Source organism: Gymnoscopelus braueri (genome assembly GCF_963280865.1).
Source record: "Gymnoscopelus braueri genome assembly, chromosome: 6".
Taxonomy (NCBI): domain Eukaryota; kingdom Metazoa; phylum Chordata; class Actinopteri; order Myctophiformes; family Myctophidae; genus Gymnoscopelus; species Gymnoscopelus braueri.
Genome location: NC_137607.1, coordinates 34,419,501 through 34,545,877, shown reverse-complemented (window position 1 = coordinate 34,545,877; position 126,377 = coordinate 34,419,501). Strand labels below are relative to the sequence as shown.

At 41.9% G+C, this 126,377-nt stretch overlaps 3 protein-coding genes across 3 annotated transcripts in view; 2 read left to right on the top strand and 1 right to left on the bottom strand.

Annotated features, from left to right (window-relative positions):
- Window positions 1-5,198: 5,198 nt before the first annotated feature.
- On the top strand, window positions 5,199-81,335 carry oca2 (oculocutaneous albinism II; the record flags this gene model as incomplete). Its single annotated transcript, XM_080429740.1, has 23 exons — window positions 5,199-5,437; window positions 10,702-10,797; window positions 11,293-11,490; window positions 12,122-12,179; window positions 14,422-14,494; window positions 16,840-17,000; window positions 17,121-17,203; window positions 17,639-17,792; window positions 22,627-22,698; window positions 24,082-24,147; window positions 25,068-25,124; window positions 27,893-28,017; window positions 30,228-30,366; window positions 38,921-39,053; window positions 45,939-46,086; window positions 46,391-46,448; window positions 46,864-46,972; window positions 55,947-56,074; window positions 56,741-56,800; window positions 58,528-58,632; window positions 65,762-65,855; window positions 67,471-67,564; window positions 81,214-81,335. 23 exons carry the CDS (start codon window positions 5,199-5,201, stop codon window positions 81,299-81,301), a joined length of 2,538 nt encoding a protein of 845 aa, XP_080285866.1. The 3' UTR covers window positions 81,302-81,335.
- Window positions 41,120-41,925, top strand: LOC308087199 (all trans-polyprenyl-diphosphate synthase PDSS1-like; the record flags this gene model as incomplete). The annotated part of the gene is made up of 1 exon (XM_080430917.1): window positions 41,120-41,925. Exon 1 carries the CDS (start codon window positions 41,176-41,178, stop codon window positions 41,923-41,925), a length of 750 nt encoding a protein of 249 aa, XP_080287043.1. The 5' UTR covers window positions 41,120-41,175.
- Window positions 81,336-111,175: 29,840 nt separating the features above from the next.
- LOC308087417 (gamma-aminobutyric acid receptor subunit gamma-3-like) overlaps window positions 111,176-126,377 on the bottom strand; it is a gene marked incomplete at both ends in the record, with an annotated part of 163,634 nt that continues 148,432 nt past the window's right edge. Inside the window, 2 exons of the mRNA XM_080431235.1 lie at window positions 111,176-111,454; window positions 122,215-122,414. Of these exons, the coding sequence (XP_080287361.1) occupies window positions 111,176-111,454; window positions 122,215-122,414 (479 nt within the window). The remainder of the gene's footprint in view (window positions 111,455-122,214; window positions 122,415-126,377) is intronic.

Below are 126,377 nucleotides of genomic sequence, written 5' to 3'. Positions count from 1 at the left end.
GTGACAGAGAGGGAGAGGGGGAGGTAGGGAGAGACAGAGTGAGAGGGGGAGCTATGGAGGGAGAGAGCGTGGGAGAGTTATTGTCAGCCACGCAATAACGCGGCCAATACCGAAACCTGAACACACTGATCGATATGTAGTGTTTTCTGCTTGTAATACATAAACAATTTTTACTTCCCTCTCCCACATTGTCCTGCACACGCGGTTCTGATATCCTGCAACAGCAGTGTTTGACCTTTTCACCTCTCTCTATCTTCCTCTCTCAGGTGTGTGCTGTCCAGAGGCTATATGCAATTACAACTATCCAGAACAATGACAATAATTATTTTGGGATTGCCTGTGATTTTGAAAAGGCATTGGACTGGGGGCGGTTGTAATAGAGGATTCTGATTACAAAAAAGTTTAAATTATTTTTTACTTTGGATTGAAAATGTAGGTTGTGGGGGCACGGTGGCGCAGTCGGTAGCGCTGTCGCCTCACAGCTAGAAGGTCCTGGGTTCAATTCCCGCCGGGACGCTGTGGGCGCTGGGGGCGTGTTCTCTCCTCCGCGTCATCAGTGCCCATACCCTAGGTGGGGTTGGTGAAAGGGCCTTTCTGTGTGGAGTTTGCATGTTCTCCCCGTGTCTCCTAGGGTAGTTAATACCCTCACAAAAACATGCAGTAATCCTGGTCACTATACTGCCTCCCCCTGGTCAGCCAGGGCGCCTGATGGAGGGGAAAGGAACTGGTTGGAATAACGTGTTCCTTCCACGCGCTACATCTAACCAGGGAACCTCCCCCCTGTCGGGTGATAAGAAGCGGCCTGCTTGCTCCTCATGCATTGAAGGAGGCATGAGCTTCAGCTTGGGCTCTCCCTAGGCTGGCAGAGGGAGAGTAGCGCCCAGGATTACATAGGCAATTGGCACTGGGTGAAAAAATATGGGTTACAAAATCGTGGGATAAAAATTAAAATAGAGAAAATTTAGGTTGTAGTATCTTTACTTGCACACTGTGCTCGTAAATAATGTGTCTATTTTTAGTAGACATGGGCGTAGTAGTAGTTGTACTGTAGCGCCCTGATACAGTACGTACTGCATGTATTCGTAGTAGCAGCAACCCCAGTTATTAGGATAGACTGCCTGGAGGGACGATTTCTCTACGATCAGCTAATTTGTCGGCAAACCAATGGATCCCATAGCCTGGAGGGACGATTGCTCTGCAGTTGGCTAGGTTGTTGTCAGTCAGTCAGCAACACATGGGTACCCGAGGCTAGTCAGTCAGAGACTCGTGTTCATAGGGCATGCCCCGCTGTTCTGGTCCAGCCAAAAATACAAAGTTATCCTATGAGAAACTATGATGATAATATCGGTTTCTTTCCTTTATCTGGGTGGGGGATAGAAATCTAAAATGTTATGTTAAAGTGTTTAATCACTATGACCCTTTACGTGTAAGCGGGGGTTAATTGGTTTAAAATCTGTATTTTAGTCAGATTTAATTAAAAGCTAAGTAAAATCAGCCTGAAAATCCTAAAAGTCTTACTAATTTTGACCGAACAAAGGTTTTTCTCTTACTCAGTATTGGCAGTAGAGTACAGGGATGTCAGCCAAAGGTGGCTTATGGCGATTAGGAGCAGAAGTGGGAAGGTTGTATCAGGGGGAGTGGAATGGAAACCAAGCTCTAGTACAAGAGGGCTGGCACTCTGCCACTCCATTCTATTCCACACTCACTCTGCTCCCTGCATCCCTACAGAGACCAGGACTACCTCCTCAGTCTCTTGTCTTTGGAAACATGTCATCCCACTGACCTGGCTTACTTTCTGAGAAGCAGTGAAAGCCACTCTCCTGACTTCCACCGCCGTTATTGATACTGTTCAGTGATCACTGTGTTTTGACAGGATTGTCAGCCCAGAGCCTCTGTTGTGATTTTATTGTTGCATCTTCCTCATTGTCATCTTTTCCCCCTACAATCACCGTCGTCATCATCATCATCATCATCATCATCATCTTTACTATCATCCAAAACAACTGTTCTTTCATTTTCTAGGTAAGTTGTCTTTTCTTGTGATGCTCTCTCTCTCTATCTCTCTAAATGATATTCTTTTCAGTTAAGCATCACATTGGCAGTTTTATAGAAGTTAGTTTTCTAGAAAGATGCAGAGTAAATCGAAACAATAATATTAGTGTTGTCCCTGAATGTGTGTGGAGGGGATTTATACCATTGTGCTTTGTTTTAAGGAGATTGAGAATTACTGTACAGTATGCTAATACTCTACACAGTACTACTACAACTATGTGTAAAAATCCCTTTAAAAAAAAGAAACCTGTAGTTTAAGTGGCACACAGATTACATTTATTTTGGACTAGGTGCCAAAGTTTCAATCAAATATAACAGCGTGTCTGACTAGTGCTACATGTATAGAGATTTGTGAATCTATAGTTTTATTGATTTTTCTTTTCATCAGTGAAACATTGTGTGATTTAAGATTTTATGTCACAGCTATATGCCCAGAACAGATGAAAAAAATGAGGCATTCAGGTTTAATGTTTTTTGTCCAAATGGCCAATTTTATGTGTATTTAAATGCAGAGATGAAAGATTTGGGATTTGACCATCGGGTCCTCAGCACATAAGGATATTGGATTTTATTTTGTTCAGAGTTAAAAAACGGAGAGGGGGGAACCGACTCCCTCAATTAAGTAATCCCTTTAATCCTTTTCAAGTGCAGTCAGTGATCTCTGTGCATGATAAATCCTTCTCAGAAAAGGAACAATGTGGGAACTTAATCTCCATGCTGTAATAAGGAGCCGGCACGTTTTGCCTTTTTTCTTTTTTTTTAAATAATAATAATACACATATTATGTGTTGACATGTTGACCATCGGCTTGTTTGTCTTCTCCAAAACACACAACCGCAGGCCAGTTGCCTCCCATAAAGCAAATCATTATTTTCTCTGACGATGCTCATCGGTGGCATTCGACATGGATAATATGGGAGATATACAGTATGGCACAAAGACATATAAAGCAACCCCAGGCAGCTCTCACTGTGTGTGGTTTGAAACAAGGGACGTCTCTATCACAGGAATTCATTGCTCGTGTTGATACATTTTCCATTGAGAGAACCAAGAGTCATCACATGGTTGCTGGAGACACATATCATTGACATTTACAGTATATTATCCCAACAAAGACGGGTCTTATGAATGCAGTCCTACGTTAGAGTTCCTAGAAATTACAAAGCACCTTGCTGGAGGATGACTGTCATCCCAATGCTCTCTGATTAAGACAAGACTGTCAGTTATTTATGCCCTTTGACCTCATGTGAGCTTTCTGGCTCGACCTGGCTCGCGAGGACTTATACGGCAGAGGGAAGTTTTCACGTGTGGACGAGCCCCCTGGAGCACATGCAATGGGAACACTAATCTCACATACTGTAGCCTGCTGCAGTCAGTTCTATTAGGAAATAAGCCGTCATAGCACCACCACCACCGCAGAACTTTAGTGGCGACGGGCTGACGGCAGCTCACATGTTCTTCTGCATACCTACCTGGCCTCGTGCCGGCTCAGCTGATCACACGAGCACACTGAACTCCCAGCAAAAACCAAAGGGAATCGCATCCAATTCGAGGAACGTCTCATGGCGAGTGTGTCAGAGCAGCAGCAGACTAACAGTTTCGGATCATTAATTTGTGTTGCTTTTGGGTCACTGCTAGAGGCCGTGGGGGGTGGGGGTCGGATGCTGAGGGTTTTCTCCACACAGCAGAGCTCTCTGTTAGCTTTGGCCTCTGGCAAAGACCACAGACTTTACTGCAGGAAGGTGGTGACACACAGGCCCGTTTTGTCTCACAGACTCCCCACAGATATCAGGGTCAGAGAAGATGCAACCAATCATAGAGTCGATCTGTCAGTCGGATGGCTGAGACTGTTCATCACACCTGTGAAGGAAGACAGAGAATACTACACATAGAGCAGTGTTTTGAAGGTCTAGAGAAGATGACTAGTATATTTAGAGAAAAATTACAAATAAACCATCTTGCCAAATTATTGTTATTATTATTATTTTTTACCTTGTTTGAGGTTCGCTGAGGACAATGCTCTTTTTCAGATTCACATATTCACACCTGGGAGATTCCCAAAACCACAGTCTCATACAGTTGGCCAATGAGCATTCAGTTATACTAGGAAAAAAGCAGTCGTAGCACCACCACCACCACCACCGCAGAACTTTAGTAGAGACGGCAGCTCACATGTTCTTCTGCATACCTGGGCTGACCTCATGCGACGCTTTATGAACAGCTGACAACGTGCCGGCTCAGCTGATCACACGAGCACGCTGAACTCCCAGCATAAACAAAAGGGAATCATTTCCAATTCGAGGAACGGCTCATGGCTAGTGGTTCAGCTAGAGGGGGGTGGGGTCAGATGCTAAGGGTTTTCTCCACACGTCAGAGCTCTCTGTTAACTTTAGCCTCTGGCACCTGTAAAGTGTGAAGTAAGATGAAGAATATTACACAGAGAGGAAACTGTTCATGGAGCAGTGTTTTGAAGATCGTGAGAATTTGCCTGTGGTATATTTAGAGAAAAATTACAAATAATCCATCTGAGCAGCCCCACTGACGCAATGTGTGGTAAAAGTGCCTTGCTCAAGGGCACTTAGACTGTGGGTATAGAAGTTTTCCCAGGCAGATCTTATCATATTCATTTTTTAAGCTGCAACCTGAACTCAGGTCTCACGCAGTGCCCCGTGCAAGCACCAAAATATCTACTGTTGAGTTATAACGGAAAGCAGGCTCAACCATAGTAGTGGTCCCAACCCCAGGATCTAATGTCTCAATAGAAGAGCAGGGAGACCAAATACGATGGAGCTTGCAAAAAACACATTTCAAAACCCGCTGTTTTACATCTGTAAACCTGTGATGTGACAATAAAGATGATTCTTATTCTGACACAACAACTGCAGTTGTAGTTATATTGTATTAACATACTCTACCATACAGATTGGTCAAAATAATGTTTTACCTACAAGACACAATCACGCTCCTCTAACATTAAGGCAACCAAATTAGAAGCTACACGTAGCAACTGAGTTTTGAAATCACCTATTCAGGAGGCCTCAAGTGAAAATGCCACTCTGAATCCTATGCAGAGAAACTAAACCGCTTTGTTGTTTTTCACGTTGATCAGATCATCAGCTCCTCATACGCCTTCAGGCTGTCCAACCATGTATTTAGAGAACACCAGCAACCTGGATGAGATGTCCCAAGCATCTGCCCAGGGTCACCAGGGCAGAAACGGCCTGAGGTCGCCAGAGGCGGTGGCAGGGAACTTCGGGGAGTTTCACCTACTGCAGGGCCTCACAGAGAGACGGGAGGCCCAAAAGCTGCAACAGTCTGCGCTTCTGCCGTCCGGACAACGCGTCATTCACCCAGAGGGCTTTGTCCCTGTTCGACAGGAAGACGGGTATGCAACAATCCAATGCTTTTGAATTATGTCACATTCTGACTTTAAGCAACTTTAGTTTTTTGAGGATGAGATGGCTCGTCATTCGTCATTTATACTCAAATGCGACACTGTGTAATGGATGAAATGTTTTAGCTTGCAGAGTCACAGACATGACATTAGTCATTGATGTATGTTGTCCTGTGTGTGTGTGTGTGTGTGTGTGTGTGTGTGTGTGTGTGTGTGTGTGTGTGTGTGTGTGTGTGTGTGTGTGTGTGTGTGTGTGTGTGTGTGTGTGTGTGTGTGTGTGTGTGTGTGTGTGTGTCAGTCACAAGCGCACGCCCGCTTGTGATACACTTTGCTTTTGTCATCAATGTTGCTTTCACACTGCATCTTAAACCCTATATACTTTGTTGACTGGACGTCCCCCACGGCTCTTTCACCCAATGTATGCCTATTATTACATGCCCAGAATAGGGATGCTGGGGTTCATGTGGTTAATTGCTCAGATCTGGTATTCTTCTGTTTGCCAGTTTACGTGGCCCAGTGTGATGACTTGTACAAATGATCAGTAACTATAACAATATAAGTAGTTATATAGTAAAAGTTTATTCTTGCCTTTGTTGATAATTTAGTTTAACAGTGTAGAGAGACAGGAAACAGGAGAGAGAGAGTCAGGGTGTGACATGCAGCAAGGGTCCGCCGGCCTCGGGAATTGAATTTGGGACTTGTGTGTCAGGCATCAGAGCCTATGTGGTGCCCACCTTAACCACCCAGCTATCAGCACCACCTCACTTTTTAAGTTAATATCTCCCCGTCTCTCGTTGGTCATGTCCAGTAACGACACTGTCCAGATCTCCTGAGTAACGAGTACCCCCATCCGTGAAACTTCTCTCTAAAAGTTGTACAGCTCCATTTACCAACAGCGGCAAAACACACTCAACCGTATATTTGAGAGTTATGAGGTTGACAACATGGAGTGACAAATAAAATGGCATAGACTCTGACGTGGCGGTTCAAATTGAAGTCACGCCAAAAGTCAAACATGTTTCGAATATAGGACCACATGGAATTGGTCCAAATTTTTTTTGACGTTGATACTGTAGAAAAAATCTGAATCACACATGTGGGTCAATCGGATTTGGGCCACTTTGCAGTGTGAATGTAGCCTTTGTTTCTGTCACATCTGGGGTTGCAGCAGTCACCGTGACAAGGGTAGCAGCAGCGCGGAAACATTTGTAGACTTTAAAGTAAATCTCTTTATAGTTGTATAACAGCATCGAGAGGATTAATTCAGCAGATACCACTAGGGTAATCTAAATCTACCCCACACACTATCCATCTCTATGATGTAGTGAACTGAATCCAACCAGCCATGATAGAAAACAAGTTTAACCACTTAACCCCTCTGTACGTTTGAAAATTATACTTGGCCTGTTCCTTTTTCCCCTCTACACCAAATGTATTGGTTGCAATTGTGAACAATAGCCAAGTCAGATAATGTATCCATTGGCCAATCATACGGTTCACTGCAGCTCAACTGTCAGTGTGAGTGGTGGTCAGGAGATGTCTATGAACTCTGCGTTTAAAGGCTTGAAGACCATTGTCTGTGATGGAATCAACTACATGCTCTGGTAGGCTGTTCCACACCCAGACAGCAATGTGGAGAAAGCTTCTGTCCAATGTGCGTGTTTTGGAGCCTGGGAGGCTGAGAGCATGTTCTGGTGTGGCTGTGCATAGGCGGGTGGTTCGCCGTCTGACGTATGGTGGAGGGAGCATATTCTGGAGGTCCATGGGCAGTGGGGGGTGAGCACTTTGTACAGGACTGTAGCGGCAGCAACCTGTCTCCTGTGGCTGAGGCTAGGGATGGAGAATTTTATACTGGCAGTGTCCTGGTCAACTCCAATTATTTTGAGGGCCTTCCTCTGGATATTGTCAAGTAAACCAAGATGTATAGGTGGACTCATCCAGCTGAGCGAGGCGTACTCCATGACACTGCGGAGCTGTAGCTTGTGGACAGTTGCTCGGCTCTCTGAGGTGGGTTTACTGGCCACTCTCCTCAGTGCTGCCAGTTTCTGACCGGCCTGGATTGACATTTTGTTCAGGTGTTTCAACCAAGACGGCTTGTGGTCTATTGTGACACCCAGGATGTCAAGCTCATTTGTGGTAGTCAGCCAGTGCCCATCGAAGTGCAGGTGTAGCTGGGATGGAATCCTCTTCCTTCTCCATGAACTTGCACTTTGATGGTTCAAAGGTGGTCTTCCATCGGTCTCCCCAGATGGATATTTGTTGTATATCCCGGTTCAGGCTAGCCTCCACTATCTGCTGGAGATCTTATGCGTGCATAGAGGGTTGAGTCGTCTGCGTACATGTACAGTACGTTCTCACACACTTCAACCAGGTCATCGATGAAGATGGAGAATAGGAGGGGACAGAGCCTTGTGGTACTGAGGCATTGAAGGAACAGGGTTCTGAGGCCTGGCCTAACAGGACAACTCAGATGGATCTGTTCGATTAGGTAGCTTTAGAGCCATGGGAACAGCTTTCCAGACACTCCTCTCGAGTAGAGTTTAGCCATCAGACTGTGATGCCACACTTTATCGAATGCCCCCTGTATGTCCAGGGCTATGACACAGACTTCCTCGCCCAAGTCCAGGTAGTTGTTCCACCTCTGGCAAAGGATGTTCTTTGCTGAAAATAGCTGATCTACAAGATCACAACACGTCACATTGTGAGCTTAGATCAGCTATTTTCACAGAATGTTACCCCCAGAATAGAGATGCAAGTGGTTAAAGTCAAATAAAAAATATTTACAGTACTGTATGTACATACAGTACATACATCTATTTGTATTTTCCTGGATACTTGCAGTAATAGGCTACAAAATATTATAAAACTAAAGAAAAAACGTGGTCTGTTGAGGAAGTGTGCTTGCTGTGTTTAAGCCTTCATCACCAGTTTGACAGCCCAAGGGTTAAAGTCCTTGAAGATTACGAGATTAGTAGAGGGAGACTTTTAATTGGCAATCTCACAAGGATTTCCATCTAGCGTCGTTTTAGCTTGGTGGCGGCTCACTTCTCCATTACATAGCTCTCTTCACGTGACATAGCCTATTATTTACTGTGGACACAATAAGTAACGATAGGTGACTTGATGAAATAGCAAATGCAGCTGAGTGTTTTTGGTTTAATGTGTGTGGATGGGTTGGTGGAGGTAGGGTGTGTGGTGGTGGTGTTGGGGAGCGTGGGGGGTGGCATTATAAGTCTCAGCATAAGAGGAAAAACCGAGGAAAAACTATTTGACAGTGTAGACCATGTGTATTGTCCAAATCGAAAGCTATTGGTCCAGGTGGCTTAGACCTTATTTTGAAGCACATGGTGCAAGTCGTGGATGTTGGTGGGACAATGTCCCAACCTTGGTTTATTGATTGCGGGGTTCCTCAAGGGAGTGTACTTGGACCACACCGTTTCCTTTTATTTATTAACCACATGAACCCTAGCAGCATCACTATCCTTGGCATGTCATAATGTAGGCGAACATTCTGCAAAAATAGCAGATCTACAAGCTGATCTTGGAGAGCCGATCTTGTGGATCGGCTTGTAGGGATTAGGTGTAGAGGGAAATTTGGTGTAGAGTAGTAAAAGTGTGATGTTAAATATTTTTGGGCGGTGAAACCGCCCCTATAAGTGAGGTTTGGATATTTGTACAACAAATCCTGCGCTGTGATTGGCCAAAAATGTACCCCGCCTAACCCTGCACTGTGATTGGCCAATCACAGTCTATTCAGGACTGTGATTGGCCAGTGTCACATGACACATGTGCATAGCCCTACATAAGAAACCATAACTTTAAAAAAATCATACATTTGTTTTTTTTAAAGTTATGGTTTCTTCCATCATAAAGAGTGTTTCAATAAATGTATTTATTTTTTGTACATGATTGGTTGACTCCATTCAGTATTGTGATTAGCTAGCAAGACACCGCCCACTTCACACAGGGTGTGATTTTTTATATGCTGATGACTGTACAAGTCTGTGGAATATGTTCTGTTGTAAATGGTAAATGGTGCATTTATATAGCGCTTTTATCCAAAGCGCTTTACATAGATTGTGCATTACATTCACCCATTCACACACACATTCATACACCGATGGCGGAGGAAACCATGCAAGGCACCAACCTGCTTATCGGGAGCAATTAGGGGTTCAGCGTCTTGCTCAAGGACACTTTGACACTAAGTCTGGGGGAGCCCGGGATCGTACTGGGAACCCTGTGGTTCCCATCCGGTCACTCTACCCCTGAGCCACTGCCGTCCCATGTTGTCATCAAATATTAATAACATCAGCATTTTTGGCTGGATTCCAGCCAAATTCACACCACCAGTGCTAGTGATTCACTGGTACTAACCCTGGCACTGCTCCCATGAGTCGCCCCCGTCTCTACCCACAGAAGTCTTAATTGAGTGAGAGTTAACAGAAATGCTAATAAACAGCTTAGATTTTCCAAAAGTGTAGAATGTGCTTCCTCACTCCCTTATCATATGCACATGTGCAATTTGTGATCAATTAGAGGAGAAACTGTTTCTCCCACAGAGGCAAAATTCCTTATTTTATAGTAGGATATAGTATGAAAAATCAATCAATCAGCCACCTGTATACTCGAATAAGGCACTTTGCTAGCATTGCTGCCTTGGTACTTTGCACTAATTTGTGAAAACTCGTCTGTGAGTGCTCATAGATATACGTATTTACTGTATTTACAGTATATGCATACGGTTTTGTGTTTGTGAGGAAGAGTGACCAACTAAGAGTTACTTAGCGTGTGTGTGTGTGTGTGTGTGTGTGTGTGTGTGTGTGTGTGTGTGTGTGTGTGTGTGTGTGTGTGTGTGTGTGTGTGTGTGTGTGTGTGTGTGTGTGTGTGTGTGTGTGTGTGTGTGTGTGTGTGTGAGAGAGAGAGTGCGTTGAGCCTCAGCTGTGCTGTCCCTGATGGTGCAAGCCTGCAGGAGCCTTCCAGTACACTATGCTACAACAGGGGTGACAAGGGGCGCTTAAATGATCCCCTCGGGTGCCAAAGCACCAGCTGCTACCCCACCTCTCTGCCACTAGCGGGTTATAAGGCCTTTGACAAACTCCTCCACCTTTTGATTGACAGCTGTGTGAGCAGGCAGCTGAAAAGATTTTCATCTGGGGTCATGGTTTATAACCTCTCTGTATTCTTTCAGTTTTTAATAGCTTTGGTGGTGTCCACTTTCTCACTGGTTTCTGACTCATTGGATTGCTTTTCAGAAACAGCTTCAGCATGGTTAATATCCTCAGAAGGAAAAGTAACCAGGCCAACATCACAGAGAGGTCACCCCTGTTGAGAATCCCCCCAGATGACAGGTAGGTCAGGTATTGTGCTCGATTAATTGAATGCATATTTTTTTTTTCCAGAGTGACCGTATATGCAACCAAATTTAACTGAGGCCATCCATTATCCTGCAGTTGTATAATTACCTTTTTCCCCAGATGAAAGGGGATTTTTCCTCATCACGGTCACGTCGTTCGAAATGGCATTAGGGGGACATGATGAGATGGCTCGTCTCAGGACATCCGTATCATCATAGTCACACTTATTCAATTCTCAGTGTTGTAGAACCCCCGTAATTACATTCAGATTTCAAGGTGTTCATCTTTTTTGGGGGACAACTTATTTATGGACATAGCAGTATTACATAATTTAATATCGTACATCCACAGCTGGTGGCCTTTGAAGTGTGACAGTGTGGCCGTGTCTTGTTAACACAGATCATCATCATCGAGACACAAAATCGAATCACAGCAAGTGGAAACGATGGCGCTGCCCAATTTTCCGACAACATACATTTTGTTTTTCAGCGTAACCTACATGACCCTGCATGACCCGAACTTTGTGGAAGGGGATGAGCCCTGGGAGACTGGCTCCCTGGACATGGAGAAGAGGTATCGAATGGGGAGCGAGGTCAATGGCCTGTCACTGCACCGCTCTGGGTCCTCAGAGAAGAGTGACCCACTGGACACCCTCAGCTTGAACTTCAGACTCCACAGCAGCATCAGGTGACCGAAACATCACCATAACCAACTATGTACCACATAAACAGGCCTTAACCACTTAAATCACATATACAGTACTTCATTGACTGGGGTCCCCCAAAGGGCTATTCTTGGCATTCTATTTTTTGCCTCTACACCAAATCTCTTAGCCGTAGATCATCTATTTTCCACAAATGTTTGCTTATTTTCGCAGAATTATGACATGCCCAGTATAGGAATGCTACGTTTTTTGTGGTTACACTGCAAAAGCTGTCCGGCAGCAACCAGCTAACTCCAAAAAATTTCAGGAAATTACAAAAAATCCACAAAGAAAATGGAGTTTTTGTTCATCATTGATAAGAACAGCTAAATGGACCTCCAAGCTCACAATGAGGTTTAAGGTCAAAAGGGGGTGGAGCCTGGAGTCAGCTAAACCAGCTAACTCCATCCCCCTTTGATGAACCTAGCTGGTTTAGCAGAAAGTTTGAGGATCCAATCGAGTTTCTGCCGGACAGCAACAAAATGTAAAACTCAATTGTAAATGTAAACAAAATGTGAAACTAACAGTGCAAGATGTCTGAATTCTGCTTCCAATAACATTTCATTTTCTGATTTGCCAAATACTAAACTGCCCTTTTTTCCACTTTTCCCCCAGATGTTGTTTCAAATTCTCCAAAATTGCCTGTATCTTTTCCATCGTGGTTCTCTGCAGTGTAAGTGGATGAGTGTTCCATATTAGGTAGCATTATATTGTTACAAGTACCATGATTTACTGCAGTGCCATCCAGAGGTGGTGGAACCTTGTTAAGGTAATTAAGAAGGCAAGGACAGCGCTCCAATTTGACAATGTATTGCCACACATTGCTACAATAAATTCTGTCCTTGTCTCCTTATTTATTATTGACTACTTTAAGGATTCAGCACCCTTATGGAGTCAAGTTCTCAGTTCTCAGACTGATTTTAGTCATTTTCATAAGATTAAAGAGTATTAGAATTGGTTAGCCATAGAATACAGGTTCAGAAGCATCTTCCATAAAACCCTAATGGTCTTAGATATTTCATAAAAGCAAAGTTTAAAGCCTCAACCTGCAATTAGTTCAACTAGTTGGCTGTATGTAGAACAGCATACATCATAATTCTATACAATATACTGTGTGGTGCTAATTGTTTAGGAAACAATACTAGTGTGGATAACTCCTTTCACGCTGTTTCACAAATCACAGATTGGGACGGCCTAACAAACATTTTCAGACATGAGATTTGTATTTGCTTTAATCCCAGCAGTTTTTAGTTTGAATTATAAATTGAGTGAATTTTATTTCATTTTCTACCTTCTACATTAAGATAAACAATATGCTAAAGAAATCTAGGATTTGACTACCTTTTAATCAGACAATATCGTACACAAGTAAGACGCGCGAACGCGGGAAGCGAACGCAGCTGGAAAATAACAATAAGAAGAATAGAAAGGAATGAGCAATTGTAGAGAAGTGGGTGGTACAGTGAAATTAGTGAGAACAGGGCCGCCACAAGAAGGCTCCATACCGCTAGCCCCATTCAGCCACTACTCTGAGATCTGTCAGCAGCCAATGAGAGCATGAGTCACATGGGGGCGCGGCTGCACACAGGCAGTGCACACAATACTGCACACAGACAGACAGACAGACAGACACACAACCCGAGCACGGTTTCATAGTAAGCTCCACTTGCGCGGAGGCGCGCCTTTCTCCTTCCGCTGCGTTCGCAATAAAGAAGTCATCATATTTATTGGTACAGCTGAAAACTAGATTTAGTTTTGTTTCATTTATTTTACATTCACGGTAGTATAACTCCTTCTAGCGCCATCTGTGACCTTCCGATTCACAGTAGCTCCAATGACTGAGAGGCCAGGCAAAACTTCTTTCGACATCATATTGCAAATTTGAAGGTGTTGATATTCCTACGGATGTCTGTAGTAAAAGTGGGATGGTAACATGATATTCCACTGTGAAACAATTGTTTAACCACTTACAGTAAACCCAAGCTTTCCCCACAATAACAGAAAACTGAAAATACACTAGTGTAGAGCCCTGAGGGACTCCACTCAACCATATGGGGTTTAAATGGTTAAATCTGGGTTTTTTTGACAGCCTGTGCAGAATTTCACTCAGAAGCACACACTCCTAATTAGCAGCAGTGTCCAGGATGCAAGGAAAAGCACACTTCTGTGTTTTTTTCATGTGAAATTCTGTGCAGGCTGTCAAAAACCTGATCTAAACAGCTGTTGTTTCATAGCATAGCAGAATATAATTTGACTACTCTTAATTTTACAACAGACGAACATATACCTTCAAATTTGCCATACGACATTGGAAAATAGACCTCGTCAAAAAAAAAGTACAACTTTTCCCCAGTGCTGGATAGCAATGCTATAGTTCTGGGCTACAGCGAAAGGGTATAGGTCACAGATGGGGATAAACTCCTTCAAAATATATCATATCTATCTAGATTATGTCTCATTAGATTATGATCTCAACAAACTCTTATTTTAAGTCCTCGTTATTGACCACGATCACCCCCCCCCTCAAATTAGTCCTACCTTTAACTACTTACCCGTTCTTTCTTTCTTTCTTTCCCTTTTATTTCCAGAAATAAGATGGTAGATATACAGTAGCAGACACTACTTTGGACTATCTAGTACAAAGTAGTTTGTACAGGACAAACATGAGGCTATGGTTCTTGCTTAACAGAGCATCTCACTGGAGTGTAATCATGAACCTCAAGTCACACTTGGAAAAAGTAATTTAGAATTTGTGTGAAATTAATGAACAACAACCACCTATAATCCACAGTGGCTTTGTATCTGAGACTGCTGGGTAATTACAACTATCTTTTTCTGACTAAAGGTTGTTGGACATTTTGTTCACAACTTTTATGAGTTTTGTGTGGTCATTGAACATGTATTTATGGTTTCAGCTGTTCTTCAGTATGTATCCGGACCGAGACAATCCCTGGAGAATGCTGGCAGTTTCATCCACAGACAGCTTCTGTATCCTTGACCTTACCTATTGTAGAAAAACTGTAAAATGGCTGCTTGTGACATACATTAGACATGCATGCATCTCTTGTTCTAAATGAATAATCAGTTATAAACTAGTGTACTAGTGTATAATATAAACAGTGGTGGACAAACTACTCAGCACCTGTACTTGAGTCAAAGTATAGAGATACTCACTCGCTAATGTTCATTATAAGATGGCATAATTTACATCTGCTAACTGCGTCTCATTGTTTGGCTATGGACAGTTCAGAGATCTGCCTACCAATGACATTATCGATCTTTCTTGAAAGTTAGAATGCTTAAATGGTAGCCATTGTTCTTGCATTAATAAAGACAAGTTTGAAATCTTGTTTGAATTGACCAAACCTGCCTACCAATGATGCCACTGGTAGGCAGGTTTCTGAACTGTCCATAGCCCTCCTCTGAGATACAGACTGAGTAAACAGAAATGGTGCCATCTTATTATAATGAGCATTAGTCAGTGATCAATTATATGAAGATAGGTTGAAAATGAGTGAAGTGGTCCTTTAGTTCATAATGTATTTTTGTAAGTTTGGGTCCCAGGGGGGTCCTTTCCTAGAAATGTATCGGTAGTCAAAAGTACAATATTTGTCTTTGAAATGAAAGTGGAGTGAAAGTCATAAGCTTAAAAAAAAAAACAAAAAAAAAACTGTCAAGTAAGGTAAAATACAACATTTTTCAAAAATGTCTTTAGGAAGGTTTCAGGAATTGAAAGCCTACAGTTTCTATTGCCTTGAATTTCCCATCGATGATGTCACTGGTAGGCGCCGGGCGGGTTTCTGAACTGTCCACAGCCCTCCTCTGAAACACAGACAGGGTAGACAAAAACGGTACTGTATTATAATGTGCATTAGTGAGGACCAATTATATGAAGATAGGTTGAAAATGTGTGAAGTCGTCCTTTAAGTACAGTACTCAAGTAAATGTTCTTCGTTACTGTCCACCACAAGAAACATACCTAATCAGCTTGACACTGTCCCAATCGCAATCACATTTTCCATCATCACACATAAGGAGGTTTCTGGCAGAGCGAATGCTCACTAATTGAGGCTCAAGTGTCCTGGGGCGTTGGAAGCGCATATTTCAAAGAAAGTGGCAGGACAGAGTCGTCAGACACTTGTAATTCTGTGCTCCGGGACATTATATCTCACTAGATTCCCAGTACTTGATTAACGATCAAAACTATAAACCGTGTCATCCTTGAGGGCCGCTGTCACACTTAGAATCTCCCCAATTACCCCATTGTTATATCCTGTCATTGCCCCTGTGCGGAGGGATATGAGCTGTCCAGTCTGGGCACTCGCAGTGTTGTGTGTATGTTCGGACAGAGCTTCGATCTCCATTCTTTTTTTATCCCACGATTTTGTAACCCTTTTTCACCCGGTGCCAATTTGATCCTGGGCACTACACTCTCCCCAACAGCCTAGAGAGCCCAGGGCCGAGCTCATGCCTTCTTTAATGCATGAGAGCCAACTGACCTTCTTGTCACCTGACAGGGGGGAGTTTCCCCGGTAGGACGTAGCGCGCGGAAGGAACACGTTATTCCAACCAACTCCATCAGGTGCCCCGGCTGTCATGGGGGAGGCGGTATAGCGACCAGGATTACTACATGTTTTTGTGATTAACTACCCTAGGAGACACGGGGAGAACATGCAAATTCCACACAGAGTAGGCCCTTTCGCCAACGTATGGACACGCCCCCAGCGCCCACACCTGACACCCCTGGCGGGAATCGAGCCCAGGACCTTCTAGCTGTGAGGCGACAGTGCTACCGACTGCGCCATCGTGCCCTCGATCTCCATTCTACGCCCCTTTTAACACATCAAGTGCCAGAGGTTTTTTAAAACAGGGTACATCCAGTGCCACCGATCTTACCGTTTACGCTGAGCTGTTTAGAGCTGTAGACGCCTCGACGAGGACCTGGATGTAAACAAAGGGTGTCTGCGCGATGGTCGAGGGTCCCGACTAACGCCTGGAACAATTGTATTTCTAACGCAATCTGCCATTGCAGAGTGATCGCCCATCGAAAATGGCTCGTTTTCACCACAGTAAAAAGATATGGAGATAAGGACCTTTTTCTCAAGATCCTATCATTGGAGTGGACGGGAGGTACGTTTTTTGGACTAGATTCACATCCGTCCATTCCATTTTACAGGGTCCGCGGATCATTCCTAAGTTGCAATAGAGCGCCTGTGGAAGATCTACGGTTATGGCACTCGTGTTTGGCACTCAATGTAACAATGAGTTAAAAAGTGTTGCCTTCAATGTTATTCTGCCTTCATAGTGTTTCCTTGACAGTATGTGCACCGCAGCCATGAACCTGACCAATTTCCGCGACAATGCTCTGCTGAAGCTGCAGGTGGGAGGTGCGTTCACGGGAGGGAAAGTGGTTGACCTGACCAATCAGGAGTACATACTCATCCAGGTGGAGCAGACAGAGGAGGCGGGGCCACGGAGGAGGCGGCCTCAGCAGGTAACGCTTCTCCACGTGATACGATAATGACTGCTTACTAGAGTGCTGCTCATAATTGCTGCTTATGAAAAGGTAATGGCAAAGGTACTTGAGTGTTTCTAAATTGTAACTGGTGAACAGGTGATTCATAACTGGACCATACCTCTGCACGGTGAACGAAGTGACCAGATAGTGGTGACGAAAACATTCGAAATGCTAAGCAGGTACCCTGAAACACATTAAAGTCATTCTGTATAACTTTTTTCAAGTAAAAGCAAAGTCATTTTTGATATAATCTTTCACTGGTATATTTTTCACAACAATCGTTCCACAAACTTCTCTAAACAATCCTAATAAACTAAACAAAATCAACTAAACAATATATACAACAATATACTACTGCACATAGTTAGTGAGTATCTGCCCCTGACAGTCCCATCAAAATGATGCAGGCACCGGAAATGTACCAGAAATTTATATATTTAGTATTTTGTATTATAATTTATTTTTACCCAAACCATGCGCGTGCATCAAAAATAAAAATACAGAATTATGTATTGTACTATATATTCATATAGGCCTACTTTATATCATACAGTATGACAACTTCATTCAGGTCATATTCTCTGTGTGTTGTCCTTCCTATCCTTTCCAAACAGTGGGAACGTCATCATCTCGGTTCAGGCGTTCGTACAGGAAAATGCAGTGGTGCCTCTATCCATGACCCACCAGTCGTTCTACGTCAACGTGGAGACTCAGGTGGCCATCGCTGGAGTCATCCTGGCTGGCGTGTACATTCTCATCATCTTTGAGGTAAATGGCTCCGACTGGTGATTAAGTACACAGCATGTGCTCGTACATCTTTGCTCAAACCACACTCTGACACGTTAGATCATGATGAAGTTCACAGCCCAAATGGGGCCATTTTGAACTCTTAAGAGTGAAATATAGAAGATATATATAGAAGCTACTAACTCGACTTTTTAACCACTTGAACCCTAGCATCCCTTTTCTGGGCATTTCATAAAAGGGAATAGGAAACATTTGGCGGAAATAGGTGAACATTTTGCAAAATGTAGATCTTCTATTTTGTGCAGGAGATTTGTTGTAGAGGGAAATGGTTAATGGCCATGGTTAATGTACATAACTTTGTACAGCGCCTGTGTTATTTTGCACAGAAACATCTCTTGCTTGCAACCGAATATCGATATTCCCAGACTATTGCATACAGTATCAATATGGTTTTATCACAAGCAAGCTGCATCCGTATCCCTCAGGCCAGAATGCAGCTGCCATCTATTGTAGCGCATCTCAAATGAGCGTCAATTAGAAGGTCTAATCTCCCTGAGCCAGACGACTGTGCGAACCCGTTAAGCTGGGTTGGCAGGGACAAATACCATGACGGAACAATCAACAGCAGACCCAGAGAGATGACAGCAACGTCGGGCTTGGTGCAAACCGACAGGGCAGGCATCAGCTCGCTTGCTTCACTGCCAAGTGAACTGATATTCAGATCTTACTTGAAAGGACAGCTGACAGGGCAAGGCCCTTCCTGGTGACTCAGCAGTCTGTATGCTGTGCACAAACACACAACAACCTTCTGATTTTTAGGCTAGAATCAGAAACGAACCGGCACGAAAAGCCAAAATACACCCCGCCAAGAGAGGGTTTATGATTACATTATTTTAGCTTACGTTAACCGGGGTCCCTCATGGGTCTATACTCGGTCCCCGTCTTTTTTCTCTCTACACCAAATCTCTCTGCCAGAAATAGCCGATCTACAAGCACACAATGCGACACAGATCGATGTGTTGTGAGCTTGTAGATCTGTTAATGTCTCCAGATGTTCACCCCAGAATAGGGACGCTAGAGCTCATGTGTTTGATGACTTTCACACAAAAGGAACAGTATACATTTACACATGAATGACTATTATATCTATACCCCAAATTTCTGAAAAATACCCTAGATTTTAGATGTCCTCTACTGCCTCTCTCCGCTCTCTCTCCTCTGCACTGTCAAATAAAGCAGACATACATTTGAATTTCAAAAGAACTAAAAGAAACGGTGAGGTATCCTACTAGAAGAGCATATACCTGGCAACACAGACATACTGGAGCTGAAAGAAACTAATAAATGTCTGCTTGGGCTGCCCACAAATCTATCATGGTTTCTGTCCGACCTCTACTCGCCTGGACACTTTATTGCGATGCAGTTATACAATACCTATTGTGGATTATGACTATCGCAGGAAATGATATCTTTCCTTGTCTGTATTCTTCACAAGGCAAATAACAGGAGAGGGTGTCAGCTTTGTTCTGCTTCGTTCTGTATTGTCCATAATCTTGAGAGATGGAATCTGATTCAGGGTGCTTCAAGCTTAATTTATACTTAGTTTTTGCACGGGTGTCGCAGCGCAACGTGTTGTGAGCTTGTATATCTGCTATTTCTGGTGTGCAACTAAGAATAAATCTGGCTTCAGGAAATGGTGCATTTACTGTAGCACCATTTACCATTTAAAATGCTTTTATCCAAGGTGCTTTACAATGTACGTTAAACTCACCGATGGATAGAGGAAACCATGCAAGGCACCATACCTGCTCATCTGGAGCAGAAGGGCTTCAGTGTCTTGCTCAAGGACACTTTGACACTAACACAGGAGTGGCCAGGTTGTACTGGTAACCTTCCGATTCCCAAGCAGTCGCTCTACATCCTGAGCTACTGCCGCCCCTAAAGTCAGGTCTGTGAGTGGTCTTGACACGACCAAGTAGCCTATGTCGTTGAACAGTATAGCAAGATCCACATGTACACTAACAATTATTGTCATTAACTAACATGGGTATGACATACTAACAGGGTATAATTGCCCACAGCCGTAACCCATTAAGACCGGGAAAGCATCTGTCATTTTAGATTTTAACCATTAGTTAGACTTGTAGAGCTTGTAGATCTGCTCTTTTTGAAAAATCATGAACATGTGTGCAAATCTTTGAATATATATTTTTAAGCAAACATTTGTAACTCAAATCTTTGCTTCTGGGAGTCCCTGGAACTAAATATTTTGAGATGAGGGTCCCCGGCCAAATACATATAATTTTGGGGGTCCTTGACATGAAAGAGTTTGAGAACCACTGATATCATAGCAACATAAAACCGTTAGGATTTAAAAGACATTTGTAGAATCGGCCTCAGGTCTTAATGGGTTAAAAGACAGGTTTCGTTACTCTGACAATGCTTATAGCACAACAGATGTCATGTTTGGATGTAAATGAAACATAATTAGTCTGTCGCCCCTCCTCTGATTTCACCATTTCAGTGCACTAGGTGCACATTATAAATAAGGGTGCTTGTTTTGTTTGGCCCATAGTCTGATTGCCAGTTAAAAAAGCTTTGATTAATCTGTTTGATTTCTAACAGCTTTAATGGTTCTGTGCGGTCCAGGGATTAAACTTTCACTAACTTTCACCATGACACTCCCCTTAATACCCACAAGCTCACAACGCGTTGCGCCGTGTTGTGATCTAGTGGATCGGTTTAGGGCGTTAAACATAATTTATCAAAGGGTGGGAGTGAATGACTGTACAGTAGCACAGCCTGAAACCCGAAAGCTTAATAATGTATCTCACCTCGCTAAGGGGGGATTCTCTCTTGGCCAAGCTTTAGATGTTTGTTTTCCCACGTGTGAGACCTCGGTCCGAATCTCGTGTGTTACATGAGCACAATACTTCCACTAGCTCTTTTCTCTGACATACTTTATAAAAGTACTGGAGTTCTTTTCTTGTTGTTGCTATTCCTCGATTTTCCTTTCCTTGGCAAGGTACCAGTGGCTTTATTATATTGTCAGAAGATTATTAATTGCAGTAGGAAGGTAAAGGTCCAAATGCCCTTGGAGAAAAAAAAACAACAACCATCAGCCAAGCAAGAATTAAGGTCAAAGCAGTAATTATTCATAAAAGTTTAGAGGTACAGCGCCTGTAGTTGTGGAAGTCGCTTGACATTTATGTTGTTGGTGAGAGTCATACTGTTGATCTGGATCGCATTCACCAATATACACGAGGTGACCTACTTCCGTGACATTTACTTCAATTAAATAAAGATGTCCGGAGAGCGGTTGGGGCTTCCGCTGCATGGTTACATAGTCACGCTTTATCACAGGCCTCAATTTTTAATAATGGACGCATCAAACATGACTGTGGTGGGAAAAGTCCTGGCGGGTAAGAGCTACTCCAAAGAGCTTCTTGATTTGCAGTACATGCAACCATTTACTGTCTATCCAGGCCTTTGTCACAGAGGATATATCATTGATGTGCATGCAAGCTGCTATTGACAACGTGTGCTTTAATTATGCTTCATATTTTGGTAACAATTGATAACACATCACTTTGGCGTGATTCAACATTTCTTTGAATTCTATCTGTGGGCTGAGATTGCTTCTAGAACAGTGGTTCTCAAACTTTTGCATATGTATTTGGCTGGGGACCCATATCTGAAAGTATTTCCACATTTTTCAAGTAAAAGATATCCCCCTCCCCCCCCGAGCCCACTTTAAGAACCACTGCTCTTGAACAGGGTGTTTTCTCGACATACTGGACTGATGAACACTGTTCTGCAGTCTTTGCTTTGTCACAGGGATTATAAAACAATAGGCAAGTTAATCACATCTTCCCCTGGGATGGCATGAAGCCGACAACAAGTCTCACCTAATTAGGGCAGAGCAGGTTGCTGTCATTAGTTGACACTTCATCAGCCCTGATCAACCACATCTCTTCATGAAAAAGGGGAATATGGAAATGAGAAGAGGGAATCTTTGGCTTACACTCGGTGCAGGTTTCTATGACAAAGAACACTGAAGTCACCGTTGGTTTGTTATGCAAATGCGCACGTGTGTGTGTATGTTTGTGACAGAGAGAAATGGCAGAACTTATTTTCTGAAATGCAATTACATATAATCTTGTTTGTTTAAACCAACCACTTTCATCCCTATTCTGGGGGAATGTTAAGCAAAGATATGAGACACGCCAGGGCAGTCTATGTGAGACATGACTTTTGACAGGATCCAAGTGTCTCAATAGAAGAGCAGGGAGACCAAATACAACCACTCCAATTGTATAAGTTACGGTATATTGCTAAAGAATAGATTGTCAGGTTTTACTTAGCCTCGCTCCCATGCAGCCTTTAATCATCTGCGAAGAGAAAAGCCTGGTCACGACCTAAGCAGTGAGTCATATAGTCATATAGTCTATAGGGGTGGGGACTTCCGTCTGACGTATTTCCCCCGGAAACGACCAATCACAACACTCGTTTCATTCACGGAGAATGTAAACAGATTTGTAAAGCGTCAACGTCATTCCCTTGGGCGGTACTTCCGCCAAATTCTAGTACTTCCGTTTAGACACTCAACCGGCTAGGTCTTGCCCAGCGTGGGTTACACTTGTACAGTAAAATGAACACTGAGGATTTTACATTGTAGATTGGGGAGATAAAAATCGTATCAAGTGGGGGTCCGTGGCGTGATGCATATCAAACTGGGGTTCTTAAATAAACCATAAACGGGTTGAGAATCACTGGTGTATATATTATATTCAGTTAATTTGATCCTTTTCATTGTAACACAGACTCTTGTTTTGTCTATTGTTTTGTCTTTCAGATTGTCCACCGCACCCTGGCTGCCATGCTGGGCTCTTTGGCTGCGTTAGCTGCCCTGGCTATCATTGGTGATGTAAGACGACTCCTCCTCTGTTCCATTCTATGATTGTGTCTAGGGTTTGATTTGTAAAAAATAAATACAAATGTGAGATACTTTCTCTATAAAAACCAAAACAAAAAATCTGGCCAAAATAGGGTATTGTATATACAGTAAAAAAAAATCATTATTGTCTACGCCAGGCCGAAAGGCATGGCGAGAGTATGTTTTACCCCCTGTCCGTCCGTCCGTGTGTGTGTCCGTCCGTCCGTGTGTGTGTCCGTCCGTCCGTGTGTCCGTCTGTCTGCGAGCAGCTAATCTCCGGCACCGTTGGCCCGGTCGCTCCGAAACTGTGCACACACACTCCCTGGATGCCAATTCAGAACCTCACATGGGTCGATTTGTGCGAAACCCATTTACTCCTACAGATTTTATCCAAACGTCATGCAAATCGGTACATAGTATCTCTATAGTCATGTGATCAACACGGATTATCCAATTTTCCATATTCCATCCTCATTGGCTAAGGTTGGCTTCCAAGGTTTGCAGGATTGGTCCGTTTTCAACAAAATGCCTCAAATCATGAACGCAGCTTGCGCTTTCCGTGAAATTTCACACGCACATTCCCACTAGGCCAAGGAAGAAATGGCACCCATTCACATTGGCCTGTTATAGCGCTACCAGGAGGCCACAATAACGTACCTCACCTGGCGGAGACCTGTGCTCCGAGGAGCACTTTTTCTAGTTATTATTAAATTGTTAAATTGTGATATTATCAAACATAAATATCAAACATATCAGACAGTCTACATTTACCAAAAGAAAATGCATGTACTTCAGTGTGACCAGATGCAGTAGGGATAAAGAATGAATGATCAGAGGGGGATATCAAAAGCAGAAGCCTGAATTCCACCCATCCTCCCAAGCAAATCCAACCCTGTTTGTAACTTTCACCACACTCTGGCACAAAAAACAAACAAAGAACAATTGTTAATTCAGCATCATCCAGTCAGTTGTTCCAAGTGCCCTCTGAGGTACTGTATATGACCATGGTACAGTAGAAGCATATGGGCATTCAGAGGCCTATTGACAACAGGCTAAACTTTCTCAAGCATGAAATCTGGCACCCCTTGCGGCTGGGAATAAGTGCTTACCACACAACTGTTGGTAAATCCCACTAATACTTTGTGCTGTGACCCAGGGGGCATTGGAAAGCTATCCTTTTGAAATGGAGGATTGTGCGGGATTCCATTGACAAACAAAAGCTCTCATTCACAACGGTCACTCACAAATAAACACCAAAGGGGGAGGTCCCAATGAAGCATATAATAATGCTTAATGCTCAAATAAAGATAACAATTAAAGCGTGTCTTCCTATAGAGAGAAAAGCTTTGTCTAATCCATGTGTCTGCTATGTAGAGGCCCAGTCTGGTGACAGTGGTAGAGTGGATTGACTACGAGACCTTGGCCCTGCTGTTTGGCATGGTGAGTGAGAGACTACAATTAAACATGATGAAAAAGTGCACTTTAACATTGTCTAGTTTCTAAAAATCTCACATTTCACATCTCATATCCAAAGATCGTCCTCAGACTGATGGCGTTTTGCATTGTAATAAGGTCAAGGCTTTTTCCTTTTTCAAATGTTCTGTCTGGTTCATGTACTTCTTAACAACTGCCTCTGAATTGTTTCTATGGAGCGAAGCCCTTAGTGATCGACAGTAGATGTTTCCAAAGCCGGTCTCCATAGAAACACTGACGTCCAAGTCTGTGTCAAATTGAACACTGCGTCTGAAAAGTTCCATATTATGTGACCGGAACATTAAAACCATAGGGTGTCACATTTGTAACATGTGACAAAGCAATGTCCTCTCCCAGTACGTCCATGTGTGTCTCTTGTGTAGGGTTGCAACAATTGATTATATTCTATACTGGTTATCAAGTGCATTTAAAAAAAAAAACATTAGAAAAAATGTATTTATAATATAAATATTTTATATTATATATATATTATATATCAACAAATCAATCTTATTAATTTCTTATACAGTAATTAACTAAATCAATTAGTCTGATTAACCACTTAAGCCCTTTATACTTTGTCATACAACGGTTTTGGGACGTGTTGTGAGCTTGTAGATCGGCCAGTCAAACAGCATCACCTCATACATTTCCTAGTGTATGAGGGACTGCTGTAGCTGCATTTACATTTTTTTTGTAGTAGGAAAATAGATAGGAGGAAAGCCAGAAGATTCACAGTGTAGGAGAGCTCTGGTGGGATTCAGACCATGGCCACATTGGCCAGTTATGTGTGATTCCAGACTAGGCATAATAATATACTAAATACTAATATAATTGATAATCAGATTAATATATTATTAATGTGTGTGTACTTTTATTTCTTACAGATGATACTTGTGGCCATATTTTCCGACACAGGATTCTTTGACTATTGTGCTGTGAAGGTGAGTTGGCATTATAAAAAATTACAGCACTGAAATGACCAAGAAAATATAATCAATAATCAATGAAAACAAAGCCATATTTTGTACACCAAAAAACTGTCATTGCAATTGGTTGTACAGTTATTATGTATGTATGATATCAAGTGTCTGGAGGTATTGGAAACTGTTTTTACACATTTTTGAGTCTCGAAGTGAAACCATTAATGGTCACGCTTTGACTACCAGTGTTACAGTTTCAGCACAAACGTTTCTTCAGCATTATTACTGTATAATGTTGAACAAGACTTTGTGCTGAAACATGCACTTTCTTTTGTTGTTTTTTGCTTGCTACACATGCCAGTTCAACCACATGAACCCGGCTACTTAGTTGACCAAAGTCTCCCAAGGCTCTATACTAGGCACGTTCCTTTTTCCCTCTACACCTTAATGTATTTGCTGGAAATAGCTGATCAACATGCTCACAACGCATTGCAACGTGACGTGAGCTTGCACAACGTGAGCTTGTAGATCAGCTATTTTCGCTGAATGTGTTCACCAGAAGAGGTATGAATTAATTAATTAATTAATCCCTATTGTAAAATAACTTTTCTAGACTTTGCACCCGGTAAGAAATTACTAGAAGAAGTTTGAATAGTGCTCAAATCCTCTTAAGTTATTAGACAGTATTCTTGGCATCGTCTTTGAACTGTAAATTAACATTGATATTATTAAGCCAAGCTGGGCCACAATTTTGCAATGACAACTTAAGTGAAATAACACTATTTAATGACACTTCATTCTAATTTGGGGATTTATTTTAATCTTACAGTTTACCTCTGTGTCCCACTGCAGAAATATAATGGTAATGAGGACAGTGCTCATAATAACAGTGACATTCATATAATAGTTTTTAAATTATTATTAAAAAAAAACAATATTGTTTTTCATTTTTGTCTTTTACCTGTCTGTATAAAAACATGACAGATGTATTTGTTCAATGTCAATAAATAAATCTTTATAAAAACAAAATTAACCACTTAAAGGGATATTTCATTTTCAAAAAAACTTTGGGTCATTTTATCATCTACTCAGGCCTTTGTGAGCCCCCCAGACAGTTTTTAAGTTGCTTGATTCACTATTTAGATATTTGATATTCATTTTATCAGACACGCCCCCTTCCTATACAAACCCATAATAACTTCAAACTAAATTTTTAACGTGTTAGATTCATCAAAAACACCCGTCCTTGGTTCTGGTGACTCACCCTGCCCTCCTAAAACGCGAGGGGCCGTGTTTTTTCGATAACTTATTATTATTATTATTTATTTTTTCATTTTCCAAAAAAGGAACACGGCCCCCTCACGTATTAGGAGGGCAGGGTTAGTCACCAGAACCAAGGACGGGTGTTTTTGATGAATCTAACATGTTAAAAATGGAGTTTGAAGTTATAATGGGTTTGTATTGTAAGAACATTTGACACAAACAAACTCATGACTCAGATATAATCCTGTTGTCTTCAAGGAGGGCAAACATCCTTGTCCTTCAGGTACAGTAGCATTGAGACCCTAAGTAAACAGAGGGCTCGTGCAGCCTCATGAATTTTGAGTGGGTGCTGGACAAGGGCAATGCTTTACAAATTAAAATAAAAATTTCAGGCAAAGCTTCTCCAGACCTGACACATGGCTCCACTACACAAAAGAAGGGTGGTCACCCCCCCACACTGTGTGTGTGTGTGTGTGTGTGTGTGTGTGTGTGTGTGTGTGTGTGTGTGTGTGTGTGTGTGTGTGTGTGTGTGTGTGTGTGTGTGTGTGTGTGTGTGTGTGTGTGTGTGTGTGTGTGTGTGTGTGTGTGTGTGTGTGTGTGTGTGTGTGTGTGTGTGTGTGTGTGTGTGTGTGTGTGTGTGTGTGTGTGTCCTTTGAGTGGCTATTCTACCCGTGTCCTTGAAAACCTACTTAGGGCACTTTTAAATGGCCAATTCGGTGTGTTGAGTGATACTGTACCACTCAAAGTGCCACCACCCACTTTACTCATTGCTTTTAGCTTTTAGCTGAATGGAACCGAGCCTTCATTATATAGTATCATTGGTAACTCCTGTGAAGGAAGTAAGGAAGAGGCCCAATTTCTTTCCAATATGGCTGCTGTGCATAGAGTGGCTCACCTGCAAACCATGGTTATTTAATTCACATATTTTGGAAGGTGCGTTTACAGAACATTATACTTAACTGCAATGTTTCCCGCAAAGTTTTGATCACACCATTTATAGACTTAATATGACATTGGAATTTGAGAAATGCAGTAAATCAGTGCAGGAATGAGCTTTCTTTGTATCATTGATTGGGCCTTTAAAGTAGACATAACTCCATGTTGTCAGCCGAGTATCAATCCATGTATTCGCTGTCACATTGTCAGATACTGTACATGGAGTGATACTAGTCTAGTCTAGTGACAACAGTGACAACACAATATTTGTCTTTTTAGGCTTTAAGTTCCAGTAGCACGTCTAATTACAACTAGCAGTTTGAACTTATTCTCTTTCTAGTAAGTGATTGTTCATTCTCATTAGTCCAGGAACATTTATGTTCAGTGATAACTCAAAAAACTAATTTCTGGGTCCTTTGTTCTACACAAAACCCACTCAACGATGCTTGAATTTAGATGTCAGATGAATGATTGCGTGGACTCATGCTATGCCTGATGGTAGAATGCTACCACATGTGGATCAGAAATGAATTGAAATATCCACTTGTTAATTAAGTGGCTCATCATGGGGCATTCCCTCTCCCTTGCAGGCCTACCAGCTGTCCAGAGGAAGAGTTTGGCCCATGATAATGATCCTCTGCCTCATTGCTGCCATTCTCTCAGCTTTCCTGGACAATGTGACCACTATGATGCTCTTCACCCCTGTCACTATAAGGTACTGTACTGTGCTGTGAAATCGCTGTCGGGTAGAAACCTCAATATGTCCAAAACCGTTCCTTTTTTAAAATTATAATTTTTAAAGCATTTTAAAATAGTGAACATAGCCAATCTACAAGCTCACAACGTGTCGCGATCTGCTATTTCCACTGCTTGAAGTGACACTCTACTAGTATGATGAAGTGGGGCATTCATTTACAAAAAAACATAAAAAGTTGAATATGGAGATACAAGGTTTCCGCCCGACAGAAACAAACTCCTTATTGTGTGTGTGTGTGTGTGTGTTTGTGGGTGGGGGTGACTAGATCTTTCCAGAATTGTGGTGCATAAAAACAGAATGTCGGAGGTGAGGGAAGCTCACCTCCGATGATGCACTGGCCTGGAGGGACAGCGAGTGCATTTTCCGTCAACGGAAGCTGTCGCGAAGCTGCCAGTGGCGGAGCGGCGGGCTGCCGGCGGGGGGGTGGCGGGATGCCGGCGGCGGAGCGGCAGGTGCCGGGAGGCGGGGCGGCAGCGGCGGAGCGGCAGTTTCCGGCTACAGTCCGGCTACAGTCCTACTGATTCCACGCTGCTGCTCCACCGCCGGCTGCTGCCGCTCCTCCGCCGGCAGCCCGCCGCTCCGCCGCCGGCGTTCCAATGATGCACTGGCCTCCGATGATGCCCCGGCAGCTGCCGCTCCTCCGCCGATAGCTCGCCGCTCCGCCGCCGGCAGTCACTGCCGGCAGCTGCCGCTCCTCCACCGGCAGTTCCGCGGCAGCTTCCGCTGCCGGAAAATGCACTCGCTCCTTCTGCTAGCCTGTCCGTAAACCCAGAGCTGCGTCACCCTTTGAAACCCACTATAGGCTACATGTATATGGGGTAATCCCTCCCTTCCTTTGTCATTCTTTCTCCATTGCCATATACTGTAGCTCATGTGATGTGCTTAAAAGTCCGCTGTTCAGAGAGCTTCTGTATAGTCCCAACATTAGTTCCCAACTGAAATGAATGAGCTGATGATGAGTGGGCGTGAATAACTAAATGAAAGGAGATTGACAGGAAGGGACCAAGAAACACATGGGAGGAGTAGTAAAACGGTAAACACGTGCAACCACTTAACTCACACCTCCTGACACATGCACACAGACACACACACAAAGCACACACTCAGACGAAATCCTGACACCAACTTTTTTTAATTTCAAGGACTCCCATTAAGATTCTTTATCTCTGGGAACCCAATTTTAATGTTAGACTTGATTTAGAACCGATATGGTCTGTCACTCGGTCCAGAATTCCTTTACTGTTTGTGCTGTAGGTGTAGACTAACTCGGGATCAAAATAGACATTCTTGTATGTTCTCTAGTTGTATTTACTTTTAAATATGATAATGGTGAAGATTAATTATCAATCATTCATTTTGCGGGAGTTCTAGGGGGTCCCCATGCTAAATGATTGCATCTGGGGATCCCTACGCCTATGTGTTATCTATCGTGTTATTTTGAAGACTGCAACTGTGCTTTTAGTGTTTATGCTATTGCAAGCTTGTTTTACGCCCAACAGACAAGGCATTCAGTATTTTTTTTATAGATAAAAAAAAAAAGGTTTTAGTGTTATACTGTACCATTTTGTTTGTGGTTTTCTGATGACTGTAATCCTGTTAAATGCCATCAATAATCTCCCGCCATTCCCTGGAGCTTATTTTAGAACAGTCAAACCCACATTATGTTAATAATAGCGCTGCTACACAGATGCTGCAATTTACTGTATTGTACATAATAAAATCCTCAGTGTTAATAATATCCATTTATAACTCTGAGAGTGTGCAAACCCTTATGGGTTACATTTGGGTTAACTCTCAGAGTTAAATTAACACCATCGATTTCACTGTGTAGCATCTCATTCGGAAATTGCATGTCTACTTCCCATTTCTGTCTCTTTGTATTGTTAGTGTTTCCTGACCTCTGTTTTTTTAGTACATTGAACCATTCATTATTAGGTCTTCACAATGTCAATGCAAAAGTAGTGCCCCAAATTTGTCAGTGATTTACAGTGTGAATTGTCTGTTCACTAAATGGGCCAATAATGGTTATTTCAGTCAGACAACCTTTGGATTGAAATAAATACTGTACATTTATTGAGCATAAATATAATATTTATTGAGCACAAATATCTATAAGGATATTTTGGCATCAAGGCTCTGACTCCATCACTCTCTCCTTGTAATTGCAGATTATGTGAGGTGCTTAATCTAGACCCCAGACATGTCCTGATTGCCGAAGTCATCTTCACCAACATCGGCGGTGCTGCCACAGCTGTGGGAGATCCACCCAACGTCATCATAGTATCAAACCAGGCCCTGCGTAAGGAAGTAAGTACAATTAGAAACCGCATAACAGACTCTAACAGTTCTTTCCTCTGACACACTGAACCACTAGTAAAGTACTGGTAAAGACAGAATATCCAGGGTTTGATTTGTTAAAAAACAAAAACGAGGGGAGGTCATTTTCCACATAAGCTCACAACTCAACGCAATGTTGATAAATTTTTGCACCCAAAACACATATTCTTTCTTTTACTAAATTGCTAAATTGTGATATTATTGTGATATTATAATTAAAAGTAAATGATTGTGACAGTAACTAACTAGTAACTACAGTTTTCAAATAATTGTAGTGGACTGAAAAGTACAATATTTGCCTCTATATAGTGGAGTAGCGTACTGTAAATAGTAGTGTACTGTCAAGTGTTGGAAGTGCATTATCGTATTGGAGTATTGGAAACACTCAACTAAAGTTAAAAATACTTCAAACTTACAGTAACTACAGTACAAGTAAATGTACGTTAGTAAGTTACTTTTCACCACTGAAGAAATCCAATTGTCGGTCAGTCGCATTGTAATCAGTGATATATAATGACCCGGAGAGACTGGCCTCATCACATTATGCATTATTCTCATGATGAGAACAGAGTCCTCTAGATAGAATCATAAATCTCCTATCAACAAGGCACACTAGACATCCAGCTGCTTTTTTCTTTTTTTCTTTTTTGTCTTCCAACACATGGTAATGATTTTGGACTTGTTGTGAAGCGATTAATGATAATCAGAAAGCAATATGCAAGATGTGAAACGGTGACTTAGATGTCCTTGTCCAGCGCTATCATGAAGATAAATGGCCTAAATGATGACCCAAGATTATTACTATAGTGATTAGTACTGACATTGTGCTCTGGGGGCACGGGGGGATTCAAATGAGAGAAAAATGACCACGCAATATTAACGAAATGACCGTCACTGAATGGGGCTACTTGTTGCTGTTTTTTCTTATTAGCGGATAAGGTCCACACTCAAACTTGCAGGTAAAAGTCTGATTTATTAATGAGACATTTCATCCATTACGTCCTCCTCTGCCCAAAATAGGGACGGTAGGTTGAAAGTGATTATGTGTTAGTGTTTGGCAACTTGGGCGATTTATGCAATTTATGCACGCCACCCTTGTAGTATAATGCAGGGTCAAGTGGTGAATCAGACTAATCGATTATATTTGATATAAGAAGAAAACGACTGCTTCTCGATTATTCTATTAATCTACATGAGCAAGATTAAGCAAGTTATTGGTTCTAAATATCGGTTTCAGTATTATATTCGGCTAGTACCCATGCAGTATTGGTCATCAAGGCTACGTAGATGACACCACATGTCACCGCATTATTTGTATTGATTTTATGTTTGTTTTTTTGTCATCGACAATACAAATATGAAATGGAGGCATGGCATAGCTGATTTAGCAAACCCTTTCCCTGGATAGGGGACAGTGGCTGCCCTGTTTAAATGTCACTCTTGATTTGCTTAGTGTGACATGATTGTTTTGAAGTGACTCCCAATAGAAATACACAGTGTCTATATGTGTAGACACTTGCAAATATACTGTGCTGGAGCTGTCACACAAACCCTCTTGTTCTATGCTATAGCTAATGAACAGTGGTGGATCAAGTACTCAGATTTTTCTTACTTAAGTAAAAGTAGTAATATCACCACAATCTAGAAATACTGTTTAATTCACTCATTCACTGCCAAGGACGACTTATGACGAGACATCGTCATAACGCCCTCACTGCCAAGGACGACTTTTTTTTTCTTTTTAGTTTTTTCACAAAGGACCAGGAGATCCGAAGATTTACTGCTCCATTCACTTCCTGGTTAACTTATTACTTAAAAATCCTGTATCTCGGCTCCTGTGTTTTACTATGTATTTTTGGCGAGACATGCTATTTTCAACGGTGTATAAAGAGCGAACGGGAGGTCGCCATGACATTTTTTTTTGGCGGAAGCACAGTGGAACACTCCGTGATTAGCAACCATTGAGCATACTGGAGATAAATATTCTGTGACTACTTCAAAAGGTAAGAAAATCGAAAAATCGCTTGCAGTGGGCAAACGCAGCCAGAAATAAGTCTGGCAGTGAGAGAGTTAAAAGTAGCTCAACGTTTAAAGAAATGCTCGATCCTTTTCTAAAATATCAGATCTATAAGCATGTGACACGATGTGACGTTTTGCAAGCTTGTAGATCAGCTATTTTTGAATAGCCCAAGTATAAAATAGGGCGTACGTTTTTTAATTTATATTTTGTTATAATAGTCTAACTCGAAACGAAAATAGTAGCTAATGTGTCAAATAATTATAGTGGAGTAAAAAGTACCTAAAAATTGTACTTAGTAAATGTACTTTCCACCACTGCTCTATGATATAGCTATTGAAACTTTCACTCTAACATTAGTCTGACCTTACTGTAAATCCAGTGGCGCACCACTTTTAACTATCCTGTAGTCCTGTCATTTTCCAGCCAAATTTGAAGGAATGTGTCGTATTGTACTCTAATAAATTCTGTCAGAGTTTCCTGTAGCTGAAAGCATGTCCCCTTGTTTCCCGGCCAAACCTAAAGCCAGATTTATACTTATTACCACGCTGTCGCGAGCCTAATATAGCCGCAACGTGTTGTGAGCTTGTAGATCTTTTATTTTGCGGTGTGCGACACCGTCACACGACGGCACATAAATGAGGCATATGGTGGAATTCTACTGGCTATTTTAGTGACTGTGTTATGTGGGAGCGTCATGCATAATATGTACAGTATCCTTGGTGGCATGCATTATTACAGACATGCACAGCTCATGCAGATGAGCATTCGTATTCCCTGTTATGACACCATGTGATCTAGTGTAACATTTACAGTACACACACCAGCCCATATGAATCATGCAGTATGTGTTATGTTTACCTACTGCGGTGGAGTGTGTGTGTGTAGAGATACAATACTCTGTTTGCTGACGTCGTATGTGAATGTGTTATCTCTGTACGGCACAATCTCTCCGTGTGTTGACAAACACACACACACACACACACACACACACACACACACACACACACACACACACACACACACACACACACACACAGCGGTGTTCCGAGACAGATTCATATTTTCCCAGCACTGCCGTCATAAATCATAGGAATTCATATGGTCACAATGCTGGAAATGTGAGTGACCTGTGTGACCTTGGCATTTTTATCACGCAATAGAATTTTACAATTTAAACCATTAAAGGGATATTTCACTTTCAAAAAAACTTTTGGTCATTTTATTGTCTACTCAGGCTTTAGTGAGCCCCCCGGACAGTTTTTAAGTTGCTTGATTTATTTTTTCATTTATTTTATTTAATTTTTTTTATGTATTTAATTTTTTTCATTTTCCAAAAAAAATATTAAAAATAAATGAAAAAAGTAATCGAAAAAACACGGCCCCCTCATGTATTAGGAGGGCAGGGTGAGTCACCAGAACCAAGGACAGGTGTTTTTGATGAATCTAACGGGTTAAAAATGAAGTTTGAAGTTATAATGGGTTTGTATAGGAAGGGGGCGTGTCTGATAAAATAAATATCAAATATCTAAATAATGAATCAAGCAACTTAAAAACTGTCTGGGGGGCTCACAAAAGCCTGAGTAGAAGATAAAATGAGCAAAAGTTTTTTTGAAAGTGAAATATCCCTTTAACTGTAAAAAATAAAATAAAAGAATACCACCATGGCTTAAAAACACTTTCAAAAGTAGGGGTGAGGTTTGTGTAATAAAGATTTTTAAAGTTTCAGGGGTCCAGCTAAATTATTGATAGGGATTGGCAGGTATAGTAAGTTTCATTTGTACACACTCAGAGTTATGGGGGTCCATATAGAAAACTCCACTTTCAGTTTTTAAAGCCTTTATTCTTTTGGCTGTACCATATCTTGGCAAACCAAACCTGCAGCAACTACCTTCATCAGGGGATAGATCATTAACGTTTCATCATTAGTCATAGTACATTACCCTCTACATTGTATCTTATCTCATAGTCATGGCCATTGTAACTGATAGTCATGGCCATTGTAACTGATAATGTCCATCTTTTGGCTCATTTCATCAAGTGTGACGTCCATTGAGGATCATACCTTCACCATATTTCTTCTTCAGTACCTTCAAGCCTGATTTACACTTTGTCGTATGATGCTGCTGGTGCGTTCCAAAAATAGCAGATCTGCAAGCTCACAATGCCTCACAGAACTCGTAGATCAGCTATTTTCGGCATGCGACAGCTGCGCACGACGAACTATAAAAAATACCTTGTTACCATAGCAGTGAGAGTGGACCTGTTGCTCAGGGAAAAGAATTGCAACGATTGAACTCATGGAAGTCATGTGGTAACTCACTGTCGGTCCTGATGTAATGTCGAGGTAAACCATGCAATCCCAAGTGCACACAATGCCCTTTTCATATCAGTGTCCCAAACGCCCACACTAAAAGCGATTATCCGCACAGCATTATAGATGCTCCCATCCATGTACTGTACCTGATGAAGACGTTGTCGGTCGAAACGGATATAGAGTCCACAGTCCACACAGAAGGTCGGAGCAGCCAGAGTCAGCGGCTACATATGACAACGCTTCCTCTGACCCCTCTTCTTGAGTAACCTTCGCTCCATTTTAGAGATGCATGAATGGGACATACAAATGATCCCATTAACTATAACAATGACGCATCTCCAGGTGGTCTGAGGTGTGAATACCTGCCCTGCTTGGGGGAGAGTGGGTGAGAGCTGTCAATCTAACCGAAAATTTACGTCTGGGATGGTATCAAGGTGCCATATTTCGTTTTTATAAAAAACTAAACGAGATCACTGGGATTGAATATTTAGGAAAAGTCATGGAAGGGGGAACCTTCTGAGAGCTTCCTGAGCAAAGATAATTGACTTCAAAATCGTCCGGGTTGACCGCTCTGACGCGTTAAGGACGTGATCAACATCACCCGGCCTGGCCTTTCGACATTGCATGTGAGAGGCCCCATCCAGCCTGTTTCCGCTCAGTTTCCCAGACGACGGAGCAGCAGGGACGGCAGAGTGCCCTCACTCATGTCTGGCCTCTGATAAGGAACACGTGTGTGATTTTCGGTTGGTTGGTTGGTTTGTGTGTGAAATGTGTGTTTGTGTGTATGAGAGAGAAGTGGTGCCCCTCACCAGACTGCACTGCAGTGTCCTTGCGTTTGAATTGTTGCACAGTGGTGGACAAAATACTCATCCACAGTACTTGAGTCAAAGTATAGATACTCCTGGTCAAATATTACTCCACTACAAGTGAAATTTGCTCAGTCAAATTTGTACTTGAGTTAAAGTACTGGAGTACTTGCTTTTAAAGATACTTAAGTATTCAAAAGTCCATGCTTTTAGAAATGCATTCAAAAGTACACATTAGAAAGTAGATTTTCTTTTTAATATCAATGCATTGCTGTATTGAAATTTTGACATTCCAGAAATGTCCACACCAAAAAAGAAAATAGTGAAAATAGCAGATCTACAAGCTCACAATGCACCATTAGGATAGGATACTTTATTGACAATTTTAAAATCACAACATTGTCACCATTCAAAAACGCCAACGTGGATTAGACACAAAAAAGGTGACGCTTGTTTCCATTGTGGTCCACATGAGATACATAAAACAACATGCAACATACTGTACAAACAACCATAACACATCCAAGAAATGGAATCCTTAAATACAGTTTGGAATACATAAAGGACAAGAGGTACACTTAGAGTATTATCCAAAACAGAAGGGGGGCGGGCTATCCAGGGTAAGAATTTAACTATGACCAGTTAGTGTTAAAATGAAGCCATGACTTAAGATAATTTTTTGCCGAGACGCCTTGTGAGCTTGCAGATCTGCTATTTTCACTTTATTTGAAAAAGGGCTCAAGTGGTTAATTCATAATGTACTTTTTCCCCTTCCTAGAAATGTAGTAGAGTCAAAAGTACAACATTTGTCTTTGAAATGTGGTGGAGTGAAAGTCCAAGTATCCTATCTGAAGTGAAAGTTTAAATATCCAAAAATACAAATACTCAAGTAAAGTACAGATACTCAACAAATGTACTAAAGTACAGTACTCAAATAAATGTACTACTGTCCATCACTGTGTGTGTGTGAGTGAGAGAAGTGCAGGCCCTTGACAGAGTGCAGTGTCCTTGCGTTTGAATAGTTGAAAGAAATGCAGCATGGGAGCAGTAGGCTACAGGCTCTCCAACTCGTCAACCAAATTTCACTTCTACTGAATTGAGATGGATTCTACACCAGTGTGGTTCTTAAAGTGGGGTTCGGGGGGAACCCCTTCCTTGAGGGGTATCAGGGGATCCCCTCAAGGAGGGGAAGTTACTTAATATAGCATCAAAATCAGTTTTTAACTCAATTTTATACTTTAGGCAATTCTTGTCAAATCTTGAAATTATTTTTAAAAACTTTAACAACACAAATCTTCCTATGGGGAATCTTCCGGGGACCCCCAGGGGTCCTTGAGGGGGTTCCAGGAGGTCCCCAGCTAAATTTTTCATAGTTAAGAACCAAGTGGACCCTTGCAGGTCCGTAGCCTTATATATACCAAACGTGAATGATAGCAAACTAGCCAAGTGGCCTGAAAGAGGCACTTGACTACAGTATGAGCCATCGTGCAATGAGTCTGTGTGATATTGACCAGTGATTCTAAAGCTTTTTCATTTCAAGGACCCCCAGTTTAATAAGCATTAGGTCACAGACCCCCATTTCATATGATATTATAAATCTCTGGAAAATCTCTGCAAAATCCTCAGTGGTAGATGGTGCATTTATATACTGTAGCCCCTTTATCCAAAGCACTTCGCAATGTGCGACACACCGACGGCAGAGGAAACCATGCAAGACACCAACCTGCTCATCAGGATCTACAGTATTAGCGTAGGGTTACAATGTCCTGCTCAAGGACGTTTTGACTCTCACCCAGGGGGAGCCGGGGATAGATCTGGGAACCTTCCGTTTCCCAAGCGGTCCCTCTGCCTCCTGAGACACTGCCGCCACCGTTAACTGAGGATCTTAAGTTTAAATCTGAGAATGTACAAATGGAATCAAATGGACCATTATGGCTCCATTTGATTCCATTTGCACACTGTCCATTTGGTTATATTTGTACACTCCGGAAGCCCCTCAAGACCCCACGTTGAGACCCAGTGATATAGATGACGCCCAAGGCATTAGAGCTGTTATCTGAGATGACGGGGTATTATTATCGATGATGATTTTATCCTCCACTGTCCCTCGTTTCTCCCGGGCTTCTGTTTCAGCTAGAAATGATGTGTCCTGTAGAGGTCACTGTTATCAAGCATTATTACAGTACTACAGCATGTGCCTTAGCTCTCTCTCTCTCTCCATACAGTGCAATACACGGTCTGGATCATGAAGATGACACAAACTCAGCCGTTGTTTTCGTAATGTTCCATGTTTTTTGTTTTTTTCTCCATGTTTTACAAATTACACTTTGAGTGGGTGATAGGGCCGTGTAATGACGGTGTGACATTTAATGGATCTCAGATGACGGGTGGACAAAAGCAGCCATTTCTTTCCCATATGCAGACAGTGAAATCTGGCTCCTTGCCAAACTAGGAGCTAGGCTGGAACTGAATTACAATAAGGATGCAATTACCAGCACCCCACTGGCTCCATGATAGAATTCTTTGCTTTATTCCTGTCATTTCCCCCAGGCTACCGGTGCTTCTTTTTTATTTTTTTAACCACTTTCAAGACCACTTATTAGTGCCATGTTCAATCCACCACGGCTATTGTTATCCATTCTTCTATGACAGTAATTGTTTGAGGCCTATCGGAGGTTAAATTCCTGTTCTGATACTTTTATCTGAAGCTACAGCTCTAGTAGTCAATAAAGCCCAATGTATACTTTGTCATATGACGGTGTCCCTTGCCAAAAATAGCCGATCTACAAGCTCATAGTGAGTTTGTAGAGCTGCACATGTTTGGCATATACATGCTATTTTGGATTATGAATAAATTACACATCCCATAGCTGTTCATTTGCAGAGGAAGTAAATAATGAGGCTCTAAATTGAATACTTTCCACATGAACACATGGGTACATAGTAATACTATGTATTTACCTCACTTTTAGTGGGGCATTTGAGATGCAAAATTTCCCCCTGTACTGTACTTTGAATTGACTTCAAACCGTACTAGTGGAGTACTACTTTTTTGTTTTTGTTTTTTGCAAGCTGATTTTCACTCCATTACATTTGAAATAGAAATATTGTACTTTTGACCCCACTACATTTCTAGGAAGGGACTCATGGGACTGAAACTTTCAAAAATATATGAGGAATTAACCATTAACAACACGCCAACGCGTTGTGTGAGCTTGTTGATCTGCTGTTTGCACTATTTAAAACAATTCCTTAGAATAACTGAAAATGTACGTTAGTACAATGTATGTTAGTAATTTTTACTTTTGAATACTTGAGCATTTACTTGAGTATATACTTTGTCCACCACTGTTTATTGATGATGCATTTTTCTGTGTCTCTCAGGGAATCGACTTCGCTGGTTTCACCGGGTACATGTTCCTTGGAATGTCTCTTGTCCTCCTCACCTCTTTCCCTTTCCTACGGATGCTCTATTGGAACAAAAAGCTATACAACAAAGAGTCCATCGAGATTGTGGGTGAGTGACATTAACTGTAGTTGATAACTCAGAGATATCGATGATTAGAGGTGAACTTGATGAACATTTTGGCGTTACCAGAGCTGGACTGTGTTTAAATACTTAAGTCATGTGCTAGCCAAAGATATTTCAGGAGATCAAGAGGAAAGTGTAAAGCTGCAAAGAAAATGCAGTCATAAATCATCTTTGGAGCCACACTACAGTGGTACTGTCAAAGTATTTTTGGTCAGAAGTTTTGAATACACTAATGAATTCATCACATCTTTTGAACTATTTACCACTTTGCTTGCATCCTCAACCCCTTTTCTCCAACCTAATTTCTCCTGGCAAATGTGTGTACAGAATGTGAGGTCACGTCTGACGTGGGCAACCTGAGTACATTAACCCCCTCATAACATCTACGCGCATAGAAGCCACTGCTCACCGGCTTGGGGGCGGCAGTGACCTCAGAGTAACATAATTGACCTGGGTCCCCCAGGGGTCTATACTTTTATCCCTCTACTCCGAATCCCTTAGCGACGCATTGTGAGCTTGTAGATCAGCTATTTTTGCAGAATGTTCGCCTATTATGACATACTAGGGTCAAGTAATTAACTGAGCCCTCTAGCTTCATCACGTGGTGATGATGATGACGACAGTGCCCTCTGGTCGGTGAAACCCCCTCCATCTCAGGTAATTTCCACATTATTCCCATTATCCTTATCTGATGGCCATGTCATTCCTAGATATGATGTTGGTGCATTTGGGGGTGATAAGGAGGGTCATCTCTCATCGGTCACAATGTAATAGAGTATGTATCCTCCAGCATATTTCCGTCTCCATTAAGTAAGGTCTAAAGGTTATAACTGTATTCACAATTTACTTAATTAGAAAGATATATTATTATTATCCTACTATAAATGCAGTATCTCTGCGTACGTATCTGTCCGTCCATCCGTGGGTCCCTGCATATCTGGAGAACAGTCCGACTTCAAACTTGCACATCACAGAGGACCAAGTGTCCTCGGTTTCAAGTTTGTGAAGTCGGTCTTATCAGTAGTTGTCCAAAACATCTGAAAATCCCCAGTGCCCTGATGTCATAGACTGGGCTGGACTCCATATTTTGGCATGGCTGACAAAGAACTCCATATATAATGGGCATAAAAGGGACGCAGACAGATACAGAAATCTCCATATATGGGCATAAAAGAGACACAGGAAAACAGACAGATACAGAGATCTCTTTAAATGGGCATGAAACGGACACAGACAGATGGGCACACCCAATGGGATTTCTTTTGGATAGCTGAGTGAGTATGTGTGTCCATGTGTTGTCCACCACATGTCTCCGTCCGACAGACCAACTTCAAACTTGGTGTGTGTATCACAGAGGACCCGAGTGGGTGGTGTACCGAGTGGGAGGGAGTTCGGTCGGATTGAATGTTGAATTCCGGAGATATATTATACATCTATAAACCCCCATATCTCTTATGCCCATGTATAGAAATGTCTGTCTTGTCTGTCTGTGTCCCTTTTATACCCATATATGGTGATCCCTGATGTCATCATTATGACATCATAGTATTGACGTCATATACTAGCCTTGAAGTGCTATGGTAATGGATAATACTGTAGGTACTGGTGGAACATGGCGATTCCGTGGAGGCACTGTTGGAAATGGAGGACTACAGGTTGTTCTAGTTTATCTTCATTAGAACCAGTGTCCCCGATGAATGCTCAGGGCGGTGGTGCTTTCTCCTCCACTGCGACATCTTGGAGGGGACTAGGTTCTCTCTGTGGAACGTCACATCCTGTCTACACAAACTCAATGTTCAGATCATCTCTCACCAGGCACAAGGCACGGTTGCTGTACCCCACGCCCCAGTTTTTCTGCAACAATATACATAGTGATGCTAAGCTAAAAGATCCCTTCATAATAGCTCAAAAAGACCTAATACACCTGTATGAAGACATCAAAAAGGAATTATTTGTGTCCAGAGAAGAGCTGAGGTCTCTGTGTGACTACTACTTTGATGGGAAAGGCAAGGCTTTTCGACCCACGATAGTTGTCCTGATGGCCAGAGCCCTGAACATCCACAACAACAGAGATGGAGATCTGCTCCCAGGTCAGCGGTCAATAGCCATGATCTCTGAGATGATCCACACTGCCAGCCTTGTACATGACGATGTCATCGATGGCTCAGACAAACGGCGAGGAAAGAGCACCATCCATGAAGTGTGGGGCGAAAGAAAGGCTATCTTGGCTGGAGATTTCATCCTGGCTGCTGTCTCCATGGCTTTGGCTCGTATAGGAGACACCTCAGTGGTCTCCGTGCTTTCACAGGTCATTGAAGACCTGGTTCGAGGTGAATTCATGCAGCTGGGCTCAAAGGAGAATGAGAACGAGAGATTTAAGCACTACCTCGAGAAAACCTTCAAGAAGACAGCAAGTCTCATCGCAAACAGCTGTAAAGCAGTATCTATTCTGGTGAACTGTGACCCTGAAGTCCATGAAATAGCCTATCAATATGGGAGGAACGTTGGCATTGCGTTTCAGCTGGTTGATGATGTGCTGGACTTCACTTCGTGTGCCAATCAGCTGGGTAAGCCCTCAGCTGCCGACCTCAAGTTGGGCTTGGCCACCGGACCAGTCCTGTTTGCTTGTCAGCAGTTTCCTGAACTGCATGCGATGATCATGAGACGGTTCAGTTGTAAAGGAGATGTGGAACGAGCATGGCGGTGTGTTCTGCAGAGTGATGGCGTGGAGCAGACTACCTACCTAGCCCAGTGCTACTGCCAAGAGGCCATCAGGCAAATCAAACTGCTCAGGCCATCAGCAGAACGTGATGCCCTCATCGGACTCGCAGAGATGGTGCTCACACGCGACAAGTGAAAAGTTGTTGTTCTGGAAAACCTTTCTCCTTAGACTTATGTACATACATTCATACCTACATACAGTACATACATATATACTGTGCATACATACTGTGCATACAAACATACATACGTATGAGACTACTGTATGAGACCACTGAGGTGCGTCATAAATTAATGAGCCTACCTCTAATGAGTTTCCCAATGGGGTAGCACTAAACACTAAACAAACATCCTGTTAATAAGCATTAGTTGATAAGACACTTATTAGTCCTTATAATATACTTATTAACCTTAGTATTTATTAGTAAAGTTATATGTGTTAATAATAGCATTGTAAACACCTTTATTTTCATATAAGACCGTAGTAAGCATTAATTAATAGCTAATACGGAACTTATAAGTCCTCATAAGATGATTATTAACATTATTACAGTATATGTTCTTAAAGATATTTAAGTTTCAATATTAGCATTGTAAACATTGTTGTTGTTAGATTATTATGACATTTTTAAGAGCTTACAAGAAACGTATTAATAGTTTATAGACTGCTTAATAACATTAATAAAAGCCTTGAGTGTCTTAAAGTTAAAGCATTACAAACACATTTATTCAGTCTCACTAACGTAAACAGTTTATTATGCATATATTGGCGGTTAACTATGCACTTATTAACAGTTTAATTACGTTTTTTACATCTACCTGGGCTGAAATGGGAACAAAGCCTTACATCTTTTATAGGCTCTGTGCATAACTGTAGTCCCGGATCTCTGGAAGGTGGTATACTGTTTCCTGTTCTGGTTCATTTTCCCATATCTTCATTTGATTTGGCTGATTTCATTGGTTCATTTGATTGATTGCAGCTGAAGATATTTTATATATTTATCAGAAGTCGCGCTAGGATTTTAAACTGCCGGTCCCAACATCTGGCATGATTAAAGTTTCTCGGACATCTGATAAAAATATGTGTTTTTATGCATTAATGACGAGCAGGTGCGTAAATGCAGCCTAACACTTACAGCATTATATTTTGGATTGAACTATTTGAACATAACGAGCAATATACTTACTTACTTACTTATGCCTATCGCTCCTTTTCATGGAGCATAGGCCGTTGACTACAGTCCGCCAGAGTCCACTATCCTGGGCTTTCTTTTCCAGCTAGAACAAGTAATATACACATTTTATATTGCAGGGTCATCTTGCACAAATACATTAATTGCCTACATTACCATTTGCGCATTGAGCGCATTCAGCGTGTGTAATGGTTTCTTAATACTCCATTGCGTTTGAACGTTTTCCTTCAGAATAACAAACAATCAAAGGGTACTGCACAACAATGGGTACGTCAGATTTCATAACGTGGCTCAGCTGACCTGAGGCAATAAATTATAGGCTAATCACAGGTTATACTGTAATAGACAGGCAGTGGATGCCGTCCGTGCGTCTCGTTAGGACAGCTTTTTGGGAAAGTTGATTAAGCATTTGTGGGAATCTTGTAGTCTCCTCATAGTTATCCAGTTCAAGTGGTAACGTTTTAACATGTCCACTTTTATGATTTAACGTTGTGTTTCACCTCGATGCTAAAGTTGCAGTGTGGATAGCTGTTATAAAGACTCTTTAGGGATCCATGTTTGTTGTCTTCAAATGCGTGTGCATTGTTGTTAATTTGTGGTAGGACAACTTGCCAATTTTACTCACAAGTGCCCTCTCGTTTCAAAGTGTCTGTGACGTATTCTAACTAATGGTACAACTTGTTTTGACTGTTTGACAATACACAAGTTTATAACCAGACCGGCACGCCGATCTGGCTCGACTGCCGACAACTCATAACTCTATGCAACAACTTTGCAGCAACAACCACTCTTTTGTTCCGGTCTTACCTTCACAATAAAGTGTCTCGCATTTACCTCCCAATGCAGCGCATTTTACACAGGTTATTATTAACAGGAAATGGGTGTAACTTAACAGCGTGTGTTTGTGGGAGACAGAGAGAGAGGGATATTATAATCCGAACTGCTGTGTCAACTGGTCAGTATGTCCGGAGAGATTTATATTTTCCGGTCTTTGTCATAAATCATATGGAGTGTGTAACATCAATGTGTCGTCATGGCAGGAAGGCAGCAGAGGCTGGCTTTGGGGATGTGGAACGTCACTTCTCTGGGGGGAAGAGAAGCTTGTGCGGGAGTTGGAGCGCTACAGTTAGATCTGGTGATGCTTACCTCTATGAAGTCTTTAGAACTTTCACCTGTCAGCCCCTCCACCGGTTTTGTTCCCTCGCGAGTCTGGCGGCTCCCCTGCGGTCTCCGACAGCCCCAGCTCATCTCAGACAGACCCCTTAACAGCTGATACAATCAGCTGTTGGCCGTGACTAACTGGTAGTAAGAACAGAAATACAGCCTCAACAGTCTGGGCCAAGGCACACTTTTATTTACGATCAAACTTAAGAAGCAAACAACTCTGAACTGTGGAGTATGAGGACATGTCTGGCAGAGTCTCCCTTAAATAACCAGAATTAATATACCACAGCGTCCCATTTTTTTATGAAGCAGTTTTCAAATTCAGAGCAGGTGCGTGCCCCCTTCCCACCCCCCCCCCCCCGCCTCCTGTGGCGAGTGATGACCTTTTCCATACCTGCCATCTTCCACTGTCTGTGTCTGCAGTCCTAACACCACATACTTCCTGTTGAGTATTTGGGTTCATCATCTTTTCACTGGATTACGGTCCAGCGGTTTGTAGATCGGCTATTTTCACTATTTGTCGTACACCAAAGTATATTGTTCATTTGGTCAGACACGCCCCCTCCTACAGTATATAAGCCCATTCAACTTCAAACTCCATGTTAACCATGTTAGGCTCATGGAAAACACACGTTCCTGTTTGTTGTGACTGATATTGTCCTTCTAATACGTGAGGGGATTACTTTTTTCTACTTAAATAAAATTTAAAAATTAAAAAGTTCAGAGCCCCTTTGGCTTCCACTGGCAGTGTGCACAAGACATTTGGTCCAGCGGTTTGTGAGATTAGCTCCAGACACAGACAGACAGACGGACCCTTTTCTAGACAGCTCGCCTCTGAGGAGCCACGTCATAAAAACTTTAATCCTACTACTGTTCGGTGTAACTAAAGACAGTTTTTTTTGTTGGGTCATATTTGAGACCCCCAAGCCTGTAAGATAATAACAAGCTAATACAGCAGGAACATTTCTATGAAATCGACTACAATATCCCTGCAGGCACAATGTTGCCTCTCTCCGCCATGCTGAGAAGAGTGCCACCAATTGACACAGAGGAGACTCTGTCCCCAGCTGGTCACCAAACCCTCATTTAAGACAGGAGAGCTTTTGGGAGAAGCGGCGTCACAATGTGCCCTGGGCAGATTGAAGAAAGCCACCGCTGAGCTCCACACAGACTGTTCCAACACAGAGCCCACAGCTCCCCCGTAAATCCTACCCTGTGGAGCCCACCGCCTCTGCATGCCAGCCTCCTTTGCTTCCCCTACAGATGTGTGGAGGGGGGGGCGCTATGAAATCCCCCGCCACGATTGGTAATTGCATGGGTTCAGCAAACAGGGGCATCCGCTCCCCCTGTGCCAATTAGTTCCTGTTAAGGTCACCTAGCAACACCCCCACCTCCAGCGCATGACACCCACTGATACCCACACCGGGGTCTTGATTTTGGGAGCCGTATCTCCGCTGTTGCAGCACAGCTGGTCAATGCAAACCATCCTTGCATTAGTCCCTCCATGGGGGGGGGGGGGGGGCACACAGCGTATTGACCGGTACTATGCAACATATTTTCAGCTGGATGGATGGAGCCCTCAGCTCCCAGCTGTTTCCAGCAGACTCATCACGCTGCTGAGAAATAGAACAAAACAGGAAAACAAGCTGAGGGGATGTTGACAGAGATTTGTCACTTCGCCAGAGACATTCACCTGTCGTGACCTCAAACAGGTGACAGTCTCTCTCTCTGTGTGTGTGTGTGTGTGTGTGTGTGTCTGTGTGTCTGTGTGTGTGTGTGTCACTCCTGTCAGAACTCAAGCATGAGATCCTCGTCTGGAGGCAGACAGCCCAGCGCATTAACCCTGCCAGCCGTGAGGAAACAGCCGTCAAATGTCTCCTGATGCAAAAAGTATTCAACCTGGAGAATCTGCTCCGCAAAATGATGAGGACCTTTCAAAGGTAAAACGGAAAGCTGAAGGACTGATTTACGTTTCATTTTAGGACTTTTTTTTGTTGCTCACATTTGCCAGTTAGCAAGGGTGGCATACTGTCTGCCATACTGTGCAACATCAACATCGAAACAATAACAATAATAAAGCTAGGATAATAAGCCTGAAGAATATCTATAGCAGCAATAGCAACATCAACATAACATGTTCATCCAAACTGTTATTATACTAATACTATAACCAGTATTGATTCTGAAGGCTTGGGGAAAGTCCTCAAAAAACATTCCTTCAGCTCTTTTCACAATGTTTTACAGGGAAATTTCTCAAGAGGATAAGAATTGGGAGCAAAACATTCAAGAACTTCAAAAAAAGGTAGTGGCAATTATCTTTCATCCATCACTGTCTTACATATCTCCACTTCTGTGTGACTATGGTTTGCATTTATGTTAAGTAATGTGCCCCCCAGGGGGCACCAGGTAGGCAGAAAAAAAACGAAAGAAAATCATTCAAAGAAAACACATTCAACCTGCCGTCCCTATTTTGGGCATGTCAGTTTCGTAAAAATGTTTTTCAAATTGTTTCATAAATAGTGAAAATAGCAGACTGTGACGTTATTATTTTCTCTTTCTTTTTTTTAAGACATTTCGCAATGGGGGGCCGCAGCCAGAGCCTATGGTTATTTTGCGGTCCTTTGCATGGGAAACGTTTGGGAACAGCTGCAATACGGTCATTGTATTTTCTTCCCATTCAGAAAACTAAAACAAAAATATGTTTCTCTCGTCCACAGCACAGAATAACTGACACAATCCTCTTGGTCAAGTGTGTTTCCGTCTTGGCCGTTGTCATCTTCATGTTCTTCCTCAACTCCTTCCTTCCCAGCATCCACCTGGATCTTGGTAAGCAAGCGCATCCATATCTCATTAGAGGAGGGGGAAAACCTCCACAAATAAGAATCATTGCATTGTTTTCACAGGCCACGCTGAATAGTTATAGGTTCTGTGGTGTAATTATAAGGCATCATTTCCTCTTCCTTCCATTTGAAATTAGCTCTAATAATGGGCTGGACAGGCCAAACGCAACCAGCAAATTACATGGATGTTGTACTGTGCTCGCATCAAATCTATTTACAGTATGTGCTGTAATTACAAAACTGTACTGCTCCGCTATCAACTGGTAACCCCCCCCCCCCCCCCCCTGAAACAAGCACGCAGAAAAGGCTCAGTGAACAGGTGAATGTCGAGAGTGTTGTAGTACTGTCAGGAAGCTGATACTGTGGTTGGCAAAGAAAAAAATCACACCCAGTGTGAGTAAGCGGTGCCTACTCTGGTTGATGAGTGTGTGCTGTCATTCAGGCGGTACAAATCTATTTGATGTGTGGGCGCTGGCATTCAGACGGTACTACTCTATTTGATGTGTGGGTTCTGGTATTGAGGCGGTACTAAAAGAGTATTTGTACAATTTTTTATCAACTTTTAAGTATAATTACTCATTTTAACTATGTTTAAGTATTTTTGCTAATTTTAACAACCTTTAAGTATTTTTACTCATTTGAGTACTACTAAGTATTTTTACTCAATTTAAGTACTCTTAAGTATTGTTACTCAATGTATTTACTTTAAATTATTTTTAGTCACTTTATTTACTTTAAAGTATTTCTTACTAATTTTTACAACTTTTAAGTATTTTTACTCTTTTTCTCAACTTTTAAGTATTTTTACTATTTTTTTCAACTTTTAAGTATTTTTACTCATTTTGAGTACTTTTAAGTATTTTTACTCAAGGTATTTACTTTAAAGTATTTTTAGTCACTTTATTTACTTTAAAGTAGTGTTTACTAATTTTTACAACTTTTAAGTATTTTTACTCTTTTTATCAACTATCTAAGCTAATTTAAAATTTCTCTTTCCCTTAGCCCTGTCCCTAATTAAATAAAATTAGCCTAATGTATTTGATTAGTGTTGTTCACCTACCTGTTACCGGTGCTACTTGCAGTCCTACCTCCAGGTGACAACAACCCGGGACCACACTGCATCTGGATCCGTATTTTTGTACCATCACAGTCGGATCTGTGTGTCCCCACTACCGCTGAGAGGTGATCCGTCCATCGATCCACCGGACAATCCAACTCCTTCACTGCCGCTGAGAGGCATCCCCCAGACAGCCTTCCCGCTGTTCTCGGTGCAGTTAGCCTCTGTTGCTAGGACCGCTGCCTACTCAGTTTGCACTCTTCCAGGGTCAGCCGACGCAAGTTTGTTGTTCGCACAGAAAACTCCATTCCCTCTCTGTGGTCTAGCCACCATCCAGCTGTGACGTCACACAATCACAACAACAAACTACATGTACAAACTCGCCTGGACGGGCGGGGCGGTGGAATTGCTGTCATCCACCTTCTTAACATCAAAACAACCATAATTCCCATTCAGGCCCCCCATCATTCGAATCCCTTACCTTCAAACTGTCTGGCCCCAAACCCCTGGTCATCGCAGTCATTTATCGAGCCCCTCCTTTCTCTCCGACCTGTCAGGATTCCTCACACACCTCTGTGCCATATCCCCATCTGTTACTTACACTTCTTGTTGACTTCAACCTCCACGTTGACTCTTCTGTCTGCACAACTGCATCCGAATTCCTGGAAATCCTGACATTGTTCAACTTCACCCAACACATCAAATTCCCCACCCACGATAAAGGCCATACCCTAGACCTAATCTGCTCCACCGGCACCAATATCAGCCATATATCCACCACCAACCTCGCCACCATCTCTGATCATCTGGCCATCTCTTTCCATATTGACACTCCCACCCCCCATGAGAAGCTAAAACGCACCATAAACCTCTGCAACCTCAAGTTCATCAACCCTTCTTCTCTCTCCGCATCCCTCTCTGATGCCATCTCCGTCTCCTCTTTCACACAGACTGATTCTCCCACCAAACTGGTTAACATCTTCAGCACCTCACTCTCCTCTTGCCTGGACCAGCTCGCACCCGTCCAAACCCGATCTGTCACCTTTACACGGATGAACTTCGCCACCTCAAGTCCAAGATGGCTGCCAGCTGGAAAGGCTCGCCAGGAAGACCGGTCTCACCATTCAGACAACACATGCAGCTCTATAAAGGCACCATCAACTCCACCGGCACTTCCCACTTCTCTGGAATCACCACTCATCACAAAGACTCCCCCAATAACTACTGGCCCGTCTCAAACCTCCCATTTCTGTAAGAAATTCTGGAACGAATTGTCGCGACCCAAATCACTGAATACCTGGAAACAAATTACCTGTATGAACAATTTCAATCCGGATTCCGTACCAAACATTGCACACACACTGCCCTCATCAAAGTAACAAATGACCTCCTGCTATCCTCTGACACCGGCTCACTCAACATCCTCATCCTCCTTGACCTCAGTGCTGCTTTGACTGATACCATACACCATTCCATACTCATCTCATGCCTCAAAATCCACCCTTGGAATTACTGACACCGCCCTCTCCTGGTTCAAATCATACCTCACTGACAGACATCATTTCATCTCCATTAACTGCCAATCACTCACAACTCCTGTCACCCACAGCGTCCCCCAAGGCTCAGTACTTGGCCCTCTCCTCTTCACTCGGTCAGACACGGTCTCCGTTTTCACTGTTATGCGAATGATACACATCTCTACCTCCCGTCCACAACCATCACTGCCACCACCCACTCCACCCTCCTGGACCTCCTGGACGCCCTCAGGACAAATAAGCGAACCTGGGGTGACAGGTCCTTCTCGGTGGCCGCCCCCTCACTGTGGAACTCACTCCCAGCTCACATCAGAGCTGCTCTCACCCTCACCACGTTTAAAACCACACTCAAAACCCACCTTTTCAGACTCGCAATCCCTACAGTACATAAAATCCCAACCCCCCTTTGTTTACCTTTTATTTTATAGTTTTTTAAAAACCTTTTTTAACTAGTTCTTCCTAATAAAGTAGTTTTTATCTTGTTTCTGTAAAGGGACTTTGAGTACCTAGAAAAGCGCCATATAAATCGTATGTATTATTATTAATATCTATTCGAATGGGAGCTTTTGACTTTCAGATATCCTTTCAGAGAAAGCGAGAATGAACACATAATTTTTTTAACAACAGCACTTTCATTTGCAACTTGTGATGTGTGTGCCAGCTGGTGTTCGTAAACACGTCCTTGAGGGACGGAGAGCTTGACTGCCATTATATCTGTGTTGCTGGCCCGTTAAGGCTTGCACCGAAAACAGCTGATCTACAAGCCCACAACGCGTCGCAGTGTGACGTGTTGTAAGCTTGGAAATCTGTTGTGTGCGACACCGGTGCGCAACTAAGGATAAATCAGGCTTATTTATGGAGGAGTTTTGAATCTGGACATTTGGCCAGGGGTTGTGCGTGTGTGTGTGTGTGCGTGCGTGCGTGCGCGGACACCGGCTGACCTTAACAGCAACCCATTAAACCTTACAGTATCAAGCCTCAGATGAAGATGGCTGTCTTCGTACAAACAGGCCTCTCGTCTCTCGCCATCACAGACACGCTCAATTAATTACAAGCACCGCTCACCTATGCCTCGCTATGACATTTCCCTAAATGGAAATGACCCGCAGTGCCATGTGTTCACTCCCTGCAGCGGGTCCGTCCTAAACACGGCTCTCATTAATGCATGCGGGTCGCAGTCAGGCTGGGCCAGCGCATGTGTCGGATACAGACGGTGTTGCTCCAAACTAAGTAAGTAGTAAGCCTTGCCGCCCATAGGGCAGGAGCCTATCTCCTGTTTCTGTAGCGTGAGGCAGCTTGAAGTACAAGTACACCCCCTGGACGTGGTGCTAGTATGTCGCAGAGACTCACCCCCAATCCAACCCTTGATGCTGAGTGCCAAGCAGGGAGGCATTTGGTCCCATTTTTAGAGTCTTTGTACAACCCGACCAGGGATCGAACCCCGACCACCCAATCTCAGGGTGGACACTCTAACTGCAAGGCCACTGACACTGAGCTGGTTTGTTTCTCCAAACTGAGCATCATTCAAAAATCATTAAGGTGGCATGGCAACATTCACAATGACGCCTTTGTTGTTCAAGATCACAGGAATAATAAATAGATTGTGTGTTTCAGTGGATTTGATTAGTTTTGAATGTTGAGTTTAAGCCGAGGGTAGGGCAAGGGGATGATTGAAAGCCTGTTCAGATGTATCGCCAGCGTTGTCCCGACTTCCCTTTTGTTATCCGTTTGAGTGGGTCTTACTCCACAATCTTTATGCTTTCCAAAGCACCCCACATTTTATCTTTGGGCTTTGCCACGTGCTCTGATACTATTGCTCCACGCTTGAAGCACCTCACAAACACACAGACTGTAGATAAACAATCGAGATGGAGCTAGGGTTCACGGCATATTTCCTATCTAGCAACAGTGTTGTGCTGTCTGTGTATGATAAATGAGCTCAGACTCCCCTAGAAGCTCCTTTTTAATTGGAGAGATCTTTAGCTTTACTGTCTGCTGCCCGTTTAGCTCCATGTTTAGGGGCCTGCCTCCCCTGGGGATATACTGTATATCGAAGCAGTGAGGAAATCAAAAGTTTGCTCCTGTATTGTTTTTGTCACCTACATCTGAATGAATTATTGAAAATAATAAATATTGAACATACTTTAACTATTTAAGCCGATATATACAGTACTAACTTGTAGCTCACAACGACATGTTGTGACACATTGTGAGCTTGTAGATCTGCTATTCTCATTTATTTGTAATTTTTACAGTTTTCACCTACAATGACATGCACAAAATGGGGAACCCAGGTTGAAAGTGGTTAAGACTCCATTAATCTAACACTGTGGATTTAATGATCCGGGGTCAGGGTCGCGGCACCAACAAGGCGAGCCGAGCAGCTCATCCTGGGGGGATGCCAGGGCACTCACTGTGCCCTCGTATCCTGCCCAGCTGATTCAGCATTGGCCCAGCTGGTTCAAGTATTGAGTTGCTGACTCAACTGGGCTATGCAATGCTGGTGGCATGGCCTCCTGATGGCATGGCCTCCTCAGTTGGCCCCAGGTTCTGAGTCAAACATGCTGTATATAGCTTGGTGTATTAAGAAGAAAATACTGAGAGTGAGAGATGGGTGTCCAAGTGGTGAAGGGATAACGTTTCTGCGTTTTCTGACCACCACCCTAGAGACTGAGGTTCGAAGTCTGTAGGTGAGGCTGACTGTCGCTGCAGTAGTGACGCCTACAGGTTGGTCAGGGCCACGTTTCTTTTTACCTAGTAGTGACGCCTACAGGTTGGTCAGGGCCACTTTCTTTTTACCTAGATTTAGAGTAGACAATAATTTAAAAAATAAAATGTCCCCCTCCCAATTTAGTCTTTATGCCAAATACTTTAATTCCTCCCACATGCTCGCCACTGCTATTATACCCTACTGGCTCACCTGCTAGTGAGGAGCCCCCACCGGGAGGTTGTAGTGCCTCTGTACTACTCCTCCTGTACAACATTACAGGTGCCACCCCTGCCCGTAGGAGTAGGGGCAGTGACAAAGACCCCCTCCCCGGCCGGCTGCCCTCCCCCGAACACGCACCCACTCTACAAGTGGGTTGCACTGCGGTGGATTCGAACCCCTATACTCAGCTGTGATGGGCAGGTACTTTACCCCTGTACCACCCGAGTGCCTAAAAAAAAAAGAGTTCCTACACATGCATTATGCCCTCCTGTTGAAACTCCTCACCACGAAAGAGAGAACTTTCACTATGTCGTTTCAAATACCTCTGCACAGCAGAGCAGCAATTCAGCATTTCTAACCTTGAATTATTTGAAGTGTATTTTGAGCATGCTGTCTTCATTACCACACACAGCAGCCATCAGGCAAACAAATAAAGACGGCACAGTTGCTTGTGTACAATGAATATATTCAAAGGTGTAATAAGTCCAATGAAGAAATCATAAGCCTCAGTAATGGGTACAGTTCCTTAGAGAAAACTGAAGCAGTCCTTTAAAGAACTGTTTTTGTTTTTGTTTTTTGTCTGAATAAGAACTGGTATTTATTGTAATGGTGGTTATACCTTCATCAGACAGCATGAGGCTGAATTTATTTCTATAATAGACCACGTTTTACAGTTCAACCTTATGGACATGCTATTATTTAAGGTTCCAGCTGTAGTTCGTTAAACGTCAACGCAGCCCATATTTCTCAGTTTTATCTCAACACTTTCAACCTCATGGCTTGTTTCATGAGAGTTTGGATAGTTTTAACTGAAGATTAATACTTGAGAGTTAATCATTATATATTGAGTGTTAATTTAACTCAGAGCAGGGTTCGATTTGCAAAAGGATTTTCTTAACCACTTGAGCCCTGTATATACTTCTTTGTATAGCAAAAATAGAGTTGTGATATAATGTGGTGTTTTACAAAAAAAAGGGGAAAAAAGACAAATAATAATGAAAAGTTTTGACCAAAATATGCAAGGGTTAATATGATTAACATACATGTTTAATGAAGTTGTTAAATTGGGATATTATCAAACATTAAATATCAAATATATGAGACCCAAAAGGAAATTAAATTCAGTCTGACCAGAAGCAGGGTATATCCCAACCAGTGATAAAAGAGTGATGAGAGGGGGATATCAAAAGCCTCACCATCCCCCCCTTTGAGACCAATCACAGCCCCATTAACTTCACATTTAAGTCAAATATTTCAAAAAGTATAACACATATTTGAAAGATTGTTGTCGCTGATCGGTCCAGCGGTTTGCGAGATTGCAAGATAGCCAGTGACATTTGTATTTGTTATGATTATGAGCAAATTATTGCTAAGGTAAATGGAAGCATTTAGATAACACAAAGGACAGTCAGTCAGTGATGGTGTGAGTGGGAGCCCAAGAGCTAGAGATGTAGGTACTCAACTTGAGCAAAAGGCTTGGAAGCCATTGTACTGTATTTACGGTACACTTTTCCATATGATAGTGTTGTTGCTGTGAAAATAGCCGATCTACAAGCTCACAACGTGTCACATTGTGAGTTTGTAGATCTGCTATGTAATGTAATGTAATGTAATGACATGCCCCAATCAAATAGATACCAGGTTGAAATATGAGGTTTAGTTATCACAATTTATAACTTCAGTGTTATCCTGTAAAAGATTAGCAGCAGGAAACAGATGTGCAAAGAAGCAGCAGCAGCATCTGTGCTGTTCGCAACGCGTAGAAAAGGGTCACGGTGTCTTTTTACAGAATAATTGCAATGGAATGAAATTTAAGCGCAGGACAGATGGAACTCCTTTACAATGACTTAATGAACACATTTTGAAAATATTTTGAGCCTCCAAAGTATTAATATGGGCTACAAGTTGTTTGTGATAGTTATTTTGATTTTATTTCTATTACCACTTTTAACCTGGCGTTCCTATTTTAGGCATGTCATTATAGACAAAAAAATCACACCCAGTGTGAAGTGGGCGGTGTCTTGCTAGCTAATCACAATACTGAATGGAGTCAACAATGTGTGATTCACTAAAAAAAAAACATAAATGTGTTTTTTTTAAGTGCATAGTCCTATTTATAGGGCTATGCACATGTGTCATGTTTCCCTAGCCAATCACAGTCCTGAATAGACTGTGATTGGCCAATCACAGTGCAGGGTTAGGGGGGTACACTGGTGGCCAATCACAGCGCAGGATTTGGTGTGCAAATATCCAAACCTCACATATAGGGGCGGTTTCACCGCCCAAAAAAGAAAGAAAAAATTAAAACATCCGTCCTATATTAAAATTGGCTTAAAGGGATACTTCACTTTAGGGCCGGGCCCGCTTTTAAAAAAAAGATTAAAAATAAATGAAAAAAGTTATGGAAAATTCATGGCCCCCTCACGCATTAGAGTGTCCTACTAATGCGTGAGGGGGCCATGAATTTTCCATAACTTTTTTCATTTATTTTTAATATTTTTTTTAAATGTGGGCCCGGCCCGAAAGTGAAGTATCCCTTTAAGGGAGGACTGGCCAGCCGTCCTGGCGCAAACAAATCAGTCAACTCCATATTATGGGCCCAAAAGGGGGCATGCCCATATATGGGCATAAACTAATGACATCAGGAATCTCCATATATGGGCAGAAAAGGGACAAGGACCGACAGATACAGAGATCTCCATATATGGGCATATCTGATCGGCATGTTTGATCAGTGGTTTGATCTTGTAGATTGGCTATTTTAGCTATTAGTCGTTTATGACAAAGAATATAGGGCTTAAGTGGTTAAACCTGTGAATGATGGTACAGTGTGCTCTGTGCTTACTGGATAATGGCCCTGGCCAAAGGTCCCCTTTAAAGTCGAACAATGACATCACACCGTTCCATGCTTGACTTCACAAAACAGAACAAAGCAAATGCAGCATCAACAGTCTGCACAACCAGGACATACCTGATGAAGTGAAAGTGAAATTCACAAAGATCATAAAAGTTTGTAAATCTATGTAATGTAGTGAATATCTTAGTTACCCCAACATTGCTCTTTTGAAGCACTTTTGTACTGTATGTGAAGTATTTATAAGATCTTTCTTTACACTTGGCCTAAGGATACGTGAAGCACACTAGCAGCCAGTTTGTCAATGTTATGTTATCAAACTGCACATACAGTAGTAACCAACTATAGAAGATGGCTAATGATTGAAAACGAAGTCCATATTATAATTAGACTCTACGTCTTTCCTTTGCTGGTTGGTCGAACGGACGGTGAGTCTGTCTGTCCAACAGTTTCGAGTGCAAACCAAAAGCTGGTAACAGTTTGTCATGAATTATTTGTGGGTGATTGTTTCCTCTCAACCTGGTAAAGCTACAGTTGTTGTCTGGTTCTAGGACTACTCCTGTAATTGTCTTGTTCTGTCTTCAGGTTGGATCGCTATCCTGGGGGCTCTGTGGCTTCTGGTCCTGGCTGACATCCAGGACTTTGAGATCATTTTACACCGGGTGGAGTGGGCCACGTTACTGTTCTTCGCTGGCCTCTTCGTTTTGATGGAGGTACTTAACACACGCCTGGGGACCACCACTTATCCAGTTACCATGTGACATGGACTAAGTGGACACAGAGATCTTTTTCAAAGCATTTGCTGACTTGATGGAGCTCTTACTGTAGGAGCCAAAAAAAAAGCTGAACCTAAACTCACAAGTTCTGACCAGGGCTGCCTCTGGCAAGCACACTCCCTAGAGACAGAAGAACAACAGTAACTATGCTTACGTATTGACAGTATTAGTATAGTGCTATGAATTATAGTCAGCAAGCTTAGAATATGTGAATTAATTATTGTTTATCTCCTCACCCGTGAGCCTCAGAGTGAAAGGATAAAAGGAAAGAATAAGATGTCAGCAGAATAACTGCTTGGGTAGCTTTTTTTGTTTGCTCGTTTTTCCTTTTCAGACTCTTTGTTTTGTTTTGCGAGGCTTCCAGTCACACACAAACACAACCCTTAACCCTTGGAGGGACCTTTAGTGCTAGCCCAAGCTAAACTGTTTGCACCAATGCAGGAAATGGCTTATTGCCAGCGTTTCCCGGAAGGAACGCGTTTCTTTGTTCCCTAACTCAAACCTGCTTTAATCCTTATACTATATATAATCCATCTATAACGGTCTCTCTTGAAGAATATTTTTTTGCACAGTCAGTTGTACTCTCTCTTTGTTTTTTTACAGGCTTTAGCCCAACTGCAGCTTATTGACTACATCGGAGTCCAGACAGCGCTACTGATAAAGGTGAGTTCTCTGTTGTTTTGTTGTTTTTCTTCAATCATCAGTCTAAACAATCATCTCACAGATCCAACACAACTCACTTGCACACAGGTCTATTATTCTGTAAAGGCCTTCAATTATTTCAGTTTGATTTCTGCGAGGGGTTGATGGAGTGCCGGGCTCTGCCCACACTGAATGCATTGAGCCCATAAGCCTGATTTATACTTTGTAGCTTATCGGTGTCCCATGCCGAGAATAGCCGATCGACAAGCTCACAACGTGTGAGCTTGTCGACTATTCTCGGCACAGGACACCATTGCACGACAAACTATAAATCTGGGTTTTACACATCCCTGTGTGGCGTGGATCATGCAGGCATGGCGTCTCTTAGTGGCAAAATTGCCTGCGTGATAGGCACATCAACTCACATTTAGACTGTGGACCTTTTTACCTCAGATAATTCCACATGACAGGTGGCCCCGCCGCTCTGGTGTCCAACTTGCCCGCTGTCCTCCAAAATGTGAATAATAGCAGACAATGGACCGCATATAATAGATAAGGCCATTGCCTCCCTCCCCTGGAGAGTTTTAGAGGAAGAGAGAGAGAGGACGCCAGGACAGTGAGGGTGGATAGATTGGGGTTTATATCTACCTTTATCCTCGCCTGTGAGGTCATGGCTCTTTGAACCCGGGCAAGTGTGCTGAAGGAAAAGAATGTAAGACTCCAACAACTTGACACTATATGTGTGTGGCGTCATGGGAATTGCTTCTGTCTTGTGTTTTCCAGCAGAGCCAAGGGACAGGGCCGTACCACACATAAAACAAAGTAAACATTAATTTTGTTTAGGCCCCCCCCCCCCCCCCCCCACACACACACACACACACACACACAGAAAGGCCAATCAATTAAAATAGTAAACAGTACACACAACTTTTACAATAGTACTGTAGGTTTCGTTTCGTATATTTTTCTACATTTAATAAAGTAAGATGGATTATTTTGAATTGTGGGTGCAGTACAGGTGAGGTTAGTGCCTACTGTTACTGTCTTTCTACTTCCAGCTGTAGCCTAGCCAGGTGTTCACTGTACAGCTGCATGATGAAACAAAAGAAACCAAATTGAAGAGAAAATACTGTATGTAGAGAAAAAGGTATAAGCTACGAGCATATTGGTATATTAAACCACAACAGCACCGATACATTATCTTTCTGTGTAAATAAAATTAGCTGACTCAGTTGCTAACCCAGCCTGTATTTACTCATTATAGGTTTTTTTATTGTACTTTTATCGTACAGTTTATATGGTTGTATTGATGTTCTTTGTTCGGATCTGCTACATTAGTTTGTTTTAATATGTATATGTGTTTAAATAAATAATTGTATCCCCTAAGATATTTCTATTGGAGGCAAACTTTGCAGTCTGGAGCTTTGGCAGTGGTTTTGACCTGAAGAGAGGGCCCCATATACTGTAGACCTTTTGTTTAGGGCCCCCAAAAACCAAGGGCCGGCACTGCCAAGATATGATAGGCTACCACCATGGGCTGTTATATGTTTATACAGCGTCATTCTCTCAACCGCTGCTCTCCGACACAAGGTTCACAGCCGAAAACCATAAACTTAATTGGTCCGTTAGATTTGAAGCGGTGACCGGGCGAGTGGGCTAGAGCCTGTTCACATACTGTAGCCTGCTATCATGGTGTAGCGATGAAAGGTTCAGTGACACGTCACCCTTTTTTATCTGCCTTCTCTCAGGCGGTGCCCGAAGACCAGCGCCTGGCCGTAGCTATTATCCTGGTGATGTGGGTGTCTGCCCTGGCGTCTTCTCTCATTGATAACATCCCCTTCACTACAACCATGGTAAGAGGCAGACCACTGATGTAGAACACAAGCCTTTTATACTGGGTTGCGCATCGTGTCACACAACGCAAATAGCTGATCTACAAGCTCATAATGCATCGCATTGTGATCTTGTAGCTTGTTAAAAAACTTTGTTTTAACTTACAAGCTTTCTAAAGTTTTGTAGAAATTAGCTTTAACTCACTCACTCACTCACTCACTCACTCACTCACTCACTCACTCACTCACTCACTCACTCACTCACTCACTCACACTCTCTCTCTCTCTCTCTCTCTCTCTCTCTCTCTCTCTCTCTGTCTCTGTCTCTCTGTCTCTGTCTCTGTCTCTGTCTCTCTGTCTCTGTCTCTGTCTCTCTGTCTCTGTCTCTCTGTCTCTCTGTCTCTGTCTCTGTCTATGTCTCTCTCTCTCTCTCTCACTAGCTCACACACTCTCTCTCTCTCTCTTACTCTCTCTCTCTCTCTCTCCAGCCAACTTTTAACACTCTGGATCAACCTTATCCCTCCGCAAGAGTGAAAGTAGGGCAAGGCTCTGCCCAGCCAAAAACTGGATCATGTTCAGTAACCTGCACATGTTGTTACATGAATTACAGCCTTTAACAATAGCGTATCCATTATCCGCCTTTTAAAATCTGGAAATGAAATAAGGTGTTCCAGTTTGAGTTTTGCCTGCAAATCATTCTTTAATAGAACAATTTCTTTTCAAAATTAAGGAGATATTTTCTTCCCTCGAAGACATAGGCGGGACACCCTTTTCAAAGGAATCGTTAAACATATTCAGCAGAGGGTCAAATAATATATTCAGGAAACTCACTATTTAGCCCATCTGGCCCAGGTGCTTTCCCAGACTGTAGCCGCTTAATAGCCTCAAGCACCTCTTTCCTATATATAGGAGCATCCAGAGTAGATTTCTGATTATCTGACAAGCTGGGGAGATTAAGGGAGGAGAAAAAGATGTCCTTTTACTTTAGGGCATCATCATGTAACTTCCATTTATATATATTTTCACAGAACTTTTTAAATGTGTCATAAATTGTTGCAGTGTCACAATATTGCTACCAAGACTATCGTTACTATAGTTTGAGAGTCAGTATATCCCTGCTTCATCAACATGTTCGTATAGTTTTTGTTGGAAAATAAATCATACAATTCAAACTATGCCTTTTCCCCCAAAAAATAGAGGCATATATATTATATATTTATTGATAGTTTTCAGTCAAGATGGACAGGAAAGAGGGAGAGAGAGACGGGGAGAAACACGCAGCAAAGGTCGCCGGAAACGGGACTCAAAGCCGCGACGTGCCGTCAGGCTACATTGAGCCTAGGTGCCCGGACCGCTAGGTCAGCGATCCGGGCCAGGCTTATCTTCTTTTATTTGTGAGAAAACATAATTTCTCCTGGGATATCTATCACTCTTGATGTCCGATGGGAGTTGAGTTGTGCAGCTGGAAGGGGGTGGAGGTTCTAGGCAGAGGGGTTTGTTGTTTAGCACTACGTTTTCTATTGCAAAGTAGACCAAAAAGAACAATGGCTTATTTTGCACATTTTTAAATTGTGCCAACAATTTTAAGCACAACACTGGCTTGTTGTGCTGCAAATGAACACTGAATCCATTCCAAACCCCCGGGTCTGCAGTGCTAGTGATCAATTCTACAAGGATTATTACTGCTAGCCAAAGCGAGTAGGTTAAAGAAAAAAGCAACTTCTCCTAATGAAAAATGCTGTTCACAGAGTGGAGATACATGCATACAGGACAGACTGTATCCCAGCTGCAGCCAGAGATGCAGTGTACTGTAAATCTTTCATAGGTAGTATGAATGATGCATTCCAAATTGTTGGCACAGTTTAGAAATGCGCGAAATTACCCATTGTTCTTTTTGTTACATTGAGTCTTGAAAAAGCTTTGGTTGTTTCCCATAGCAGTGATTTATCTTTTGTAGAAGCTGATTTAATATCCTCTGTAAAATAAGTGAATAAATGAATTTGTGATCCATCAGAATGAAGATGTTAACCTTCCAGTGTCTGAGGTTATGTTGAATAAAGACTCTAGCAGGGTCAGACACAATTATACGCCCTATAGAAGTACATGTATAAGTGATTGATTATAGCAATATTGATGTCTTGATGGAAATATTGGAGTGTATAATATGGGAGCATCATTTGTGTCGATAACTCAAAATGTGTGTAACATCCAACAGATTTCACCAGACCACATTTGACCACATGGACCATAGCGTCCCTATTTTGGGGCAAACATTCAGCGATAATAGCAGATCTACATGCTCACAACATGTCGCAACACGTAAATAGATCTTCTATTTAAAGCAAGGGGCAAACCCCCTTCGCTGGAATTGAAGCTCACTTCCGGATTCTCGTTCAGCCTGCTGTTCCTATTAATGGCCCAGTAGATGGCGCTATTTCACCTTCTCTGGTCGCAATACATTATCTTGCCACTCAATCAGAGAGCACGTCCATTTTGGAACCCACATTTTTTTTTATCAACCCCACGGCCACAGGAGTGGGCCAATTCTCTCCCAGCTTGCTACAAAAATCGCTCATGCAAAAGCATATAATCTCATCTATTTTATTTTCCACCACATGTGTCTCCTTTTCTAATAATCATAAAGTGTTATATATTTCAGCTCGCAATTTACTTCCGGATGGTCCGTTTCAACAGCCAATCATCATCATCTGCGACAAAAAGTGAGCACCCTCTTTGATGCGAAAAAGCTGGCAACGCAGGCTACGCCAATCATGTGCGAGAGATCTACAAGCTATGGGCCAGACGTGCACCGTGTCTTAGCAACAACGAAAGCGCTAACTCTCATTGGTCGTGTCATGCTGAGGGCAGTTTCCAGACACCATGCAGCATCGAATACTCACTCCCACAGCCAGGGCCGGACTTACCGTTGGGCTAGGGTGGGCTGCAGCCCACGGGCCTCCAACTGGGGGGGCCTACGATTTTTGGGTAAAAAAAAAAAAATATGATCAAATTGTTTTTTTCTAACCCTAAAACCGAAATAAATAAACCAAAAACTGAAAAAATAACTAACCCAATCCGCCCAAAACCGCAAAAAAAATGTGCGCGCGTGCAAGACAAGCCCAAAAGAAGTGACTAGGCCATATGGGCACCTTAAACCTATATACTGTATACATCTACTTATATATATCTGCTATTCAAAAAAAATTGAGGAATAAAATGTGGAATATTTGATAGATTCTAACAACAACACAAATCTGGTACAGGGCTCACATTTTCAGATGGGGGTTAGGGACAAATACATATTCATTTGCAGGTCCATGACATGAAAATATTTGAGAACCACTAGTTTAAATAATAATTTTAACATTTCGAAGCAAGCCCAAATATGCAACTACACTTTAGAAACAAGCCCAAAAAAACACAACCCGCAGCTATCAATATTTACAAGAAACTTTACAGAAAAAGAAGCCCAAAGTCACTTATAATAAGCGGACATGGCAACACTGGTAAATTACCAGTGGTAATTAGCATCCGCATACTGCATTCTGTGTGGCATTCAGCAAAACTTTCCCCAAAGTGGGTCCTTCCTTACACAATATGCCACCGCTGACATATACAGTGTAACAAATTGAACCCAGTGCTCTGAACACTGAATATGTGCAGCATCGACAAAAAAAACAAAAAACAAACAAAGCTGCAGTCACAGAGAAGCTTTTAGCTGCTTTATTTTGTTAAAACCTTGCTATTGAATGCAGTCAAGTCTGTATAAGTTGCATAGACTGCTGTGTCATTACCTGGCAAAAAGGACTGCTGCAGTATTGCTGCTACACAGCAATACACAGTAAAGTCTGACCCGTACGGGTCCATTATTTATACACTTTCAGAGTTCCCTCTGGATAGTACTGTGTACAGGTAAAATGGTTTACTGTTCTCTAATTTGCTGAATGGACTTCTCCAACTCTAATTAACCACTAATGCCTGATTTATACTTCGGCATACAACGGAATGTATGGCAAAAATAGCCATTCTATAAGCTCACAACGCATTGTGTCTGAGTAAATATATTGACGATTTTTGAAAAGTTTCACTATACTGAAATGCCCAAAATATGGACACCAGGTGTACAAGGTGAACATGAAAAACTAATATTTGGTTTTTTTATATTGTTATATTATTATTTGTTCGGCCCGCTGTGCGGGCCTCACCTCTAGCGCACGTGCCCACGTAGCGCCCACTTGGCAGCGCATATCAGTGGCGTAGCGTCATGAGGGCCAGTGGGGCCATGGCTCGGTCAGTAAAGACCCTCTAGCGCGTTTGATATCTGGCATAGAGGGGCGGATTCAAAATCTCCAGAGAAAACATCCGTGGGCTCCCATTGGTTCACCGATCTGTGCGCCTGCCCCTCCTCCTCCCCCAATGTGCAGTATTGAGAGCCCTGGCGTCACAACATTTGGAGCGACGCCCACTGCACTCTGGTTGGTTGGGAATGAAAAGTTGACTCCCACTTCCTATGCCAGGAATGTCAACAGCCTGGTCCAGCCTCTTATTTTTGAGCAAAACGCGAAGGAAAATAAAAGCCTGGAGATTGAGGCTAGGGCCCACCTAGTGCCCAGGTAGAACCCACGTATAGCCCACACGGGCAAGCCCAAGTGGGACCCAAGTGGATCCCGCTGACATTGGCCACTGTAGGCCCTTATAGTTCAGCCCACCTTGAAACCATATGGGACCCATGTCAGCCCCACATAAATTGCCAAGTTACCTAGGGCCCAGGTAGAAGCCACTTAAAGCCTGCATGGGCAAACCCAGTTAGGACCCACCTCGGTCCCACATAAACTTGCCTAGTTGGGGCCCACCTAAGGCCCAGGTAGAACCTACTTATAGCCCACATGGGCATCCCTGTTAGGATCCAACTCGGCCCCACATAGAATTGTCTAGGTGGGGCCCACCTAAGGCCCAGGTAGAACGCACTTATATCCCACAAGGGCATCCCAGTTGGGACTCAAGTGGATCCCGCTGACATTGCCGACATGGGGCCCATATGGTTTAGCCCACCTTGAAACCATATGGGAACTACGTTGGCGTTCTGGCTGGAATGCAAACGCTGCGTCATACCTGTAGTGTGTAGTTTGATGTTGTGTGTGTGTGTGTAACAGACATACCTGCGGTGTGTAGATCGATGTCCATATGAAAGTCCAATGTCCAGCAGTGTCTTTTGTTTCTCCAACTTTGAGTTTCTAGTCTCTATCTCTCTCTGGAAGAGGTTGCACATGAACTCTGCAGCCGCACTGAGGCGCTCCAACACAAACACTCTGACATTAAGCTTTGCACAACAAACATCAGCACCACGCTGCTGTTTGTCCAAAACACACAATATCTCCTCTCCCACCGACGTCATGTGTTCATTTATCGACAGCTGTACAGACTCCATTTGCTACATGCTAACGGTAAAAGTGCGTTAACGTTAGCTCATGTTAAGCACCCCTGGGCACTAATCATTCAAATACAACGAACGCTATCACAGCAGTGGACATAAACATTCATTCCATTAGGCTGCAGTGACCTAAAAGTATTGACAATATGAATGACAGGGCGATTTATTAGAGAAATGACGGTGATTGTGCTGTCCAGCTCAGCACGCACAACTATGACGGAGCCCTAGTTGCTGCGTGTGACTGTGATGGCGGCAGCGACTAGCGAGCTGTGGGAGCGAGTATTCGATGCTGGCGTCTGGAAACTGCCCTCAGCATGACACGACCAATGAGCGTTAGCGCTTTCGTTGTTGCTAAGATACGGTGTATGGCCCATAGCACGTCTGGCCCATAGCTTGTAGATCTCTCGCACATGATTGGCGTAGCCTGCGTTGCCAGCTTGTTCGCGTCAAAGAGGGTGCTCACTTTTTGTCGCAGATGATGATGATTGGCTGTTGAAACGGACCATCCAGAAGTAAATTGCGAGCTGAAATATATAACACTTTATGATTATTAGAAAAGGAGACACATGTGAAGGTGGAAAATAAAATAGATGAGATTATATACTTTTGCATGAGCGATTTTTGTAGCAAGTTGGGAGAGAATTGGCCCACTCCAATTGGCCTTGGGGTTGATAAGAACATTTTGGGTGCCAAAAGGGACGTCCTCTCTGATTGAGTGGCAAAGATTATGCACAATAGCCTTCATTATCAAACCATTTTACATTTACTTTCCAGCATGGCCTTGGTGCATGACAGCAGAGGGCTGGGTGTATTGATTTGTACACAGACAGTGCACTGGTCAACAGCACTGAATTAATGTTCACACAGTCCTTAGGCACCGCCTTTTTACTTTAAAACCTATGAGAAGTGACCAAAAGGCGGTGTCAGTGCACTTTTCTTGGCCTGGTGGTGCGCTTTCAAAAGTTGACTATAGTTTAACTTTTTTGAGAAATGTGCATATGACACGGACCGTGTCACCAATCATGATAAATTGTCGGTCTCGAGAATGCTGGCTCAACCCTCCGCAACAGGTCATCAAATTGTCCCTTGCTTAGGCTGAAGTTAGCTTTCATCCTGACAGAACTGCTGGACAGGGTTGTGATATGCCCCGTACTGCTGCCGGCCATGGAGGCAGAAGAGGAGGAGAGCGGTGGTCACAGTTGGGTGTGTGGGTGCATGTCATGACATCCTCCACCCCCGACAGTGGTACAGGGCATATCACAACCTCGTCCAGGGGGTGGGGTGGGGGTGGGTGGGGGGAGATTTGTCGCATCTTACAATTTCAGCAGAAAAAGAGCTCTATAGGCTGTGCTTTTTTCTTCATAACAGGCGGGCAGTGTGAACATACCCTTATAACTCAAAAACACACACAGCCACATTTATCCTATTTTACGTCCATTTACAAAGGCCAGACACCAAGGGGCAGATAGCTCACATTACGCATTGTGATTCTGATCACTCCTTTATCCATATGGAAACTTCAATTACACTGGTCTAAATTATTTTAAAGAAAATAAATCTGACTCATCAATATTTTGTAATGATTCTTTAGCCTAAACAAGTGAGACCTTTGGTTTGGTAAGAAAAAAGAAGAAGAAAATTTAGACATTAATAAAACATAGCATTCTGTACATGCCTTTGAGTCTTATGATGTTTCTATATGTGTGTGTGTGCTCTCAGATTCCAGTTCTCATCAACCTGAGTCAGGATGCAGACGTGAACCTGCCAGTGAAACCCCTGATCTATGCATTGGCCATGGGAGCCTGTCTGGGAGGTGAGTGACAGTGTCTCATTTTATCCCCACATGTAAACCCTGATCTCCTTACACATAGTGCAGATGTATAGAGTATGTGTTTCATTTGGCTTTGGGCCAAACAATTAAATTGAATCATGTAGTATAGATACACCTTCCAGAGACTTATTTTTTTTAACCCATTCAATCCGGGAACTCATCTCTGTCATTTTAGATTTCTTTGGCTATTCAAAAATAGCAGATATACAAGCTCATAGCACGGCACCAAGTGCCGCACTACAAGCTTGTAGATCTACTATTTTTGAAAAATCTTGAAAATGTGTGCAAATCTTTGAATATATGTTTTTTAAAGCGAACATTTGTAAAATATTTTGTTCCAGGGAACCCCAGAAGCAATATTTTAGTTACAAATGTTCGCTTTAAAAATATATATATTCAAAGATTTGCGCGGCACTTGGTGCCACGCTATGAGCTTGTATATCTGCTGTTTTTGAATAGCCAAAGAAATCTAAAATGACAGAGATGCGTTCCCGAAATTGAATGGGTTAAAGATGTGGGTCTTTATAATACAGTATGACATGTGCCATGTCAACACCTACAGCTGTGTCTTTCCCACGGGGAGGGGGAGGGGAAGTTGCTTTGTGTTACAAGCAGCCCAAGCTTGGCACATTCAGTCTTCGCTGCTCACCTCGTGGCAGGCCTTCTCTGTGTGGGCGGGAAGGGACACAGAAAGAGAGTTGTCGTGGCATTTCAGTTTCATCAACTGCAGCTGTGACAGTCCCTTATTGATCAGCTGTATGATGCTGTCACTGCCCCGTCCGTGCGCTGACACCTTTTGAGATGTGAGCCGTATTAGACAGCTGTGACTGCAGGCTGAATATTGTTGCCGTGGGCCAGAAACCTCCTATCTCCATATTCAAACTTTCTGTGTTTTTTCGTATATCAACGACCTACTTGATCGTTCTACACAGTGTCACACAAAAGTATCAACTACTACTGCTTTTGCTACTTTTGTAACAGTTTTGGACAACATATGAGGTTTCCACCCGACAGAGACGATATGTTCTAAAACACACCTAAAATGTTACCTAAAACGATTAGACACGCCATAAGTTTCAAAAAATGAAAAGTAAAGTGATTTTTAAGATATTATTTCATGTGTAGTACACTGCGACCATCCACACAACTGGAATACGTACTGTACATGACTCACTGTAACAACGCAGTACAGAAAGGGAGTCATTCATAATGCTAATATCTGCACCATCAGGCGGATACATGCATTTGCAATTGTTGCTTGAATTTACTTATTGTATTTGCTACGGTTCTCTGCTCTTCATAACTTGGCAAAAGGAACTTGTAAACGTCTTTATAGAGAGCAGCAGTGCATAGAATAGTTTTCAAGTCATTTCTCTTTCTGTTCCTACCCTCCCTTGTCAAGTACTGTATAACAATGGATTGCAGCTTGTCTGTGGTAATAAACTGACCATATCTGGAGATGGCATCTATTAAATGAGACCCTTATTACCTTGTTGAATAGATGAAGAGTACTCGCATATTATTTTGAATACATTTTGGCACTGTCCAGTTACTTTTCAACTGACATTGTTTTAATGCTGTTTTCGCTTTCATTAAGGAAATGGAACACTGATTGGTGCGTCAGCCAATGTTGTATGTGCAGGGATTGCTGAACAACATGGTTACGGATTCTCATTTGTGGAGTTCTTCAGGTATGTCTACAAGAACACACAACTCAATACACATCACTACAAGTCCAGAGTAGGGCTGAACAGGGACAAAAGTTTGGTTCTGGCATGTAATGCCTTAACTGGCCCACTTCTGGTGTGGAAACAAAAGTGGCTCACCTAATGTTATTTTCATCTAATGTGCTCAGAACATTTCATTTCAGCATCATTTCATTTATTATCAGGATTAACAGACTCTCTAATGCATAATTGTGCACACAGCCTGCTTCACACAGCTGATATAGACCAAGGTTGTTGTCACAGCTTGTTAATCAAATCAAGTAGATACAAAGTAGATACAAAGTAGCCTAAACCCAAATCTAGTGACTTCAAACAGACTGCCCACAGAAATAGTACTGAAAAGGTCCAGTGAATGATCCCTCCCCAAATCCTCTTTAATTACTGTATATCTATGCATGTGCGTGCTCTCTCTGTCCTACACATGAACTTACACAGATAGGGTGGTTGCAGCGGTGTACACGCACGCACGCAGGCAGGCACGCACGCACGCACGGATAAAAAAAAGGACATCTATAGACAGCGTCGGAATTTGTATGCTCAAACGAACATGCTGTGTCGCACTTTCTTGCATGTGCTCAGTCTTTGAAGTTCACACTTAGAGCTTTCTGCACACCACTGCATACTGCCCACCTGTGGTATCACTACAGACAAGGCAACATCAGACGACTCACAGTGGCTTAATGACTGCATGAGGCTGCTGCTGAGAGCTCCAAGAAGCCGGTGCAAGCCATATGTTTGTTAGTGTCGGAGTGCTCTGCTGTGCTACAGTATGTAATCTTATGTATAGGTTTGTGTCGCTGTCATAACAAACCCTGTGTGCAGTTCTGTCAGGTTCTCCTCTAGACTGTGGAACCATTGGCGCATGTTAGAAACTGAACATTGTGGATTTCGATTTCATGGAATGGAATGCATTTCATCATGTCTGAGCCATTCAAAAACAGTACGTACTACAAAGCACTGAGGTCAGGTAGTCAGTTTTAGTATACTGAAACTGATACTGTATGATCTTATGCATTGAATGGAACGCATTTCATTTTCATGGCTGAATATCCAAACAAACATTACAAAGCACATACCGTAGTACCAGCGCTTATGCATATTTAAAGTGAGTGGGGGCAGTGAATTACTAGTTCAGTTTAGCATGCTGCCTACAGAAAATTAACTAGGTTATCAAGTGTATGGCCTGATTGATCATTGAGGAACTTTGTGAATGAGACCAACGCGAAGGCATGAAAGCCCTGGTCCTAAAAATGCTTGCATAAAACTGTGAACACACTAGGACAGGAATAAGCAGACACATTCGCCAGACTTATAAATCTGCATATTTGCCTAATTCTGGTTCTATACATCTCACTCATTGTGGAACTGGACACATTGTTAAGCTGTGTGTGAGTCGGCGTGACCATTATGCACGGCTGTGAATATTTATAGCTCCCAGTTCATCACATGCTGTGTGAATACTCGATTATGAAATCTCACTTTAATATTAATAATAATAGTTTGAATTTATATAGCGCCTTTCATGACAATATTCCTTTCAAAAACAATGAATAACCAACAAACAAACAACTAATTGCCATAAGCCTGAGAGAATAAGTGTCTTTTCAAGGCAGCCTTAAAAGAGTCCCTTTTTTGAGCATGGCAAATCTCCATTGGGAGAGAGTTCCATAGGGTGGGGGCTGCCACACTGAAGGCTCTGTCCCCCAAGGTTCACTTGCTTGCCTGAGAGGTACAGTGGAGCCAGGGCGTTTCGACAATTGTGGGTGAGAAGACCAACACCAAATCCCTTTAAAGCCGTTATATTTGGTCATTGTACCTGTCATATATATTGTAATTCTATGGGCAACATGCAGACTGCAAAGAGAGGCTGTCGCTGGGTTGGGATAATTGCATCTCCAACATGCTGCCTATTGAAAGGCATGAATGTTGTAGTATTCTGTGACAAGTTTGTTAAGCACCTCATTGAGACGCTGAATAGACTGGGGGGATAGCGACTTGAGTGGATAGCGACTTGAGTCGTGCATGCATTGCACAATGTGTTGCAATGGGTTGTTAACTACTGTGACGTCAGTTGTTTTCAAGTACCCACAACAAAGCAGTAGCGAGCGATGGCAGTGAGAGAGATCAGCTCAAGGGTGGCTGTCCTACAGACAGATACAGTATACATAATGGAATATTATTTATAAATTAAAATAAAACTTATTTTAGTACCCTCACCACTGTCAGGGTAGGTCACAGAATCTCAGATTTGTATTGAAGGGATAGCCCCTCGAGATGCAGCATATCATTTTTGAGGGGGTCCCATAAAACTCTGATGTATAAGCGGCTTTATGCTTACTCTAACCCATTAAGACCTGATTCAAAAACTGTTTTCTGAAAAACGTATGTTATATCAGTGCTGCTCAAACTTTTTCATGTCAAGGACCCCCGAAATGATATGTATTTTGCTGCGGACCCCATCTCAAAATATTTTGTTATCCATGGACCCCCAGAAGCAAAGATTTGAGTTAAAAATGTAAAAAAAGAATATATATATTATTAAAAAATGTGCACACATTTTCATGATAAAAAATATAGCAGATCTACAAGCTCATAGCGTGGCACAAAGTGACGCGCTATGAGCTTATAGATTTGCTATTTTTGTATTTCCGAAGTATAAAATAATCTCTGGCATCGTTGGCACTACGTTGAGGAACAAATGCCACCCTTTTAACATTTCCCTATTATAGCGCCACCAGGAGGACGATTTTTGCAACAATTTCCTTTTTTCTATTACTCCTACAAATGCAAATCGGTACACATTATCTCTATAGTCAAGTGATCAAGATGGATTCGTCTGATGTTTCATATTCCATCCTGATTGCCGAATTCCCAACATTGCTGGCCCACAATATCCTACCTGACCTGGCGGAGACCTAGTTCCATTCTGAGATGTACAGTAGGATGTCATTTTAGGTGCATTTAACTGAACACTTCCAGCTAGAGCAGCCATGCCAGTCTTTGACATAATCTTTGACGTCAGTCGTCTATGACATATCTATGATTTTATGACTACAAATTTGGGTAAGGTTTCAGCCCCAATCACAGCTCCTTTTGACATACATGAATATTTTTCCAAAAGTATAAAACTATGTGATAAAGTGGAGGTACTTCTGTGGCCTACTGGCATGTCTGCACAAGAAATTCGGTTAGATCAGCTCCGGGGGTCTGGACCGCTGGCGTAGCGGTCCAGGCACCTAGGCTACAATGTAGCCAGAGCGTTGCGGGTTCGAGTCCCGATCCCAGCGGCCTTTGCTGCGTGTCACCACCCATCTCTCTCTCTCCATTTCCTGTCAGCCTACTGTCCTAGCTATAATAAAGGCATAAAAAGGCCAACATATTAACTTTAAAAAAAAAAAGATAAGCTCCGGAAACACAGACAGGAACAGAGACACACGACTAGACTCCTGCAGAGCAATGCCAGTGGGACTATGATTATGCAATTTCTCTCTTTTGAGCAGTGTATATTGTGTGTGTAATCTGCATTTGCTAAATCTATGCAGGAGCTGAGGATATGAAGTGAGGGCTTTGTTTGTGTGTGTGTGTGTGTGGGGGGGGGGGGCAGGAGAGCCACCCATCAAGGAACCCTTAGCAGAAGCAGGTGTTTGCACAGTTATACCGTTTATCACCAGCCTCCACTCTTTTACCCTCTCCCACACTCCAAATTACTGGCAGTAGAGTCGCATAATCTGCTGCATTGCATAGGCCTACTGGCATCTTGCGGTTAGTGCAATGACGCAGGGTAATCCACTTTCAACCTGGCGTTCCTATTTTTGCCATTTTATCATAGTTAACAGTTTCAAAAAGTTCAAAACATTTAACACATTTTACAATTTTCTAAATGCTTAAAATAGCAGATCTACAAGCGTACAATGCATCGCGATGTGATACATTGTATTGTACATGTATGCTTGTAGATTTTCACAATTCGTCATACAACAAAGTTTTTTTGTAATGATTTTGTAGTTTGTTTTCCAGTTCAGGTTATTATGTGGGGACCCCCAGGGGGGGGTCTCACATGATTTTTGGGGGGTCCCCAGATGACAATGCAATGACTTTTTAAGGACTTTTAAGACCTTTTTAATCCCCCCCAAAAAAGAAAGAAAGAAATCTACAAGCTCATACAAGCTTGTAGATCTGCTATTTTCACAATACTGTATTTATCTGTGGAACTGAGTCAATCTAAATGTAATGCCTCAACTCCCACAATTCCAATGCTTGTCAGGGTGGGGGGTCCCCAGTTCAAATATGATTATTTTGGAGGGTCCCCAGTTCAAATATGATTATTTTGGAGGGTTCCCAGTTCAAATATGATTATTTTGGAGGGTCCCCAGTTCAAATATGATTATTTTGGGGGGTCGCGGCCTGAAAAGGTCGAGAACCACTAGTTTACATCATTATGTAGGCTGCTAAGGTCAGCCTGCCATGCTCCCAAACTGACATCAGCCTTGGGTTTCATCGCCCTTTTTAAGTGCTTATAACCACTCACAGTGGCTATCTCTGGTAGAGTCAGAGCAGTACAGAGAAACACGCTCGCTCTAATTTGCAACTCTGCGTCCAGGCAGCGGGGACAGACGGACTGCTGCCGTCGTATATCAGATGCTTTCACTTCAGGCCCTGATGAGCCCACAGGGACGCCGACAATGTCTTTTTTGGGCTTGATAGACCATCACACGGTGCAAATGAAAATGGCCTGAATAACTCAGCGGTGAGCTGCTGTAGCATCTGCACTGCGCTCCCCCCTTCACAGCCCCGGTGTCCTGCTGCTGTGCTTCTCCCAAAGCCATTGCCCCGGGAAGCATCTTCAAAGTACATCGCAGAAATGTAGGCTGTGTGCTCCTGTCCCTAAAGGACACGTGTGCCGATGCCAGCGGTCAGACTTTACCCGGCATGATTAATTGCCGCCACTTCGATCCGGTGCGCCCCTGCGTACCGTCGAAGGAGGAGGCGAGCGTCTCGCCCAACCTCTTGAGTTCGCCCGTGTTTTCTCTGTGATGACTGAGAGTTGTTTTCCTGTAGGTTTCCCTCTGCACCCTCACCCTCCCACCGACCACCCCCACCACTGTTATCCCTGCAGCTCCACAGGCGCGCCAGACCAATCGCTTCTGGCGGGTCACGCCATGGAGGTTGTCCGTCCTCCCGCCTCAGACCACTGGAGACAGCAGGCTTGAGGCACAGCAACGGCAACTGTAATAATTGCCTGGCCGTGAACGCCTCGCTGGACCATTTGTTTTTGCACAGATACAGAGATCATTGCCAGGCTGTAAATCCATTCAGTGGCAGATTTATTAATGGCTGAGGTGAGGAGTGCCTCAGAGTAAAGAGCTATAACAATATCTCAGCAAACGGGGTATCAGTGGTGGGTGGTACTCCGATTATTTCTTTTTTACTTAACTCTTTGACTGCCGTCGACGCGTTATCGAGTCAATTGCTAGTTTGTCCACTTGGCCGTCGACGCGTTAGACGCGCGTTTGTAATTGTTATTTTAGAGAAGATCACGGTCTAATCTTGAATCCGAAGCACAAACGGATACGGAAATACTGGATATAACGTCATTCCGTTCCTGTCGACTCCATGTTTGTAGTTTTTTTTCTTTCGCCTGTATCTCTGTTCTTTTTTTTTTTTTTTTTTTTCGCGGAGACGCGTGTTTCCAACGGCCTGTAGCGAAGGGGACACTAGCTCCGGGTGCAATGTTTTGCATCCGGAGCAATAGTCAGAGACTCCTGCTCCGGAAACACACAGTGAATCGATCGATAAATATGGATCTAAACTTTTATGACAACTTTAAAACTACCAAAAACACGAAAATCGTTTGGCACTGGGTGAGTACATTATGAAAATACTCTGGCAGTCAAAGAGTTAAAGGTCCAGTGCAATGGCATTTTTGCTAAATTTATTTTGAAGTGTCAGTCTGAAACAGCCTCGCAACCAATCAGAAGGTTCCATCCCTTCAGGCTATGGCACGGTAGAACACTCACGTGGTGCGCAGCATAGACATATAAAGGTTGCATATAAAGACGCCTCCTCCGACTCTGGGGCGTCTGTTTCGCGGCCGCCATATTAGAGGTGGCACGCGTCCTGACTACTGGCCAATCACAGCACGTCTTTTCCGAGACAGAATCTAGTGGGTCGCTCCAATGAACTGCAGCGGCCAATGAGGTATCTAGGTATCTATGGTGCGCAGTGTTATTGTTAGTAGCCTGCAGGAGCAGGCTGGCCAAGGGATAGTCACGGCCAATGTGCAGAATGTTTGATACCAAGTTGCTTATTTCTAACCTAAAATGTTTTCAGATACATATTTTAGCACTCTGATTAAGTTTACAATGAGTAATACACCGTCTGGACATCATCTTGAATTCAAAACCGAGTAGATCTGTAATTAAAATCAGCTGTGTTTGGAGGAACTTGCAGCTATGGGAATCACACAGCTGAACTAAATCAAGATTCATTTATATTCATGAAAGTGTATCTATGTCATCATGCAGTGAAAAAAATTGTTTTCTTTTGTTTTTTTTGGCATCTATTGTTGTATGATGATATGCTCTGAAATTGTGAAAAACTCTGAATTTTTTTATTTCACTATACCTTTAAGTAAACGTACTGTAGCAATACCACAATGTAGAAATACTCTAGTACAAGTAAAAGGCCTGTATTCAAAATTGTACTTTTAAGCATTAAGCACATACTTACTCAGATCTTTCAAAATGTGTCAAACCTTTTCGAAAATAGCCTATCTACAAGCTCACAACGCGTCAAGCTTGTAGATTTTTCGAATAGTCAAAGAATAAAATAGCTCTAAAAAGGGAATATCACTACTTTTCAACATTGAACTAAGTCATTAATATACCTTAGATCTGTTGTGTGGAAATAAGAAAAAGGTCCTCCCCTTCTGTGTTGCCTAGAACTGGAGAATTGATGGTTGGGGTCATGTGATCAGTAACATACGGAAGGTGTACTCTTTGGGTGGCTAGTTTCTCATTCACTAGAAAGGGGAATCTCACATCCAGCTGAAACAGTGTGACTTGTAGTAGTTTATAATGGTATATGGTTATATATCACGTTTCACAATACATTGTACTTGTAGATAATAGAAATAAATTGGCTGAAAATGCTCTAAGAAGTCTTAACTTTACTATATTCAAGTCGCACTGTTTCAGCTGGACGTGAATGAGGCAGCCATTCTTGTGAATGAGGCAGCCTAGAGGGCGGACCAAAGAGTACACCTTCCATAATGTCACTGATCACATGAACCCAACAATCAAATCTCCAGTTCTAGGCAACACAGAAGGGGGGGGGGAGACTTTTCTCTTATTTCCACACAACAACTCTAATATAAATGACATAGTTCAATGTTGAAAATGAGTGGTAGTCCTTAATGCAATATTTTGTATTAATAATCTAAATAGGCAAAGTAACTAGTAACTAAATCTGTCAAATACAGTAATTGTAGTGGAGTAAAAGTACATTTGACTCTGAGTTGTAGGGGAGTAGAAGTATGTAAAAATACTCAACTGAACTAAAAGTACCTCAAAATTGTACAGTACAGTCCTTCAATAAAATGTACTTAGTTACTGTACTTTCCACCACTGGAACGGGGCATCAGTAATGCGAAAGCAGCCTGTGCCTGGCAGGCACTGCATAGCTACAGGTTTCTGCGTATTTAAAGGGGAATGCGCAACTGGCTTCAGTGTCAAGTGTTATTGAGTCTCGCATTTAAATCTCCACCTGTAAAAGGCGATCGCCATCCCTTCGGGAAACTACAACTCAATAGTAAAACAACCCCAGGACATAAATTGTTGCATTATTAGCCGTTCTGTGGGCCGCTCCCCATAATAGCCCCCCACTAGTGGTAGGGCTGTGCTTGTGGACACTGGTCCACTGCACACAAAGCTGCAGGGGGGCTTTTGGCGTTTGGCAAGAAATCAAACACACACACTCACACACGCATTCTGAGACAAAAGGCCATGAAACCGCGGGAAAAATATTCCTTCACGGTTTTATGCATTTGGAGGTGGTCACAGTGATATTAACACTGAGTCATAACCGTTATTGAGTAACACAGGTCAAGGAGGGCTAGGTGATGCTCATTGGCAAACATACTGTAAGTCAAGCTGTTTTACCATTTAACCACTTAAACTGGGGTTCCCCAGGGGGTCTATCCGTGGCCTTTTGTCCCTCTACACCAAATCTCTTCACCAAAGATAGCCTATCACAATTTTCTTGTTTAATTCAATGTTAAAAGGCCTTGCCTTAGCATAAAACCCTCACAGTCAAACGGGTGTATGTCCCTTTTGGTTTTATCTGAAAAGACACTTTGAGATTACATCAGGCCATTTTTAAGGACCTTCCATCATCATGCATAATTAAAGCACTGTGTGAGATTGCACGGTGCAGTGGTTATTTTAGCCAAGGTGAAATTTGCTCCTCTCTCTCGTCTCTATTGTGAAAAGTTTTTCAGCTGCCCTCTCTGTCATTCCTGACTGTCCGTGATGGCAAAATGTGCATTGCTCAGCAGAATTGGACCTTTTACAGAGGTGACCTCGGCATGTCTGCTTTTAGTAACAATTTAGAGATTACTGGCTTCATCCATTCTCTAAGGACGTTCACTTCGGAGACCTATATTGTGGATCATTTCAAGGCTTTCATATTTCACACAATTTTAATACGACCATGACAGCGTACTGCAACATCATATTTAACCTGTAAACACTGATAGAGACATGGTATGGTATGGAAAGGTGCTGTTCAGCTACCCTGTCAGCACAATAGTACACATACACCACTAAACAGGTGTAATGGCCTTTTTTCACAGCAGCCAAAAATTTCATAAATAGTAGGGTAATGTTACATCCTGTACAGATGTCCGCAATCCTACTATAAATGTGCAAAATCTCTGTCCGTGTGTGTGTATGTAGTTCACATATCTCGAGAACCGTGGGACCGACCAACTTCAAACTCAGCGTGCGTATATCAGCGAGGACCCGAGGGCGTGATGCACCAAGTGGGAAGTTGGTTGGATCAGCGGATCTCCGCAAAAATATCGATAGAACCACAAATCCCCATATTTAGGGATTTTGACGAATTCATCTCTCATCCTTCCAAAACATCCTCATCTGTGTCAGAGAAGGACAAGGAGGGCTGTAAATTGACACTCAGGATTTCACAGTTTAGGAGCAGATGTAGGACATGGTAGATGGCCAAATGACAAACCATCTGGAGTTCTAGTCATCTGATGATAGATTATAATTACCATACTGATCTGACCATTTACATTTTACATAAAAAGATATATACTATCTGGCTGATAATTTCGTTTTATTCATAATAGTAATTTGTAGTTATACCATATGGCAAGGCAGGACAAGTGTATTCATATAGCACGAAAACAAAGTAATACATTGTGCTTTACACAAAACATTAAGCACGTTAACACAAAACTTTTGAACAAAATTAAAAGTCCTTATTGAAGTAAAAAGTGAAATTTTTGAAAAAATACATCACACAAAATATGAGACTAAACCTCAATAGGCAGCAGCAAACTGAAAAGTCTAAAGCTTTGAATTAAAAGAACTGTGAGTTCAGTTGTAGCAGACCTGCAGTTTTCTGGGAGTTTGTCCAGATATGTCGTACATAAGTGAAAGCTGCTCCATGTTTAGTTCGGACTCTGTTCAGAAAGCAGACCTGTCTGTCCCAGACCCCCCCCCTGTAAGGACACTATTACAGTAGTCGAGTCTACTTAAAGGAATACTTCACCCCCAAAAATTACTTATTTTCTATCAATTACTCACCCCATGAGCCTTGAATACCTTAACAAGAGCAATACTATATTTAAAACATTATATTTGAACCTGGATCAGCAGTAGACCTCTGTGATTACACCGTGAGAGTTGTTTTGACGTTTATATTATTCTTTTATATAGTTTTGCATTGGTCTCCTACCACCTCCTATACACGAATCCACAGACGCGCTGCCTGTAGGCAGCCATAGCTGTGCGGACACCGCAGTTATGGCTGCCTACAGGCAGCGTGTCTGTGGATTTGTCTATAAGCCTACTATATATTGGATCATTGGCTCAGGAATGCGACAATAACAAAAAAATCTCCATGAATGCAAGGCTTCATGGGGTGAGTAATTGAAAGAAAAAAGTCAGTATCATGTCAGTATCATGGTCAGTATCATGGTCAGCATCATGGTCAGCATTATGTCAGTATCATGCTCAGTATCATGGTCAGTATCATGTCAGTATCATGCTCAGTATCATGGTCAGCATTATGTCAGTATCATGGTCAGCATTATGTCAGTATCATGGTCGGTATCATGGTCAGCATTATGTCAGCATCATGTCAGCATCATGGTCAGCATTATGTCAGCATCATGGTCAGACTCAGTATCATGTCAGCATCATGTCAGTATCATGGTCAGCATTATGTCAGCATCATGGTCAGCATCATGTCAGTATCATGGTCAGTATCATGTCAGCATCATGTCAGTATCATGGTCAGTATCATGGTCAGCATTATGTCAGTATCATGTCGGTATCATGGTCAGCATCATGTCAGCATCATGTCGGTATCATGGTCAGCATTATGTCAGCATCATGTCAGCATCATGTCAGCATCATGGTCAGTATCATGTCAGTATCATGGTCAGCATCATGTCAGCATCATGGTCAGACTCAGTATCATGTCAGCATCATGTCAGTATCATGGTCAGCATTATGTCAGCATCATGGTCAGCATCATGTCAGTATCATGGTCAGTATCATGTCAGCATCATGTCAGTATCATGGTCAGTATCATGGTCAGCATTATGTCAGTATCATGTCGGTATCATGGTCAGCATCATGTCAGCATCATGTCGGTATCATGGTCAGCATTATGTCAGCATCATGTCAGCATCATGTCAGCATCATGGTCAGTATCATGTCAGCATCATGTCAGCATCATGTCAGTATCATGTCAACATCATGTCAGTGTCATGTCAGCATCATGTCAGCATCATGTCAGTATCATGGTCACGGGTCAGTATTATGTGAGCATCATGGTCAGTATCATGTCAACATCGTGTCAGCATCATGGTCAGTATGATGGTCAGTGTCATAATGCGGCTGTAGAAAGTCAAGTCTGAGTCCATGGCTACATTAAGATTTATGACTTGGGTTGGGGTTTTTAACATTGCCGATTGAAGCTGAGCGCTGACTTTTAATCATTCTTCCTTGGCCTCAAAAACAATTACAGTTTTGTCTTTGTTTAATTGAACAAAGAAATCTGGCACATCCACTCCAATCACCATCCAATATGCCTAAATTAAGATGAAAATGGAATCGGACAGTTTCAAATAGCAGGTCTCAAACTAACCCACCCTGAAATGTAATGTTTAGATTAGCAAACCACAGCTATGTTTGTACATTCTGGAGGAATTGTTGTCTTTCTCCCAGCACTATATTATTTGAAGGGAAACATTATAAGCCTTTTGTGACATGTCATTGTTTGGCCTGTCTCTCTTCATTCTTATGTTGTTCTTTGTTAATCCTCACATGTCACTGTTCTCCGCTGGTCTACTGACCTCATGCCAGAGGACTAAGTGTTTGTTTACACATCCCAGGGCTTGTTGCATGTAGACATTGATTCAGTCTCCTGTGAGGCTAGCTCGCCCCCACCCCCTACCCCAACACCTGTAGGGTGATAGCACGTTATATGAGACATTAAGTGGCACAGCTATAGGCTACTTTGTAATAATCAGCTAAATCAGTCAATATCCTAGAGTGGTCTTAAATTATTGCTACAACACTTGCCACTAAATTGCCACTAAATAATGGGCTATTCTAAAATGTGAAAAACCGAAAACTATGCAAAAAGAATAATCAAATTGAGTATGACAGGCAGCGATACCTCAAACTTCAAACCAGAGAGTGTACAAATGTAACCAAATGGACCCAATGGACCCGTAAGGGGTCCATTTGGTTACATTTGTCCATTATTTGAGTTACAAATTGACAAATTAACAATGAGGATTTGAATGTGCAATAGATAAAACAGTTGGAATTACTTGAATGTAATAACGAGCTCCATTCCACTCAACTTGTTTGTTATACAATGTCTGGTCGTGTACATTGGGAGTATCTTTGACATACGTACATCGTAGAGGTTTAAGAACTGCTGTGTCAGATATGTAATATTGCCTATTGCTTAGTGTCGCGAGGTGATAGAGAACATTAAGCGATAGAGATGTCAAGTCCATCAAATATTAGGTGTCGAGTGCAATCACAATCTGTGAAAAGCATTGTTCTCTGACGACGTAATAGCCAAGTCAAAGTGTGCAAAGAAGAGGAGCTAAACATCAGTTGTTTCAACAGCTGGCAGCACATGTTTTCTACCAGGGAAGGATCCAAAAATATCTTCCACTTCAGAGTGATGCAGAAAACCCAGGGTAGATACCACACTGATAGAACTGGGTGTGGGGTGGGTGAGGGTGGGCGGGTAGAGAAGGGATTACTAGACACAGCTGTAATTACTCTGGTGACGCTTCTACCGGAGGGATTGTGGCACAATCAAGCAGATAAAGGACTTCGCACATGTCACTCGTGGGGAGCGCCGGCTCACCAGGAAAGCTGCTTAAGCAACAGGAGTGGACAGGAAATATGGCATCTCTGTTTCCTGTTAATGCCATTTGAATAGCAGGGCTTACATAGACTCACAAGCCAGTGTCTAAATACTTGGCTCAAATGCTTTGCTCAACTAGAGACTGGTGACAATTTCGCAGCATTCGTTGCAAAAATTAGACTGTAAAATAAAATAAAACTGCATTGCAGAACCAATCCAAAGTCTTTAGGGCGGTCCCTCATATTGGGGCGGTGATATGATTGGTTCCCAAAGCAGTGGGCGTAGGTTTGTTAGCAGCCGTTTTCTTCACAACTGGATTTTGATGCCCCCAGACGTATCGGTAGGCAGATATCTCTGATCATCTGGAAATGCGTGAGACTAGGGCCTGATTTATACTCGGTTGCACGCTGGCATCACGCACCAATAATAGCAGATCTACAAGCTCACAATGTGTTGCAATGATGTGAGCTTGTAGATGGACAATTGTTTGTGCACGACACCCACACGCGAGTAAGTATAACTTAGGCTTTATAGATCACAGAAGTCTGACGTTATTTGCTCATCCTACCTGGGTAATTTTTTTTTCCCCCATTCTGAATTATCATAGACGTGTTTAATATCATATAAGAACTGTGTTCCAAATATAAACAAATGAGCCTGGCGGCTTGACTCATATAGATATGAAGCATCAACTGACGGCGAGAAAACATTACCGCTGCCGAATGAATAGAATTTTCGCCAGAAACAGAATGTATCAAGTATGAGTGATTGACTATCGTAAACGATACAGAGCCACCTCCCTTGACAATAGCGGTGGGACAGTTTGTTTATTTTTGGACCACAATTCTTATATGAGACGATTCTAAGATGACCCAATGTTATGCTGAGGACTTCCTCCACATTATGTCCGGAGACAAATCTAGGGTGACATTGTTTGCTTACGATTTTTTTTCTTTTCTTTTCTCTCACAGGCTGGGATTCCCCATGATGATAATGACGTGTACGATAGCCATGTGTTATCTGTTGGCCACCCACATCGGTCTGGGCTGGAACATGTGATCTACCACTGCTGTGCAGAGCCAAAGAGACTGTGTGCGTGTGTGTGTGTGTGTGTGTGTGAATGCATGAATGAACGAATGAATGCATTTTTTTTCCTGTGTCTTGTCCTTCAAGACCCTTCCCTTATGGGATTATAAGACACCAAAAACATTGTTATACAAAAATACGCGTGTGTGAGAGAGAGAGAGCGAGAGAGGGGGGGTATGTGTGTGAATTAACAAGATGTGCATATATTTGTGTGGGTGTGTGCATACTGTAGATGCATTTGTGCGAACTGGCATATGACAATTACTTTGACTGACCTGTAGCACTGGAGATGCAATCTGAAGTACAAAGCAATCAAAGTTCAGTCAAAGAAACTTTGTCAGACAGAAACTGACTGAAGCTACAGAAGTTCAGTGACCGTGGTTCAACCTCCAGAGGGACCAGAGTTGTGTTTGCCATTTGCAGCCTTTTTGAATGAGTCCCAGAGTTCTGGTCCCAGGTCAGCCCATTGACTTGTTTTACAAATACACTTTGCGCACAGCTTCCACCAATATATACAACCTATTTAGAAGAAACGTTACACCAAGGGAAGGAATTATCTTTACTGAAAGCATGGTGCTACTGCGTCTATGGGTCTAATTGGTATACATCGTTCCTGCTATCACCTATGAGGTCACATTCATTCCGTTGGAAATCCCCGTGGTCAGTTTACGAGCATTGTGTTCTAATTTGCTGAAGAAGCTACAGTTTTTCATTGATTCACTTTTGTAAAGTTTTAGATTGATGATCATTATTTTCTCCCCTCCAACTTTTCAACAGTGTTCCTGTTTATGCCTTGAAGGTACCACAATACGAAATGAAAGGGATTTTATTATGGTCAATGCCTAATTTATTTGTTTGCCACAGGCTCACTTATCAGTGTCATCTAATTTAATTACAATGACACACAGTAACAATCAAATGTTAAAAGAATCGACTACATTTAATAGGCGTGTAGGATGCTATTGACACAGTATATACGCTATTACATGTACTGTGTACTGTAATCTCACATTATAACTGATCAGTCCAAGTGATTTAATACAGGTAAATAAATGTAATATTTAAAAACATGTATGTATTTTAATCACATTAATGCCCTATGTGAAATGGCCAAAATGTCATATTGTCCAGTTTAAAGTATTGTGTTATACAGCCCTAAAAGGCAAACAAACATTTGTAATATTAAAAACATGGTTTAATCAACATGAGCAATAAAACATCATGAAGTTGTTTCATTTTAATTCCGAGTTTCTGTGCTTTTGAAATAGGAGTGGGTGGTGGTCCACTTTTTTCTCAATGTCCTAGTTTTGTTTTATGAGCAGAGAGCGAGAGGGGAGAGGGGGGAGTGAGAGCAGATAATTAGACAGTATAGAGGATTCCCAGGAGGACAGCGATAGTATAGTAGGATTTGATCTTGACTAACAGGGCTACATCACCATGCACCATCAACAGACACAGAATGCTTTATGATTAATAACTTAGACTCTACAGTATATAGATTTCACATGGGTACAATTGAACCACTTTAACCCTGGCGTTCTAATTTTAGGAATTTCACATATAGCAGAGAAGGGGAAATAATTGAAATGTTTTGTGGTTAAGTGGTTAACATGAAGTATTTAACACCTCAGGTGCTATGGTCACAGATGCAGTCTAAACCAGTGGTTCTCTAACGTTTTCAAGGCAAGGACCCCCAAGTTAATATGTATTTCATGGCATTTATTATGGTTTTACTATTTGAGAATAAAATGATAATGTATTTTGTATTAAAATACAAAAATACAAGATCTGTATGTATCTTGATACAAATTTCATCAAATACAAAAAAAGTATTTAAAATACTGCCCATCTCTGTCTACACCTATTAGCCAGGTGTAAGTAGCCTTATCAATCTTAGTCTACTCATTTACAGCAGAAATACAATTCAATGTATGGCATAATCCAGATATAATCACTGAATCATTACAAAATAATTACTTACTGATAAAGCCACAACAGAAGAAACTAGAAAAAGTGATCCTCGGAGCACAGGTCTCCGCCAGGTCAGGTAGGTTATTGTGGCCTCCTGGTGGCGCTATAATAGGCCAATGTGAAAAGGGTGCCATTTCTTCCTCTGCTGTGCACGGCAATCGGACACTACATTCATGATTTGAGGCATTTTGTTCTAAAAATTTGTTTTGCTAAATTTGACCTGCTGGTGGCGCTACAACAGGCCAATGTTAAAAGGGTGGCATTTGTTCCTCAACATAGTGTGAATGTGCGTGGAAAGTTTCACCGCAATCAGACGCTGCGTTCATGATTTGCGGCATTTTGTTCCAAACAAGGCACTACTGCAAACTTTAGATGTTAATCTTAGCCAATCAGGATGGAATATGAGAAATCAAACAGATACGTCTTGATCACATGACTATAGAGATCATGCGTACCGATTTGTGTGAAATTTGGATAAAATGGGAAGTAATATAAAAAAATGTGTTTTACATAAGTCGGCCTCTTGGTGGCGCTATAAAAGGCAGATGTAAAAAAATGCAGGGCAAAGGTTTTTCCTTGGCCTCTAGGGAGTGCACATACAATGTTTTGTACAGATCGGTGCAGTTACAAAAACACAAATCGGCCTGTTATAGCGCCACCATGAGGCTGATTTGAAAAATTTGAAGTGGCATTTCTTCCTCGTCATAGTGGGAATGTGCGTGCAGAATTTCCGGGAAATTGCATGCTGTGATCATGATTTGAGGCATTTTGTTCAAAACGGAGCACACAAACTTTGGAAGACATTTTTAGCCAATCAGGATGGAATATGAAAAAATCTAAAATACCTGTTTCGTTTAATGACTATAGAGATGCTGTGTACCGATTTGCGTGATGTTTGGACAAAATCTGTAAGAGTACTGTCAAAAGAATAGTTTTGGAAAAAGCGGCCTCCTGGTGGCGCTATAACAGGCCCATGTGAAAGATTTGGGGCAAAGGTTCTGAATTGGCATCCAGGGAGTGTGTGTGCACAGTTTCGCTGCGATCAAGTCAACGGTGTCGGAGATTAGCTGTTCACAGACGGACACACACACACACGGACACACACGGACGGACGGACGGACGGACAGGGTGCAAAACATACTCTCTCGCCATGCCTTTCGGCCTGGCGGAGACAACAAACAAACGATCTAAGGAGATTTCTGAGCCTGCATGTTCTCAATCCACCTAATTACTGTACATCCTGCTTGATGGAGTTAATATGTGACCACCACACAAAATAGAAGTCAAGATTCAAACCCCCAATCATCAGATTGTGAAGCATCTCCATTTCACTTGTGCCACATCATTGAGATGTTTTAGAGCATATTTGAGGTTGGAGAGGTGGCAGGTCAAAAGATGAAAATCTACAGCACAGAACTCTCTCCCTGACAGAATGACTGAATCTGTAAATCCATGATCAGGGTTCATCATGTCACCAGCAGGGGTGTAGTGCTACTTTTTTAAGTGGGGGGGGGGGGGCATCTATACAGCTTGTTTCCCTCTAAACCAAATCTCTTTGCCAAAAATAGCCAATCTAACTAACAGCGCATCACAGTACAACGCAAAGGTTCCTCCTTGGCCTACTGGGAGTATTCGTGCAAAGTTTAATGCCGATCGGTCCAGCGGTGCCGGTTAGTTGCTCACGCTCGCGCGCACACACACACAGAGGGACAGGAGCAAAACATTTAAGCTATAAAGACGACATTTGTCCGACATTAGCCTGCACTGGGGCCCACCCGCCAAAACTATGCTACACTACTCACTGCAGTTATAAGCGCACATGCTATTTTTTTTAGCACCACTAATATTATACAGTACCAACATACGTTTTTCAGAAAACTGTTAGGATTTAGAAGACATTTGTAGATGTGTCCCCGGATTTAATGGGTTAAACATCCTATCCTTAAACTATTCATTCCGTCATTACAGTTCAGATTGCATGCGTACAGTATACTCACTCAGAATCTTGTTGAACTGTCACACTCTCTTCTCCAGGCGTGTTAGTTCAGTTGACCAGCCACAGCCCACCTTATAGTTATTAATGGCAGCTGGTTATGGTACAAATACTGAGTGAAAACCCAGCTCCAAACACACAAACATGATCATACCCACACTGATATTAATCCTTGGCTCTTAATTTGGTGACAACATATATAAATAACATATTACAAACAGCACTTAAACATCATTGTTTTCGCCTGTTTCTCTCACTCTCAGACTGTAAACTTTTCCTCCTTTTTGATGTTTGATGCTCTCAAGGTTAAGAGTTCTTAATTACAAACTACATTTGAAATACTAGAAAAGTGTGCTCCTCAGAGCACAGGGGCCTGTTCCTCAAAAGGTGAATTAGAGCTAAAGCCTGGCTTTACCACCTATCCTGGCTTAATTTAGCCAGGATTAGAGCTGAGTCGGTTCCTCAAAAGGTGAATTATCTTGAAGATTAGTTTAGCCAGTTCACCCTGGCTAAGTTTAGCCTTATCCGATTCCTCAAAAGAGAATTGAAGCAAGCCTAGCTTAGTTACCATGGCAATTTAGCTGTGAAGTTAGCCTGGTCAGGAGCAGGCTAACAGCCAAGCTTTATTAATCCAGTGCCTTGTTCTTCAAGTTTTGTGAAATAGCTGTTAGTCCAATGACTCCAATCATAAACCAATGAGTTTTTCTACACTTATTCAATTCTTATGCGAAAATCAAAGATCTACAAGCCCGAAATGTTTTTGTCTTATGGCGGCCGGGGGTTCCCGGCCCCCCATGGACCCCCGCCCCCGTGGACCCCCGCCCCTGTGTACCCCCGGCCCCCTGTGTACCTCCGGCCCCGTGGACCCCCGGACCCCCATGGACCTCCGGACCCCCGTGGACCCCCGGACCCCCATGGACCCCCGGACCCCCATGGACCTCCGGACCCCCGTGGACCCCCGGACCCCCATGGACCTCCGGACCCCCGTGGACCCCCGCCCCCGTGGACCCCCGTATACCCCGGACCTCTGTTGGGGGTCAACGGGGTCCGGGAGTACACGGGGGCCGGGCCCCCCGTGTACTCCCGGACCCCCGTTGACCCCCGTGGACCGTGGACCCTCGGCCGCCAAAAGGCAAGCTTTTCCCTTGTAGATCTTCGATTTTAGAAATTTTAAATTAGAAAATTATTCTAAGTGTTTATAATTATAATTCCAACATTCACTTAAACTCCTTATGTTTAAACCTAACTGAATTATATATTTATGGATTTGTATATAAATTAATTGCATATTTTTGGACAACTTGTGCATTTATTTTGTCGGCAATACTTTGCCACGCTTTCTCCCTGGATCTATATTTATTGCGGCCGTGTTTCCTTTCTTGCTTATTATAAATTGTACTTCCTTGTAAGATTCCATGAGCTGCTGCAGTGCTGCTGTTCAGCCACAGAGAAGAACGCCGCTCTGGTTTTGGGCTCCATGATTGGTCAAGTTCAAGGATTCTGCTATCGACTTTCATGGTCTTTTATAGAAATAAGTGAAGCCTGGCTTCATTATCCTGGCTCGACACAGCCTGGCTTGACAAGGCCTAGCTCGACAAAGTCGCTCCTTTTCAGCCTGGCTTGGCGTTCCAGGAACCGAATAAACCAGGCTATACGGACCCGACTTTGTCAAGCCTGGATTTGACTTAAATCCAGGCTTATTTAATTCACCTTTCGAGGAACAGGCCCCTGGTCTCCGCCAGGCCGTGTTGCCTACCCAGGGCCTGCAAACTTTGAAAGGCAGCCAATTTGACCTTTACATCTTCATATGACCCCTGAGATGTGTACCAATTTGTGTGAGTTTTGGACAAAATCTGTAGCAGAAGTGGCAAAACGTGTGTAAAAAATTGCGGTAAATACATGGGTTCTATTTTTGCTGAATGTTCGCATATTCCTAGTATGGAATGTCCAGAATACAGTGGTGGAAAAAGTACTTCTTTTTTTTTTACTTAAGTAAAAGTATCATTACTGCAATGTAGAAATAGTCTGTTACAAGTAAAAGTCAGTGTTACAAGTAAAAGAATTATGCAGAATGTCCCATTTCACAAGGTATCATATGCATTAAAAACTTTTGAAAATAGCGGAGTTGTGAGCTTGTAGATAGAGAAGTTTAAATAGGGCTGAAGTGGTTAATGTATGTTTTGTAATAATAATGAATTCTACAAAGTAACTAAAGTTTTAAAATAATTGTAGTGGAGTAAAAGTACAATATTTGCCTCTGAGATGTAATGGAGTAGAAGTAAAAGTACTGTATAGAACATTGGAAATACTCAAAATTGTACAGTACTTCAGTGATTGTAATTAGTTACTTCCCACCACTGCCAGAATAGAGACGCTATAGGGTTCATGTGCTTAATGTTCTGAAGACAGTGGAGATTACTGTGGACTTACTAGGAGGATCCATTCTGCACCCCACTGAGCACCACCTGCCACCAGCCCACCTTCCACAGCCTCTTCTCATCTCCATGGTCAGAAAGCAAGTGGGCAAGATCATTACAGACGCTTCACACCCCCAACACATCTTGTGCTTGTAGATCTGGTATTTTCACTATTTGACATACGGGTTTAAAGTGGTTAAGCCCTATCTCCTCCGGAAAGCCCTACAGGGGCTTGAGTGCTATAAAACAACCACAGAGCAAGATATTTCCCACATTTAAAACACTTCCCTCATGCGGTTGCACTCATTAACAGATGAATTGCACACCTCTTCCAGACGGACATCAACTCTACTGCAACGCTACTGCAATCATCCAGCACCTACTGTATACTTAACCACGTTGCTTGTCTCTATTACTGTGTTCACCTTAGTGCAACATCCTGTAAATTCTGTGATAAATGGTGCAATAATCTGCTCTTATTAATATGTTTTATTGAGTAATTACTGTACTCGCTGTCAAGTGCTACATTGTTGTAGATTTCTTTATTCTTTGTTAACCACTTAAACCCTATGCAATTATTTCATTGACAGGAGTCCCTCAGAAGTCTATTCTAAGCCCCCCTCTAATGCTATTTTTTCCAAACTAGGGCCCGAACACTTACGTAGCACCGCTGATCCGACCAATTTGTCTGAGTTATAGTGTCGGGGGCTTTGTCAGAGACCCGTTGTACCTGTCTGTCTGTGTCTCTTTTGTGCCCATATATGACGACCTCTGTATCTGTCTCTCTATCTGTGTCCCTTTAATGCCCATATTTTTATATGGAGATCCTGTCATTAGTATATGCCCATACCCTGTATATTGGCATGCACATATATGGACTTATCGGTCGGATCGGCAGTTCTGGACATCCACATATCCAAACAACTTGCGTACCGGGTTTGTTTATGGTTATGTCCGAGTCAGAGTGACATGGCCGTGGTCCTTCCCTATATATGGGCGTAGGCCTATGGGTTTTAAGGTTATGTCTGAGTCAGAGTGACGTGGCCGTGGTCCTCCGGTCGTCCCTTAAGCCAATTTTAGGATGTTCTCCCCCAGAAAAGGAATGCTAGTAGGGTTCAAGTGGTAAATGTTTTTTTATTTTATTGTCTCCACCAGGCCGAAAGCATGGCCGAGACTATGTTTTGCACCCTGTCCGTCCATCCGTGTGTCCGTGTGTGTGTCCGTCTGTCTGTCTGTGAGCAGCTAATCTCCGGCACCGTTGGCCTGGTCGCTGCGAAACTGTGCACACACTCTCCCTGGATGCCAAAGTCGAACCTCTGCCCCGAATTTTTCAGATTGGCCTCTTATAGCACCACCAGGAGGCCGATTTTTGCTAAACCCATTGTTTTATATACTCCTACAGATTTTGTCCAAACATCACACAAATCGGTACACAGTATCAAAGTAGTCATGTGATCAATACGGATCTGTCCGATTTTCCATATTCCATCCTGATTGGCTAAGATTGGCTTGCAAAGTTTGCAGGATTGGTTTGTTTTGAACAAAATGCCTCAAATCATGAATGCAGCGTGCGATTTCCGTGAAATTGTACACACACATTCCCACTAGGCCGAGGAAGAAATGCCACCCTTTTCACATTGGCCTGTTATAGTGCCACGAGAAGGTCTAATTTAGCAAAACACATGCCTCAAATCATGAATGCAGTGTCCGATTGCTGTGAAACACCAGGAGGCCACAATAACCTACTTGACCTGGCGGAGACATATTGATTGTGTTTCTGTGTGAACAGCTATTTACAATGTCTGTCTGTCTGTCTGTCTGTCTGTCTGTCTGTCTGTCTGTCTATGGCATGCCATTGAATGTTGTATTACTTTCATGCAAAAGCTCTGATTGAGCAGTTTAATTCCTGTTAATGTCCTTTGTTCCTTTGAATATCTGCTGACATTTTGCACAAGCTAGAGCTAATCCCTTCACAATTCACCGTGCTTTTTTTTGCTCATACCTGAAAGAGCTAAGACTTAAACAAGCACTGCATACATATCCATCCCAGAAAAAGTAGAGTGAGATAAGTGATCACAAGTTGTGGTGTTCTAAGGCGGTGCTGAACATGATAACCAATACATCATTATTTACTGTAACAGATCATGCTTTCCCTCTGCCAACTGTAATTAGCGTTCTCCTAATGGTACATAGATGATGCTGTGTGTTCATCCAGAACGTCACACTGTCAGTTCCAAACTGAACCCATTGTATGCCATTAGATGCCTCATGATCAAAACACCTTCATGTGACCGTGGATATCATTATGCGCTACGGTCTTAGACATTTAGCGTTTCTTAATCTGTGGGCCGGGGACCACTGGTGGCCCGCGAGGGTATTAGAAGTGGGTCCCAAATAATTGCCAAATAGGACAAAAGGAGGGGACCAAGACTAGACCCCTGGAGGACCCTAGTCAACAAAGTATACAGGGTTTAAGTGGTTAAATGCAGGTATGTGACCCGTTGTGAGCTTGTAGATTGCTATAGCTATTTCCGCTATATTTGCGTGACACTGTCGTATACAATGAGTACTTAATCAGACTCATTGATTTAGTCGATTACAAAAAATGTCTGCATCGATTGTTCGTTGATGTATAAAACATAAAATATATTTTAAAAAACTGTGCTTCTCGATTTGTCAATTAATCAATATAACAATCAATACAAAAATAAACTATAGTTGCAGCCCTCATTTTTTAAGTTGCCCCTATGGTTTGTTTCAGCTATGACCACAAGTAATCATAGGCTTTAGATGAAGATTGTTTACAAACAGACAATATTTACATACACACGAGTGTCACTATTGTTCCACTGAACACAAACAAATTAATTATCCTGCTTCTGTGAAAATGTGTTCAATTTTCTAAAAGAAATTCCCTCTCTCCGTGTCTAATGCTCTTATTCATTAAGGCAGGATTACATGGGTTCTGCTCTCTGTAATTAAGAAGTGCCATTGGGAGCTTAAGAGGATTCAATATAAAGGGTATTATAAAGAAAACACCCTGATCTTACAAGACAAAGCAATGTGATACACAGTTTGACAAACATTCCTTTCTTTGATCCCTCTCACATCTACTGTAGGACTGACCGAACAGAAGTCATTTAATTCACTAGTTCTCTCTCAGACTAGGAATGTTGTTGCTGTCAGTAGTTAATCACATACTGTACAGTATCCTGTCCCAGAAACCCTTTGCTTCCAGTTCAACACATCAGATCCTCCTCTCCACCCTTGAGGGGATGGGTGTCTCAGGCTCTGCACTCTCCCGGTTTGCATCCTACCTGACGGGTCGCTCCTACCAGGTAATGCTGAGAGGATCTGTGTCAGAACCACACAGGCTCACTACTGGGGTTCCCCAAGGCTCGGTTCTGGGTCCTCTTCTTTTCTCTCTCTACACTACATCTCTTGGTGCTGTTATCCACTCCCATGACTTTTCCTACCACTGCTATGCCGATGACACCCAGCTGATCCTGTCATTCCCCCCCTCTGACACACAAGTGGAGGCAAGCATTGCTGCTTGTCTGGCTGACACTTGAAGCTCAACCTGGACAAGACCGAGTTGATGTTCCTCCCGGGAAAGGGCTGTCCGCACCGAAACATGGCCATCACCATTGATAATGCTGTGGTGACGTCAACTCGGACTGCGAGGAATCTGGGTGTGACCCTGGCCGACCAACTGTCGTCCTCGGCAAACATCGCATCAGTGACACGGTCCTGCAGATTTCTCCTCTACAACATCAGGAGGATTCGCCCCTTCCTCACGGAGAAGGCAGCCCAGGTGCTCATCCAGGCTCTTGTCATCTCCCGCCTGGACTACTGCAACTCCCTCCTTGCTGGTGCATCTGCGTCTGCCATCAGACCTCTGGAGCTTGTTCAAAAAGCTGCGGCTCGTTTGGTGTTTAACCGCCATCTTTTCGCCGCAGGCTGAAAACCCACCTCTTCAGGAAAACCTACCCTTCCTCTTCGCCTTGCCTACTTGTTGTTAAGTAGTTGTACGAACTCTTGTTTTATTATTTTATTGGATCTTGTTTATTCGATACACTTATTTGTTTTAGCTCTTGCTCATCTGTTTAAGAAAGTAGGTAGCTGATATTATTGCACTTTTACCTTTGCGCTAGGTATACTCTTAGTTGCTTGTTTTAGAAGAGAATGCACTTAAGACTTCTGGTGATTAGTAGTTTCGTTCCCTACCTATGTTGAATGCACTTATTGTAAGTCGCTTTGGATAAAAGCGTACGCTAAATGACTGTAATGTAATGTAATGTAATCACTTTTATTGTTTATTTTTCTACTGTAGTTAGCTATTAACCACTTAAACAGTATAACAGCATAAACTTTCGGGGACTTTTAGATACTTGCTCCCCCCCTTTTCCCCTCTATGCCAAATCTCTTTGACAAAAAGAGACGATCTACAAGCTCGCAACACGTTGCAAAATGATGCACTGTGATCTGATCTTGTACATCAGCTATTTTCCGAATGTTCGCCTATGATGATATCCCCAGAATAGGGACACTAACTCGGCTATTGGATGATTATGTTTGTTTAACACTAGCGCCCGTGCCCACGTAGCGCCCGCGGCCACTTGGCAGCGCATATAAGTGGCGTAGCGTCATGAGGGCCAGTGGGGCCGTGGCTCGGTCAGTGAAGACCCTGTAGCGCGTCTGATATGTGGCATAGAGGGGCGGATTTAAATCTCCAGAGGAAACATCCGAGGGCTACCATTGGTTCAGCGATGTGTGCGGTCGCCCTGCGGCCCCTCCTCCTCCACCAATGTTAGTAGGGGGTACTAAGTGAAAAATCGTTACGCGGCGGATAAAAGCATGAAATTTGATACAGATGTCCCTTGGGTCATCCTAAAACATCCTAGAAGGGGTGCCCAAAAAAATCTTAAACAGGAAGTGAGTTATGGACAAAATCCAAAATGGCCACCTAAACTGTTGACCGTTGACTCAAAAGACACCAAAATAATCTCCAAAAAGCATAAAATGTGGCACACATGTCCTTTGGGTCATCCGAAGACATCCTAGAAGGGGTGCCCAAAAAAATTCTGAAACAGGAAGTGAGTTATTGACCAAATTGAAAATGGCCGCCTAGTGTTGTCGATTGACTCAAAAGACAACTAAAGAATCTCCAAAAAGTATAAAATGTGTCACACATGTCCCTTGGGTCATCCTAAGACATCCTAGAAGGGGTGCCCAAAAAAGTCTTCAACAGGAAGTGAGTTATTGACTAAATTGAAAATGGCCGCCTATAGTGTTGGCGATTGACTCAGAAAGCCTATAGAATCTCCAAAAAGTATACAATTTGGCACATATGTCCCTTGGGTCATCCTAACACATCCTAGAAGGGGTGCCAAAAATAATCTGAAACAGGAAGTGAGTTATTGACTAAATTGAAAATGGCCGCCTACAGTGTTGAAAGATGATGCAAGATACCTACAGAATCTCATAAAAGCATGAAATGTGGTACAAATGTCCCTTGGGTGATCTGAACGCATCCTACAAGGGGTGCCCAAAAAGGTTTTAAACAGGAAGTGACCGCCTAAAAGCAGTTGACACAAAAGAAAACATAAGGGGACGTCATAAAAGTGTATAATTTGGTACGTACATTGAGTGCTTCTTAATATATCCTAGAAGGGGTTATTTATTTGTTTGCTTGTTTATTAAACTTTTTAGGAAGGGACCATGTTGAAGAAATTCTAAATGGCTGTTTAAACAGTTGACCATGGCAGTCTGCATATTATGCATACTCAATACGACAGGTTATGCAGTGCATAACTTGCCGTATTTTGTAGTCTACCTTCTGTTTTCATTTCTACATCACTTATTTATTTTACTTTCTGCATATTTTTTTATTGTACTCTTTGAATCTTCTTTATTTATCTAACTCTCTGCATATTCTCATTTATTTTACTCTGCATCTTATCTTACTCTGCATATTCTTATTTTACTCTCTGCATCTTATTTATTTTGCACTCTACATCTTCTTGCTTGTTTTACACTCTATCTTCTCATGTATTTTCTTCTTGATCATTACTGTTTTTTTGTGATTAGTGTTTAGTAACTACATGTATTCATGTGTGCCATTTCGCAATTACCAGCACATTGGCATAATGCTCTGCAAGGTAACCCAGCATCCCGGCATCTACACTTTCTCGAACAGAAGGGCTCAGCTTTGCAGCCACACTTGAGTTCTCTACAAACTTAAGCAGCCTCTGGCAAGAGTGTCCATAAAGGTGTCCACGAATCAGCGACTTTAATTTATTTGTCAGGAGATGGTAGAGATTGCATAGCTTTCAGGCTTCTGGACCAAATGCTAGATTGGCTGCTCGATTTGAATATTGTAGCAGTGCAGCCCGTGTGGGAGGAGTGTTTTCCATTGAGAGACTATTCAAACTTTTTTTGGCACCCCTTAGGATGCATTCAGATCACCCAAGGGACATTTGTACCAAATTTCATGCTTTTATGAGATTATTTTTTATGAGTGTCTTTTGCATCATCTGTCAAGACTGTACACAGCCATTTTCAATTTAGTCAATAACTCACTTCCTGTTTCAGATAATTTCAGGCACCCCTTCTAGGATGTCTTAGGATGACCCAAGGGACATGTATGCCATTATGAGATTCTTTAGTTGTCTTTTGAGTCAATCGACAACACTGTAGGCGGTCATTTTCAATTTTGTCAATGACTCACTTCCTGTTTAAGATTTCTTTGGGCACCCCTTCTGGGATGTCTTGGGATGACCCAAGGGACATGTATGCCAAATTGTATGCTTTTATGAGATTCTTTAGTTGTCTTTTGAGTCAATAGATAACACTGTAGACGGCCATTTTCAATTTTGTCAATAACTCAGTTCCTGCTTAAGATTTCTTTGGGCACCCCTTCTAGGATGTCTTAGGATGACCAAAAAGACATGTGTGCCAAATTGTATGCTTTTATGAGATTCTTTAGTTGTCTTTTGAGTCAATCGACAACACTAGGCGGCCATTTTCAATTTAGTCAATAACTCACTTCCTGTTTCAGATTCCTTTGGGCACCCCTTCTAGGATGTCTTAGGATGACCCAAGGGACATATGTGCCAAATTTTATGCTTTTTGGAGATTATTTTGGTGTCTTTTGAGTCAACGGTCAACAGTTTAGGTGGCCATTTTGAATTTTGTCCATAAGTCACTTCCTGTTTAAGATTTTTTTGGGCACCCCTTCTAGGATGTTTTAGGATGACCCAAGGGACATCTGTATCAAATTTCATGCTTTTATCCGCCGCGTAACGATTTGGCCATTTTTTGTGCTTAGTACCCCCTACTATGTGCAGTATTGAGAGCCCTGACGTCACAACATTTGGAGCGATGGCCACTGCACTCTGGTTGGTTAGGGTACACCTAGGGCCCAGGTAGAACCCACTTAAAGCCTGCATGGGCAAACCCAGTTAGGACCCGCCTCGGTCCCACATAGAATTGCCTAGGTGGGGCCCACCTAAGCCCCGTTTTGGTGGTCACAAACGGTGCTAGGGTGACCACCTCATTTGGTAGCATGCAGGGGTCTTAAGCAGCAGTAATGTAACACAAGCTTAACACAGTAGAACCGAAATGAGCAGAAATTACTACATTTCCCATGATGCCCTCTGAATGGTGCAGCAACGCGTCGCTGCCAATATGTTACATTGTGTCACAAAAACCCACAAAATACACTAAAATGAAACTCTTCAACGGGCTAATTAGGTAGCATTGATGAGATTTACCAGACTAACGTTCTTACAGGTTGTTGGTAAGATGTGTAACATAGCCGTTTGAGGCACGACAACAGCGTTAGCATTAGCCGCATGCTAACGCTACTCGTTTGTTAGCTTAGCTACACGCTAACGGCTCATTATAGGCAGCTCTTGGCTAATAGGCATTTAACCCAACTAACGGCAACACAGTAATGGACATAAACATTCACATGTACAGTACATGCTTTAGAGACTATTAGCAGGCTGCATTAACAACCAGCAACAACAGAATCCAAGTAGCAGGCCACATTAGCAGCTAATGCTGTGTACGATCAGGGTTGGCAGGTGTGTTTGTCGTATAAGCAATTTAGGGCTTTTGTGGGCGCACCATGTACAATGGACTAACTGAGCAGGAATATTAACATTCAGCACACTAACGTTCATTGTTGACAAAGTGATTGCACAGCCGCTTCAGCCATGACAAACACGTTAGCGTTAGCTACATGCTAACGTTGAAAGTGCGTTAGCGTTAGCCACATGCTAAGGGCTCATGTTAAGCACCCATGGACAGTAATCATTCAAATAGAATGTACGCTATCACAGTAGTGGACATAAACATTGGTTACATTAGTAGCAGCCTGCAGTGACGTCAAAGTGTTGACAATATGAATGACAGGGCGATTTATTAGAGAAATGAGGGTGATTGTGCTGTCCAGCTCAGCGCGCAAAACTCTCACGGAGCCCTGTTGTTGCTGCGTCTGGCTGTGATGGCGACAGCAAGCTCTCTGCGATGCTGCTGTCTGGAAACTGGCCTCAGGATGACGCGACCAATGAGAGTGAGCGCTTTCGTTGTTGCTAAGATACGGTGTATGGCACATAGCGGCTGTGGCCCATAGCTTGTGGATCTCTGTCACATGATTGGCGTAGCCTGCGTTGCCAGGTCTGCCTTTTGTATAAGCGATTTTGGTCTTATTTGGGCGCGCATTTGGGCTCGTTTGCATAGACCACGGCAGCGCTTGTTTCTTTCCCGTTTGACGGATGTGGCAACGGGGCAAAAGGTTCTCAGTGTGGCGCAGATGATGATGATGATTGGCTGGTGTAACGAACCATCCGGAAGTTAATGGCGAGATTAAATATATAGCACTTTATGATTATTAGAGAAGGAGACACATGTGAAGGTGGAAAATGAAATGTAGGAGATTATATAGTTTTGCATGAGCAATTTTTGTAGCAAGTGGGAGAGAATTGGGCCACTCCTGTGGGCGGGGGGCTGAATAGAAAAATTGGGGTTTCAAAAGGGGACGGCTCTCTGATTGAGGTGTGAGATGTTTCCTTGCTGAACAAACATTCACTTCAATCCAGTCTTGTCTAAGGTTTGACAGAGACCAGGCCCTTTTGACGGTGGGGGAGCTGTAACCTTGTTTTATAATTCACCTGCTCGTTTTTTGTGTTTATTTGTTCAGATTTATTGGATACATTTTTGCTTTCTTGATAAGGGTTGGACAGCTGATGTTCAGGAGGGAAGAGCATGCCTGATAACAACCATTCCTGATAACACCTCCTCCCCTCAAGCCTCATACTATTTCTGTCTGTCACACACCTTCAGCTTTCGGGAGCACACTCCCCTTAGTCAGTGGTGGAAGAAGTACTCACATATTTTACAGTCTTTCCGTCCCTGATGGACCAAGCCTCTGTTTTGCTAACTACTCTAGATCACTGGTTCCCTAACCATCTACCGATAGAGAAATTGTACGTCTCCTCGGAACAGAAACTAGTGAAAGTAGCCGATCTACAAGCTCACAAAACGTTGCTATCTGAAAAGTTGTGAGATTGTAGATCGGCTATTTTCACAATGAAGTATGTCATACATTGTAAAAACATACTCTCAAATAAGCATTTCATGTTATCTTTAAAAATTGCTAATGCATTATTTGATGCAGTCATGTTTTGTGCGATGCAATTGAAAAGTGGAATGACCCACCCACCCACAGACAGACAGACAGACAGACAGACAGACAGACAGACAGACAGACAGACAGACAGACAGACAGAGTGATCGAGAGACAGACAGACAGACAGACAGACAGACAGACAGAGGGATAGAGAGAGACAGACAGAGACAGACAGACAGACAGACAGACAGACAGACAGACAGACAGACAGACAGACAGACAGACAGACAGACAGACAGACAGACAGACAGACAGACAGACAGACAGACAGACAGACAGAGGGATAGAGAGAGACAGACAGACAGACAGACAGACAGACAGACAGACAGACAGACAGACAGACAGACAGACAGACAGACAGACAGACAGACAGACAGACAGACAGACAGACAGACAGACAGACAGACAGACAGAGTGAGAGAGACAGACAGACAGACAGACAGACAGACAGACAGACAGACAGACAGACAGACAGACAGACAGACAGACAGACAGAGGGATAGAGAGAGACAGACAGACAGACAGACAGACAGACAGACAGACAGACAGAGAGACAGAGTGAGAGAGACAGACAGAGTGAGACAGACAGACAGACAGACAGACAGACAGACAGACAGACAGACAGACAGACAGACAGACAGACAGACAGAGTGAGAGACAGACAGACAGACAGACAGACAGACAGAGTGAGAGAGAGACAGAGTGAGAGAGAGACAGACAGACAGACAGACAGACAGACAGACAGACAGACAGACAAAAAAACGAATAGATTGAAATTGAGACAAAGCAAATGATTCCAACAGGCGAATCTACTTTTCAGCTCGACCCAGCTGAGGTGATCATACATAGGACGCAGGGGGGCAATCCCAGGTTAAGAACCTCACTCATGGACACCTCAACCTATTGCCATTAATCGAACTCTCGACCTTCGGACTCACAGGCTGAAACACGACCTGTAGTGCTATAGCTTCGTCCAGGCTAAAGTTGTCTGTTGAAGATCATAAACTTTTGCCTTCTGTCATGAACCAAGCCCCTGTTTCACAAACACTAAGATCACTCGTTCACAAACCATTTACCAATGGAGAAATTGTACGTCTCCTCGGAACCAAAACTAGTGAAAGTAGCCGATCTACAAGCTCAGAAACACGTTGCTATCTGAAAAGTTGTGTGATTGTAGATCGGCTATTTTCAGAATGAAGTATGTCATACATCGAAAAAACATACTCTCAAATAAGCATTTCAGGTTATCTTTAACAATTGCACATGCATTAATTGACACAATCATGCACACAATCATGCAACTTAAATAAAGTCTGCATCAAGTGAGGCTTGAGCCTGCGACCTTGAGGTTGTAAGGCATACGCTTAAGCGAGAAGCCATTGGACCAACAGACCTGATGTAGTGAAAAAGGAAGTCAGACAGATGATATCGTTTCACGCAAATAGCAAAAAAAACCTGGGTTTAAGTGTTCTTCAAACTGCTCAAAATTGCGGAAAATCTAAGGGCGGAACTTACTGGTCAAAGTGATACATGTGTTCCTCATGTGTCAAGGCACAAGTGTAAGCAAGTTTCATGGCTGTCGGCCAAACGAGGCATGCGTTATCCCCGTTTAAAATTAGCATTTTCCAAAAATTGCTATAGCACCCCCCTTTGGCCAATTGGTGTAAGATTGGTTTAAGTGATATTTGGAATGACCCTCTACATTACTGCAAAGTTTCAAACAAATGTGAGTCTGCATGTGTGTGTTAGGCGCAGATGAATAATTGTCAAAAAACTGCAGTAGTTAAAATATTTTTGAGTAATCTGCATGAAACTTTTTACACATGAACTTTGGACCTCTGCCGACAAAACGTTAGTGGCGGATTTTCCATAAGTGAAAGAATGAAGCTTTTTAGAGCCAATGAATGTTTTTCATTTAATTCAAAATGGTGGGACATCTAAAGGTCAGAGGTCAAAAGTCAGAGTGTGAATCGCATGTGTGTATCGAAGTTTCATGGCTGTAGGTCAAACAGGGCATGAGTTTTACCTGTTCAAAGTTGGCATTTTCAATTGAGTGCTATAGCGCCACCTTTTGACGAAAGATTGTGAGAATTATTTCTTGATAGTTTTTCATGACCATCTACCATATGGCCGAGTTTCGTAAAAAGCGACAGCACGGTTCAGCCAGAACTGCGAAAAGTGGCAGAAGAAGAAGAAAAATACTGCCAACATCAAAACGGAGCCCAGCTCAGTGCCTGAGCTCTGGCCCCGTAACAATACTTGGACCGAAAAGGTGTAGGCTGAAGCCGTAGTTTATAGTGCCTACCCGTTTGTCTTATAATATACTAAAAACAAACGCAGGCATGGAAGGTTGCAAAAGCCAGGTTTAAAATGCATGACAAAACTGTCCTACTAATAGAATTCGGAATAAACACAAAATAACATTTTGATAAAATAAAAACATAAACTGAACTTTATTTTATCTAACCACTACCGGTATTCAAAACATTTTCAGAAATAGACGATCTACAAGCTCATGGCACATGTGAGCTTGTATCTCTGCTGTTTGCTTTTTATGTCTCATTTGAAAGGATGTAAAAAAATCGGGACACATCAGCTGCATAACTGCCGATACCAATGTCTTCAAAAAAGTCTAATCATCTGTCAGAAACTGTAACTGTTGCAGCTACCAGCACACTGCTGACTGCCAAGAAACGGAAACTCTTCTATTAAGTTTTAAGTGGAGCGTTTCAAACGCATAGCGTCCTCTCCCCGGCCGCACTCTCTAAGCGTGGAAATACAATGCTGACCAAGCTGATATTTCTTGTGATGATCCGAGGTATCGTATCATCACATTGGAGGCATCAAGTTACCCAAGCCATTGAGACTTTCGAACAGGCAAGAGCGGCATCAAGCCAAGACAAGGGAGACTGCAAGAAACGTGGACCTCTCACCTCAACACAGGACAAAACTCCCTGCAGTATCTGTGGAAGACTGTGTGTCCCAGGGATAGGGCTTCGCTCCCATATGAGGAGCCACGCTAAGAGGAAAAAATCACACCCAGTGTGAAGAGAGTGGTGCCTTTTCAGAGAGTTCATTTTATTAAGCTATTATTAGCCTAAGACTGCGTCGTTTTAGTGTGTGTGTGTGTGTGTGTGTGTGTGTGTGTGTGCACGCACACACGCACACAAGTATTTTTACTCAATTTAGTAACTTTCAAGTGCTTTGACTTAAATTTGTTACTTTTACAGACTTTGATGACTTTAAAGTATTTTTACTCATTTTAAGTACTTTAAAAAAAATTACTGACTTTTACATGTTTTTACATGTTTTTACTCATTTTAACATCTTTTAAGTATTTCTACTCATATTTAACTATTTTTACTCATTTTAAGTATTTTTACTCATTTTAAGTATTTTTACCCAAAAGTGTGTGTGTGTGTGTGTGTGTGTGTGTGTGTGTGTGTGTGTGTGTGTGTTGCACTCCTGTTTGTGTATAATTAGTGTAACTGGTTGCATCTTTGTGTTGCAATCAGCCGCAGCTGTTGAGGCCGTGCTCAAACGGACGGACGGAACGACGGACGGACGGACGGACAGACAGACACGCAAAGTCAGTCCTTGGAGTGGCTAGCACCACTCAATAACTGCCTGTCTACTCATCCGTCGGATCGACGGGAGACTCCACCACCACCATAATGAATATGCATCTATCGCCAATGAATATAACTGGATAGACTACGATGAAAGTAAAACATTTCAAGTATAAACATTTTCAAATGTATAAAAAAGTCCCTTTTTAAAAGTTTTATTTCAAACATGTTACAGTTTGAAAGAACTTCTAGGTGAAAGTCTGACGGCACTAGAGAGCCAAAGTTTTCCGGAGAAAAAGTAAAGACTTGTGATTGTTGTGAGTTCTGAAGAAAAACATTAAGAATGTAACTAGGTTCTCTATAACTGTAGATCAAGTCCACGTGTTAGTGAACTCAGTCTTGGTGGCAATGAGCACACAAAAGACCCTAAGCCCATGTACCGATGGACCGATCAGTTGGCCAAGGAAGTAAACCCCTGAATATTTACACATTTTGTGACTTCATAATCAACCACAGTCCCACCATATTTGGTCAAGACTGATGTCATCACTATGACGTCGAGGGTGGATGACGTTATTTTGATCATCGTCAGATATGTCAGAGAGCCACAGGGAAGCCACACCAACCGACCCTGTCTTGTTTTCCCCGCATAGGTCTATCCTCTCCACCTTGACACGGTGCAGGTTCTGTTCTTCACCCCCTTGCATTTCAGCCTGGTCAACAGAGAAAACGTTATATGCTTTAGTAAAAAGCATTGAAACTTGAATGTGCCAATGTTTAGATGTGGACCATGTCCATGTTCTATATTTTCTTATTTGAAGTACATTATAACTGAGAACATAGTAATTTACTCTACCCATCGGTATGCAACTCGAACAGCGCTGAATTGGCAGCAGTGGGCTTCGCTGTGGCTTCAGGCCACTTTCTAGGCTAACGCCTTACTTTGGGGAACCTCATGGGGCTCAGTCAGTACTGCTGCAAACGTTTTGCAGAAACGTACAACGGTAATGATTCTTTGCTGGCAATTGTCTTGTGCATTTTCTGCCATGGCTCTTTGCATGGCCCCTGACAATCAACTATCTTTTGAAAGCACAAGCCAGTAGCTTATTTGTGCTCAGCAACACCTGTTGAATCTGGCCTTCCATCAAACAATCTTAGCTCCTTGCCCTTGCACTTTTTCTTTTTACTTACTGTAAGTAAAAGTATCAATTCCACAATGTAGAAATACTCTGTTACAAGTAAAAGTCCGGTATTACATTTTTTGTAAATTGAGTAAAAGTACAAAAGTATCGGCATCAAAATATAATTAAAGTACCAAAAGTAACAGTACTCATTATGCAGAACGTCCCAGTAGAGAGTATGAGAAATCAGAAAGTTTCCAAATGTATGAAATCCTTTGAAAATAGGATCAAAACAGGATCATAACAGCTAGTAGACCAGCTATTTTCAAATAGCCAATAGGGTTTAAGTGGCTAGTGTACATGTTGTACCAATAATCTAAAGCTTCACAGTAACTAGTAATTAACATTTTCAAATAATTGTAGTGGAGACAAAGTACAATATTTGCCTGTAAGATGTAGTGGAGTAGAAGTAAAAGTATTGAAAATTGGAAATACCTGTAAAGTAAAAATACTGTACATCAAAATGGTACCGTTACTTTCCACCACTGAAAGGAATATGGAAAGTCCAGTTGATAAAACTAGGTCAGATGCAGCTTCCCACCCGTGATCACATCTTTAGTTTCTCTTCATTATGTGCTGGATGAACATTGTTCCCATAGCAACCAACAATTTGCAACACTGCAATGGGCAGATCAGTGGAAAACTCAAAAGACAATGCTTATTGGATTAGGCCAGATTTAGGTTAATCCTGAAATAATTTGACACTTGCATTAATATTGCCTTAATACTGTCTATTGTCATTTTCTTCCCTTTCTTCCCATCTTCCAGTAACTTGGCAGCAGCTTAGAGCTACATCACATGTAGATCAGTGGTTTTCAAACTTTTTGTGCCAAGATACACCAAATTGAAATCTCAAGGCACACCTGTATTCACCGCAAAAGATCTACAGCTTGTAGATCTACAGAGATCTACAAGCTCACAATGGGTTGCATCGTGATGCATTGCAAGCTTGTAGATCGGCCATTTTTGAAAATCTTTGTGGGACAAAAATTACATTAAAATAAATTACATTTCCGCCTATAATGACCTACCCAAAATATGGAGGCCAGGTTGAAAGTGGTTAAAGTATTTATTTAATTTTATTATAAAAAACAATTGGTTATAGAATTTGCATCTGTTTTGGGAAATCAGTTTGCACAATTGATATATAAATAAAGTAAAATAAAATGTGTTGTATACAGTAGTTGTATGATACTGTACTGAAGTCCTGAAGTCACTCCCACTATCCCTGGGTCACAGAGTTATTTTTTGTATGGGAAATCCCATAGGCAAATCTTAGATCGTGTCATATAAGAAGAACTAAACAAATCAGCCGGGCGATTTAGTCAGTTATGTGACTCTGTGTTGTTTATGATATCGAGTTACATTTGATAACGTCTGTGTTTGGAGAAAAATAGTACTTTGTCACGGTCAGTTGATGCTTCATACCCAAATGAGTAAAATCGTTGCAGGGATTTGTTTATTTTTGGAACACGGTTCTTATTATCACGCAATCTAAGAATTGCCTATGGGATTTCCAATACAAAAAATAACTCTGTGACCCAGGGGGATAGCTAGCCTGGCATTGGCCGGACTGATAACGTGGATTCACTCTCACGTTCCTCCCCGGTATCAGTCTGGACTTCGGCCCATAGGGAGCGAGTATGAGAAATCAGAAAATTATCGGGCCAATCAATGACTGCTTTTCAACTGCTGTCCGTACAACATTGAAAAGCATCAAAATCATTTTCTGATTTCTCATACTCACTCCCTATGGGCCAAAGGCCAGACTGATACCGGGGAGGAACGTGAGAGTGAATCCACGTTATCAGTCTGGCCAATGCCAGGCTAGGGGATAGCGGCCTCTAACAGCTGCAGCAGTGATGTCAGACTTCGGTGCTACCTGTATATTGCAGTGATAATGTGTGGTTGTCACAAAATCCCACAGCACACCAGTGTACCTTGGTATACAATACATTCACTGCTGTGAATGTATGCTGATTGAATGTCTAGAGATGAGACGTGTTCAAGCGATCATATTGACAAAAACAATTGCTGCCCTTTGCTTATCCTTACACGTGTTGTTTTGGATAAAGCATTACGTTCAAAGCTCAAATCTTTTTTAACCATTTTATAAAGAGAAAGTACAGATAAATCTGTTTCATTGACTTGACGAATGTTTTGCCAAAGTGGTGAAAGGGCAATCATACCTCACTTGTGTTTATGACTTGAAGCTAATGAGACTGCACAAGGGAAGTGTTCAGAGGAGCCGTCCACAATCTTGTTACTTCCCCCAGTATTTCTTTTAAGAAGCTTTATTGGATTTTAGAGATGTACCAATAGAGTTTGAAGACAGAATGGGGGGATAATTTGCTTGAATTGAATTTGGAACAAATCATTCTATTGTTCCTCGGGGGATCTATGGCCTACTACCAGCTGTTTGGATTATAAAATGTGAACTCCAAGGAAGATGCCCTGCTTCTTCCATTTGGTTTACAGCAGGCAGTGGTGGAAAGTAAGTAAGTACATTTACTCAAATACTGTACTTAAGTACAACTCTGAGGTACATTTACTTGACTATTTTCATTTTTTTGATACTTTAAACTTATACTCTGCTACACCTCAGAGGCAAATATTGTAGATAGTCAATACTTGAGTACTTTTACCATTACTTTTGTACCAGGTGAAATACAGACATTTTACTTGAGTATTATTACATTGTGGTATTACTTTTACTTAACCCTCGTAGGGTCCTCGGGTCCTTTTGACCCGGTTTAACATTTTCAACATGAATTAAACGTATGTAAAAAAAAATTGTTCTCTATGAAACTTCTTCTATTTGCCTTATTTACTGTACTAAACATGTGATATGAAAATGAAAAATTTCATTTTCATGAAAATGAAAATGAAAATTTTCACACAGGGCCTTCGGGTCAAAGTGACCCGAAGGCCCTGGGTGTGACTAAAACACGAAGACCCTACGAGGGTTAAGTAAACATCTGTGTACTTCTTCCACCACTAGCAGCAGGTACCATACCGCTGGTACAGACCTGCATTCCTATAAGCCCCATTTAGAACACACAACTTGTATATTCCGTAAACTAATCTCTATCATCCTAAGTCTTAAACCCTGGCATCCCTATTTTGGACATGTCAACATTTTTCAAAAGATGCGCCCCCCATTTGTAACAATGTATACTGTACCTTTGGGGACAAACCAAAACAAGACATTTTAGTCATACTTGTAAAATTCCTTTATTTTCTTGTAAATACATCTAAATAAAACACTTATAAAGTGCAAAATCGATTGCAATGATATACATTAAAGAAAAGAGGGGGGGGGGATGAACCTTACGTATGAAAATAGCATGAGCATCAGAATTGGGTGGAGGATGCTGGGTTAGGATTCAAGAGAGAGATATTGTCCAAAACAACCTCACATACAGGACATCACACCGCTGAGGAGCACTAGCTCAACACTTACAGTACAAACCACTGAATTATGAGAAATGCATGTTATACACAGAGCTCACATATATGAAAACACAAATATAAATGTTTACACAAGAGTGTGCTGTATATTTCAGATAGGCTCTTAGAGTGAAATACTGTATGTTAAGGAAAAACATGATCCATCACGGTTGATATACTGTATAAATATATATTAACACCCGGTATTCGAACCCGGGCTTGCGTTGATTGGCCAGCTTCCATATCACTTGGGGTTATAGGAAAGCTGACCTATCAGCACAGTTCCATGTTGACAGTAAAGTCAGTTTATTAATTTAAAGTGTTGATTAAATGCTATTTTCTTGTTGTCTTAGAGAATAAATCAGGCTATAGGGGAGAACGGGGTAAGATGAACCTCTGGGTAAGTTGAACCACCCCCTGTATCTTTAAAACTATACACATGAGTTGTCATGTGACCTTAAAATCAGGACACACCGATCATTTCCACCTGGCTGTGAAGTTGAGAGACACATGGGCAAAGTGATAAGCATATTTCTACACAAAAAAGTGTTTTTTGCTGGTCAAAGTTAATTTTGTACACTTTTCTGGTATAATGATTTTTATTTTAAAGCAAATGTACCCAGGTCGAAACTTATATATCATGCATGTTGGTTATATTCCAATGTATAAAACCATGTGAATCATTTAGCTAAAGATTAGCCTGAAGCATTAAGCTAGCCAGGTAAGGTCAAAAAGGTGGCCATGGGGCAAGATGAACCAAATGCCATGGGGTAAATTGAGCCAATTATCCTAATATTAAATCACTATTCATAAAAAAACTTTTCCACAAAATAGAAGTTTGAGGGCGTTTTGAAGTTTTAAAATACAGCGGATTGGCCAACGTGCGCTGTCAATCACAGAACAATGAGCGAGGACGCTGATAGGCTAATCCATTTTGTGGACTCCGCGGAAACGCCCAAACAAGCTCTCAGGCCAGACTCATTCCTGAAATCAAATGCAAATGAGATTTCCGGAAGGGGGATCGTTTACCAGGCTATATCATACCTGTAACAAACACCAGATTTTACAGTATGATCAGTAATGTTTCTGCCAGAAAGAATATTAAAAGTGTAAACAAACAGCAGATGTTACAGTATGACCAGAAATAGTTCTGCCACAAACAATATTAAAAGTGTTAAACAACTGGCCACTGGCATCAACCATTCATGGAACAATTCTAATTTTACCATTTACACTCTGAGTCTTTAAGCACTTTCAAAATGACAGATTACAGTATATACTGAACTGGATACAACAAACTTAAGCCATAGTTTTATAAAATAACATAGTCTTCCACATGAAACACAGTCTCCTACTATTGTCAGAGAATTTCTGAAACGTACATGGATTTGTCTTTTGCACCCACAGTATCAGTACTCAGTAGAATCATTGGTAAATGAGTTGACTTAGTTATTTCTTTTTCTTTACATCAAATTTGATACATTCTCACTGATCTGTTTCTTGACACATTGACTGAATAGCCTGCCATCATTCATAACTGCTTTATTACACATTTATGTAACATGATTAAAGGTCTACTCTCTACTGTAAATGAAAATCCCATCGGTAATTTCTGTTTTTGATTTTCATTAACATGAGCCCATTTCAATTATTATAAATGTAAATTATTAATGCAGCAAAGAGGAGTCACCTAGTATGTTGTCTTTTTGTTACTGAAATAAAGGAATCTCAAAACCTATCAATTGTTTTTTTGTGACAAAAATAAAACCAAAATATTGCTCAGTACTGTATAGTACAAATAAATCGTAATACATTCAGTAAGTTCCCAGCAGAGTGGCTCCCTCTTTTCTTGTTCAGTCATTTGTACATTTGTGGTCGTTTGCAAATAAGACCTGGTCTAGACGGTTCAATAGATTTTCCAATGGTTCAACCAAGACAACTTCAGTTGAAGATTACATTTTGAAAAGTTACTATTTAATCATGTTACATAAATATGCAAGCACATAATAAATATTCATTGCCCATGAATTTGTGAGGACAGATGCCACAAGCCTTTTATGTTCAATATAAAACCCTTTCGTCCTTTGCTCTATCCCAAACTCAATCCAAAATAAGAAACCAAAATGATATGAAACAGTGTTTTTATGATGCAGTGTTTTGTTTTTAAATCAAATAATAATCCAGGAGAACCACTGGTCATATACCACAACATAAAATACCACACCTTGAAAATGTCAATGAACATTGGAACACAATTTCACAATAACTCCTAACAACGTAAGTTCAACCCCTGCGTTCCTATTCTGGCCATGTCATAGGCTACTACAGCAATCGAACTATCGGCGAAAATAGTCAAACAGCAGCTTGTAGATCGGCTATTTTCAGCTAATATAATTGGTATAGAGGTAGACAAGGAGGGGGCCAAGACAAGTACAGACCCCTGGGGGACCCTGGTCAACAAAGTATAGAGCAGGGGTCTTCAACAGGGGGTCCTCAGAGTTACTATAGGGGGACCGCCAAATCGTTGTGTAATAGGAACTTTTTTTTCTTATTTTTTTAAAACAGCACATTAGCTGTAAATAGCAGATCTACAAGCCCACAACGCCTCACAATGCGAGGCGTTGTGCCGGATATCTTCGGCAAAGAGACTTGGTGTAGAGGGAAAAAGGAGCAAACAAAGTACAGAGCCAAAGGTCAAGTTTACTAAGTATTGAGGGTTTAAGTGGTTAAATGTCTGAAATAAACATACAAACAAAATAAAATCACACCCTGTGTGAAATGGGCGGTGTATTCCTAGCTAATCACAATACTGAATGGAGTCAACCAATCATGTACAAAAGATAAATACATTTATTGAAACACTCTTTATGATGGACGAAACCATAACTCGAAAAAAACCAAGTTTTGGTTTTTTTCGAGTTATGGTTGCTTATATAGGGCTATGCACATGTGTCATGTGACACTGGCCAATCACAGTCCTGAATAGACTGTGATTGGCCAATCACAGCGCAGGATAATTCTACAAATTTCCTGGGCCCAGATCTCAGCGCAGGAAAATGTACATTTTTCCAAATCTCACTTATAGGGGCGGTTTCACCGCCCAAAAACATGAATTTACACAACACTGATGAAAGTCAAATATGTAGTGGGGGTCCCTGCTTCATCTGTCTCTCAGCTAATGGGTCCTTGGTCAGAAAAACTTTGAAGACCCCTGGTATAGAGGGTTTAAGTGGTTCATCTAACCGCTGTGAGTCTTATGTACAACAAACGTGACTGTTCCCATTGGGTTTTCTACTATGTTCAGTAAGGCAGGAGTCACTCTCATGAAGGCCACTTGCAAGTTTCCTAATTCCTGTTCCATTTGAAATTCTCAATGTTATGGACATCATCATCATTCATTTTACCCATTTTAGACTATCTGAGAGGCCTGTCAATAAGTCTACAGATAAGTGAAAACTACACAAAAATTATATTTTTAATAAATCATTTGAATATTCTTTTCGGGTCAAACTAGGAAATGGGACCTAACCTGGGTCAGAAGACTGTGTACAATTCTTCAGTCAGAAAACTAAATGCGTCCCTACAAACCATTGAAAGTATCTTAACCACTTGAACCCTATTCTGGGCATGTCAGAACATAGTCAAACATTTGGCATAAATAACTGATCTACAAGCTCACAATGAGAAGAAGAGAAGTGGTTAATGAGGAAAACAAAAAAAATTATAGACATCTTTTGCCTAAATAGTGTTTGGATATGACTTTTCCATCCCAAAGCAGTAATGAGAGGGTCAATGTATAGTATAGCACCACTCAGAGTACCTTATTGCATTTCCCTTCATAGAGAATAAACATATAATATTTGAGATATATCAACTGACAGAAAACGAAGCTTGCACACACAAAGCAGCTTCAAAAGAAGTTTTGCGGTGAATGAAAAAAAAGTGGTTCTAAAGACAGGGCACATATAGTGATACATTTGGCACATACGTAGCAAGTATAATAAACAAAGAATAGCTCAGTAAGGGATATTAAAAAAAATCTACTTCAGTATACTGGCCAAAGCTAAGATGAAACCTTTACTGATGTGAGGTTTTCCTCTTTTAAAGGTTTTTATTAAATGTACATTCCTAAATTATAGTATGTGTTTATCTTTTCTCTGAGCAGGGTATCCTAAGGCAATTCAATAGTCGCTAATGCCAGTCTAAACATAATGAAATCAAAACACAAGACACACAATCCATGTTAAAACGGGTAGTATTATGCATTATACCAACGCACATCAGTTGCTGGAGGGATATGATAAATTATACATTGCATTTACATACAATGTATAATTTGCATGTAAACGACACGATTTAATTTGTATAAGGGAGTAAAATAGAGATGACTGATCTTTTACTATGTGTATAAATTAATCTTGTATTTCATGGGCAGCAATACAGTCCGTTTTAGAAACAGAGCTGTCAACAGTCCTCATCTTAACATAATAGCAGCAGAGTGCTAATAACAATCTAGATGAGTGTGAGGGTTGATGGGAGGCCATGTAATCATCCCTCAGCTAATGAAAAACATAAATCTTTATCTGATGCCTGTTATAAGTACTCTGGCGGGAAATGGTTGCTGTGCAACATGCAGGAATGTGACATTATCCCATTTTTTGTGGAAAACACATCCTATAAATTTGCCAATAAGCAACAAAAATGTCACCTGATAACCATTTATTGTCGGCAAGCGACACTGTAGTATGAACAAGCATAAATTAAGCCCAAAACTGGTGAACACAACTGGTGAGTTGAGGAGGAGCGAATGAGGGGTTTCTGGTGTAGAGAAATTGGCATGCGAGCGCTAAGGGCTTGTGTATGAATGAGTGGCTGATTTATAAATCTAAAGTTCAACTGCAATCAGTCAAAGCCAGATACATCAATTGTTTGCATCACCGTAGTTTACCTGACATACTGTGCGTGGCTAGCTACCCCTCCAGAGGAAGGCACTGTGAATGGTTTTGGATGTTCTCATTAGATGTCCTCAGATGTGTCGTCGACTGGTTTTGACTGATGTGCCGCTGATGTGATGACGTCCCAGCGTCTTAGAAATGACCCACGAGGTCATCTTCTCGACGGAGACATTTTGTGGATCGCAGTGCAAAGCACATTCCCTTCTTTTTCTTGGTATTACTGTTGTTAGCAAAATAGTTCGCCCACGTCACCCTGCAGGTGTACAGCATAAGAAGGGAGTAAATAATGTCATGTTGTCATACCTGAAGTCAGAAAGGCCGAAATCTCTGTTAGGGAAAGGCCTGCAGGCAAATTCTGTCCTCCTGACTATGTTAGGGGTAATTACATTGGGTAAGAGGTCACGTGGTGTTACTGTACCTTTGAGAAGGGTTACTTTTTGTATATTATCTAAAGCTTGATTTATACGTTTTTGCGCACTGTGTGGCACACCTGAAATAGCCGATGAACAAGCTCACAGCTATTTTTGGTGCATGACACCAGTGCGCAACTAACTACAAATCGAGCTTTAGACTGTGCTTTCTGAGTCCTCCCTAAGTGCCTCCTATACGTAGTGCTAAAGGTAGAGATAGGCCACCCAATAGACGATGTTGAACAAAAGGAAGGAGGTGGGGAAAAAGACGCGGGAATAGGCATCCAGTTCGAGTAGATCTATGTGAACGCGGCCTCGTCGCCACGCGCCGTCTTTGCATTCCTCATAGCAGCAGAAGAAGCTCTGGCAGTCTTTTCCTTCCAGGCACTCGTAGACACAAGCGTCCTCAAACTCCTGCCAGTACAGCGAGTTGTTCAGTGTGATGACCGTGTGTGGTGAACCCACGTCGAGTACAGAGTAGTTCTGAAATGTCACAGAAAGAGAGAGAGAGAGAGAGAGAAATCATTATTGCAACGTGTTCAATGACATTTTGTTTTCCTTAAAAAATAAATAGAAATATAGCTGCAAGCAGCGATAACACGGGGCCAGTGAAAGAGAGAGAGAGAGAGAGACATGGAGACTGAATAGATTGAAGAGAGAGAGAGAGAGAGAGAGAGAGAGAGAGAGAGAGAGAGAGAGAGAGAGAGAGAGAGAGAGAGAGAGAGAGAGAGAGAGGGGGAGAGGGGGAATAGATTGAAGAGAAAGAGAGAGAGAGACGTGGAAACGGAATATGTTGAAGAGAAAGAGAGAGAGAGACATGGAAACGGAATAGATTGAAGAGAAAGAGAGAGAGAGACATGGAAACGGAATAGATTGAAGAGAAAGAGAGAGAGAGAGACATGGAAACGGAATAGATTGAAGAGACAGAGAGAGAGAGAGAGCGAGAGAGCCATGGAAACGGAATAGATTGAAGAGAGAGAGAGAGAGAGAGACATGGAAACGGAATAGATTGAAGAGAGAGAGACATGGAAACATAATAGATTGAAGAGAGAGAAAGATGGAAGCAGAATGGATTGATTGGACATCTCAACCTATTGCCATTAACAGGAATCGAACTCTCAACTTTCGGATCGACAGGCTGCGACACTACCTATAGTGCTATAGCTTTGTCTAGGCTGAGGTTGTCTGTTGAATATAAAAGTGAACCAGTGAAAGCAGCCGATCTACAAGCTCAGAAACACGTTGCTATCTGAAAAGTTGTGAGATTGTAGATCGGCTAATCACAATGAAGTTTGTCATACATTGCAAAAACATACTCTCTCCAAGAAGCATTTCATGTTATCTTTAACAGTTGCACATGCATTAATTGATACAGTCGTCATGTTTTGTGCGATACAATTGAAAAGTAGCCAGCAGGAGGTGAGGCTTGAACCGGCAACCCTGCAATCCAGAGGCTGATGCTGAAGCGAGACGCCATTGGACCAACAGACCAGAACCAGTGAAAATAGAATTCACACTAACACTAAGATCACTCGTTCACAAACCATTTACCAATAGAGAAATTGTATGTCTCCTCGAAACCGAAACCAGTGAAAGCAGCCGATCTACAAGCTCACAAAACGTTGCTATCTGAAAAGTTGTGAGATTGTAGATCGGCTATTTTCACAATGAAGTACGTCATACATTGAAAAAACACACCCTCAAATAAGCATTTCATGTTATCTTTAACAATTGCACATGTACTCATTGATACAGTCTTGTTGTTTGCAATGCACTTTAAATGTAGTCTGCACCAAGTGAGGCTTGAACTGGTGACCTTGAGGTTGTGAGGCATACACTTAAGCAGGAAGCCATTGGACCAACAGACCTGAACTAGTGAAAACGGAGGTGAGACATATGATACCATTTCAGGCAAATAGCTGATAAATCCTGGGTTTAAGTGTTTTTCAAACTGCTCAAAATTGCATTAGTATATTGTAGATCGGCTATATTCACAATGAAGTATGTCATACATTGAAAAAACATACTCTCAAATAAGCATTTCATGTTATCTTAAAAAATTGCATATGCATTATTTGATGCAGTCATGTTTTGTGCGATGCAATTGTAAAGTGGAATGACCCACCTACCAGAGCCAGATAGACAGAGTGAGAGAAACAGACAGCTCAACCTATTGCCATTGACAGGAATCAAACTCTCAACCTTCGGACTCACAGGCTGGGACACTACCTGTAGTGCTATAGCTTCATCCAGGCTGAAGTTGTCTGTTGAAGATCATAAACTTTTGCCTTCTGTCATGAACCAAGCCCCTGTTTCACTAACACTAAGATCACTCGTTCACAAACCATTTACCAATAGAGAAACTGTATGTCTCCTCGAAACCGAAACCAGTGAAAGCAGCCGATCTACAAGCTCACAAAACGTTGCTATCTGAAAAGTTGTGAGATTGTAGATCGGCTATTTTCACAATGAAGTACGTCATACATTGAAAAAACATACTCTCAAATAAGCATTTCATGTTATCTTTACCGTTTGCACATGTATTCATTGATACAGTCATGTTTTTTGCAATACAACTTAAATTAGTCTGCATCAAGTGAGGCTTGAACTGGCAACCTTCAGGTTATGAGGCACACGTTTAAGGGAGAAGACATTGGACCAACAGACAAGACCATGTGAAAAAGGAGATCACACAGATGATACAGTTTCACACAAATAGCTGAAAAATCCTGGGTTTAAGTGTTTTTCAAACTGCTCAAAATTGCGGACAATCTAAGGGCGGAGCTTACTGGTCAACGTGATAGATGTGTTCCTCATGAGTCAAGGCACATGTGTAAGCAGGTTTAATGGCTGTCGGCCAAACGAGGCATGACTTTTGCCTGTTTAAAGTTTGCATTTTCAAAAAATTGCTATAGCGCCCCCCTTTGACCAATTGGAGTAAGATTGGTTTCAGTGATATTTGGAATGACCCTCAACATTACCGCAAAGTTTCAAAGAAATGTGAGTCTGCATGTATGTGTTAGGGGCAGATGAATAATTGTCATAAAACTGCAATATTCATTGGCTCATTAAAGCTTCATTTTTTCACTTATGGAAAATCTTTGCTGCTTGTTTGTCGGCATAGGTCCAAAGTTCATGTCTAAACAGTTTCGTGCAGATTGCTCAAAAATCCCAGGAGGAGATAGGTTTTAACTGTTTTTCATATAATTCAAAATGGTGGGAGATCTAAAGGTCAGAGGTCAAAAGTCAGAGTGTGAAAGTTGTTGATCATGAGTAGACGCATATGTATATTGAAGTTTCATGGCTGTAGGTCAAACAGGGCATGAGTTGTACCTGTTCAAAGTTGGCATTTTGCTATAGCGCCACCTTTTGACGAAAGATTGTGAGAATTATTTCTTGATAGTTTTTCATGACCATCTACCATATGGCCAAGTTTCGTAAAAAGCGTATGCACGGTTCAGCCAGAACTGCGAAAAGTGGCAGAAGAAAAAAGAGGGGAACATTAAAACAGGTCCAGAGCTGAGCTCTGGCCCCGTAATTTCAAAATGTGTTTCAAAGTATGTGAGCACAATATAAACAAATTATAGTCACTATTAACAATCCAACAGCTACAAGGTATATTTGACAAATACAAGAACTTGCAAATATGACTATAATTATTTCACTATATAATAATTAATGACAATATTATTGTATTATAGTCAACTTTTTATTCAATCGTCAGTAGTTAACCCTAACAGGGAAATCCACTCTTAAATGAATTAGTTTATTTCCGAGTGTTCAATATCAAAGGCAGGGTAAGTGATCATTTGTGTTCAAATATGTGTTAAATAGCTCTATATTCTGATAGTACTCATTGCTATAGTGTGTATATAGTGTGTTTCTTTTTTCCAGTAACAGGACTCTCCAGCTCTTTGGTAAACAGGAAACAAATGTTCAGGTACAGGGATACACTTTTATCCAATCAGGCGAGAGAGCCCACACAGGATACAGGATAAACAAGTGAAATTGGAAGTGATGACAAAGAAATGAGCAGACAAAATTGAAGCTGCAACACTATAAAATTGAAACCGATATACTCTCTCCTGATTGGTTGAAAGTTTGCCGCACCTGAAAATGTATTTTCTTTTTAAAGAGCTGGAGAGACAGGGAGACCCCTGTATATTCTCCAGAATATAGTGCTTTCACCTTTTAACAAAAAAACTTTTGTTTTCACCGCAAAAAATATCACTTACCATACCTTTAAGTTGTGAACATAAACAAGTTCCCTGCAAGAAGGCAGCAACACATACATTAAATCAAACTAGGTATTATGGACAATATAAAAATCACACCCAGTGTGAAGTGGGCGGTGTGGTCATCACAGTGGTCATCATAGTGATGGAAGCTCACTTAGAAGTGCATAATCCTATTTATAGGTTATTAATGTCATCATGTGTCTCGCTAGCCAATCACAGTGCTGAATAGGGTCAGCCAATAGAGTCAGCCAATCACAGTACAGGAAAGTGGGCGAAGTGGGCCAATCACAGTGCAGGAAACTAATACTAATGAGGTGTCCCAACCCCACTTATAGGGGCGGCTACAGCGCCCAAAAATCCTAAGTGGACCACAATGTTAACACTACAAAGAAACAAAGCTCATTTGGAAGACAAAGCCTAAAGTAGCTATTTAAGTCAGTCAGTAGAGCAGTGCATTTAGTTCAGGCAGTGTTTTCTTGTGCCGTTGTCACGTGCTGGAGGCACATTGTGCCTGCATGGGAGTAAGGGTCTTCCAAAGGAATTCAAGGATAGGATAATGTCTGATGGATTGAGACCAAGCTAATTGGTTTTGGATCTTTCAAGCCTTTTTTGGGGCTGGACCACAACAGCCATATAACAGTGAACATCTCTGACTGACTGACTGACTGACTGACTGACTCAGTCAGACAGACAGACAGACAGACAGACAGACAGTCTGTCTGTCTGTCTGTCTGTGTCACTGAGTGAGAGATTAATGTCGGCCAGTTGGCCTAACAACTAACTATTCAATCACAGGATTTGGGAAATAATCTCATTGGTCGGCCGGAGTCCAACTCTTTCCACTTTAAATAGCTGTTTTATAGGTTGGCAAACAAGCTCATTTGGCCTATTTTGTTTTAATCGTTTGGCCCACTATAACGATAATATCACGATACATGATATCTGCGATACTTGATATATCGCAAGAAATGTAATCAACGATATATCACAATATCTGTAACTGAAAACTCCCTCTCTCGCGATAAATAATTGATAATTGATTAAATATCAATATATTTTTTTCTCTTCTTTTTTCTCAGTTGCGTAGCAGTATTATAATTATCTCTGCTGTCGGGCAAGAACCAGCTAACTCCAAAATGTTTCAGGAAATGAAAAAAAAAAAAAAAAAAGTGGAGTTAGGAGGTTTTGTTCATCATTGATAAGAACAGCTGAATAGACCTCCAAGCTCACAATGAGGTTGGAGGTCAAAAGGGGGTGGAGCCTGGAGTCAGCAAAACCAGCTAACTCCACCCCCTTTGGTGGAGTTAGCTGGTTTAGCAGAAAGTTTGAGGATCCAATGGAGTTAGCTGGTTTTCTCAGAAGCGCTTTTTAATACTTTTCATTCAACACACAGACGTAAAGGGTGTTCAATAGCACTGATTTATGGGGAAAAAAATTCAAAAGCGTCAACATGGAGTTAGCTGGTTTCTGCCCGACAGCAATGATATATAGCATCACATACATGAACAATAGTTACATTGCAATCGTCCCATCCAGGATCTGGAATGTTATCTCATCTCAGCAAACTAGCAAATCGCAGAGCAATCATCCCTCCAGGCTATGGGACATAGTAGTAATAACCGACCTTTTCTTATCATTTGACACCGGGGCTGGTGCTACTTGGCTACATGGACGAGTACATACTGTATCTCTGACTCCTGTCAGCTTGGATGCTCTGTTAAACTGGCACGAGCAAACCTCTATGGTCACGACACGATAAACCAAACATCACTGTCACTGACAAAGTTCCGCATAGTGTTGCCACTTGGCTTTACTACTCTATGTTGCTATAAGTCAAGTCAATTTAATTTATAAAGCACATTTAAAAACAACCAAAGGCCGACCAAAGTGCTGCACAGCATGACAAATGTATACACAAAACATCAAGGTTAAAACACACTAAAAAGCATCAAATACAGAACATACTGTACTCCAAAAAACAAAAAGGCATCAAATATATAAAACCATAACAGGAAGACAAATAGGTGAGGAAAAGAAAAATGTGGGAGCACATGAACCAGTGTCCAACCATTTCTCCAGGTTTATTTAAAAAGCCTGGGAGAACTAGCCTGGTTCCAGACGAATCTGCCGTTGCAAAATTGCATCGCACTGTAGCCCTCGGCAGATTAGGTCTGGCCCCCCTCAATAGAGATTTCATTTCTCTCCCTCCGAAGTCGTGAGGGACCAATCAGGGTCCAGTATCCAAATGTGGGCGGGCTTATCACCTTATTTGGAGCAATGACGTACAATGCAGGAGACTCATTTTCAGTTTTTCACAACAAAGATGGACGCCGCCATAGCATCGGTAGTAAACGCGTTAGAAAATATTTCTTTTCTAAAAGACGAACATACAATTGCCATTAAAGCTTTTGTTGGAAAGAAAGATGTATTAAGAATAGTTTCATCTGGTTACCAGACTAAATACGAGTGGAGCTAGCTTTCATTGTTTACTATTTCAGCACCGGCGCTTGTGTGTGACGTAGCAGGAAGCACTGCTCTGATTGGTTTTAGGTCTAACCAATAGAGTCCGTTTGGATCTTTTTGTAACCACTAGGGGTGTGCCGATATATCGTCCCGCGATATATCGCGATACGTTTTCGTGACGATATGTATCGTTATGGGGAAAAAAAACGTTTTGATTTTATTAATTTTTTTACAATAATAATAATCAGGCATGCAAACAGCCCCGAGGTGAAAAGGGTGACAACATGTTTTTTTTTGGGTCAGGTGTCACACTATTGCCCTATTTGGATTCAAAACGTGTCTGAATAATGCAAAAACAGAATTATTTGTTTGCATTTGCTTTTTTTCTCCCCCCTATATATTTTCATAATAAAAAAGTGCGTATCGTATCGAAATCGTATCGAAGTTGTGAGCCCAATATCGTATCGTAGTGTATCGGCACACCCCTAGTAACCACCCCTTGGAAAAAAAATCGATCGTTGATAGGGACCAGACTAATATCCACGCAGTGTGTCGTGTGATATTGTCTGGCCACGCGAGGCTATGGGAGAACAGGTGCATTTTGAGTCTGCTTTTAAAGATGTCCAATGAGGGTGCAGACCTAACAGAAGTAGAGGTAATTTTGTGATCCATAATTTTGGAGCAGCGACCGAAAAGGCACGGTCACCTTTTAACTTCAGGCGGGTGCGTGGGACCTTGAGGAGCTCCTGGGTTAGGTTAACTGACAGGGGCCAGTTTGGAATTGCAGCCTCCTGAAGGTGTTTCTTTAGAGCAGTTTTGAAAGTGAGTAGGGTTTTACACTCCTTTACTCCTTTTGGTAGGGCATTCCACATTTTTGTTGTATAGCATGAGAACGAGTTCATTCCCTTTGTTGTGCCAAATCTGGGTTGAACATGATCCATGGAGCTGCCTCTGGTGTTGTGATCGTGGACTTCATCTACGTTTTTGAAGTATAAACAAAGAAAAGCTTTCAGTCCACTCTAATATCATTGAGGATACTCTGTAATTATGTATACTTTTTTAGATATATCTTGTAAATGATGGCTGTGCCTAGTGCATCACCTACCTAGTGCATCACCTTTGTCTCGATAATCACAAATTATTAGCCTATCCAGGCTATTATTGTCATATTAAAGCCGTGTTTCAGTGCACAGAATATGAAAAGACCTGCACTGCCTCCTCCTGTTGTTGACAAGCTCAAATGAGTCTTGGAAGCCTGTGAGGCAAGACAGAAATAATAATACCAACCAATCTTATCAGAGGACATGATAAAAGGGCCGCATTTCATCATCAACAATTTTGAGGAGTTCGTAATTCGTAAACGTGATTAGATGGAATATTCTTTAGAGGCCAATTGGCAATTTTGCATCTTGATTAGGGACTGTCAACATTAACACAGTCTTCAGTCAAGATGGAAAACTCTTGCTAACCATTTATTGCAACAAATGGAATACAATTATACTCAGCACTGATGGCTCCACTCTTAAGATACTCCCTCGCTTGAATTAGCCAAGCAGCATGCTAAACTAAATCAGGGAGCATAATACAGAAACCCCCCATGGGAATAGGATAAAGTTTGAATACTTACATTTAGTAACTACCTATCTCCAGAGATGGAAAGTAACGAAGTACAAATACTTTGTTACTGTGCTTAGTAGTTTTTCGGGTATCTGTAGTATATTTTGTATTTATTTTTCCAACTACTTTTTACTTTTAATCGTTACATTTTAGCACAAGTATCTGTACTTTCTACTCCATACATTTTCTTAACAGGCTTGTTACTTCAGTTTTAATGCTAAATATTAATGTTGTACGGCAGATCAAACGAAAAGAAGCACTCGTGCATACAGTCGCCGGTACCAACATCAGTTAAGCTGTGGTGTGTGTCACGTACTGCAAATGTTTATCTACCTCCTGTAAGTAGACTAGTGTTGACTTATCATATCACCCATTCTTGAGAATTGGGACAAATCATGTCCTACCAAAACATTTCAAATTATTATTTATGAACACAATAAAAAAAAAAAAAGTTTTGTTAAAATATATTCTTCAAGGATTTATATATATGAATTACATAAGATGTATACAATATTTTGGTCTGGTTTCCTTTTTAACATCTAAACTTGCACTCTGCCAGAAAACACCCCTGTCTAAGACAAGGATTCACAACTTCAACATTTTTTTAATAATTTGTAAACGTTTCTGCCCTTTAAAGTTGTGTCCAAGATCGTTGTCAACTCCGTCAGATTTCTATAAAAACCTAATCAGGCATGAACAGGTTTTATCTATATTCTAAGGTCCCCTGTCTCACTTTCGGGTAAAAGAAAAGGCAGGAAAGCTGCGAAAGCTTTTATTATTTGATAAATGCACTAAATAATATTACTATCTGGTGTGTCCCAACCATAACATGTCAACTCTGTCCTTCTAAATCCAAAAAATAAAAAAAATGCAATTCTACATTAATAGTTGAAATAATTGAAAAATACATTGTCAACTCATATTCACGATATGAAAACCATACTGCCGCTCGGGTGGCGCAGTGGTAAAGTCACTGCCCACCACCACGGAGGTTGTGGGTTTGAATCCACTGTGGTGCATCCGGCTTTGTCGACCGTCTACACGAACACAATTGGCCCGCATTGGACCGATATCACACAGGTAGGGCGATATCGGTCATTACACGTACTCCTACGGGCTGGGGTGGCACCTGTCAGAGGGGAGTGTTGGGCGGGAGGAGTAGGACAGGCTCTACGTCCTCCTGGTGGGGGCTCCTCACTGGCAGGTGAGTCAGTAGGATACGCCAGCAGTGACAACACACAAAGGTGTGTGGGGAGGAATCAATTGGCATAACGACTAAATTGGGGAGAAAAAGGGGTAAAAAATAATTGGCTACTCAAAATGTAGGGGGGGGGAGAAAAAAGAAAACCATACTGCTCCTGTGACCTAAACAATGTAAACACGTTGGAAGTGCTTTTTGCATTGCAAAAGCTGTTAGCTCTGTCATTAGCTGCGTGTGTGTGTGTGCGCGCGCGCGCGAGCTAGTGTGTTTGAAGTAGGATAGTATCTCACTTGCTGTTTGAATGAAGTAAAGTTGTTAATGTTATCTCTTGCTGTGTGTGTGTGTGTGTGTGTGTGTGTGTGTGTGTGTGTGTGTGTGTGTGTGTGTGTGTGTGTGTGTGTGTGTGTGTGTGTGTGTGTGTGTGTGTGTGTGTGTGTGTCTATGTCTGTCTGTCTGTCTGTCTGAGAAGTGCCACTTTTAGTGCACCGCCCGCGATCTCGTGTAGAGACCAGATGTCGGCCCGTTCACTCGCCTTCAGCCCTCCTCTTCCTGTGGTCGTGTGGTGCGTCTTTGTTTTAATTCCTACTAAGTTCTAACATCAAACTCTACACGTTGTAACGGTAGTTGCCGAGAGATTCTGCTGCGGAGCTCTGAAACCGTCTTGAGAGATTACCATAATGTGAAAATTACATATTCTTATCAGGAATACATTTGTCTCCTGTGTTAACTGTGCATATACAGTATAGCTGAATAGGATGGGGTAGGTCTACGCTACTGTATACTTTAACATCAGTCATAATGGTTGTACTTGGAGAGCCAAATATTTTCTGAGGTTGTACTCAGTATAAAAAGGTCGTCACATCACAGTTTGGAAACCAATCCTGAAATATAATTACTTTTTAAACAAGTAACTAATAATAGGTAATATATTACTGTTTTTGAGTAACTTGCCCAACACTGGTTATTGTTCATGAGTCTGTCTATCTGTCTATAAAATAACTTGGTGGGAATAATCAGCAGGTCAAAGTTGGTCGAAATGAAAGTCAAAGTCAAAACAGAGAACATAAGGGAGGATTGATGGGGATGATCAATAGGCTGCCCCAAAGGGGTTGTTAACTGAAAAGGTCAAAGATCACAGTCAGGCAGAGATTGTCCCTCTAAGTTTCTACAGTACAGTACATTGCAGTCGTTAAATTCTAATTAGGACCCACTTTGATATATTCCCCCCTTTGTGGCAAAACAGCTCTTCTGCCATCGACGCCAACGTTACTCCTGGGAATTGCTTTGATCACTTTCAACCTGGCATCCCTATTTTGGGCATTATGTCATCATTATACACGAAAAGCAAAACAAAATCAAAAATCAAAATTGTTCAAACTTTTTGAAAATAGCCCATCTAAAACTTCACAAGGCATTGCATCGCTACGCATTCATACATTGACAGTATAAAAGTATAAAAATATATTATGGCACATAACGTTTATGTGCCATAATATTTTATGACCGTTTATGGCACATAACGGATAGCTTCTCAAAAACGGTCCGGACCGTTGATCACTTTCCGTTGATCACTTTCAAAAACGGTCCGGACCGTTTTTGAACGCAACACACTCAATGTGTTAAGTGGCTAAAATCGAGATGAATTGTGATGAACAATGAGGTTAATCGCAATTGAAAAAATGCAACATTTGACAGCCCTAATCTTGATTCATGGACAACCTTACCGATCTCTTGGCTTTGCTGCAGCTGGGTCTTTGAGCGCTGTAAGAGTAGTAATTTAACGTGGCGTACTCCATCAAAGCGGCGAAGACAAAGAGGAAGCAGACAGTGACGAAGAGATCCATTGCAGTGACATAGGACACCCTGGGTAACGACGTCCTGGCCAGCGTGCTCAGGGTGGTCATGGTCAACACCGTGGTTATACCTGAGGGACATATCAGAAGACAGTTTCACATCAATCATTCATCATTCATAATGGGAGTCCATGGATAGTCTTAGGGTAGAGCCAATGCGATTTTATTTTCATGTTAATTTTCACGTTTAGTTTTTTTGTTATTACATGACGTCACATGACGTACAAGTATACCCCCTGGACAAGATGCTAGTATGCAACCACTTGAACCCCAGCATCCCTATTCTGGGGGGAACATTGGCCAAAGATTGCAGATCTACAAGCTGTGAGCTTGCACAGAGTACAGTTGGGTCTGTTTTACTAAGAAAAGAGGGTTTAAGTCAGCGCTACTCAACCCGCGGCACGCGGGCCGCATGCGGCCCGATCGCAGCGTCTTGGCGGCCCCCTCATGGTCAAAAAAAAAAAAAAAAAAAAAAAACTTTTTTTTTTTTTTTTTTTTTTTAAGCACAGGATAAAAATATACATTTCCATTCAAATATATGGGTTGCTAAAACATTTTTCAAAAACAAACAGACAGACATACATACAGGTGCGTCAATTGTTACAGGTATAATGCATAGTTTTCTGTGCATTTCGGGTTTTTGGGGGGGTTTGACCCCCAAATTTTTCCGGCCGCGCAGCTTTGCCGCGCGCCCAGGATAGGTGTCTGCCACTGGACATACACACAACACAAAATAAACTGGTACAGTGAAAAGAATATGATGTCAAAATGTACATTTTCTTGTGTGTTACAAAATCGAAAAATCCGAAATAGGACCGTCATTTTTATGGCGGCCCCTTGGACTTTTGGTATTTTGCTGAGTGGCCCCTGAGCCATCTTAAGTTGAGTAGCCCTGAAGTGGTTAATATTCAAAACTCACACAAGCTAACTGGAAACTCTATCAGGCATTTTTTTTGTGTTACTTTACAGATTTAACTGATTTTATGGATGTGGGATTAGTTATTCATAACCAATATCAGGCAATAGCGAAAAATGTTTAACTTAATAAGTATCACTCCGGGTACTAGTACCTCTATGTCAGAAACTAGATCTTTTAACATGGAATAATAACTAAGATTCTGGTAAATAGCCCTGAGGCACTCAAAGCTCTAACCTGAGTGTAATCGGATTCAACCAAGTCATGGCACTTGCAACGACTTCATGTTGTCTATCCATTACCTGCATGTGACTTTATCCCTGTCAGTGCCTTAAACTAATATGCCATTTTGAAGGCAGTAGCGCTTGTTAGGTTAGGCTTATAGGTAGCCGTTTGGGGCTAACCAGCGAAGCACTTCTGGTGACATTTTGAAGATGTGACATTTAACCCTATAATTTGTCATACTATCATGTTGCTCACCAGAAATAACTGACAGACTGTCGATGCAACACAAAAAAAAAACACTTGAATGACCAAATTATCATCTTTAGTCAGGTTCACAGGGACAAAAACAAAACATAAGCCAGCAAATTAAACCTTTAAAGGTTCTTCCTGTCTGTCTGCTCTTTCCTGACTCCATTTCTCCTTCTCCCCTCTCTCTCCCTCATGGAAATCACAGGAGGAAAATACAACATGTGACTCCTGCCTCTGTTTCTCTGAGGTTTCTATGGTAACAGCCGGGCCACATCTATTTCAGGTTGACAACTCACACGTTTTCTTCTGCCCCTTCACTACCGTGGTTACATTTTCCTTTTGGCCACTTGAACTCTAGCGTCCCTATTCTGGGGCAATAGTTGGCATAGATAGCAGATCTACAAGCTCACGATGCGCCACAATGTGTTGCAATGCGTTGTGAGCTTGAAGATCGACAATTTTTTACTTCGGTCAACTACTTTAAGTACGGTATAGGGTTTTAGTGGTTAGCCCGTCTTTGGCTGGTTGTCACATAAGCTCGTTTTTGTCTGCTTTCCTACACAGCACTTTTCAAAGTTGAAATCTTATTGAAATCGGGGACCAGGTGAAGAGGGTGATGGCCATCACTTGAAGACGGCATTAGTCATTACTGATTCGGAACACGGCTGACATTTTGGCAAATACGCCTTTTAATGTAAGCAAAGGAAACCAAAGTTCTGCTTGTGGTGAGGCAGACTAAGGAAAAAATAATGAGGCACTCCGTCTTCAGGTGAAAAAATATATGGGTTTATTTTGGCAGATGAGCAAGGCAACAGCTGACCGACATGTTTCGACACTTAGGTCTTCAACAGGGTCTTAACAATCAGGGTGATTAGTCACTCGAAGTACAGGTTGTGAGTGGCAATCAAATGATTCCAACCAATGTAAGCATTACACACAGATGACGTCATCATATGCAAAATAAATGAAAATACATAATATGCTAAATAAATTACATAATACTTATGCACACCAAAAGTAAAAAGTAACATTTTGAAAAGTAGAAAGTTAACTGGGGAGACAGAAAGAGCCCAATCATCACAGTATGAAGAATTCAGCTATAAGAACGGCAAAAAGTCAACATCATCATTTAGGCCTGGAAATGTAGTGGCTTGTGGAGTGACAATCCAGAAAGTCTCCCTTTGGAGCAGTTTCTTCAGTCTATCACCACCTCTAATATCATTAGAGATGACTTCTAAGACAACAGCTTTGAGAGAGGAGGGGCTCCCATGTCCTTCTCCATTATAGTGAACAGCCATAGGGTAATCTGGGTTATTTACTAGGATGGCAGTTTTGTGCTCACCCAAGCGGTCTTTAAACCTTCTTTTTGTTCTACCTATACAGAAACAACCACATGGACATTGAAGACGATAGACCACAAAAGTAGTGTTGCAGTTAGAAAAGTGATTAATTTTATATATTTTGTCTGTGAACACATCAGTAAAACGCCTTTTAATGTACTTACCCGGAGTGTCAGACAAGAATCAATACAATATTTTCACCTCTGTGCATTCAATACAAAGATAGCGCTCCTGCTAATTAGCTTTAGCACCAATAAGACTGAAATGGATTGAAGCCTCTAGCCTGCTCTGTGAATTGTTTTTGTCTGGACCACAACAGCAGGCCAGCCCTTTAAATGTTAATGTCACTAAGTAACTGATGAAGTTACACCACTGGTCTGCCAGTTGACTTAACAACGAATTAACCAATCGTCCCTCCAGGCTATGGGATGTTGCCCCTCCAGTCAATGGGATGTCGTCACAACTCCAGGTCTCACTGACATGCACGGACTGGGATGTTATTCAAGGTGATCTGGATAAAAGGGCTTCTGTTATCATGGACTATCAAGTTCTACATCAACCCACGAAATAGGCAAAGCACAGACTCAGACAATAAAAAAACTGAAGGTATTCCACCGCCGGGACTCGGCTGCCCTTAAAATGACAAATAAAGAACAACATTATTAAAGATAAACTCAAAAACAGATTGGAGCAGGAATTCAGAAACATGAACATAAAAAAAGCCTTTCATAAAATCAAAGCCCCATAACTGTCATCATAGTTTTTACTAATGGTGTTGCTATTGCATCTCTCTCCCCCAAACATCCACCATCATAACGGTACTTAAAAAACGCCAGAACCCAAGCCCTAACCTCAGAAAAATGGATCCTGAACACCATCCTGCCAGCCACCAGCCGAACCCGCATCAGTTTGCCTTGCTGTGGCATGCCTCCTCCACTCCCTCCTCCAACATGTGGAATCTTCAGGCAACTTCATTACAATTGTCTTTGTTGACTTCAGCTCCACCTTCAACACCATTCAGGACCACCAGATGATCAAGAAACTTCACCACCTCAACGTGCCTCCACTCCTCATCCACTGGATTCACTACTTCCTCAGCGATAGAACACAGGCTATTTGGAAGTGTTACACGTCTTTGGCGCTCTGGGCTTTGGAAACAATTGACGTGTTACACGTCAATGGCACCGAATGAGTTAACGTCTTAACACCAGAAATGACCCCCCCCCCCTGTTTACTGTACATATATGTTTTATTGCTACTAGTGTTGATATATTATTGTATGTCTTTAAATTTCTCTATGAATT